We start from the raw sequence: 139,562 nt of genomic DNA, 5'->3' as shown, positions 1-139,562 counted from the left end.
AGACCCGGCGGTGTCACGCTGCCTCCACCCTGCAACGGCATCGGCGTCCCACCGCGTTTCAGCTTCCAGTTTCTGGCCTCTACTTGCCCTCCAGCCCCCCCCATTTTCAGCCTCCCACACCTTTTCAGCCTCCACCTCTTTTCAGGCTCCCACCCTTTCTTGGCCTCCACTGGGTTCCTGGCCCCTACACTCCGTCCAGCCTCCAACCCCTTTCCAGGCTCCCACACCTTTTCAGTCTCCACTTTTTTTTAGCATCTACCCCCCCTCCAGACTCCAACCCCTTTTAACCCTAAATTTTTGCCTGGTCTCTACCCCCTTTTCATTCTCCCACCCCTTTTAACCCTTACACATTTTTCCTGGTCTCTACCCCCTTTACAGCCTCCCACCCCTCTTCAGCCTCCACCTGTTTCCTAGTCTCTACCTCCCCTCCAACTTCCCACCCCTTTTCCACCTCCCACAACTATTCAGCCTCCACTTTTTTCCTGGCCTCTACCCCTCCGTCCAGCCTCCCACTCCTTTTCAGCCTCCCACCCCTTTTCAGCCTCCACTTTTTTCTGGCCTCTACCCCCCCTCCAGCCTCCCACTCCTTTTCAGCCTCCCACCCCTTTTCAGCCTCCACTTTTTTTTCTGGCCTCTACCCTACTCCAGCCTCCCACTCTTTTTCAGCCTCCCACCCCTTTTCAGCCTCCACTTTTTTCCTGGCCTCTACCCTACTCCAGCCTCCCACTCCTTTTCAGCCTCCCACCCCTTTTCAGCCTCCACTTTTTTTCTGGCCTCTACCCCCCCTCCAGCCTCCCACTCCTTTTCAGCCTCCCACCCCTTTTCAGCCTCCACTTTTTTTCTGGCCTCTACCCCCCTCCAGCCTCCCACTCCTTTTCAGCCTCCCACCCCTATTCAGCCTCCACTTTTTTCTGGCCTCTACCCCCCTCCAGCCTCCCACTCCTTTTCAGCCTCCCACCCCTTTTCAGCCTCCACTTTTTTTCTGGCCTCTACCCCTCTCCAGCCTCCCACTCCTTTTCAGCCTCCCACCCCTTTTCAGCCTCCACTTTTTTCCTGGCCTCTACCCTACTCCAGCCTCCCACTCCTTTTCAGCCTCCCACCCCTTTTCACCCCACATGTGTTTCCTGACATCTACCTCCCCTCCAGCCTCCCCCCCTTTCTCAGCCTCCACTTGTTTACTGGTCTCTACCCCCTCCAGCTTCCCACCCCTTTTCAGCCTCTGCACTGCTGGGGTTTCAGCCCCAAGCCCCACATTCAGGCTGACCTCTGGGTGATTCCCGCAGCCCTTCCCAAAGGGGGGGAGTTTCCCTTTAGGCTCCCCCCCAGGGTGGGGCCTGGCAGACAGAGCCATGGGGTAAAGGAGCCCCAGGGGTCTGCATTACGTACCCAGGGTCAGGTGTCCCAGCAGGGATCACAGCTGGGACCATTGCAGGAGGGGCGGTGTCTGTGTGTGAGGGGGGTGCCCTGTGCAGAGTTCCCTGCTGGGGAAGGACCTCCCACCTCCCTGGGGCTGGGCTCCGCTCAGCTCTGGCTTTGGTAAACCCGGGCTGTGCAGAGATTCAGTGTGGGGCTTCCTTGGCCTTATGTGTGTGGCTGGTTGACTCGGTTGTCTCCCGTCCCTTCTCTGGGAGACTGCACGTCACCGTTTCCCCCACCCATTGCTGGTCGTGCGGTGTCGTTGTTGGGGTCAGTGATGTCGATTATGTAGAACCTGACTTGTTTGTACCCCCAGCGCTCACCCGTGCGCTGACCCTTTTGCATCCAATACAGCCTGGCTATTGGTCCTTCTTGATGCTGCCCGTGTCCTTTATGCTCGGCCTGATGGCTGGCGAAACAGCGGGGTGCGAGGGGGGGATGGACGGGATGGGACACAACTTCCCCCCCTGCACACACTCGTGCCCGGGGGATGCACACGCGTGTGTGAAGGTTGTGGTGCTACGCGGGGGAGTGGGGGGAAACACCCCCCCCCCTCCCCTGCGGGGAAGCCCCCGGAACCCCCCGCCGCTCGCTCCCGTCCCCGCTGCGCGGCCGCGGAGCTGCGCGCTCCGGCGGCGCCGCCAGGGGGAAGCAGCGCGGCGGGGATGGCTCACGCTGCCCGCAGCAGGCAGGGCACCGCATCCCTGCCCGCCCCGGGGGGGGGACACACTCCGCGGGTGTCAGCGAGCGGCTGGCGACAGCCGCTGTCACAGAGAGCGCGTCCGCACCCAGGTGATCCCCACACGCCCCCTGAGCTGGGGCAGGCAGCGACCCGCAGGGCCCAGAAGTGGCAACTGGGGCGGGCGAGTGTGGCCAGAAAGGTGAGCGAAGGGAAGTTTTGGGGAGCAAGGGCTGTCTTTGTGCTCTGAAAGGCAGCTGGTCAGCCGCTGTGGCCGGTGACTGCCGGGACGCGGCCAGGGGAGGATGCGCGGGTCACGTCAGGTGGTGACATCTTCTCTCCTTCCTCATCAGCCCCTCAGGACCTGTCGCTGCTAACGAGGGCTTTCCACCTGGAACCTCTGATGGAAATCAAAGGGAAATGAGCAGCCACCAGCGGCTGAGGTACCACCCTCCCTCCTATGTCCAGGCGTTGACCTGCCGTGGCCGCGGAGAGTCCCTCGCTCCAGGGTTCCTCCGCTCCGGCGGGATGAGCCCCCCGGGGTGGGAGATGTGGGTCTGCCGGGCTGCTTTGGGGCTGGGTGCCGAATCCGATACGCATGCAGGGCCTCCCCCTCTCCCACCCCCGCCGTCTTCAAAGCCGGCGACCTGGCAGTGGTTCTGAAACCCGGGGCAGAGCCTCCATGCCACGGCTTGGCATGCAGCTCAAAGGCTCAATTAGCAACATCTGCTTTTGTGGGCTGTAAAAACCCTCTCGCTGCTCCCCTCCCTCGCTCCGAGCGCTCGCAGCTGGGAGCAGCATGGGGCCGCAGCCAGCCTGGGCCAGGGGAGCTCTGCCGGGCAGCCACAGAGGTTTGTCCCTGGCTGGGCAGCCGTGCCATGCCGTGTCACGCCGTGTCACCTCTGTCACCGCTCTCCTGACCCCTCGGATCCAGGGTCTGATTGCAGCTGGGGGTGGGGGAGCGGGCTGGGGGGAAAAATAGGGTGACAGAGTGTGAAGCAGAGACCTGGTAAGTGGAGGAAACCTGGCGAAGCGTGTGTGAATCCCGCTTTCTTCTAGGAGATGGTAAAGAAACGTGAGGGGAGGAATGAAAAAGGCCCGGGGTGGAGGCTGCAGGGAGGGCAGAGGGTGCTGCATCCCGCCCCAGTCCCCTCAGAAGTGGGGCTCCCTGGCCTGTACTGGGGCGCAGGGTGGTAGGACCCGGGGTGGGATGAACACAAATTGGGGGTTGCGGGGAGAGGACCCCTACTCTGAGGGCAGTGAGCTCTGTGCTGCCTGTCCATCCCCACTCCTCCCTCCGGGAGGTGCCAGGCTGGGCAGAGAGAACCATCCTGTGCAGGCGGCAGAGCTGGGTCCCAGCGGCTCCAGGGTGCTGGGCCGAAACGCTGCCAGCAAAGCCGTGGGGCGGGCGGGGGGGAGGTGCTAGGGAGGGTCAGGTGGGCCTTTCTCCTGCAAGAATCAGACAGAAACCAAAATTCAATCCTCCCTCATCAATAACGCAAGGAGAGATGGAGGGAACGGGGCAGGTAACAGGGAGCTCAGCCATTCCCTCTGCTCCAGCCTGGTGCAGCACTGCTGTGGCATGACACGAGTGCGTGAGGCATCGGGCAGGTGGTGAATGCCCTTCACCACAGGCCCTTGTTAAGGGGCCACCATTACAGCCTCCCTTCTGGGAGCACTGGTGGAGTCCCGTTGCCACCAAAATGGGATAAAGGAACTTATCACCAGTGTGATGTAGATAAGCAGACGCTGCTTTATGAACGGCCGGGTGTGCAGGGCAGTCGTCTCACCAACAGCGCCCCCCTCACTGGGGTAGCATGCTGATTATATTGAGTACAGTCATACATATTAACCAAGATCTCATGCATAAACATCGTAATTCCCATAACTCATCTTCTTATTCCCACCTCTTCCAGGTCATGCGCACTTGAGTCCTGAAATGAGTCGGGGGGCTGCTTTTGTGACCACCACGGCCTACTGACCTAAAAGAAAGACTCTCCAATGCCCTTGACCCAAGAATTTTGGCTCACATTGCCATTTTTAACATGCTTCGAGGCCCTTTCACAATGGAACTTTAAGAACACCTGGTCTACAGGGCAATAAATTGTCCTGACCAAAGAGTCTAACGGCGGTACTTCGTCAAGAGTTTTATTCTTTGTATAGAAATCCGGTTAATGATTATCACTAGTCTACGTGGCCTTATCCTGGGACTTTCAAAAGGACTTTGTAGCAGCGTGATTGGTTGTATAGTTAGACTAAATGGTTCCTTATTTAAATTGAAATAAAAAATCGTTAAAATTAGCTCAAATTAATAACAAATCAATAACACTGTGGGTTCTCTCGCGATCGAGAGAGCAGCTGTGACCTGCACCCAGCAGCTCCCCTCTATCGCCGGGAGGGGCAGGATGCGAATGTGGCCGTTCCCAGTTTCCTCCCGTGGAGACGGGGCTGTGCCCAGAGGTGATGTGGTGGCACCAGCTGTGGGACCTGATGAGAAAACCAGCCGGTGTCCCGGAGGCGAGCTGAGAGCCCCCGCCACCACCCATTGTTTGGGAGCTGAAGCAATAGGAGCCTTTGCCCAAGGAGCCGGGAGCCTGGCAGGTCTGGCCAGCAACCCGGCGATGTGGTCTGAAGGCTTTCCCAGGGGGGCCGTAGAGAAGCAGGGCTGGACGCTGTTGACATCATCCCGGGTATGTCTCGAAACGCGGCCAAGCGGCGCCGCGCGAGGGCCACCGAGGTCGGGAGGGCACGGAGCCAGCCCGGGGGGTTGAGGATTTGTGAATGAGAGCAGTACGGGCAGCGGGGGTGAAGCAGTGGGGATCCGCCCCCCAGAGAGGGGGGTCCATGAGCCCTCTCCCTGCAGGCAGCTGTCCCCGCACAGCCCGGCACCAGGCGAGAGCACGTGGGTCCTGTGGGCAACGTCAGGCCGGGGACTACTGAGGTCTGAGACCAGAGTGGGAAACCCTGGGCACCAAGGCACGGCTCGTGCGCCTTCCCCAGTGTCGTTGCCAGAAGGTCCACGACATACATCTAATTCTTCCCCACCTTCTGGCTGTTATTTCTCTGACTGCACTTGATTTATTTTCTGCCAGAGCAAGGGCTGCCGCGGCTGGGGAGCTCTCGGGGCCTCTCTCTGTATGAAGCAACCTCAGCAGCAAAGCATCCCACGCCGGGGACATCGCTTCGGAGACTCCCCGAAGCCCTGGCAGAGCCCGCCTGAGCCATGGGGTCACTCCTGTCCCTGGCCGGGGTCTGGTGGGCAGCAGGGCTGCCTTGGTCCGTCGCTGCACTGCAAACCAGCCGTGGGATGGAGAGGCAAGACTCGCTCCGGCTCGGCGCGTGGACCCCGCTCCCACCACACACCCCTCTGTGCCCAGCCAGCAGCTGGGAAGGGCCATGCCAGACTGGGTGCAGGGAAACCTTTGCTTTCTGTGATTAAACTCAGATGGAGATGAGACAGAGCCAGGCTGGCTGCTCCGGAGCCTGAGCCTCCAAGAGAAAAGTGTAGCCTCGTGTGCCCCAGCTCCTGCAAGAGCCTGCGTTTGGTGCAGCCCCAGAGGAGAGCCCAGAGTTGGGAGGTCACTGCCAGCCCCCACCCGCAGCCAGAGGGATCACAGCGGCTTGACCCAGGAGCAGTGCCGGCCACTCTCAACCCCGTGTGTCCTGTGGCCAAGCCTTCAAACCACAGGGGTCTGCTCTCCACCCTACCAGGGCTCAGTGTAAGGTTTCAGCTCACTCGGGATTGTGTTCACATCCATACAGAATCCCAGAACCATCCGGGTTGGAAAAGCCCCTGCAGCTCCTCCAGCCCAACCATGACCCTCCCCCTGACCGTTCCCAACTCCCCCAGATCCCTCAGCGCTGGCTCAGCCCGACTCTTCAACCCCCCCAGGGATCCCGGGGACTCCCCCCTGCCCTGGGCAGCCCATTCCAACGCCCAACAGCCCCTTCTGCACAGAAATCCTTCCTCAGAGCCAGCCTGACCCTGCCCTGGGCAGCTTGAGGCCATTCCCTCGGGGCCTGGCGCTGGGGCCTTGGCTCCAGAGACTCATCCCCCCTCTCTGCCCCCTCCTGGCAGGGAGTTGCAGAGGGCCAGGAGGTCTCCCCTCAGCCTCCTCTGCTCCAGACTGAACCCCCCCAGTTCCCCCAGCCGCTCCCCAGCAGACCTGTGCTCCAGACCCTGCCCCAGCTCCGTTGCCCTTCTCTGGCCACGCTCGAGTCATTCAATGGCCTTTTTGGGGTTCAAAACTGATCCCAGGAATCGAGGGGCGGCTTCACCAGTGCCGAGCCCAGGGCTCAGATCCCTTCCCTGTCCCTGCTGGCCACGCTACTGCTGATTCTCTCCTCCCAGCCGGGCTGCAGGCACGCTGGAGGGGCAGGGACGGACGGGGTGGAAGAGCCGGAGGGAAGCTGCCCCCTGAGCTCTGCCCGGTGCTCTGGGAGCTGCAGGTGTCTGTGCCACGGCTCGGAGGAGCTCAGTCTCCACCCCGGGTTGCACTTTTCCTTATATCACTTTCAGTGATGTTCAACATTTGTTCGTTCCGGCTGTAAAACCTCTCCTGGCTCTACCCCAGATATTTTCTCACCTCAGTGCCTCAGCCAGCGCAGAGATAACTGTTGGAGTGAGTGCTGCTCAGACACGTTGGTGATTAAGGCGCGCTTTGCTGCGGGCGTGCAGGAGGGGTGGGAGTTCAGCCCCTGAGATGCTTTTGCTGATGTGGAGAGAGGTCGGTGGCCCCCGCCCTGTGGTGCAGGGCCCTGTGTGAGGAGGAGGAGGGGGGGGAGCTTTAAACAGGAACCAGGGGCACAAATGATAGCCGTAGCAAAGCAAAATCTTGATCTGCTGGCTTGGGCCTGGGCATTTGGGGTCTGGAGCGCAGCGGGCGGGGGGATTTCCATGTGTTGGGCTCGTGTTAGAGCAGAGCTGAGCTGACAGCCTTCCCGGGCGTGCACAAACCCCGTGAGCTCCCCCTCCCCGGGCTCGCTCTCCTCTCCTTTCAAACAGGAGAAAGTGTAAAGCCTCCAGTGACTTTCCCCGTGCCTGCGGGGTCCCACCCGGGTCAGCCCGAAGCAGCCCAGCCAGCCAGCCCCAGCACCTCTGCCGCCGCAGGGCTGTCGGCAGCGCCGAGCGGCGTGGAGCTGGTTCAGTTTATGACAGAGCCTGATGAAAACCCCAGAAATAGGAACACTTGAACCAGTTCCCACAGCCAGGTTAGTGCCCGAGGGTGAGGATGGCTTTGTGTATGGAGAAGGAGCCTCGGAGCCTGCTGCTCTGCTTACAGCACAACCTCACGGCGCAGGGCTCTGCTTATTTTTCCCTCCCAGTGAGGTAATAGTCTCCTAACCAGCCCAAAGCCCCTAGCAGGGTGCCAGCGGGGTTCGGGACATGGAGAAGTGATGTTCCCTGGAAGGCGGCTTCTGCTTCGCCTCGGTGCCCGGTCTGAAATCTCTCCCGGTGACCCAGAAATGAAGTTTGGGGGCTCTTACCGGGGCTTAGGACAAGCAAGGAGCGAGTGCCCCGGGGCCACCCAACACCCGGAGAACACTGAGGGCACCGTGTCCCCAGCTGCTGGCAGAGCCCCCCCACACCCCCCAGCTCTGTGCAGGGGTTTCACCGGCTGGGCCCCAAGCGGGGCTACCCCAGCACCTTCCCCTTGGCACCCTCCGTGGGATGGGGCTGGGACGAGCCCCCACAAACCATGAGAGCACACACAGTGCCCCAGGGTGCTCCCTGGGGGGTGTGGGGGCACAGGGGTGGGGCTGGGGGTGGCCCCCGCCTGTCACATCCTGCTCAGGCAAGCGAGACCAGTGACTTAGATTCATAAATCCCCAACGGAGTGGACAGCGGTGAGCCAAGCCCCAAAGTCCACGCACAAGACTTTTTTTTTTTAGTTGAGAACAGTCAGTGCGAGGTGAACAGTTGGGCTGGATGATCTTCAAGGTCTTTTCCAACTGAGATGATTCCAGGATAAATTTGCCACAAATATACTAATTGGATGGACGATAATTGGCCAAGTGTAACGAGTTATGGCAAGCGATGCAGTATGTCTTGTGTTACTTAATGACGGTGAAGGAGAAGGGGGAAGAGGAAAGAAGAGGGAGTAGAGAAATGGAGATGTAGAGGAACAGAGAAGTAGAGAAATAAATAAATGGAGAGTAGAGAAATAGGGAAATAAATAGAGAAACAGAGGAAAAGAGAAGTGGAGAAATATAGAAGTAGAGAAAGAGAAATGGAAGAAATAGAGAAACAGAGAAACAGAGGGAAAGAGAAATGGAGAAATAGAGAATTAGAGAAATAGAGAAGTGGAGAAATAGAGAAGTGGAGAAACAGAGATCACCGGTCTGGGTCCCTGCCTTGGTCCCCTCCGAGTTCGTCAGGGACGTATCCATCTTCTTTTTTTCTTTCTCTGTTTCACTCCTCGCCCCCCCTCAATCCCAAGACGTTTTCCGCGGGTCTGTCCCCTAGGCCGACCCGTGCACCCCAGGGCCGGGGAGGGGCACGGCGCTTCCCGGGGTGACGGAATTAGCACGGTCTCACCAGTCTGTACTGGTGCAGGGGGTGTCAGCTTTGAGCCCGTCTCACGGGTGGGGCAGCGAAGGCCCTTCACGGGACAGCGGGGCCTGGACCTTCGCACCGTGCCCCAGAGCTGAGCCATCCTGCCTCCGCAGGGCCCCCCCAGCACTGTCCCGGCAGCTCTGTCCCCTCCAAACCCCCCAGCATCACCCCGTGACGACCATTTTATTCCTTGCGAGACCCTCCTTGGCTTGGGGGGGGGCTCCCCTCACCCCTCCTCTCCCCCTCAGGCCGTTGGTTTTCCCGCAGGCCCGTTTCTCCCAGGCGCTGTTTTGGGGGAGTCACAAGTCGCTTCTCATACACACACTCCCTCCCCCTGGGGGGTACCCGCAGGCCCCCCCCAACCCTATGGTGGTGCCCACAGCCCCCCCATCCCCCGAGGGTGTCCTGCTCCCCCCCCACCACACAGAAGCACCCATACTCCACACTCTTTATCCCCGGGGGGGTACCCACAGCCCCCCAATCGCACACGGGGGTACCCGTAGCCCCCCACCCCCCCCTTCCCGGGGGGTATCCACACCCCTTCCCCCACGCAGGAGCACCCACACCCCTCATCCCTCATCCCCTAGGGGTACACGCAGCCCCCCCCCAATCCTCCGCGAGGGCACCCGCTCCCTCCCTCCCACAGGGGTACCGCGGCCCCCCCATCCCCGGGGGTACCGGTATCCCCCATCCCCCATCCCCGGGGGGGTACCGGTATCCCCCATCCCCCATCCCGGGGGTACCGGTATCCCCCATCCCCTATCACCGGGGGGGTACCGGTATCCCCCATCCCCTATCCCCGGGGGTACCGGTATCCCCCATCCCCCATCCCCGGGGGGGTACCGGTATCCCCCATCCCCCATCCCGGGGGTACCGGTATCCCCCATCCCCTATCACCGGGGGGGTACCGGTATCCCCCATCCCCTATCCCCGGGGGTACCGGTATCCTCCATCCCCTATCCCCGGGGGTACCGGTATCCCCCATCCCCCATCCCGGGGGTACCGGTATCCCCCATCCCCTATCCCCGGGGGTACCGGTATCCCCCATCCCCCATCCCGGGGGTACCGGTATCCCCCATCCCCTATCCCCGGGGGTACCGGTATCCCCCATCCCCCATCCCCGGGGGGGTACCGGTATCCCCCATCCCCCATCCCGGGGGTACCGGTATCCCCCATCCCCTATCCCCGGGGGTACCGGTATCCCCCATCCCCCATCCCGGGGGTACCGGTGCCCCCCGCCCGCGGCCCCGGGGGGAGCAGCGCGGCGCGGCCGGTGCCGGTAGCGGCGGGGGGGCGGCGGGGGGGCGGAGCTGTCCTTCAGCACCACGGCACCTGCCGCCGCCGGTGCCGGTGAACGGCGGCGGGGGGGAGCGGGGGGGAGCGGGGGGGGGTCGCGCAGGCGCAGGGCGCGGCGGCTCCTCAAGGTGTTGGCGGCGCGGCCGAAGATGGCGACAGACTGAGGGCAATGGGGCCCGGCGGCGGCGGGGCCGGCGAGCTGGGGCGAGCGGCGGGGAGGCGGGAGAGGCGTTAAGGGAGGGAGAAACCGGGGTGGGGGGGGGTGGGGGGGGGCCGGGCTATGCCCCCGGGGGGCGGGCGGTGCGGCGGGGCCGGGGCGGGGAGCGGCGGCGGGGCCGAGGCGCGGCCGGAGGCCTGTAGGCGGGGGCGCGGGCATGGCGGCGGCGGCGGCGGCGGCGGCGGCGGCGGAGGAGGCGGCGGCGGCGGCGGCGGCAGCGGCGGCGGCGTTGAGGGGAGGCGGTTGCAGGTGACAGCGGCGGCAGCGCGGCGCGTCCCGCCGCCGCCGCCGCCGGCCCCCCCCCGTCCCCGCGTCCCCGCAGCATGATCCGCGGCGCCTGGATGTACCCCCGGGGGGGAGCCGCCGGCGGGGCCGTGTGCTGCGCGCCGCGCCGCAGCGACAAACCGGTCGCCGACCCCGAGCGGGCGCAGAAATGGCGGCTGTCGCTGGCCTCCCTCCTCTTCTTCACCGTCCTCCTCTCCGACCATCTGTGGCTCTGCGCCGGGGCCAAGCTGCGGGCGCGGGAGCGGAGCGGAGCCGGCAGGGCGCGGAGCCGCGGGCCGCGGGCCTTGCTGGCGGCCGAACCGGCGGGCGGGAGCTGCGAGGCCTTGCTCGGGAACCTCAGCCGGGCCCCCGCCGCGCCCCCCGGCCCCTGCCCCGCCGCCCGCGGGGACCTGGACTCGGCCTGCGCCCGGCTACACGCCCTGCAGCGGCCCCTCCGCTCGCCCCCCAACGCCGCCGCCGCCGTCGCTGCCCCTTTCTTGGCCTCTCCCTCCTCCAAAAGGACCTTCCTGCAGGCTTACTTTAGAAACTTCAACCTCTCTTTTTGTGATACCTACACGATCTGGGACCTGCTGCGGGAGATGGCCGGCCCGGACGGTCTGGACTGCAGCCTGGACAACCTGATGGTGGATTTGGTGGTGGCGGCGGCCGGCGCGCTGGGCGGGGAGGCCTGTAGCAGCTGCGTCCAGGCGTACCAGCGGCTGGACCAACACGCTCAGGAAAAATACGAGGAGTTCGACCTCTTGCTGGAGAAGTACTTGCAATCGGAAGATTACTCGGTCAGATCCTGCCTGACAGACTGCAAGGTAGGAGGGGGCTGCTCGGGGGGTTTCCCCCCTCACACATACGCAGGCCCAGACGCGGGGGTCCCGGCTGAAGGAGGGTGTTGCGGCCCTCCTGCCTGCAAGCCGGGGGCCACCCTCTGCCCCCCGAGCCCCAGCCTGTGGGACACGTCCAGAGCCCTCAGGGCGCAGCCGGGACGGGGCGGTGGGAGCGAGAAGTGGGGAGAAGCGAAGCTCGGCCTGGGCGCGCCTGCGCTCACACGTCCCCTCGCAGCCGTGCCCCGCTGCCAAAGCGGCCCCTGCGCCCGCAGGCCGAGCTGGGGAGGGTGTGGGAGCCCCTCACTGCGGCCTCCGGGCGGCTGCTGCGGCTGCAGAGGGGTGCTGCGCGCGGCTGGGGCTCTGCCCGGCCGTCCCTCGGCTGAGGTGCGTCGGCAAGCGGTGACCTGAGATGAACCGTGGTGCCGCAGCCCCTTCCCCGCACGCAGCAGCAGTTTTCCAGCCCTTCCATTCCTTCTCCCCAGGGGATGTGCCTCCCCCTCGGCATCCCCCGCAGTGTCCCTAACCATCCCCAGCGCCGGGGCACGGTCCCTGTTCTGAAAGCAAATGGGTCGCCTCAGCATGGTGCTTTTCTCCTCTCCAGAGTGAGAGCCGCGGTTGCATCCTGGTCCGGAACCCCCAGCACGGTTCTGCTGGGCACTCCGAGCCCTCACCTGCACCCGCTCCCTCCGGGAAGCGTCGTGGTCTTGATAATTAAACCTGCTTTTCCTTTCTCGGAGCCGTGTCTCGGGGGAGAGGTGGTGGGGTGTGTTACAGCATCGTCCCCAGAGGGACGGTGGCAGAGCAGCCCCCAGTGACAGGACAGGGCTCGGCCACTGCTCTTCTGGGAGAGTTTTGAGGGACCCTTGGAGCTGCAGCGGGGGCACGGGGGGGCTGTCGGCACGGTGCTCGTCCCCCGGGGAGCGGCACCCGGGCGCAGCGTTGGGGACACCGAGGTTCTGTCTTTCATCAAGGGCACAACGGTGAGATCCCGGCCGCCGCTCTCGTGCCCTCGTGTTGAGGAGCTGGTTTTGGAAAGGCGCTAGTGCTGGCGTTCTGGGCCGGTGCCAGGCCAGGTAATTACAATCTGCTTGCCCAAATTCCCCCTGCGGTTTCCAAGGGATGTAGTATTCGGCCTGCACCCAGGGATTTGGTCCTGCTGCTCCGCTTCTGTGGGGGATGGAGGGATCCGGCACTGCGCTGCTCCCGCTCCCCAGGGCCCAGCAGGACTGGGGTCTTGCCGTGCCGTCTCCTGCAGCGTGCACGGACACCCTCGCCTCAGGCTTAGCGTCCAGCCCTGCTGAATCTGGCTCGCTTGTATAGAAACCTGGAGTGAAACGCCAAGAAAGATTAAAAAATAGTCATTACCTTTGCGTCTCGGGCAAGGAGATGTTCCCATGGACTGTGAAGCATCTAGAGGCAGAGCCACGCTTAGATGAGTCTTCTTAAGTGTTCCGGGTCTTAGGATCCTTGAGGAGAAAGGAGGAAGCGAGCTTAGAAGGTGCAGGGCTGAAGGTAGCGGTGGTGAGGCGTGTCCCTCCCCACCTGCCCCGTCTCGCGCCGATGGTCGCGTCCTCGGGGCACCGGCTTTGTGGTCTCACGGGTGGCATTTGGGAAGCAACAGGAGGGTGCGAGTGGCAGGGGCCCACCTGGACGCGCTCACCCGGGCCACCCGCCAGCACGTTTCCAGCGTGGGTGCCTGAGTCTGCGCTCGCTGGCCCTCACCCTCACAGCTCTGGCTCGTTTTGAAAATCAAGCCGCTTATTTAAGGTGTTTCAGTGCGTTTTGAGGGGCTTTACTTTAGGCTTTCACAGCTGCCGTGCCCTCGCGGTGGCTGTCCGCCATCTGCGAAATGAGGCGAACGTCAAACTCCGCTGGCGCTGTGGTGACAAGTGAGTTTTGGCCTGATTTTGAGTCCCCTGGACTTCAGCAGGGGCTGCGGTTACTTGTTGCCTTGGAAAAATCTGGCTGGCGGGATTTTTAAAGCAGTCTGAATTTGTAATTCGTATCCAGATGCTGAATAATACCCGCTTGTCAGCGACAGCAGCGAGCTACCGCTCGATGGTTGGAACTAGATGATCTTTAAGGTCCCTTCCAGCCCAAACCATTCTGTGAGAGCAAATGACAGCAAAATAGAAGAGGAGTGGAGGAAAATATAATAGCTCAGCCAGCGGGAGAGGCTCCTGCAAAAGCCTTGTAGCAGGACTCTCTGGCTGCGGAGAGCCCTGTAGCTGGGTAAGCAGGATTTAAATAATATTTCTGGGTGAGTATGTGGGGCAGGGGGGCAGTGCTCACTGTGGGAGGTTAGTGCTGGGGGTTAGCGCTGCCTCCTGTTTGCCTCCTTCCTGTTCCATAATAGCTGCTGGAAAACAAGGCGGGGAAACAAAGCGGCTCCAGCTCACCTGCGCGCAGGCTCCCTCCGCAGAGCCACGCATCCCCCCGTAATTCCGTCCCCGAGGAGCAGTGCGGCTCAATAAAGAGCACACACGCAGCTCTTCGGCAGCCGAATCGCCCCCGTGATTTTGGCGTTTTGTTGCGTCTGCTTTAAAACAACAGCTTCACGGGAGCAGCCGGTTCCTTCTTAGGGCAGCAGGTTTGACCCTGTGTTAAAAACTTGGCTGAGCAGGTTGGTTTGAGGAGACGCACGTCGTTGCCTGTTAATAAATCAGCCCGAGGGCTGCCCCCGGTTTCGGGGCGCTGCGGTCGGCGGGGGGGAGTGAGCAGCATCCCCAGTATCCAAACCCCAGATCTGTCTGTGCCCAGAGCTTGGGGAGCACCCAGGGAAAGCTGGAAACCTCCCCGGGAGCTGCGGGAGATAGAAATACTATGAAATGGTGGGGTCTCGTGTAATTCAGCTGCTTAGATTACTCACTGCTGTAATACTCTCCTAGGCCTTTTTATTTTCTGCTCAGAAATAATTCCCGGGCAGATCCCACTTTCTGCATACGTTGTTGTTGTTCCCGTGCAGCACCATCGGCTTCCAAATCACACTCTGAAAATGTTTCACTTATTACTCCTACAACTAACACCAAAAATCCCTATGGCTGAGAGACAGTGAAACGTGAAAATATGTTCCTCGGGTTTATTGTTTGTTTGTGCTTTCCCTCTGCTGGGGTTTGGGGGAGGCTGGTGCTCGCAGCACCTCGCGGGAAGGGTCCCGGCACTGTGTGAGCAGGGGAGGGGGAGGACAAAGCGGGTCCACAAGATCCATCTGTCTCCTGAAGTGCGGTGGAGAAGACCTGAGTGGCAGCTGCTGAGGCCATGGTGCTAGTTAGTTGCGATGTGCATAGAAGAGATGGGAAATACTTGGGTTTTTCTGCCTGTAAGAGGGAAAATTCATTAAATGAGTTGGGAGCAGCTGCCTGCCACCTCGCTCTCCCCTCTTGCTGCGCGATTTGTACCCGATGTCTCTGCAGGACACGGTGAACTTCGTGTTGTGATGACGCGTTGGTCGCATCCTCTCAAAGGGCTCCGGGAGGTCACGGCCAGAGGACATGGGGGTTGCTGCTGGCCGTCCCTCGTGTCCCTCCCCGCACCACGCCAGCCGCCAGCTTTGCGGGACTCAGCGCAGGAAGAAGTCCCCGTCCCTCCAAAGTGACGCCCTGCAGGGTGCTTGTGGCTGGTTTGTGCCTTTTTTTCCGGCTTTCTGAACGGGCAAAAAAGCAGCGTGGCTCCAGCTCAGCCACCGCCAGCGCAGAGGTCTGCTTCTCTAAAGGCAGAGCCCTGCCTGCTGCCTCCCCCACCAACAGCTGCTACGGAGAGCTCTCCAAAAAGTGCACGCTCCCGCCAGTCCTAGGGCAAATCAAGATCTATGGGACAAAGCCTGTTGAATTAAGGACTCATTAGGTTGCAGGAAACAAAGCTGTGGCGAGAGAAGGACTGACAGCCAGGAGCTGCAGGGCTGGGGCTGGGAACAGAGTGCTGGTGGGAAGGCGAGGCTGGACAGGACCTGTAGCATCTCAAATTCTATTAGATTACCAGGGTTTCTCTGTACGCCTGTCGAATCCTGCCATGGCCCTGGCTGGGTGTGTTCCTGCGCCTCTGGTTTCCCCGTTACCCAGCAGAGAGCCCGTCTGGGGGAGTCTGGCAGGGCAGGATTTCACTCCCGAGGCTTTTCGCGAGGTTTCCCCGCTGCGGGTGCGCGGGCGATGCGGTGAGAGACGGGGGCCGGTCCCCGCTGTCAGGTGCTGCAGAATCGTGGCTGGCGCAGCCCATGCGAGCAGCAGGGGAGCAAATCTGCGGTGCCTGGGTTCAACACCCTCCGAGGTCCTGTTTTCTTGCTCTTGTTTAGCCAGAAATAGCTTCAGCATCTCAGCTCAACGTCCCTCCCTGTCGAGCATCCTCTGGAAAAAACAACCCTGCCAGGGCTGGGAGCTTTGGGAGGCCACGTCCTGGGGGCATCCTGGTGCCTCTTTCGGGAACCAAAGCAGCGTTTTACCTTCACAAAAGCAGCTCGAGTTGAGTTTGGCTGGGCTGGGCTTATCCAAAGTGCTGCTCAACCTGGCATGCTCTTGCCCTGAGCCTGGAGGGCTCCTTGCACGGAGACCCACGCGCAGAGAGGAGGTTCCTTGAGACCAGCAGCAAAAGCCGTTTCACTGAAATCTTGGGCTTTTTTGTTGTTTTTTTTTTAACAAAAGAATGTGGGGTTACGTTAATATTGTGGCTTTCAGAGAATCTATTGACTCCAAAGCTGCACCCAGGGCCTGGTCCCCGCTTGCTGCGTTAAGGGGCTCATGGGTGCTGCACTGGGCAGCCCTGGTGTCTGCACCTGAAGCTTTTTCCTCGGGAACAAGCCTGGCCGGTGAGGTGGAGCTTTACTGGCATTTCATGAGGTGCAAAAAAGTTGCAGAGTGAATTCCAGAGTAATTCCAGCGGATCAGTGCGTCGCTTGGCAGCGTTAGCAGGACCACATGCACGAGCTTAGCCAAGCACGCAGCTCCGTGTTGCACACCAATTCCGTGTAAGCAAAGGTAATTTTTTGCAGCCCCTCACAAAGATGCGATTAAATTGGATAAAGAATTTAAACGCAAGGAATGTGGGGGTTGAGGCGTGCAGTTGTGGCGGCCTCAAGCCCCTGGCACAGCCCGTTTGCCTGCGCCTCATGTTGGGTGCTGCTGTGAGAGCAGAGATCAAAGATGGGGAAAACAGAACCAAAAACGGGCTGATGAAAGGAGTTTGTGCTGTTAAAAAAAACCCAAAAAAAAAGCATCAAGGTGTCAGAAACGCGTGGGAGCGCTGCGAGCCCGGAGGGAAGGGGGATGCTGAGCAGGTGCTTGGACAGTCCTGAGCTTTGTTTGGGGTCGAGACATCTCGAGGTGCCGGGGCGTGGGTTGCTGTGGGGTGAAGCAGCTGTGGGGTGCTGCCCCCCCCAGTGTTATATGGGGTTTTGGGGGGTGGTATGAACAGAGGGGGGTTGTTTTACCACGGGCTGCAGCGGTGTTTGGCTGCCTGCTTTGGGCTGGCTGGCCGGCTGTTAGTCCTTGCCTGTTAACATCTGTCGGTGGTGCTTAAGGGGGAAAAAAAAAAAATAAAAGAGAGGTTTATAAAGGCAGCGAGTCTCCGCGCAGCAACAGGCAGGTCGGCAAATGGTGCAGGGGAAAGCGCGAGGGAGGGTGAGAGATCTGTCTCCATCAAACTGTCACCGAGTAGCTACAAGTGACGCAGGCGCCAGCGCCAGTTCCTGCGCCCGTGTGCTCCCGGCTGCGCCCGCTGCCGCCGGCTGCCCGCCAGCCCGCGTTTGGCCCGGGGAGCGGGATGCGCGCGGGGCTTCGCCGCCGGGTGGGACGAGCTCCTCGGAGCAGCGAGCCGGGCTCCGGCGGCAGAGGAATCCTTCAGCATGGCGATGGCTCTGGGGAAAGCGTCGGGTGGCGGGTGAGCTCCGCAGCGGCGGCGGCAGAAGGTGTGACCTGGGGAAATGACACACGCGCAGCCCCCTCCTCGTTCCCTTTTTTTGCTGGACACATCCCGTGGTCACACGCTGCCTAAGGTGGCTCAGATCAGGGACAGGCTTACGATGCTGCTTTTCATACCAGCCATACGCTCTGTCCCCACGGACAAAGGGACCTGCCGGTGTCACCTGGGGGAGAGGAGGCCGCACTTCCCCCCAGCTGAGCACCGAGAGCTGGACGAGGATGCACACAGTGTCTGCTTGAACACAGGACATGCAGGACCTGCTCAGGCAAAGGCTTTCACGAGGTCCCTGTCCGGGGACAGGATTTTTTTGTACTGGGAAAGGAGCATTTTGTGTGCGGCGGGTGTCGTGCACAGCCTGGCCTCTCCAAGCCGCGGCAGGGACCAGGAGACAGCGGGTCTCCTCGAAACACCCCCACGGCCTGACCCCACACTGCCCCACAGGGTTTTTCCTCTGCTGCCCGGCTCCGGGCTGGGAGGCAGCAGGCGGGCAGGCGGCGGAGGCAGGAGCACAGGCTCTACCTGCCTGCCAGGGGCTATTCCCGCTGTCACCGGGATGCCATTAGGATGCGGCTCATGCCTGGCTCCTCGCAGAGGAAGCTCAGCTCCGCTGTCATTTGAAGGGCAATGACTCAGGGACAGCAAATCTGTGAATGAGACACGGAGGCCGCTTGGGCGAGAAGTAGCCATCTGTCCACGCTGCCTGCGGCCCCAGCTCCCGTGGGCAGAGTGGGCAGCTGCCTGCCCTGGGGAGCTCCACTGTTTCGGCCTCGGCTTTTGCTCTCAGCTTCTCTCCCAGCCTCGTTCCTGGGGTGTCGGAGCACTGGGTGCGCGCGCAGCCAGCGTGAGCTCCCCCAAACTCCGCTGGTGTGGCCCTTGTGTTAAAAAAGGCCACGTGAAACGGCATCACTTGGCAAGTTCTGGGCTCTCCAGAGCCCTGCCTGCGTGCGCGTCCTCCCGGTGCTCCTGGTCCTGGCTGGAGGAGGAGGAAACGCTGCCTGCCCTGCTCATCATTCCCTCGGGAGTAAAAGAGACACGTGTTTGGCATCTCGGCTGACATCTTATCTCTGCACAGCGGCTTCTGCAGCGCTTCTGGCGGATGGAGCCTGCGAGGGGAGCTCGAGGGGGGGCATGGGGGCTCTCCTGGCCAGGGCTGTGCATTTCCCCAGGACGAGGAGCCTGGTGCATCGGTCCCCAGCGCTCTCCACTGCAGGTTGTTGCGGAGGGAGAGGAGACGAGCAGAGATTTTCTCGGGATTTTCTGAGCAGACACAGTTTGGGAAGGGTGTGGGGGGCTGGCCAGCGTGGAGGGAGCAAGAGCTGCAGGTTTGTGTTTAATGTCGTGAGAGTGCAAAGTTCAGCGCCCTCCAGACAGGGCTCTCTCCCTGACCTGCTCCTGTTCTTGTGCCATCTTCCCTGGAGCTGGATGGTGGGGAGTAGGAGTAACCAAGAAGAAGGCTGTAGAAGGAGGCAAGTCCTCATGCTTGAGGATACAAAGTGACTACCGCCAGCCTGAGGTTAGGTGGGAGCTCTGCTCTGGATGGTTTATTCCTCATAACAGGGTCTCCAGCATCATCCCCAAAGCCCTTGGTTCTGGTGGCTGCTGGGGAGGGGTGGGGGCAGATCCCAGGGAAATCTCCTCATCCCACCCCAGACCCCTCCAGGAGAGCCTCCTCCACCTGCTTTCCCTAGAATTCCCATTCCAGCCCAGGGAAGCATCTCCAAGCTATGGTCTTCCCATGAGATGCTTCAGCTTCCAAGAAATGGCTTTTTCAAAAAAAGGGTAAAAAAAACCCAAAAAAACCCCAGAAAAACAACCTTTAACCAGAACATTCCTGGGCAGCCACGTTACCCCCCTCACCGGTCCGGCAGCTTGCCCGCTGCACAGACCTGCCTCTGCAATCCGGGGCAGAAGGTGCTCGTGGATGTGGGGAGAAATCCTCCCCCCCAGCCACCTCCTCCTCCTCCCCTGCGTGTCCGGGCTCCTTGAGCCCTGGCTGGGCAGGAGGGGCAGGCAGGCAGCCCTGGCTGAGCCCGTGGCGAGCAGGGGCGGGTGTTGGCGATGATTATTTCAGAAGCAGCAGCTGCTCTCACCCTGCCACGGGTGGGCTGGTGCTAAGGGCTCTGCAGCCCCCAGCGCGGGGAGAGGGGCTGTTTGGGTGTGCTGGTGCAGTTTGCGGAGCTCTCCGAGGGTATGTTTGAGATCCCCGCGCTCCCCACTCCCACCTCCATCTCTAAGGTCTCCGAGGTGTCCAGGCACCCCAATTGCTCGGCCTCAGGCTGCTGGGCAGGAGCAGGCACGGGTGGGAGAGGTGTTGCTGGGGCGGAGGAGCTCTGCGTGTTTCGCTGGCTGCCTCGTGTTGTCGGCGGGGAGGGTTTTTGCTCCTGGATGGGCTCTCCAGATCCTTATTTGATCCCTGGGGTTCTTCAGGGCACGGCTGCTAGCAGAAACGCCATCTGTAGAAATGCTGTTTGTCTCTGGCAATATTTTGTAACCTGTCCAGGGCATCCATCATCCCCCCACAGCCCGGCCCTGCTTCCCGCGGGACTGGCGAGGATTGGGAATCTCTGTATCTGGGGAGCACATCTTCCTGCCTGTGCAGGGGTGCTCATGCAGGCAGGACATGTGCAATGCCAAAGTCCTGTTGATTTTTGCTGCCTGCTGCTTAGTTTCTAGGGGAATTCACGGTGTGTGGTTTGGCTCTGCCTACCCCTAAGTTATTTGGCTCACTGCAACGGCCCCGCGAGGCCATTTCTCTTCCCTGCCCCGTGCCCACAAAGCCAACCTGCCCGCCGTCAGAGCTGGGAGACTTGGAGCGTCAGGCTCGTGGGAAATAAACCCGAGGAGGTGCTTGCAAAAACCGAGGTGTTTGGCTCAGCGCTGCTTATGAACTTTGCCCGGTGTTGCCCCCGTTAGCTCTGCGACGTGGCTGGCGAAGCAGTGTGCTGCGCACGTGTGCGAGAGCAGCGGTTTATTTGCCTCCTTGTGTTGCTGTTCCATCGTCGTTCATTGCTCTCCTGTTACAGTGAGATTGTGGGGGATCTGCAGGACAGAGGGCTGGCTTGGAGCACGGTCCTGGGGCAGAGATTTGCCCAGGGCACGGGGCAGCTCTCCGGACACTTTTTGCTCATGGAAACGCAGGGGAAGCAATTCCGCTCCGCAGAGGATAATTAACTTCACACCGTGCTCGGGAAGTTTGAGTCTCTGTGTGTTAGTGTTACCAAAGGTGCCGACCCCTTCGCTCGGCCCCTTGTCTTGCAGCACCCTGCCTACAACCTCCTGCCTTCCCTCCCGCACCCGTTCGCTCAGGGCGTGCCAGGGTGCCAGGCTCTGGGTGCTGGCTCTTTTCAAGGGTCTGACAGGCAGCAGCGGCCAGGGGGAGCCCCCGGGGCTTGCCCATATTTTGGCTCCTGGCCTGGGAGGGGAAGGTAGCCCATGGGTAGGGCTGGCCCAAGGGAATGGAGCAGACACGCAGCTGCCTTCGTGCTTTACAGAGAGGAGAGGGGAGCCCCAGCCTGGCCTGGGCTCGCTGGAGGGGAGAGCAGCAGGGATGGGGCTTCCCTGAGGAGCGTGTCCGTTGAGGCTCGCTTGCCTGCAGAGGAGTGATGCCAGCCGGGAGCAGCTGCCTGCTGCTCACCAGAGCTATCCTGGGTTTTTCCCCACCGCCCCAGGTGTGTTAAGGCCCCAGCTGGAAGAAAGCGGGAGATTTCTGCAAGTGGTGTTCAGCTGGGGATAAAAAAAGAGGCTCCAGCAATCAGATCTGACACAAGCCATGTCCAGTCCTTTTGTCTCCATCAGTAGAAGCTGCCAGGAGTGGTGATAAGCATCTAGGAAATCATATTTCGGTGCTTCTGCCTTTAGTTTAAGGGACCTCTGCACACAAGTTAAGTGTAAGAGGCCCTTGCAGCACCCAGCACTGGTGCCAGGGGCTGTGCCCCCCTCATTTGACCCCAAAAGGTGCCTGGGGCTGCCGAAGCGGGACGCTCCCATCTCCCTGCTGTTTGCTGCATGGGGGAGCTGGGACTTCGCTCCCCCCTTTCCATGAGGTGCCCCGAGTACAGTCGGGGGGTTGCCAGAGACCCTGAGCCACGTCGTGTTCCTGTTGGGATGAAACGGGACCTCGCGGGACGCTCTGCATCCTTCCAGCACTTCAGGGAGAACAAGAGGCTCCCAGCAGCGTGCAGGATCGGGCCCTTGCACGTGCACGGGGTGTGAGAGACACCCCCGTGTAGCCCAGGCTGGGCCGGGCACTCGCACCCCCCTGACAACGATGCTCCAGCCTCGCCGCTTCCTCGGGAGGTAAATGCACCCGACCCGCCAGAGAAACTTCTTCCTCGCCCCCATCAGCTGGTGGGTAATTTATGGCTCGTGGCACTGAAGTGTCTAGCCTTTATTTTTTTATATCCTATCTAATGTAACAGGATGTTCTCATTATCTGTATAAATGTTTAATCTGCTTTTGAATCCTGCTAAGCTCCTGGCTGCAGCAGTATCTAATGGGAGTGAATTCCTCAAGCGACGCTAATAGATCGCAGGGACCTGACTTTCCCTCTGTCCCAACTTGATTGTGTTCATCTTCAGCTTCATAACGCTCTTTAATTACTTTTTAACTAACCTGGCTGATAGACTAGGCTGCTAACTAACCCACTGGTTACCTGCAGCCTCACCGGGGGGACTACCACCCTCCAGCCTTCCCCAGCGCTCTGAAACCCCCAGGAATTATTTTCAGGATGCTGGTTAATGGTCTTCTGGATTCCCTCTCCCTGCGGCTCGGCTCTCAGGATGGGATGCTTCCCCCAGCCTGTCCACGTTGTCTCTATTTTACTTTTTTTTGTCGCTGAGCCATGGTTCAGTTAGAGCTGCTTAAAAGAAGTGCCGTGCTGGAGCTAAATGCTGCTCTCCCAGCCTCTGCTTGGCTTTTCCTTCCCTTCTGCTGCTCTTCTTTCTGCTTTCATCACCTCTTGGCGTTCGTTCTCTCTTTGGCCCGCTCTGCCAGGCAGGCCCATGGCTGGGGGGGCTGCTGAGGAGCTGTTACTGGGTTACCCCTGCAGCCAGCATCTGCGTCACTGGAGCTGCTCAAGCCTCCCGTGGCCTCAGGCTGGCTGCTCGGGGGACATTTCATTTCTCACTGTTGTCTTGTAACCCTTATGACAGAGTGTAGGTGGGTAAGTGGAGTCACTCAGCCTTTGTTACTGGGTTATTTAGGGGTTTTGTTGCTGCCTTGGCCCCCTCCTCGAGTGTATCCCACCCTCCCGAGCCTGCTCTGCTGGGGGCTGGCACAGGAATTCTCCCCACGCTGACAGGGCTCTGCCTCGTCTGCTTCCCGCCGGCTTTCCCCCAAAAACGTGTTGTGTCAGGAGCTTTGCTGGAGGCCGAAGGCTTAGCCCTCGGCACGGGGTGCCGAGCTCCTGGGCCCAGGTGTGCAAGGTGAGCTGGATGCTGGAGCCCTGGGGGGGCTCCGGGGACCTGCCAAGATGCGTCCCGGGGTGTTTTGGGGAGGGAGCACTGGGACAGCCCCGGCGAGCGATGGCTGGGTGACCGAGCTGTCCCCTCTCCCTGCTCTGCTGCGGCCGGTCTGGTTTGGTGTGTCTGGGCCGGGCCGTGCCCGTCTGCTTTGGCGTTCCCCACCCCTCGGCTGAGGCCGCGGTGCCTGTGCTGGTGTCCGGAGCCCTCGCGAGCTGGCAGGGTCGGGGCTCCGGGGAGGGGGAGCATGGCCAGGCCTCCCCCTCAGCCCCTTCCCCCTCGGGCCCTGGCCACGCGGCGTACAGGGGCGATGGAGAAGGACGAAGCCCTCCAGATGCCGAGGAGGAGCCGCTCGCTCCTTGGCCACCGGCGGTTTGTCCCAGCTCTCCCGGTGTCTGTCCCCTTCCCACGCATACCTTCACGCTCCCGTCCTGACCTCGCCTTCCCGGCGAGCTGGGCTTCTCCTCTCTAAACCCCAGCCAAAACCCTTCTTGAAAGGAGAGCATAAAGCAGCAGTCTGGATTTACTGTTGCCCCTCTCGCTCAGCGTGGGAGTGCCGGTCCTTTCTGCCTTGACTGTGCTCTCGGGCTTGTGTGCATCAGACATTTCTCAGGACAGAGACATTCTGCTGCTGGTGTTGTGCAGCCTGTAGCACAATGGGGCCCAGTCCTTCCTTCCAAGGCGCTTCCAGAAGGAGCAGGCTCCATGTGCATTTTGTTTGGATTCAATACATTTGTTTTACAGCAGCGCCTGCAGGCAGCCCACCAAGATTGGGGCCACATTGTACTAGACACTGTCCAAGCGCGGGTAGTCACTGCCAGAAGAAATCACAGGGCAAATAGAGGGGACAGACCCGGGGTGCGGGTTTGGAGGGGAGGGGGGCACTGAACATGGCACTGACCTCACGTAGGCTGGAGCGAGAGCTGGGGTCTGGGGGCAGCAGCAAGCAGAACGCTTCCGCCCCATCATCATCCTCCCTTGGAGGAAGGACGCCTCTGTCCCAAGGTGGAGTTGGATAATTAAACAAAAATATTGTTTTATGGGAATCGTGTTTTCCAGCAGTGATACAGTATTGAAAACCTACTGCAGCGGGCTGGGGGCCGCAGGGCTGGGTGCTGCTGGCGGGCAGCTGGGCCACGTCCAGGTCTCGCTGGCCACGGGGCCACCATGGCGAAGCTGCGCTGGCCACGGTGGGGGCTGCGGTGAGGGTCGGGGCTGCAGGCAGCGCTGGGCAGGGCGCGGGCAGCCGGAGGGCGCAGGGGAATGGCAGGACCTGCCACATGCAGGCACGCAGGTACCGGCTGTGGGAAGCGAGGGGGGTTGGCAGCAGGCACTGTCTCGCCGTCCGTCCAGCTGTGACGTTAATTAGTGTAATTATTTTTTGTCTTGCTTGCGGGGCGATAGATGCAGCCGCACGGCCGCGCCAGGATGTCTCCGAAGCCCAGTCCCGGTGGCCGTCACCGCTGTTCCCGGGGTCCCTTCCCGTGTGGGTACCAGCCACAATTTACGGGCTGTTCCTTCTGGGTTTGCTCCAAGGCCAGGGTTACATCTGCTGGGACGAGACCAGGCTTTTCCCTGGCCTCTGCCCACGGTTTCAAGGAGCAGATTAGCCAAGAAATGAGCCTGGCAATGGGGTGCCCATGGCCCGGCACACCGGCGGGTGCTGAAGGGGGTTGCAGGGGCAGGTTGAGGTGCTTGTTCCCCCGGGCTCTGCACCGGGTGTCCCCGGGGTGCGGGGAGGGCTACGCGATACCGTGGTGGGATTGTTACCTGGGTGTATCGGGCGCGCGGAGGTCATGCTTTTGTCTATTTTCTCTTGGTTTTGAAAGACGAGCGCTTAGGGAGTTGTGCGTGGCTCAGGCTTGTTTTGTGTACCTTGGCAGGGGGGTTGTTTTGGGGGTCTTCTTTTTTCTGTTATAAAAGAAGGGGTGTTCAGATCATCTCTTTAACCCAAGAACCAGGAATCAAAACTAAAGTGCTAAAAGCTACGAGCTGCTTCCTGAAGTCACTAAGGTGCTGTGAACAGGTAGCTCTGACTTCTGCTCCTTCTGGGTCATTTGGGAGTGACTTCACCAGTGAGGCCAGGGGAGGTGGGTGGGAAGCTGTTCCTGGGGAGCAGAGGGTGTTCCCCTGCCCAGGGCCCGGCACAGCCCCCCCCCCCCGCACCCATTCTGCTCCAGTCACAGTGCTGGGGTGACGACCGGGGTGCAAAGTGGCGTCACGCACGGCATGGCTGGGGGAAAATTAATGGGAAAACAAACCCCAGCGAGGGGTGGGCCGCGGGGGAGCTGAGATCCCACACGGGCAGGGGCTTTCCAGTGGTGTTGGAGGGGCTGAAGAGTCGGGCTGAGCCAGCGCTGAGGGATCTGGGGGAGTTGGGAACGGTCAGGGGGAGGGTCATGGTCGGGCTGGAGGAGCTGCAGGGGCTTTTCCAACCCGGATGGTTCTGGGATTCTGTGAACTCTGGCAAGCGGCTGGGGTTCACACCGGTGCTGTTCCTGGCACCCCCCGTGTGGCCAGCCCCGTTCCCACCGTCCCTGTCCCACGCCGTTCCCGCTGCTGGCAACCTCTGTGACGGTGCCCGGAGCCGCAGACGCTGACTCCCCTCCGTGCCCTCCGGTGTCAGGGTACAATGGGCAGCAGCGCCCCGGCCCTCGCCTCCCCCGGTTGTGAAACGGAGGATCCGCGGCTCCAGCGCTGTCATCGCCAGGCATAAGTCAACTTTATATTTAAAAAAAAAAAAAAAAAGTAGAAACAATTAAGAGAAATAATCGCACCCAGTTGTTGGGTTTTGGGGTTGAGTTGGCTCCCCCCCCCCCCCAAGCAGAGCATGTAAACGTGGCAAGGCGGGGATAACGCAGCTCCAGAACTATCGAAGAAGTTACCAAAAATCCAGCTGTTACAGATATGATGTTAGAACAGCCTATAGCAAGGCTAATTTAAAGAAAAAAGAAGCTGTTTAAAAAGCTTGACATTGTTAATGTCAGAATTGCAGGCGGCAGTAATTGAATACAATGGTAATTGGCCATTGCAGCTTGTGTTTGTGACTCCTGGCCGGCCATGGACGTTAGCATTCCCTTAATCCTCTGCTATCCAAGGGGGCTCTTCTCCCCCCCCGCGGCGTGTCCTGCTTCCCGCGCTGCATCCTGATGTGCCAGAGCTTGGAGAGGTGCCCGAGCGGCTCATTAGCAGTACTCATTTCCCTGTGTCCAAGATTAATGAGGCGCAGCCACTCCAGATGCTCATCTTGGGGCCGTGATGGAAATGTGAGTCCCAGGAACCGCTGCGGGAGGGGAGGGAGCAGCTCTTGTCCCTGGAGGGGGGTCTGGGAGGGGTTTCTCCTCTCACCTGGAAGCTGGTGGCCGGGCACACGCCGTGTCCCAACACAACGCAGGTGACCGGGGCGGTTTTGGGAGGAGGATTTTGGGGCCGGTTCCTTGGTGCTGAGGGGGGGCTGTTCTGAGGGAGCGGTGAGCTCGGTGGGTGCTCGTGTGTCGCCCCAGCCCCACACAGCTGCTCGTGGCCTCAGCAGCAGCAAAAAGGAGGAGGAGGAGAGTCGTGACGGCAGAGCCCAGCAGCTTCCAGCGCGAACCCCCAGCCGCCGGCCCGAGCACCCTCCTGGGTCTCCTTCCAGAGCTGACCCCAGCGCTTCCTCAGATTAGTCAGCAGAGCCCGATATTATGGCAATTAAATACAGCCCCGGGCAGCTTTGCCAAGCTATAAACTCGCACTGGGTTTCTCAAAGCATCCAATTTGCCTGCAGCCGGTGGAACGGCCGATTGCTGCCGGCCAGCAGCTCCGCTCTCCGGGGGCAGTCGGGTGGGTGAGCTCCCCAGCTCGCTCAGGCGTGAGCTCAGCAGAGGGCAAGCACCAAATCTTCGCTTTTCTGTGCAGAATGAGGTTATTTTGTAGGGGAAGGCTTCCCGCTTCCCTCTCTGCCCCCGTTATCCTCCTCCCTCTCCAGTCTACAAATCCCTGTTCCAGACAAGCGGGTGCTGGGCGCAGGGGAAACATAATGGGATAACAACGGCTCGTTGTGTTAATTACAGCTGGTCCCAGTGGCATCCAGACTATCCCAAGCACTGCATCCTCCGCAAAGGTGTTACATCCCAGGGTGCTGCGCCGTCCCTGCCCCTTGGTCCTCCCAAAATTTAGCTGGGGTGGTTCGACAGGCACTGCCCGTGTTTACAAAATACTGTCAGCAACTGGATTGGCATTGGAATGGCAAAATTATTTTTTAAAAACGAGTGTGTTACTTTGTGCAGAAATACTATGAACGCAGTAGGACTCTGGAAAAGCTGTTTGTTGGGGGATGTTGTCCTGGTACGGACAGCAGGCAGTGGGAGAAGCGCAGGCAGCGAGGAACTCCCTTTGACACAGAAGTGCCTGCGAAAGGGCCGTCCCTTTCAGATATCGGTGGGAGTGTGAGCAGACAGGTAGCTTAATCAGATAGCCTTTGGAAATCCGGTTAATTTCATTTATTTTGAATATCTTTTATGAGGGGGTATCTCGGTACACCTGCAAAATTCAGATGCAGATAGATGGCCTGGCCTCCTCCGCACATATAAATTGGGTGTTTGAAGTTGGCCCCTTTCCTAGGCAGCAAAACTTGTGCTTTCTCAGAGTCATCTAGCCAGTCCTCTGAGCTAAAAATGCAGGAAGAGGGCACCAAAATAGAGCTTTTTGGAGTTCAGGTCACTTATATTTACTTGGCCTGGAGATCAGCCAAAAGCAAAAACAGAATGGAAGAAACGCTGATTGCAACAAAACTCTCTTCCTGAAGAAAGCATAAAGGGCAGGGATGGAAAACAGCGAGCTTTCCCCGTTGATTTCAGCAGAGAATAAATTTCTTCCTGTCCTAAATTCTCACACATCCCTTGTGACGGCAGGAGAAAGCAGGTTGCGTGGGGTAAGCTCGGAGATCTCGAAAGCTGTTGAAAAACCAAAGTCGTGAGGCTGCTGCTTGAGCATCCCGGGGAGTTTGGTCCTTGCCTGATCCCCGCAGATGCACAGCGGGAGGATGCTGGTGTCTCCCAGAGATCTGCCCCGCATCTCCGCCAGATCCGGGTCTTTGCTGTCTTTATTTTTGAGCAGACACAGGCAGTTTCCATCACGCAGGGACGCCGTGGACCTGCAGGCGAGGGCCAGTTGGTCCCGGGACAACCGCACGGCTTTGCTCTGGGCAGGTGCATGGTGCATGCCCTGGAAGGGGCAGGGAAAAGGGAAAACGCCCGGGAAATCCTGGCGCCTGGTCGCGGTTTCTGGGTGAGAGCCCCTCCTCTGCTGAGGTATCACCAGCTCTTCGTGGCGTTTCACTCGGTATTTTCATTAAATCCACATGAATGTTGTTGTCTGAGACCCCCAACCCTCCACCACACTTCCCTGATAGGAATTAACAGAAGCATTTTAGGGGCAAAACGCGCAGGTCGGTGCAGAGCCTGCGTGTGCAGGCTGCGTTTCCGCGGGAGAGCGGGATGAGCCCCCGCTCCTTCCTCCCAAGCTCTCAGGATTCTCCTGGGTTTCTTCAGCCCGGAGTCAGGGCTGGGCTGGGGCAGGTGACAGCCCCCGTCCCCAGGCAGGGGACCTGGCGTAGCATCCCCCCCTCCCTCCCCATGTGTCCCTGGGCAGGAGCTGTGAATGCAACGGGGGGTCTGGGAGCAGCGCGGGGGAGAGTCGGAGATGATTGAAGGGCTGGGAGGGAGACTTGGAGGAAATGTGAGAGAGTAAATCAGTCGAGCTTGCCTAAGTTATGACTAAATGGGGAGCATGATACATCTGCAAATATTAGAAATGTGTAAACAGAGAGGAGAGAGAGGGATGGTTTATGGAATGATTGAAGGGAATGAACTTTTGGATGGAAAAATGTAGGTCAAGTATGAAGGAAAACTTGTAGGCAGTGAGATAAGTGCTTTCAGCGGTAAAACAACCTCCTCGGGAAAGGCGGGGAAGCCCCATTGGTGGAGTTGTCTAACGCGCAGCCCAGATGGGGGCCTGGAAAACGGGCTGAGCCGGGGGATGTGTCCCGTGGGCGCTGGCAGACGGGGCCGGGCAGGCGGCGCTGGGCTTCGGGCAGGTCCCCGGGGGCTGCAGGGTGGGGGCACGGGCGACCTTGTCCCTTACATGGCTTGTGGTGGCCCCTGGACCAGCGCACGGTCTCTTTTGTCGTCCCATCTTCAGCCTCAGCAGGGACCCGCCCCGGGCAGCGCCTTGGCTGCCGATCCCGTTGCAGATTTGTTCCTTTTCCCGTTCGTGGCTCATTTAAATTGGCAGGCTGTTTGTGGTGTCGTTAATGCATCCAGTTTTTAATCCTGAAAACTTTATGAGTTTGGGGAGAATTCATCCCACCCAACTTCAGGCATTTATAATCCCGGCAGCCAGTCGACGCCGGCTGTCAGAAATCCTCCACGGGCAGCAGGGAAGGAGCAGCACCTCCAGCCCCCTCGCTGCTGGGTGCTCAGGGTACTCGCTGCTTCGGAGGGTTGCGTTGTTCTCAGGGTGCCTGTGAAGGCAGCCCAAATAACTAACAATTAAAATAATAATCCATTTTTAGAATACTGAAATTGAGGAAGTTTACACAGCGCTGAGAGGGATCTGGGGGAGTTGGGAAGGGTCAGGGTGAGGTTCATGGTTGGACTGGAGGAGCTTCAAGGGCTTTCCCAACCCAGATGATTCTGGGATTCTGTGAAGTTCGCTCCGCCCCAAATGCCTTAAATCTCCAATAGACCTAAAAACTCTTTGGAAAACATGTTTTACGCAATTTCCATGGGAGTGATTGCTGGGGGCAGGTCTGCCCACTGCCTGCTGGGATGTAATGGGATGCCCGTGCTCTCTTAATGGGGAGAAGGGGGAGGCATCGCCTTCAGCTGGGCAGCCTGGAGCCCTGCCTGCGGGGAGCCCCTGCCTGCAGGGTGGCTGCCTGCTCTCCTGGGGCTGCAGGACTTGGTTGCCATCTTCAGAAGGTCCCTCCCAGAGGCATCCCACCTTTCAGGCTCTCGTGTCGGGTGTCTTGGCAGCTCTTTGAGGCAGGGACCTCTCTGGTTTGCTCCAGATGACCTGTGTGTCTGGAGTCGTGTGTAAATGACGGCGGCATGTCGAGGCAGGGACTCACCGCGTCCCCGGGCTGCAGTAAGGATGCGTCTGTCGGTGGGTGGTTTGAAGGCCATTTTGTACCTTCGGGTTCTCCGTCCTATCTAGAAGGTGCCGGTGTCCACGGTCCCGTGGGGAGCACAGAGAGCTGCTGCTTTCCTGCAGGAGGAAAGCTCATCGTGTCTGCGCCACACCGCCGAGGGGTCCTTCTGTGTCCTCCTCGCTGTCCCACCGCCCTCCTGCTCCCGACACTGTCCCCGAGGCTGGTGGGGAGGACACCAGGCTGTGGCATCTCCGGAGTGGGGACTGTGCTCACCCTGCCTGCCTCCCTTCCTCCTCCTCCTCGGCCCACGGGGAGTCGGCGTGGGCAGACGCAGACCCAGACCTCAGAGCTCTCCTTCCCGGTTGCGTCCTCGCAGCCTGATTGCGGAGTCAGTCCCTTCTCTGGAGCCGTTCCACGTTGTCTAAGTAATTAAGATCCAATGGGTCAGGGAGAAAAAGCAGGACCGCAGCTGAATTTCCCACATCTCAGCTGAAAGCCCTGACCACAGGGCTATTGACTGCTCTGAAAGGCTTGCTCCATAGATTGTGTCCTGGTCCTGATTAAACTTTTTGTGATGAAAGTTTCACCAAAACTAACATACTTCCATGAAAATTCTGGTTTTCATGATTTGGCATTTTCCAGGGGAAAAAAAACAAAACAAAAACTAAAACAACGTGCCAAGAATTTCCCAACCAGCTTTAATCCTGAGACACTACCATGGGCCAAACAAACGATGATAAGGATCTATGGAAACATGGGGAAACAAAGAAGTGATGTTTTTAAAGCCTCCAGAAAATAAAAATGCAGCTGGAAGGAGGAGCACGGGGTTTTCTCCAAGCACGCCGAGGAGGGAAATTCATTCCCTTTGAATCACGGGGAGTCCTTTCTAGTTGATTTCAAAGGAAGTTGGCTGTGGTCGTTAACATGACCTTAACTAGTGCCTAGATATATTCACAGATGAGCTGGAAGCTGCTCTTCCCAGCAGTGTCACGGGTTGCTCGCAGCCTGCGGAAGGGCTGCTTGCCGTGAGAAATGAGAGATCGCCCTCCTTTTTACAGCGAGTGAAGACAAAAATTTCCCCCCATGCCTGAAGCTTGAGAGATAAGGGGGGATGTGGGAGATACGGTCTTAACCAAAGCCATCTGGGCTGTGCCCGGGCAGCTGCGATGGGCACGAAGGCACAGGGGGGTGGAGGAAGAGCTGGGTTTGGCTGAGGAAGGTCATCTCGCTCGGCTGCAGAGCAAAGCCACGTTCCCTCCCCGGCTTGTGGGTGGCCGTGGACACGAGGGAGGGGGACAGGGGACTGGCCAGGCTGGAGAGAAAGGTGCTGTGGCCCAGCCTTGCACCCGCAGGTGAACCCCCAGGTTGCTTTTGCTTCTGGAAATGTCGCCGAGTGCTCTTTGGTACAGCCCAGTGTCAGAATAGGTCTGTAAAACAAACGTGTTCCCCCAAGGTCTGCCCGTTTGAGCCGAAAAAAACGGCACAGTGAAAAGTGCCACATTTCTGTGAATCTCCCCCAGAAGCACGTCGATGGGTGGGGAAGGTGAGGAAGGTGTTATTTGGTGGCAGAGAAGGATGAGCCTGAGGCTGCCACGTCCTGGCGGCGCCCACATGCTTCTGGTCACCAACTCTTCTGGCAAGCAGAGAACTTTGGAAATTCCAATAAAAATCAGCCCACGGTCTCTTTTGCTGTGCTGTGTTCAGAGTCAGCAGGGACCAAAATGCTTTAGAGGAGGCATAAAGCCCTACCCCACCCCGGGAGAGCGGCGGCGTGGCTTGGGGAGGAGGAGGAGGATGCTCTGGGACTGGGGATAAGCGGCTCTTGAATTTCTGAGGTGATGGGCCGAGCCCTCGAACCGCCGGTCTTGGCAGAGCCACCGTGTTTGTCTGTACGGGACGTTACTCCCTGCGGTTAATTCTCTTTATTTTTGTGGTGGATTTAGTTTGTGAGGTGAGTTCCACGCTCCCGACGCCTTCAGCTGTTTATTTGAACCAGTCGGTGAGTTCGGTGAGCGAGCCTGGTGGTTGCTGACCTGAGCTGAGAGTTCTCCCTCCCCTTTTTACCCCACGTTTCTGCTGTGCTTCGGCTACCCCGGTGTTTGGGGAGGTGACGCGTCCCTCTCGGTGGCTTCCCTTAGGCTGTCTACAAGGCCTGGCTGTGCTCCGAGTATTTCAACGTGACCCAACAACAGTGCCGACACCGGATCCCATGCAAGCAATACTGCCTGGAGGTGCAGACCAGGTGCCCGTTTGTGTTACCGGACAATGACGAGCTGATCTATGGAGGTTTGCCTGGCTTCATCTGTACGGGTAAGGAGGTCCGGGGAGTGGGGTCGGGCTCCTGCAAGCCCCGGGGGGGGATGGAGGGCCGGGGCAGGGGTGGGTGCTGATGAGCCCCGTCGCACTCGGCGAGCCCACGCCCCCGATTTGGGAGGGTTTTTCGGGGAGGAGGTTTTTTGCGGCGTGGAAACGCGGGGAGTGCTGCTGGAACGCAGCCTCATCTCCGGGGGTGAGGGGTAAGTGGCTAGCGGGAGCGGGAAATGAAAGCCCCTGACTGAAAGCTGAAGCACAAAAAGGGCTGAAGGTGGCTGGATAAAGCAGGGCCCGGGCGTCCTGATTAAAGCAGCGTTTGGGGCGTCCTGAGCGTGCCCCAGGGCTGCAGACTCTGCTTGCAAGTCTCTGCGGGCTCGCAGCCCTGTCAAGGGCCAGTGCCGGGGGGTCTCTGGGTGCCCCGTTTCTCGGGTCCTGCCCATCACGTGGCGCAGGCACCGGGGGCCGGCTTCCTCCAAGTCTCCCGCTTACCTCCCCTCCTCTTCCTCCGCTTCCTTCCCGCAGGGCTGCTGGAGAACCAGCTGCCCGACGAGGAGGCCAAGTGCTGCGAGGTGCAATGGGACTCCTGCGACCACCCCCCGGACAGCAACGACAACACATCCCCCAAATCCACAGCGTCAGAGTCGCTCCATTTCCACCGCCACGACCCCCACCTCCATCACCAGCGGCAGAACCACTACCACCTCTACCACCACCACCACCACCACCACCAGTACCACCAGTACCACCAGCCCCGCTCCCCATCCTTGCTGCCGGTCTCCGCGGGGTCTCGCCTCGGCGGCAGCACCAGGATCAGACTCTGCGTGCTGGTCCTGATGCTTCTCCACACCATGGTGTCCTTCTCCAGCGTGCACAGCGGCGGCGGTGGCGGCGGGGCGGCCAGCGGAGGGCTCAGTCTGGAGGCCCTGCCCGCCTTGGAGGAGAGTGTGGCGCGGGACGAGTGACGCGGAGGGGAAAGCCGACCTCCGAGAAGAACGCCAGATCTTTTTTCCACTAAGGGGGGCACATGCTATTCCTCCAATGGGAGGCACGGGATTGGGGGTGACGTGCACCGCACACACACCCCCGCACATCCCCCCAAGAGCCGCTCGCCGCGGGGCATCCCCGTGATGAAGAGTCTCTCTAACGCGCACAGGGCTGCGGCACTCGGCTTTGAGAAGGGTTCGGTCAGTAGCAGCCGGGCAGCGCCGCGTGCCCGGCCTCGCCGAGGTGCCGGCGCAGGAAGGTACGGCACGGGGACGGGGTGGGGAGTGGAGGGGAGGGGGTCCCTTCGGAAAGAGGTGTCCCCGTGGGACCGCCACGCATCTCCCGGACGCCTCGGGGTTTGACAGTCAGCCCGGCCCCCGTTCCTTTTCCTCCTCGGTCTGTACGTCCCGCAGGGGCAGGCGGGCAGAGAGGCAGCACCTCTTGGCACGGCCTTGCCCCCTCCTCCAGCTTCTGTCCTGGGGGAAAATCCCACCAACTCAAGGCAGACCCGTCCTCGTGGGGGTAGCATCCTCGGCGTGGCTTTCCCCTTGCTGACGGGCTGTGGGGGACAGGAGCGGGACGCTGTCCTGCTACACTGTGGTACTACTCGGGGTTTGTCTCCTTACGTCCCCAACCCGCTCCTCCAGCTTTGCCTCTCCAGCTCCTCTGCGCGAGGCGGTGGAGAGGGAAGACGGAGGCGTGGAGCAGGAGACAACATCCCCAGCGTTCCCGCTCTGCCAAGTGTCCTGATGATTTGGTTTAATTAACCTTTTTATTTGGGGCCTTCTTTCCTGCCGGGAGCGGCTGGTTTCCAAGAGGAGTTGGGGAGGTGCAGCTCCAGCAGGGCGCAGGCTGAGCGAGGGAGCGGGACGGCGCATGGTGACAGCTGGACGCAGGGCGTTGGGAGGCGTCCGTCCTTCCACGCTTCCCAGCTACAAATCATCGGCTGGGTGGCAGAAGGACTGGCCAAAAGGGCTGGAGAAATCTGCCTTGTAGGGAGAGTCTCCCACACAAAGAAGAGGCGCTAATAAAGCCCAGCTGGGGAAGAGAGTTTTTTGTGAACACTTTCCATCCACGCATGCCCCCCAGATCAGAAAATTTCTCAGAGCCCAGCTGGGACAGCTGGACTCGGCCGGGCAAGGTGCTGGCTGGTGCAGCCTCATTTGGCTCACTTGGTTGTTTGTTGTTTTTTTTTAAACCTGAGCTCAGCGTATCCAAGGATTCAGCCCCAAACAGACACCAGGTCCCGCTTCCCCAGAAAACTCCCCAGGAGGTGCGTGGGGGACGGCGCTGCGCCGCAGGGCCAGGCACCGGAGGCGAGAAAGTTCATTCTGGGTGTGGGCGAGGGGACGGAGGAGGGTGCGTTTTAGCACAAGTCAGGTGCAGAATGTCCTGGTGGCCACACGGCCGTGAAGCTGCTCATTGCCCGCAGGGGACATGTGATGGGCTCTCTGGTCGGTGGCAGAGCCCAGGGTGGGAGGCGGGGATGGAGCAGGAGGAACGTCCTGCTGCATCTCAGACCCATCCCAGATCCCCGTGAGGGCCCGAGAAGTCACAGAGTTGAGGACTGTAACGAGTTTTGTGGTTTCCAGTTGGTTGAGGCGAAGCAAAACCGAGCAGAGCCCCATGAGCAAAGCTACTTCCTACCCGGCTGGAAGAAGGAAGTACCGGGTATCTCGTGGGAAGGACAGGTTTCCTGACGTTTCCAGCCCATTTCCAGACCAAAGAGGCTCTGAGAAGCAGCTGAATGTTTGACTTCTGCTTTGACTTGAATCTCAGAGCTTTGGGGTGATGTTTACACATTATCAGTTGCCTGTAACCAAAGTCCCGCAGATACAGAGCCTGTGAACCTGCTGTCCCTTGGTTATCGGGCTAGGAGAGGCGATGTTCATGGAGGGTGCAGAGTGTTTCCTGAGCAGATTTCCTTGCTGTTGCTACCCAGAAGATGTAGGACAATTCTCATTTGACCTATTCCTCACACCATCCGTATCTTTTCAATCTAGTTTACACCAGTCTGAGAACTTGGATGTGCAACAGTTCAGCAAATAGGGATCTGGCTTCTCTGTGAGCAACGAGTTGGGGAGCTGCTGGGCAACGAGTTGGGGAGCTGCTCTGATGACTGGCAAAAGCGTAGAGCCAGGCCGAGGGAGGGAGCGCCATCCTGGGCCTGCCTCGAGACAGCCGGATCCAGCTCGCTCTTAAGGAAATTAGATTTTTCATGTACTGCCAAGAGTTAAGCTAATTCCAGGCGCCTCTCTCCGAGATAGGCTGCATCCAATCTTTGAACGACTCATCTAGAGAGAGAAGAATAGTCCAGTGTGGTGCGTCAGCCAGCGGCCCTGAGTCACCGGCCCTCCTCATTGTCTGCTGGTGTGACACTGAGCAGCGCCCGAGCCTGCGGTGGGACGGGCTCGCTCTTCCGCAGGCGAATCCTGGGCAGAGACCCTTCCCGAGGGCTGTGGGCCCTCCTGCTCCGCCGCCGAGCCGAGCCACAGCCCGGCACGTCTGTGTCGGCTCAGGCGGGCTCTGGTGGCAGCGAGCACGGAGGTTTTGGGATGGGCGATTTCTACGGAGCTGCGGGAGCAAGGTCAAATAGCCCCAAGTTATCGTCAGGGACTAGGGGAGGCTGGTGGGGCTTTGCTGGGATGACCTGTGACAAATGGCTTCACCTTCCACGGCTTCATGTCGGGAGGCGGGGAGCCGGCGCCGCGTCCCGGTGGATCCCAAAGCTGAGCCGTTTCGGAAACGGGGTCTCGAGCGCGGTTACAGAGGGGAGGTGGTTGCGAGCACCGGGGAGCGAGGAGGCGTCACAGGGCTGTCGTGCCGTAGCCAGAGGAGATCCTCACGTTTTCCAGGCCGTCCCTTCCCAGGAGGCGTTCACAGGAGGGCAGGAGGCGGGCGGGCCGCGGGCAGGGGGAGCGCGCGGAGTGCGGAGCCAGCGCGGGGCTGGGATTTTACCTAGTGTGACTGGAAGGAAAGTGCTGAGTCTTCACAGACCAAGGCTTTTGGAAGGAGTTCTTTTATTTAGCGAGTCTGGGCTGCTGTCAATAAGTTCTGTGGTTTTAGGGCACCATATGCTGTATTCAACACTTTGCCAATCTCGTTAAATGAATCCAGACTAGGCTGTTCACAGAACAGGACGGAGCAGCTGGAAGCGGTGGATGTCGCAGTCCATCATTATAAGGCCGTCGGATAAAAATCTTCTCTTTGGTCTGACATTACAACCTTAATAATCCTCCATCCATATTAGCTTTCTCTTTGCTATAAAAGAGAAAAGCCCAGAAAGGAGACGTTAACATTGTCTCAGTTAATACCACTGACATTAGTTTTATTAAAACATGGAGGGAACATGGCTGGGAGAAGGAGAGAAAGGGTTTCTTTGCCCCGTGCATGCAGGTACACCCCAGCCCACACCAGGAGCCCTTTGCGCTCCCGCAGCCACCTGGGACCTTAAAAAACACCTTGAAAAAACAGGAATTTATCCTGCGGGGAATTTAAACCCAAGGGGCTTTCTCCTTTTTGGTCCAATGATTTGATTTCTTCTCCCCAAAGAAAGTGCCACGCATGGGGATTAATATGTAAAACTCAACTTTTTTTTTTTTTTTTTTCAGTGGGTAAACCTCTCTCTGCTCGGGGAGAGGTGCCCTTTGGTGATTCCTCCTTGGCCAGAGGCTTCCTCAGCCCCATGGCGCTGGGGGAGCCGAGGGGTGATGCTGCTCCGCGGGGTCCGGGTGTGGGCAGGGGAGCGGGCAGAGCAGGCAGGGCTGCTGGAGGAAAGGTAGCGGGGTCCTGCCCGGCTGGAGCGTTAGTCTTGGGTTTTGCACTTTAATGTTACTGCCAGTTGTACAAATTAATTAAAAATAACTGAAGAAAAATCCCAAAGAAAGGCCCTGATTCCTCTGGTGAAGATTAATCATTAGTTGAGCCTTTTTCTTATGAAAATACAGATCCATGGTAGCCCCAGGCAAAAGATTCCCAGGGAGAGCCCTCACCATTCGTGCTCTGAGTTAGGGAAATCGCTTTGAAAGCATCTGACAACTAAAGCAGAACATGTTGAGTAACTTGGCAACACTCAGAAAACATCTTGAAATGGTTTTTGTTCAACACATTTTGCTTTGCTTCAATAGGAGATGTCAGGGCAGTTCATTCACTGCCACTCAGGACTGCAGGCAACGCTGGGAGACGGTTCCTCTGCCCACGTTTAAAAAAAGAAAAAAGAAAATCCCCGATATGCGCTGCTCCTGGGGCAGGATCCTCCTTGGCGATGCGATGGAGGTTCCCCTCGCCGCGCTCCGCGGGGCCCTCCTGGAGGGCGAGGTCTCCCCGCGCCGCGCTGGCAGGGGAGGTGGGTGATTTACGGAGCTGCCGGTGGGACGGGGGGGGTCCCCCCCGACCCCGCCCTGCCTTGTGCTGAGCCTTGAGATTGAAGGCTCTGCCCTCAAAAAGTCATGCAGCAGCTTGTGATAAATTATAATATGATACCTCGCTACCACCCCGGAAAGAAATGCCTATAGAAACGGGTAGAGACAAACATACTCGGATTCTGTGAAAATCCCTGTTAAAATCTGCACGATGTGCCAGACAGTTTTGTTTATGGACTTTTTGAGCTGCCCTGTGGGTATAAATCTCTCTGAAAGGATCCGTCAGAGGTTAGGAAGGGCAGTGTCTAATGTTGAGGCAGGATGTTACTAACCAGCCACTTCAGGCCATGCAACAGTCGCTCCTTGGGCACCCCAGCGAGCGACCGAGCTCCCCCCATTCCAGAACCCCGTGATCACCCCTTCTCCCCCAGAAGGAGCCTCTTTAGAGCTCCTGGGGTGAGGGGGCTGCCCAGGTCCAAGCATCATTTAGTTTTATTTCAAGAGTGACGGTTTTCAGCAGCTCTTTTTGGGTGGTTTTGGTCCATACAGCTCTTGGGGTGACTGCTTCCAGTCCTCGCTGCAGGGAGGGGAATGGGGAAGCCAAACCCGCTCTGCTCGTCCTCTGAGTGCCAGGAGTCAGCCCCCAAGTCTGGAAAATCCCAGCAGTTTCCATCATTCCCACAGCCCCGTCTCGAACGAATGATGCCAGCACCAACCATCCTCCCCCCGGCTGAGCAGAGACGAGCATCCTCCCCAAAAATAGGGCTCCCAAAAATGGGCTTCGCTCCACCACCCTCGGGCTGGTCCTTGGAGGAAAGGGCAGGAGGGGGGGGTCCCACACGTGGCTGTGCAGGACCTGCAGCTGCTCCCCACACCCTGCCCCAGCTGTGGGCAGGGGGGATGTTGGTCCCGCCGGGGTGTCGGGGAAGGAGGGTTTTACCCCCACAGCCCAGACCCTGCGAGGGAGGTCAGCGGCGGCGGCTGCTGCGGGGCGGTTTCCAAAGGGACCTTCAGTTCTGCCCCTTCTGGGACAAAGGGAGCAAAGGAAATGCTGCGGCCATACTCAAAGGATAAATGATTTGCCAATAAGGACCATAAAAAAAAAAATTAAAATAACTCCTTTTAAAAGTTGCTGGGATTTTCTCAAAAGCTCGCAGCCCCTGCTCGCAGGACTGGGTGTTCGTGGGCAGGAGATGAGTTACAGCCACCGTCGTTCCTCCAGCTGCCTTTCCTAGGCTGCCTATCTAGTACTTTTGTTCGAAACAAGGTCAGAAGCGGTTTTCAGTCTCGTTAGCATTTTATGATGATCCTTTTTCAGCCCAGAAAGTCGACAGCTTCGTTTGTTGTAAACTGAAACTCAAAAAAAAAAAAAAAAAAAATTAGGTTTGGCTTATGAAATTTGGGTTTGGTTTTACCATTTTTAAACGTATTTGGGAACTGTGCGTGCTTGAGTTGCAAAACAAAAAGACATTTCAAGCCAGACAGTTATTTTATTTTGAAACTTGTCAAAACAAGCCATATTGATAATTATGACCAATTTTTTTTCAAATTGAGAAATGTATCAAGAACAGCCCTTTCCCACAAAACCTTTCATTTTCAAAAAATAAAATGCAAAAAAAAAAATCAATCACACTTTTTCTGCTCGCACAGTTGGAACTGGTGGCAGCGGATCCGGAGAGAATAGCAATTTGTAAGGAATTCCAACCAGCTCTACTTAAAATAGCATCCAGCCAGTTTCTTGGGGGCAGCAGGCTGAGCGGCTCCATGGCGAAAGCGAACTGGAGAGTTGCCCCTCGTACCGGGAGGGTTCCAGTCTGGAATAACGCACCTTGGGGAGCGCACGGGCACGTTCGCCCCCCTGGGAATTTGCTGCTGAGGTGCTGCTGCCCGGGAGGAAGAGTCCCTCCTCTCGGAGCTCGGCCGGCGGTGGATGCCCCCAGCCATCCCTCTAACCAAGCTCTGTTTTCTTTTCCAAACCAAACCCGAGTCCAGCTTTTAAGCCTCCGATCCTTTCAGACGTCACGGTTACGGGATGCCTTCAGAAGCAGAGATGCTCCCGTAGGATCGGGGGAGTTTAAATCGGGAAGGAACTCGATGCGCTGCTCCGGCCGGGATTGCCACAAAGCGAGAAAAGCAAACGCCGCGGTTCAACCGGAGCCGGTTTACGGGAGAGACTTGAGAGAGAGCCTCAGAGAAAGCGTCCTTGCCCTCTTGCCCTTCTCCAGCTCCGAGCGCAGGAGGTGCCCGTCCCGGCAGCCCAGCCAGGCCTCAGCCCCTCGGCTGCCAGCGAGGGCCGGCTTGGGGGGTCTAGGGGGGGCCTGGGGGGGACCTCGGCAGGGCCCGGGATGGCTTTGCCTGTGTGTGTGCGACCGGGCTGCTTGTGACCGAACCCTTCTCAAGTGCTTGTGAAACGTCGGTGGTTACAGAGCTCAGACCTACAATAAAAGGTCCTTTTACAGTACGTGGTGGCGAGGTGAAAAAAAAAAAACCAACAACAAAACAAACCATACTGCTGAAGTCAAAATATTCTTTCTAATCCCCCTGCCCGGTTTCTCTTTCTTTCCAGCTTTCGTCCTCTGCCTCCCGGACCCTCCCTCTCTGTTCCCACCCCCCTTCTGTTTCTCTTTCTCCCCTCTGTCATAAGAAAGTGACTGTGTCCTCGAGGGGACAGTTTTCTTATGCCATTTTATACACTGTGCTTCATGTTTAGAACTTTTTTGCACTAGTTCCTATTACATTTATTTTCCAAAATGGTTTGACAGAAAACAAAGAAAAAAAAACAACAAAAACACAAACCCATGCTATAATTCAGTTGTATTAAAAATATTATCCTACTACTCTCTGTGTTCAATAGTCTCTGTACCTGTAATGCTTTCAGTTCTGTTGTATTTTGGGGCAGAGGTTTTCTCCGCTCCTTGTTTAACCCAGTAAAGAAATAAAATGTTAAGAATTGATGATAACTTCCTCCTCCCTTTCTCTGCGGTTTAATTTGGGCCGTGTAGGTCCCGGCGTGCTGCTCGCTGTCCGGGGAGACGTGGGGGGACAGGCTGCCAGCCCCTGCTCCCCACCAGATCCTGCCCTGCAAACTCGCTCTGTCTGTCCTACGGGTGTTTTTTTCCTGCAAAATCCAATCTCAGATGGAGGACAGAAGAGGCAGAATGGAGGGACAATAACCCTGCCTTACTGAATTTGATTTCGTAACCTTTCTTTATATTCTTTTGTTTCTTGCCTTCACATTTCTTGCCATGGGGCTCACCTCAGAACAATAGGGGCAAAGACTGTCACCAAGAGATTCATCAGAGAATAATGACTCAACCAGGGTATCCAAATTTTGCCCAGCTGAAGTCCACACCCACATATAATCTGGAATTAATTCATCTGGACAACAGATCTCGGCATGCAACAGAGCTAGGACACTCCGCTCCAAATTGAATGCTGCATGCTAGGCTGCAAAAGGCCATGTCGTAAAACTCTGAAGTTACACTTTGGCCATTCCTCCCCCGAGCTGAAAAATCTCCCTTTGGAAAGAAGATGAGGAAGAAAAAAAAAGAAGAGAGCATAAAGAATTAAATTGGTCGGAGATAGAAATAATTTTTTTTTAAAAAAAGTGGATGGGTGCAGAAGGCGAATACAAGGGGGAGGGCGCTGGGAGGAGGCAGCTCCCGGAGATCGAGAGGAAGGAGCGGGGGGTGCAGGAGGGGAGACACGGGGAGCACGGCCAGGAGTGGGGTTTCTGGTGTGTAACCAACCGCATGAGGGGCTGGTGGGGGTAAATCGTGAGTTTGGATATATCATGGCTAGAACTGAAGAAGCATTTCCTGGCCTCTCACAAGGTTCTTGTTCCCTTCTGCCTAAATCAAATCATCCCTACAAGAGACAGGTTTCCTTTGTGGCTCAGAGGGGGGGAAATAAATTATATATATATATATTCAGCGGAGTTCCTCAAACAGGGGAGGTGGCCCAGGAGGCTGTGCTGGAGGTGTGGAGCCGGGGCTGCTGGCGCCTGGCTGGGCTGAGCGCCGGGGTCCTGCTGCTGCACCGTCCCCTTCCCTCTCTCTTCGCCTCCGAGAATGCCTGCGGCTCTTCTCTTCGCCCCCCGTGGGGCCAGTATCATAAATCACAGAATCACTCAGGTTGGAAAAAACACTTGGGATCATCGAGTCCAACCATCAGCCCGACTTTCCACAGTTCTCCCCATTCAGCCCTTCAGCTGCGAAACCCAAAGTGTTCCAGGGCTGCCTGTCCCCGCCGGCACCTTTTTACACACGGGCACAGGCACACGCACACGCCTCTTCCCCAGCCACCAACGTGGCAGATAGATTTTCATCTCCACGATGCTTGCCTCGGGTAGAAGATGGCATCACACCTCCTTTCAGAGGGAGCCGTTGCGTTGCTGCCTGATTGTCTTTTTGCCCACAGAACCCCGAGGCTGGAGGTTCAGGATATGGGGACAGACGGTCGGGGGGGTCACGGTGCGACTCCCACTTTGGGCAACTAGACCTCAGCATCCTCCCAGCCCATTTTTATCAGAAACGATGCTGCTCACTTGTTTCTTCAGTCACATTAAGTCATCTACAACCTCTCACAAGGTCTCCAGCAGCAGTAATTGTGTGAATTCCTACCAAATTTCTCAGGTGACCTTCACGGTGGTAGGGAAGTGAGGGGAGAGTGTAGGTGCTGTACAGGAGCACTGTCGATGTAAATCAGGGACAGTGGGGTCCTTTGTTCTAAAATACATCTGTATTGGTTTGTTCCAGCCTATAGTTTTGATTTTCAGCCAGTTCTGGCACCACCGAAGTGTAAAAATCAGGCAAAGAGAAGATGGTTTCCAGGACAAAGCATGAACGTGAACTTCTGATGTAGAAGCATGATGGCCAGCTAACAGAAACGGGCCGGGGGGTGTCTTTAATATTTGTGTAGTGGGGATAATGCTCAGCCCCCCAGACAAACAGAAAAGCACACGCCAGAAGCCCTCTCCAGAGCAGCGCTCAGGTGTCTCAGGTTAGCATAAACCCTGCTGAAGGCACTTAAACCCCACCCAGCCGTTTCCTAATGCCTGCAGCCCCCGCCCCACTTGCTTTGAAGGGACTTTCAGTCGTGGTTCCTCAGGGGTGTGTCCTGAACTGCCCCAAACTGAGCAGCTCTGAGCCTCAGCTGGGTTCTAGAAACTACATATAAGAGTCCTGTAAAGGGTTGTTAAATAGTCTCAGGAGTCAGGAAGCACCAGATTTTTTTAGAAGGTGGGTTTGGGAGTGGATTTTGTTCCAGGAGCGCTGCTGGCAGGGTGGGTCCCAGCAAGCCACGTCCCTTCCCACCAGCCTCCTGCTGCAGCACCAAGGAAGCACCGGCTGGCATCTCTGCTACGTGTGGGGTAGGTGGTAGCTGGTTGCTACAAAGCCTTTCAAAAAGGACCTGCTGCTGGAGATCTGGAGGTTGAGGCCCTGGCCTGGGAGGGAGAGCCAGCTGGAGGAGCGGAGGTGTAGCTTGAGCCTGTAGCGTGGCTGGGCTGGGCTCAGGGCGTTTAGAGAAGCCCTACAAGAGCAGGGCAAGCAAACTGCTCTTGAAGCAGCCCTACGTCAGCACGCAGTTAATGGGATTTCTGAGCCAAGTGAAGGGATTTCCTCGTATCTCTTTGTATAACGGCTCTGGGTTGATGTTGAACTGCTGAATTTGTGGAGCTGCATCCTTGGACCCAGCTGCTCCCCTGGTATCCCCCCTCCCATGGCACTGATGCCGCAGTGCCAGATTGCGTGCTTGAGAAACTCTTTGTTCTTGGCAGCTCCTTTTGACATCCCTGTGCCTTGTCACCTGGGACACCCCATCCCTCACACGTGCTCTCCAGGCCTCTTGTGGCTTAACAGACCCCGAGCATCTCTCCCCTCACTCACTGCCTTCCCAGGAGGAGACCGTGAGCGAGCCCCGTCTCCCTGCCTCCAGGATGCCCTGGAAGATGCAGCCGTTGGGCTTGGCCACTTTATAAAAGAACACAAATTTTATGGGGCTGGAGAAGGGGGCAAGAAGGCTTGGGACTGCCCGGTATGGGGAGTAGCAATGCTGTTCCTGAGCTTGCAATGAGCGTTGAGCAAAGAGCAGGGAAAGGTTTTGGTGGTCACATGGTGCCTGAACTGATGCAGCGGCTGAAAATCTGCCCAGGAACACGCCAGTTCCCAGGGATTCTGTTAGCAGGGATTTGAAGTTGATGAGACTTGAGTGAATATAAATTTTCATGCCTATAGGCCTGTGGACATCAAAGGTGGAAGACGGCTGGAAGTGAGAGAGAAATTTCTGAGCTGTAAATTTGACTCCATAGAATCTGAAATGGGCAGCGTAAAAAAAATACTTGTGCGGGAAAGAGCAAGGAAAATGCTGCACCCCTGAGAAAACAACACAAAGTGCTGCAGACCCAAACCAAACTCCAGGCTTGGAAACGCTCTGATGTGCCAGGTGGGACTCCCCAGACACTGAAATCATGGGTGAGGGCCAGATTTCTAACACCACCTCTTCTGGATGTGAACTAGGAGTTCCCTTTGTTTCTGTATTTATTTATATATTTAATAGATGATGCATGAGGTTCTGCATTCTGGTTTATCAAAAAAGGATCATTTCCAAGCATGCGCACCTAGGAAATGTGCTAACCGTGCCATTATATTTCAGAGCCTCTGAATCTTCTCCATCTCCCCTGGGCACAGGAGTACTCGGGACTCACGAAAATCAGGCTACTTGTTACCTTGGATCTAAAAATGTGCTTGAGGGCCTCGCTTTTTCACACCAGCGTTGGAAGGTGGGAGACTGAGAACCCTGAGGAGAGAGCCTGTGTTTTATTGTCCCTCCCACTCTTCACTGTAAGGGTTCAGGTTGTGTTTTCCACCTACCAGGAAGCTCAAGGACTTTTCTAGGCCTCTCAAAGTCTGTGTGTTCTGGATACATTCAAATTGGGGCGCTCTGATGTTGGTGAGGAGTTCTTCACTTATTTTTATGGGGTCAGACAGGTTTGGGGTTGGGTTGTTGTTTTTTTTTTTTTTTGGTGGGTTTATGGATTTCTGTGACTGGAAAGTTAGCGTAAAGCCACCTCAGAAAACTGATGAAAATCTTGCAGTTAAGAGTTGAAGAAATTATTAATGATTGTAATTTTCCACATTTTTTTGCCTAGAGGACTCCTTTGTTCTCTTCTTTTTGTCTAAAATTTGTGTTAAGTAAGAGCTTACAATTTAATTTTCATTAGCAACCCCTTTGCTGTTGCAGAGCGGGGTTTGGCTGGACGGGCTGTGGAAGGTGGGTTTATGTGGTTTTATGTGTTAGATGCTATGAGCCAGGTGGGTTCTACTGTGCAGCCTCTTCCTCTCTTGCTCTGTTTTTCCCGGTGCCACTTTGGATCAGGGCCTTGACACTGCACAATGGTCTGTGTCATCCTGCTAGATCTGTCTGGTCGCTGGAGAAGATCAAGGACACTCTGAGGTGTTTCCTCCACTGAAAACATCACCATCTTTATTAATTCAGCTTTAATTGTATTGAAGTGAAGGCCCTTAGTCAGAAAAGGCTGGGAAGGGTTTTTTTCTGCCTTCATGTGAAAGCAGTGGAAGTTGCTTTCCTTGATTTCATCAATATTCAGAGATGCGTATTTCAAGGAAAGAGTCAGGCACAGTGGACTGGGACTTGGATGATTGTCCTCTCTTGTGAGCTTGCCCTGCACCAGGAGTTTACCCCAAAAAATGTTAATTAAACCACAACATGTGAACCTGTAGGTCCTGGTATTTGGAAAAAAAAAAAAAAAAAAATAAATTCCAAGGCCTGCAAGGGAAGCCCTGGAGGTGGGATGGCCTCGGTCCTGTGTTCCCCTTCTACAGAAGGGCAGATCCCCGGCGGTGGAGGAAACCTGGTGGTGGTCAGCGGAAATGTGCTGGTCCCATCCTGGGGACTTCTCTTTAAATAGCCACAGAGGAGACTTGGTGAGGTTAGGCTGGATGTTGTAGGCTGAGTTTGGGAAGGCCTGGACATGCTGCTCCTCCTATTGCCCTCATGAGCAAATAGATCTGGAAGGAGGGTTGTGCTTAGTTATGAGTTTTTTCCAGTCCCACTGTATTATCCAAAAAGTCCACTGTTGTTTTTTTTTTTTTATTCCCTGTCAAACTTCTACTCTTCTTGGGCCCTGAGGAGTGTTTCCTCCTGCAGCCCTGTTCCAGCCGTGACCCCTCAGATCATTGTCCTGTTTCTCTCCTCCTTCACCACCGTCTCATCCCTGTGATGAAATCACATTAAGAAAACTCAGTGCTGGTGAGAGCGAGCGAGAGCCTTCAGCTGGTGAAGGGGAGGGCTCCCGGGAGGAGGTCCTGGAGGTGAATCTGGCGTTGTGTTAGGGGAGCACCATGGGCATGGCAGGTCCGGGACGCCACGGGTATTCATCTGGAGCTCCCCAACGCCGATCCACCCCTTGCGCTGCCCTTTGGGCCACTTTCTGTAAGGAAAAACGTGCCGGATCTGGTTTTCCTTTGTGGAGGGAAGTGTTAAGTGCAAGCAAAGGTCGCAGACCTGATAAATTCAAGGGATGTCAAATTGCATCAAACTTCCTCATCTTGACATGGAAACATCAAGTGACCTGAACCAAGTAACAGAAATTGTTCTCGGAGAGCAATTCTTTGTATTGTCCGTAGCACATCGTTCATTTACACCCTTTCCTTTTCCCTCCTGGTGCCCTTCATGTTTTTAGCACAAAATTAGTCCCATGTATGTGATAATTAGGATTATAGCCTCTGCCTTGCTCTCAGACTTCCCAGCTACCCTTTGCATTTGATCTGCCACCTCTTCCAAGGTTTGCTCTAGCAAGTTCTCACCCTCTTCTTCCTCCAGCCTTTCTCAGCTCCTTCCCACCACCCTCTTCTCTACCAGTCAGCCTTCTTGCCTGTGACTTGATCCTTGCTCCAAAACTAATCGGGGTTGCCCCACACCCCCTCTGCACCGGGACCATTCGGTCATCCCTACCCCAGCATTTGTTCCTTGCAAAATCAGCCAGTACTCTGCCTTCCCCAGAGCCGTTTCTCCCATCACTGGGTGCTAACCTGGGCTGACAGTAAAACCCCAGGTAAGCCTGCGACCAGCTCACAGGGAAGTCTTGCTGCCAGGGGATCCCCTGGCATGTTTGTATTCACAAGCTTATTAACATTTGGCTTTTTTTTTTTCCTCTTGGGGAAAGTTGCTACTGTTTCTAACACCATTTCAGATCCTCGGAGCCTAGTTGTGAACAAGTCTAGCATCAGTGCTAAAATGCCAGATGCCGTGGAGACCCGTTCCGGGTAACTCTACGCTAGAAACTGTCACTATGTTGGCATTAGGGATGGTGGAGTTAGGAAGCCAAAGAGAGAACCTCTTTTATATAAACTGTAAGTTTTTCATAAAAGCCTTTCTAATTTGTACCAAAGAGACTCTAGCACACCCTTGGGACTGGTAAAAATAATAATAGCTTAAGTGGTAGAAGACTGTGAATTTGAAACAGAAGGTTATGAGATGTAGAAGTATTACAAAAAGTCAACGTTGTATATCAATCAATGTAATTTAGATATACAAAGGAGATAGCAAAGACCTGTCAAGTCTTACCTCTTCGGATCTCTTTGAAATAAAGCAGATGTCTTCATCCAATTGATCCAGATTGGAGAAACTGGCCTTTGCATCCAAAAGTATGTTATTTCAAATCACGGATGAATTACTCCTTTCAAAAATTACATGGTTTGCTATTTTTCAATCTTTTTTTTTTTTTTTTTCCAAATTCTGAGATGAAACACACATGTTTCTATTGGCGGGTTTAGCCTAGAAATGCGGCGTTCCCCAAAGCTAGAGATCCAGAGCTCATGGAGCCGGGGCTGCTGGACCTGTAATGAGAGTTGAAGGCAAATGGCACTCGTTAGAGCTCTGTTTGCAGCTTGATATGCGCCTCTCTAATAAGCAATTTAATTTTTACAATTCCATACCATAACAACCAGCTACTGCCCCTCTCCACATCCCCTAATCAATGCTCAAAGGACGTGCTTTAGCAAGCCTTGACCTGACGTGGTCTGTGCAGAGGAAACTGCTGGTTTAAGGCTGCGTTACTCTGGGATATTATGTCTGAGCCTTGTCATCTTTCTCCTTGCTTAAATCTGTAACTGCTGGGATGCCTCTAAGAACAAACACTCGGGTTTTCCTTCCCCTGGTTATTGCTGTCATGTAATATTAACAGTCTCGAGGTTACAAACTGCTGAAATCCTGGGTCAGCTGGAAACTGAGCCCCTTATGTTGGAGGTCCTGGAGCTGGATCAGGGCCTTGGGTGTGCAGTTTCCAATAATTTAAGTGAGCAGACAAAGCCGGTTCCATGTGTCCTCCTTATGACTGTTCCTCCTTTGATAGAAATTACTTGGATTTTAAGCCTTCAGTGCTTTACCCTGGACTCGCTCTACCTTACCTGAGACACTTAAAAATTCACGTTTCGTCCAAAACTATGTGGGAAGACCCTGGTCCCTGGCTCCCAACAGCTACTGGCCTCTCCTCCCCACTGGCACCTTTGTAGGTGCAGCTCTGCGGGGAAACTCTTGACCTTCAGGAGGCTAGGCACGAGGGGGGCTTCCCTCCACGTCTCCCACCCTGCAGCAGCTTTTTTTTGGGCAGACTGGGGCTGCAGGATAGATGAGCTGGGACCCTCCACATCTGGCCCTGGCCACCGAGGAAAACTCTGCTGGGAGGCAACGTATTTGCGTGGACACCCCTGTGCATCGGGCACAAGGACACGCTGGTCACCGCGCTACCAAACCCCACTGCGACCTGGCTAATTTGTCATTCTTTTCTTCAATAATGTTACTTTTTTTTTTTTCTCAGCCCAGAAGAGGGGCCTGAATCATCCGTGCAGCTGTGACCAGAGAGATGTGGTGTGTTACTGCACCAGAACCAAAGTGCTGAGGCCTCCCCCAGACCCTGTGTTTTGTAACGCTAATAATGAAGTACCCGGCTCGAGGAGGGGTTCTGGAGGGCAAATGGGCCCAGGTGACAAAGGAGAGACGCTGCAGCCCACAACACCTCCCTTGTAAGGTGTGATAAGCCCACGGTGTTAGTCCTGCGAGTCCCTCTTCTATGAGATGGGACCAGTGAGGGGGAGATGGGCCACTGGTCAGTGCCACGGGGCTCCCTAGAGCCTCCGCCCGCCCCGAGCACTGCTCGCTGTGCTGATGGACCCTGAGGACTTCAGTAGCACGAGACAAGTCTGTGGCTTTCCTTCGAGGTGCAGACCAAACGTAGGTTTAGCCGGTGAGTACAAAACGTTCAGGTGTGTTGAGCTGTAGGACAGGGCTGTGGGGTCAGGATAACGCCGTGCAGCCGGGCTGGGAAGAGCCTTGCACAGACTGGGGTGGATCAGCAGGGAGAGATGTGAGCACAGGGTAGTCCTTGAGCTCACAGAAATCGAGCTTATATAATTTAGAATTAACTCTGCTGACACACTAGTGCATTTTGTGCACAGGCTTATCCCTGCAGAGCAGGTTGTAACCCCTTTTCATGACCGCAATGTCTCCTCCAGCCGGAGGGCAATCTGACAGAAGATGTCCTGGGAACTCCCTGCCCGAAGTTTGTGGCGTGTGTGAGTATTTCAGCCTCTTTGGCTTCTGCTTCTCTTGCTTCAGAACTTTAAATTCTGTGGGTAATAATTTAATCAGGTTTGCTTCTCCAAAGAGGTAATGTGTGCCGTGTGTTAACAGAGACAAATATAAAGTGACCGAAATCATTTGCAGATGGAGCAGGGCCACAGCTTGAGCCCCGGGATGGGCAAAGTGTGCTGCAAGAGCCCTCCGCTTCTGCTCTGAGAGCGCTCGCTGGGTCTGGCTTAGGTGGGGAAGGTCTCCACCCCTGCACAGAGGGAGCGTGGTGCTGCGGGATGGCTTCTTCCCCTTCCCTGAGAAGCACCAAATCCAGAGCTGTGCTCCCCAGCAGCCAGGTCAGGCAGATGCTGGAGCCTGGGGAGAGCCCTGCCATCCTCTGGCACCCTCCCCTCGTCAGGCGAAGCGTGAGCTGAATGGTGCAGCTCCCTTCTCCTCCTCCCTGTTGTCACACGGGCTGTCGGTCGAGCGAGTGTTACTGATACGAGGGGCAAAGCAGGCTCTGGGCTTTCTGGAAGGGTGTCTTTCATATATCACGTATATTCCTTGAGGCAAAGATCATATCCTCTTTCACTGGCAACAGCAAATCCTGAAACCAGCACTCCAGGACAATAACTTGGAAGGCTCCTCCGCTGCCCGCTCGCCCGAGCGACCTGGGCCGTGGGGAGCCGAAGGGTCGGGGGCGCTGAGGCAGCGAGTACCGGGGAGGTTGTATAACATGGTGTGGAATATCATTGTTCCAGCCAGGATGAGTAAGAGCACAGCTGACGCTGGTCACCGACTGCACTTCCATGTGTCTGAGGGAGGGGGAGGCTGAGAGACGGTTGCACAGTTGAAAATAAAGACAATAAGTCTATAAAAGTTTAAGAACTGAATAGATTCCTGACATTTGCTTTTCATTATCACCAAATAACATATAAATAAACATACAACAGAACCAAGAGCAACATCCTAGTTACCCTCTCTAGAAGAAGCTGTGTTTAGACTCAACTTGAGCCTTCTTTGCCCAAACCTCCTCCTAGTGTACTCTCGTCATGAAATGAAACAGCAAAGCTGGCTAAGCAATTAGGCCTCCATCTTTGTTTAAAACAGAAAGCAAAGCAAAGGCTTGTCTATACAGGAAAGCTAGATGTCAACGTGCTGCTAATTCATAGAAGTCAGTAGTATGGGGGGAAGAACATGTGAAAATAAGCACAGTAAGAATCAATAGACCCTTTTTTCCCCTCTCTCTCCCTGTAAAAAGGACACGAGCATGCGTAACTTTTTGTTAATATTATCGCTTGCTGCTAATTATTAGTGCATCTCAAAGACAAAATGTCTGTCAACACGTGGCGGTAGGTGTTGCTTTTCCTTTTCTCGTGTTTAATGATGTAAAATGGCCCCTCGAGCGGTGCTGTGCGCACGGCGCTCTGTAAACACTGCCTAGTGCTTGTGAGAGAGAAAAAAAAAATAAAAATCCAGGCTTAAAATGAAGTGGCTGCCTAGACACAGGGATATTGAGTGGTTTCTAATCATCCTTCATCTTGCACGTCTTGGAGAAGCCTGTTACGGTGACTGCCGGTCCAGGGGGACACTGGGATGAGCCTGGGGTGGGAGAGTTTGAGGAGAGGGGTGAGAAGCTTGGTAGGTGTCAATGTTAAATGACAGTTGTAGGAATCATGGTGTGATGGGAGGGACTGAGGAATGATCAGAGAGAGAGAGTGATGGCCTGAGAGAGGGGAAAATCTCAGGGGAGTTGTAGAGAGAGCCAGGGAAGAGGCATCCCATGAACGCAATTGCCTGGTACATGTTGCTCTTGTCATGTGAACGTCTTGTTCAATCCGTGCCCCTGCAGAAGCAGCCGGACACAAATAACCACACTCAGTGCAGGCAGAGCTCGCAGTGATGGGAAAGACAAGCTTAAGTAAACCAGATTGTGTGAAACATCTCGGCCCTCGCTGAGGAAAAATAACTGTAATTGCAGTGATGCATGGAGGCTTTATAAAAACCAGGATCTTTTGTCCTAAGGGCTTATAAACATACCTGAGGACACGCTGTCAGTGTTAATGACTGCGGGCGACTTTGTTGTGCTGATGTCGCTGCTAACATCACCGAGAGAGTGGAAGAGATGGTTTTCCTGCAATTTAGCGGCGCTTTCCTCAAAGGAAAGTCGTGAATTCCAAAGCTTTTAGGTCACGCATGTTAAAAATCTACCCTCTTGCTGCTGCAAATATTACAGCTGTTGCCAAAATGTAAATGGGGAATGGGCTAAAATCTTCTTTCCAACATCCTCCTAAGAGATCCCCCCAGCTGTTGAATATGCATAGCAACCGCTGCTTGGACCTGCCATAAAGCGCCCTGTGTTATGCTGAGAGAGTTTTACTGACACCAAAAGAAAGGGGGATCTTCCAAACTGACCAGGCCGCTGTTGCAGGTCCTCCTCCCACCTTCGGTTAAATCCTGCTGGGATGGAAAGGCTCCGCTGCGCTGTGATGCTGGAAAAAACCAGCAAGTTTAGGAGTCTAGAGGAAAAGTCCCCTGGCGTTAGAAATGCTGTCTCTGTGCTTTCTTCTCTTCAGCCTCTGCCCACCCTCCAGAGGACTCTGTCGCACTACATGGGCTGGAGGGAACAATGCCTTTATTTTTGGAATGTTTCCTTTTTTCCTAGATTTCTCTCCATTGTTCAGAGAAAAAGAAAAAAAAAAAAAAGCAGGGGCAGCTGGACCCAATAAAGTCTAGCAGATATAAAGAGGCAAAATTTGGGTGGGGGGACCTCTTCCTTGTGAAAGAAGTAATGTTTGCTGATTAAAAAGAACTGTTCTTTATTTTCCTATTGTGGACCCTGCCTTTGATCAGCCCATCCGAAGCATTACGAATCGGTGTCATTTCGGCAGCCGTTAGGAGTGGGAGGTTTTTCTGTCCGCTGGCTCCTGCCTCGCCTGGACCGGGACTCCACGGAGCGATGAGGCTGGGCTACAGAACACAACTGAAACCTTTGAGCTGCTTCATCCATAAAACAAAGTTTCTCAGGGGTGGCGTAGCATAAGGGGATGCGGCACCGGTTGCGTTCAGCAGCGCAAGAGGACCCATGGCTCAGAGAGGAAACTTCTGTGGCGGGGGAGGGCCCCCCCACCACGCGCTCTCACCAAAGCCTGAAGCTGGCAACAACACTTAGAACAAGAGAAATTAAGATAAAATCCTGGAGAAATTAAGGTAAAATCCTGGAGAAAGAGTGCGACACCTCTGTTTGTGGGGCTTGACCAGCGCCTCAACGCGTGAGGATCTCTCTCAGGTCTGGGAGGACACATATTAATTAGATATGAATTATATCATCAGATGGGATTTCTTTTTAACTAGTGGGACGTTGCACGATGACCTGCACGAGGAGGCAAAAGAACCTCAACCGGAGGATTTGGCAAACATCCCTAATGAAATCTGAGCAGAAATGGTGAACTCACTTCTTATGAACAGTTAATATTGATAACCAACCGACCCAGCTACGTAGCTCGGACTTAGGACATTTGCAATACTGACCCTGTGGACATACGTGCTACAAAGTACTTTGGGGACTTCTGGGCTTGCTTGACCTCTAAAATTAATCTTGAAAGAAACACAAATTACTCTTGAAAATGGAACTAGGCTATTCCGAGTCTCAGTAGGTCAGTGTATGACTGTTTTTAAATAATTTGGCTCTTGCTCTTGAAAAACAGCAACAACCTTAAGTGTTCAAATAATTATAAATTGTCCTAAAATGATTAAGGGAATTTTGTACAGAGGGTTCATTTGCTTTTATTTGCTTTTTGCTCTTGAGATGTTAGGGTTGGCACTAGTTAATGCTTCCAGTTTTTTCTTTACAAATATTAGGGAAACCTTTCTTAAATGAAAACAGAGACTCGTATAATTTCACGACTGTTACGCAGGACTTAAAGAAAAAAAACTCTACTGCAGAAAAATAGGAAGGACTACAAGAGGTCATCTAGTTCATCCTCCTTCCCAAAGGCAGGATAAACAGCAACTATAATATTCTTTATAGCTGTAATCTATGAACTACCGAGTGATGAAGACCCCACAAATTCCCAGGCAATCTGTTGCAGAGCTTGGAAGGCTTTTCTCCTGGAAAGGACAGCCCGGTGTAAGACTCGCCCTACCCAGGGGATGACGGAGCAGGGGAACAGCCCTGCAAGGGCCCACCCAGCTCCCCAAGTGGAGCCCCCGCAGCCGGGCATCGTCACCCAGAAGCCCTGAGCCTCGGGGATTTGTCAGGTGACAGTCCCTGGTGCAGCCACCTTTGCCGTAGGTCTGTGAGAATGACATGTCCTCTCAGCGCTCCCTTCCCCAGCACTGCTGATCTGCTCTGCATCCTCTGAGCCTCCAAAACCAGCTGGACCTCAGCAGTGCCACCTAGCCACTCCTGCCTCTCCCTCCGCAGCCTCAGCTGCTCCTTCTTCCTTCCATTAAGACCTTTACACTCTTTTTTTTTTTGTCCCCTTTTTATTCTTTTCATCTTTCAAATGGTATCCTCTTTTCTTCAGGCCACCTCTCCAGTTTGTTCAGATAATTTCTAACGCTCTATTTGAACTTCCTTGCAGCCTGTGGCATGCAGGCATCATACCGAATCTTATTAATCACAGAATCATCTAGCTTGGAAAACACCTTGAAGATCATCTAGTCCAACCATTAACCTTTTAATCTCACTGTTAACCGTTAATCTCGCTCTCTATTCCATTATCAAGTAAAAACCCCGATTGGTAATAGACCCGAGGGGTTCCTGCCTTCCTCCTGCATCTGGTGGGCCTCACAGTGACCCAGACGAGGGAGCCAGTCAGCAGCAGGAACGTCAAAGCATCATGGAAATCAAGATAAAGCAGTCGCCGGTTTTGCTGTACCTGCTCCGGGTCAGATTGGCCTGACAGGGTCACCCTCACCAAATCCCCGTTAGCTGTCCCGTCCATCTCACCGTCCGGGTGTAACAGACACCTGGAGTGCGTGCAGTGGTTTGGGGATATTTAGCCAAGCTGTGTGGCCTCTATAACAACAGTTTATTCATCCTCACCCCGTCTTTTAAGCTCTCCCTGACCCCACGAGTTCCCAATGATAACCCCTAATGATTTGACTAAAAAGAACCATCTTCATTAGGCCCAGCTATTTGCAAAAATCCTAATGTTTCTGTCTCTACTCCACTTTGCTTTGCCTAGTACCTGTTGCTGGCGTTAGCAGTTGCCGGACTGAAACTTGGATGTGTGGGGTTTTTTTTAAATATAATTTCTCAGTGAAATGATCCCAACCCTCCTCTTCGCTTCCGTTCCAGCTGTCCGTGTTCCTCTCCTCTGAGGAGAACCACCTGGTTTTTCTCTCCTTGTTTACTGACATATTTGTTGATGTTTCCTTATCTCCCACGCCACTTGCTGTGTGTCCTCGCACTCCCCCGTGGCCGGAGCCTTGCTCCTTCCAGCTCTGTCCTCACAGGCTCATGCTCATTCTTTCACACTCAGTCTTAGGGACTGGTCTGATTTATACTTTCTGTGCGTGTTCGTTATTGTGTTGGAGATGACCAAGCTGATCTCATGCTATTCTTTCTATCTCGCTTCTGCATTGGGATGGTCTGCAGATGTGCCATTATTCTAATAAGGCACCAGCAACTCCCTGGATGTCTTCCCCCACCCCTTATTTTCTGAGGGATATATACCCAAAATCGCAGTTTTTTCAAGCCTGTTTTCTTGAAGATTCCACACTTCTTCCTGGTTAACTTCTGCCCATGATGTTTTCCACCTTTGATTTTTTTTCTAGCAGTCAGAATCAACCTTTAAAAAGCTGGAGAAGGTGTTGACAGTTGCCCCAAAACATCCAAAAACCTGCTGGGCACCCAGCGCTCCGCTGCGTTCACCTTCCAAGCGGTGCTGACGAAATTAAAGTCGGCCTGCTGAGCTTAGCTGCTCTCAGAAATCCTCCTCTGCCGTCTCACCGCAGAGAATCCTCCACACATGCAGCCGCCGGGCAACGAAACCCATTTTGAGAGACAATTTGCCTAACGCAACCACACTCTCAGGTGCTCACAGTCCCACGGGGGGGCTGCAGCAAACCGCCCTTCCTACGAGACGAGCTCTGGGTTTCCACCCTCGTCTAGCTCGCGCCCAGCGCTAGCGATGTAGAACCCGGGGCCCCAGCAGCCGCCCAGCCCCTTATTTGCAGCTTCGGTTTGTAACTCTTCTGTTGTATTTGCTTAAAGGAAGGGTTGGAAGCCCCAGGTGTGCTGGGGCAGAGAGGGGGTATGGCCACTGAGGAGGCCCGCGGGTGGGAGACAAGGCCTGTAGGTGGGAGACGAGGCCCGCAGGTGTGGAGCCCCGGCCTGTGGTGCGGGCACTGCCCGAGGTGCTTCACATCCCCCGGTGGGCTCGGCCCTGCCCTCACCCCGGGCCCTGCCCTCACCCCGGGCCCTGCCCTCACCCCGGGCCCTGCCCTCACCCCGGGCCCTGCCCTCACCCCGGGCCCTGCCCTCACCCCGGGCCCTGCCCTCACCCCGGGCCCTGCCCTCACTGGGGCGGAGCTCCGGCGCGCCTTGGCCCCGCCCCCCTGCGCGGAGCCCCGCCCCCTGGCGGGGCGCTGGGGCGGCCCCGGCCGCGCAGCCCCGCGGCGGCTCGGCGCGCCCCGGCCGAGCATGGAGCAGTAGCGGCGCGGCGGCTCCTCGCTCCGGTCCCGCCGGCCATGGGTGCGGAGCGCAGGGGGGAGGCGGCGGCGGCGCCCCGCGGTGGCTGCGCCTGCGGCGGCGGCGGGAGCTGGCGGCTCTTCCTCGGTTTCTTCGCGCTGTCGCTGGCGCTGCACGTCCTGACGCTGGGCTGTTACCTGGAGCTGCGCTCCGAGCTCCGCCGAGGCCCGCAGCCCGTCGCCCCGCCGCGGCGGGACGGGACGGCGGCAGCGCCGGGGTCTCCCACCGCCGGGCGGCCGCAGCGGCCCGCCGAGGGCGCGGACCGGCGACAGCAGGTGGGTGCCCGCCGGGGGATGGGATGGGACCGGGGGGGGGGACCCGGGCGGGACCGCACTTGTCGCGGAGCCCCGCGCACCCCAACGCCCCTCCGCGCACCTCAAACCTCCCCCTGCGCACCCCCAAACCTCCCCCTGCGCACCCCCAAACCTCCCCCCCGCACCCCCGTACCGGGGGATCCCGGCGGTGGTGGCTCCATCCTTCCGCCCGCGGATGCGGTTTGGGGCCGTCCCCCTCCCGTCGGCGCTTTTAAAAAAGAAACCAAACTGCAAACCCTTGTGTTTATTTAGAAAAATGGGGGGGGGAAGCCCCACACTCGCGCTGGCGGGAGTTAAATGTGGAGAGAACTCGGCTGCCGCTGCCCTGGCCGGGAGCGCGGAGGGGCGCCGGGGGTCTCGGCGGGGCTGCCCGGGGCCGCCCGCGCTCCACCTGCCGCTTCCCTGTCGTGACAGTCCCGCGGTGTCGGCTCCGCGCCCGACAGCCGGGGCCTGTCGTGGGGCTGCTGCCGGCGGGGGGAGGCGGCTCGGCCCGGGGAGGAGGTGGGGAGGGGGGTCGGGGTCTCCTCCCCGGGGCGGTGAGGAGGAGGAGGAGGCCGGGCCGGCGGCTCCCCCGCGGCCATCCTGGCGCTCAGAGCTTTAACTCCGCTCCTCCTGCCCTCCTCGGTTTACCATGAAAATCCTCTTCCCTGCACACCCCGCGCTTGCCTCTCCCCTCCTGGGGTGGTTTTGATTATTTTAAACTTTTTTATTCGCCGCCCCCCACCCCCCCCCTTTTTTTTTTTTGCCCCACAACCAAGATGCATCAGCCTTTTTGGTGGTGGCTGGACATCCCCCCGCCCTTACCCCAGCAGCTTAAATCTTCGTAAATCCGAATTGTGCAGGACAGGTTGGCTTCTGCCGCCGGTTTTCCTCGCTGGAGCGTCGAGCCCCTGGGAGCGACGGTGCCCGGAGGGGCTCATCTGTCCCGAGAGCCTCCGGGAAAGCAGGAGCGGAGCCGGGGCCTCCGCTCGCAAACTTAGCTCATTTTTTCCAGGCACGAAACTCCACTGCAAGCAGGAGAAGTTGGAGGGAAGGAGTTTCCTCCCCTTCGAGCCTCGCGAGCGGATGGCCCGTTCCCCAAAGCGTGCCGGGTGGCTTTGCCAGGGGGTCCCGGGGGGAGTGGGGACCCCCAGCCCTGCCCCGGCACCCCGGCAGCCCTCGCCGTGTTGGTTATCAATGCGCAGAGCGGGGGAAGAGGGACAAAAATAGCTTTGATAAAGCTGCGAGTTTGGAAACTCTTCCTCCTACTTGGCAGCGGGCAGCCTGTTGCGCTGCGCCGGCCTCGGCTGCTCCCGAGAAAGCCGGGCTCGTGCCTTCCACTGGGTCTTTGGATTCTGCAGCTTCCAGTCGTAAAATGGAAGTAAATGTTGAGCCGGAGAGAACCTGTGCTATCTGCGCGTCGCTTTTTTTTTTTTTTTTTCCCCCCCCTCTTCAGTACTTAAGCGGTGTCAACATAAAGCGGGTCAGAGCGGCTCGATGTAGTTGAATTCTTAGGTTGTCTTGTAATAGCATGCGGCTGAAGTTGCTTTCGTGTTATCGTGCTGGATCTGTTTAGTCTTTAGAGCTCTTCTTTCCAGCGAATGTATAATGAAATACCAGGGTAAATAGTTGAGGCATTCATAAATTACAGCGTTAGATAATTTGTCTCTGGATGTGAACGAAGATCCAAGCGTCGCTCGCTACAGCTGACGTACTCCAGATAAGGTAACGCTAATTATTTATTTCTTATTTTACGTCTGGCCTGTCAGGCATAAGACAAAAAATGCTTTTGGACATACTGAAGCAGTTGGTCGTGAGAGAAAGTTTCCTCGTTAGTAAGGGCAGGCGAAACACTGAGCTTAATGGGCAGTGTACAGCTTGCAGCCCAACTGCTGGCACCGAAAACGCTCTGTTTGGAAACTAGTGCTGTGACGACGTGTAATTAATGTTATTTGTAGTAGTGCTGCTCTCCTGTTCCTCACTCACTTTTCTGCCTTACTGTTCGCTTGAGTATGTGCACCTAAAAAACACCTTCTGTGGCTTACGGTGCTGTGAATATATCCCTTCTGGGATTAAAGGGATGAAATGAGGTATTTGCAAACAGCTGTATTTAAAATGTTATCAGCAGTGATGTTGAAATCCTCGGGGTACGTGCAGGGTTCTTAGCTGCTTCCCAACCTGTCGCAGCCAACCTGCGCTGCTGGTAAACCCGAAGTGCAGTCCCGGGCGTGTGTATCGGGAGACAGATGCTTGCATAAATCAAGCAGAAATTACTGAATAATGACTTCAAGAGATCTGATCCGTGATGTTTCCCTCCCAGGGACCTGGGATGGGGCGATCAGAGTCGGGGTGCGTTGGGGGGATCCAGCATCCCGATACACGTGGTGCTCTGAGTCCCTGTGCGAAGTGTTTTCAGTCAGGAGGCCGAGTAATTACTACAGATATTGCGATGGTACGCGCTGATTTAAAACCAAAAAGTATTCCCCTCCCTGACCTTGGGTTTTTTGTTTGTGTGTTGTTTTTTTTTTCCTTATTTTCCCTTCCTGACCTGAGGCAGGAGGGAGAGGAACGGGGGGAAGGATGGGGAGCGATGGTCAGCACCGAGCTTTTGGCAGAAATCTCACCTGGCCTCCTGCCAGAAATGACCTCATGACAGGAGTGAGATCTGGCAGCTCGATAACGGCCCGCTTCCCTATCTTACAGGGTATTCAAATATGTAACTCATTTAAGATACAAGGGCAATTTTTCATGGCAGAGGTTGAGGCATTGTAGTTCACATCTTTGTCCCAGAAGCTGCAGGGTGTTGCATCACCGGTTTGGCTTCGAGATGAAAAGTTGGTTGATGCTGCTTTAATTCATCAATTGCTGGTCCCTCAGAGAGGCGATAGCGGATTTGGGGATTGGTGGTACATTCAGCCTTGCCTGATGTTCTGAAAATCTCAATAATCCCTTCAGATGGATGTGCTGTGGAATACAAAAGTGATTCTGTCAGCGTGTTCGTTAGCGTTTGGCAGGCGCTTCGCTAATGGCTCCACTGGCGGAGAACAGGCAGCAGGGTACGACGTACCGCTCATTAAAATATTTTATGCCTTAACTAGGTTGCGTTTTGCTGTCAAAAAAAATCATCCCGGTAATATTTGAGCCTCGCGGAGCGTCCTTTCTATGCTTTTTCTCCAAGCAAGCCTGTGTTGTGCCATGTTTCTGCAAAAACTTTTTTCACAGGTGCCAAAAAGTAGCAGTCGGGGTCCTCCCGTTCCAGCAGTCGTTAGGTGGTACATGGCCACGTTCATTTATATCTGACTTCTAAAAGCCTGCTTGCTGATTTGATGAGGAAATTGTAGGAATGAAGCTTCAGAGGTGAATTTTGTTTGTAGTCATGGATAAAGAAATACAGCGAGAGCGTGCAACCTAGTCTGTGCGCGCTGTTTTTTGTTATATTTAGTGAAAATGAGCAACTGGCTTTACTTGAGAGGGAGGCAGAAAAAGATTTGGGGAGCAATATATAGATTTTTCTCTGTTACTGGTCAGGGTGCTGTGGCAGAGTAATTCTTGGAGAATTATTTGCGCTGTTTCACCTGGAGGAGGGTTGTGGCATGTTGGCCCCTGTAACTGGCGGTGGGAAGGGGCTGTTGTTGGAGAGGACAGACGGACATCGTGTTGTCTTTTACGCTTCGCCTGTTGCCTGCCCTCTGCCACCGAAAGGTCGTAACCAGGAATAGGGAATTGTGGCCAGGTACTTGCTGCTGTTTGTCCTCAAAATAATTGTGTGGTGTTTCTCAAAATAATGTTGTGGGTCTAGTGGGAGTAGCTCTATGTGGAAACGCAGCTTTGGAGTTTGGTCAGAACATCTAGGCAAGGCTTATCTGGTGTAAAAGCAGAAGGGTGTTAGTGCTCAGCTGTGAGGGCACTTGGGCGTCTCACGAATGTGAAACTGCAGTTATTTTGCCCTTCCTTCTCAATTCCAGCTCCAGAGTATAAGATGGCATTCGGGCGCGATTTGCACAATGTTTACATGAGTCTAAAAGGCCCTGAAGCTGGTCTGGAGGCTTCTCCCTCCCCGAGCATGCCTCGAGCTCATCCAGGCGCACTCATCCCCGTGTCTGCTTCCCGCACCCCGAGCCAGGAGGCTGCACCGGGCGCGCGTGATGGATCAGGGACGAGCTGAAACCCGACAACGTGCTTAAAGTGTTGAGCAGGGCGTCCTGTTGGAAACGCTGCTCCACCGTGAGCTGCCTCCCTGCGGGACACAAACCTTTAAATACCTGCTCGGGGCTCGTGCTTTGGGGTTTCATGGCTGCTGATCTTGGGTTATGAAAACCCCGGGCCCGTGCAGGCAGGCTGTGGAGCAGGAGGAAGATGGTGTTTAGGGATGTGCTTCGTGGTGGGTTTTCCCTTGAATTACGCTCGGCGATCTTGGTTGTAGCTGGAGGAAGCTCTTTGGGGGCAATAAAGGGCGACTGCAGTGCGTTGTCTGGCTAATAGCACGTCAGCGCTCTGGTAACCTTCACTCCCATTTTAATGGTGCCCATCCCTCGACAGAGGATAACATTCCTGAGGCTGCGTGAGGTTCGGGGTCTGTGCCGGGGAGAGGGGGCTGCAGCAGGGTTGCTTGAAATCAAATAGAAAACATATTTCTGCTACCATGCCTATGAATATTCTGTGCAAAATCTGGCATGAATCCATCAAACTCCTCCTTTTAAAAAGAAAATGGTACAGAGCATTAGGAGAATGGCAGTGGCTGCCGGGTGTGCTGCAGTAATTGGTAAATTAAGCGTGTCATGCACTTTGCCCGGAGGGTTCGAGGTGCATCCGAGTGCTGTGGGTTTAACCGCCGGCATGCAGAGGAACCGTGTCCTTCGGCTGCGTGGGGGCTGCCCGGCTGGGGCACTGCCCTGGCGCCTTCCCAGCGAGCTCATTTACAGAGATGTACGCCGCTGCTCGGGTGTGTTTTGTTCTGCCTCCTTGCACCGAGCAGGTGAGGCGGCCGCCGTGTCGGATGCGGTGGGACGTTGTCGCTCCCGAGCGGTTCAGCTGCGAGGGCTGGAGCTCAGGAATTCCCATTTGGAAAGGGGGAAACAATCGGTGAGAAAATAAATAACGGGGGCTGTGGGGTCTCCAAGTGCCTGGGCACATCTCGCCGGGGACACCCTCAAAGTGCTGGGGTTGGTGGTGAGAATAGTGAAGCAGTAAAAAAAGAAAAATCTCACATCAGGAGAGAGGAAGCGGTTGGAAAACATGAAATATGTTTTGCAACTGCTGTCTCGAAGCTTGCGGGCACGTCAGGTGGGTTATCCACCCCGGCAGCCTCGCTCCGTGGCCAGTGAGGGACAAGTGTGACGTTAATTCAGAGATGCACAGGGAGGACGGGCTTCAGCTCACCTGGGAACATGGGGATGCTGGTATCCTGCTGGAAACAGAAAAACACGAATAACGGAGGAATAAGGCACCAGGACGGGGCGGCCCGGCCTCCTGCCCGCGCCAGGAGGAGCGGGTGCTGAGGGAAGCGTGCAGCAGAGCTCTAGAAATAATGTAAGCGAGCAAGAGCGGAGGCGAGGAGAGCCGGCGTGGGTTAGCCGCTGTCCCGGGGAGGCTGGGCGCTGGGACAGTGTGGGGCTCGGTGCTTCCTCCCTTCCCAGGTTTTTGCGAGCTCTACCCCGTCTTCCCCTTCCAGAGCTGAGTTTGATGGTGTATTGTCTTTATTTTTTTTATTTTCTGCTCGTTCCGTGAAGGATAAATATTGCAACTTGGTGTGAGGACCCAGGACTTTTTATCAGCGTTTAGTAAATTCCTTGATGGAGAATGTAGTTGTTGTTGCCAAAGTTTGACCGACACGTGACCAGAGTTGCAGAGTTTTTCTGCAATTGTGAGATGAGTTAACTGGCAAACACTCAAACCTGTGTTTTAAAGAACACTCAGTGGCATTCCGAAGTTATCTTTCCCTTAACCTCAGAGTACATAGTGCTTTATCAAACTGATATTATTCTAACCTTTTAACATTTTTTTTTTTTTACCACATAATACTATAAATCTTCTCTGCTCTTCCATACACATGTAGTATCTTGTAATGCTAATTAAACTGCACATTATCCTAATTTTGCTCTCATACTAATCCAATATATTTTTCTTGACTGGAAGCCAAACCCTGAGAGCTTCAGAGCATGTGAAGCTCTCATTCCAGTCTTATTATATGTTAATGACTTTATATTTTAATATCTTTCAACACTTTAAGAGGATGTTATTTTTAGAGGTGTCTGGCTGCGAAAGGTAACCTGTATGTGAGAGGCCAAGGGGATTTTGTGAGTATAAAGCACTAAGTAAACTCTGCGCAGTGAGTGTGTCTCTGAAGATGTGTAATCTGTCAGGAGTCATTGTGCACGGGTACAAAATTACAGGGATATTTGGATGCAATTTTAAAATAGTTAACAGCCTTTATAGGAGAGAAAAATAAAACTCTTGCCTGGGCTTTTACATGTTGCAGTTGTAAGTGCTCTCTTGTTAAACTCTTGGGGAAACGCACTGTTTTTGTATGCTAATGGTGCTGATGCCAGTTGGGCCTGAATGCTACTATAACAGAAATAATTACTCACAGATGGGTGGATATTAAAATGAGCTCTTTCTATAAGCCCGAATAAAATTCTGTTGTAAGTGCAAAGTACTAAATATGCAAGATTGTATTGATGAAATGCCAGGGCTGTAATGTATTCCAAGCGGCGAGTGCCAGCATCCTCCTGCTGAAGCTGCACCTCGGCTGCAGCTTGTCGCTCTCCAGTCTCTCTGCGCTTCCTCAGAAATGGCTCTCGCAGCGGGAGGAGCGGAGCAGCGACTTGAAATGAGATGTAAATCTGCAAGCCATTTCGCTCTGCCTCCTGTCTGTGCGTGGAAAGGAGGAATCCGGCGCGAGGCTTGAGCGCCTGCCGCCAGCGCCTTCCTCTTGGTCGGAGTGGCTCAGGAGACCTGAACGCCTGGGATGCCAGCGGGGGGAACCGCGTGGCGTGGCTCCGCAGCCGTGGGCATTGCGTGGCGTGGTTCTGTGATGGGTGTTGCGTTGCGTGGCGTTGCGGCTGTGGGCGTTGCGTGGCGTGATGCTGTGGTGGATGTGACGTGGCGTTGTGTTGCATTACGTGGCTTCACAGCCGTGGGCATTGCGTGGCGTGATTCTGTGGTGGATGTGGCGTGGCGTTGCGTGTCATGGGGTTGCATTACATGGTTTTGCAGCCCTGGGCATTGCGTGGCGTGATGCTGTGGTGGATGTTGTGTGTGTGGTGTGGCGTGGCATTGAAGGAGCTGGGAGTGTTCAGTGTGAGGAGGAGGAGGCTGAGGGGAGCCCTCATCCCTCTCTGCAGCTCCTGACAGGACATTGCAGAGAGGCTGGGGCTGGGCTCTGCTCCCAGGGGATCAGGGACAGGACAAGAGGGAACGGCTGGAAACTGCCCCAGGGGAGGGTCAGGCTGGGCAGGAGGAGAAAATGTTTCCCAGCAAGAGTGGTCCGAGAGTGGAACAGGCTGCCCAGGGAGGGGGGAGTCCCCATCCCTGGGGGGGTTTCAGGGCCGTTGGGATGAGCTGTGGGGGATGTGGGGTAGGGGAGAACTTTGTAGAGTCGGGCTGAGGGTTGGACTCGCTGATCCCGAGGGGCTTTTCCAACCTGAGTGATTCTGGGATTGCGTGGCTGTGTGGCGTGGCAGCTGTGGGCAGTGCCGTGCGTTGTGTGGCTTTGCCATGGCGTTGCCGCGGCCTCGCCTGGCGTGACGAGGCATTGTGGCACTCGGGGCCGCGCTGGCTGCACCTCACGGTGTGGCGGGGCTCTGCGGCACCGGGGCTGGCGCCGCCATCGCAGCAGGACTTCGCTGCCTGGTTCCAGCGGCCGGGGGGGTGGAGGAGAGCCTGGGGCAGGCGCCCGGCCCGCTCTCCCCTCCTGCCCTGGCACAGCCGCCCCGGTTCGGCCCAGCCGTGGGCTGTGCGTGGGCCAGCGCAGAGCTGCCAGCCAGCCACAGCAGTGATGGCAAACGTGGCTTTGCAAGAGCAAGGCCCTCTCATTTCTGCTGGCTTTGCCTCCTTGCCCACAGACACAGGCCCCGGCGGCAGCCGGGAGGGACAGAGCCCCCATCCCCTGCGGCCATGCGGTGCTGGCCCCCTCCCTGCCCCTCTGTCCTTCCTGGGCCGCCTTTGTCCGGCCGCCCTTAATCCCGCTTTGCAATGCGTTTCACCTCTGTGTCTTAAATCTCTCTTGAGGCGCATAACAAGGTGGAGGGGGAAGATGGTGAAGAAGTTTAAGCCAGCACTTAAGTAAAATCCACCTCAGAGCATGCAACAGCTCTGTAATTGTAAATTATATACCAGCGGAAGGAGACGTTGGGTTGGGGTTGTGGCCTGCGCCGTGCTCGAGGCTGAGCTCGGCCCAGCACTGATGCTCCTGGCCCTGCTCTGGGCTGTCTCGTGGCTTTGCTGCTGCTCCCTGGATGAACCTCATCACGCTTCTTAAATCAGCTTTTCTGGTGTCTTGTCCCTTCTCCAGTCTCTGTTTTGTTGTTTGAGAGGCAGGGGGTGGCGCGTGCTGGCTTACCAAGAGACCCTCTGTCCCCCAGAATAAGGCTCGTGCCGTCTCAGAGAGGTGTTGTCCCTTGGCTTTTGTTTTTTTCAGTTGTTTTATTCAAGGTTTTCCATCTCTGTTACAGTCAGCATTTCTCTGTAGGTCTGCGCTTGTGGGGTTGTAAAAAAAAAATATATATATATATATATATACTGAGCACTTCCAACAGGCGAAAAGATAAATAAAATACTGAGCTCTTGCAACAGGCGAAAAGATGAAATAAATAAAATACTGAGCTCTTGAAACAGGCAAAAAAGATAAATAAATAAATAAAAATCCTGAGCACTTGCAATAGACGAAAAGATAAATAAATAAATGAAAATCCTGAGCACTTGCAACAGGTGAAAAGATAAATAAATAAAAATCCTGAGCACTTGCAACAGGCGAAAAGATGAGACCATCGCTCTTGATGGCAGATCCTGCGCTGAACACGATAACGGACGTTTAGGCTGTGTTGGCTGCAGGTGCTCATCTGCCCCCACTCCTGCTCCCTCCAGGAGCAGCCTCGGTGAGGAAGGGGCTGCTTGGGGAAGATAAAATAATATCCTGCATCCAGATACGCACCAAATCCCTGGTTAGGTGTAGTGCCGAGAAAGCATAAATGCAGCAAGTGTTGTCCAGCAGAAAAAAAAAAAAAAAAATCTTTGAATTCTTCTTTTATTTTCTCATTGGTGAAGCGTGGGGCTGTGGGCACCGCGTGGGGCAGGCACTGATGGCCTAAACAGACTTCACGTGATCCTCCCACTCTTCCCCGTGTGCTGGGCTGGGTGAAATTAATCCAGGAAATCATTTTGGAGCAATTGTTTCCTTCGACCTTGCAAATAAATTCCTGAGCTACCGCAAACCTTAACCAGCGCTTTTTAAAAATTTTCCCCATGGGATAGAAAAATAGGATAAATCATTTAAAGCTGATAGCTGGAACTTGTTGTTGACCTGCTGTGACACTGAGAGGACTAAACAGTTCAGAATCAAAAATTAGATTTTTTGTTTGTTCTTCCTCTCTTTTTTTCCCCTGCAGTTGCAGGGTGCTGCCTTAATGCCTGTCAGTGTGTTTCACCCAGGGTCTCATCAGGCGTGGAGAAACCTGGGACTGCTGGAGTTAGGAGGAGTGGTGTTTTGGCTTGGGAAGCTTTCATTCTCATGCTTTCCCATAAAACATACCCTGTGGCGGAAAAATTAGATCAAAATAGAAATTGCTGGACGTGCAGCTGATGGGGTGTATCTAGAGAGCAGGATGAAGACGTGTAAAGAAAATAGTTGTTTTTTAACTGCAGCTGTTACTATCTTTTTAGTGATAATGAACTAAACGAGTAGGTTGGCTGCCTTTGAGCTACGGATGGGCTTGTCGGTGCTTGCTGGGTTTGTGGTGTTCTCTTGGCGGGGAGGGGGGGATCCTGTCCGAGGGGCCCACTGGGCCGGGGCGGGGGGAAGCCCTGCTCCATGGACCTCAATCACCTCTTTGTGCCCTTGCGAGTCAATTGTGGGAGACTTTCGCTTGTAAAGATCGGGAGGAGACCTTTTCTGTGTGCTGGGAGGTGTAACGTTTAAGGATGTTAATTGTCATTTTTAAAGGATTATTGATCTTCTTTTTAGCAACATCTTTATTGCTGACTTGGAGTTTTCCGCTGCTGTTGAAAGGGGTTGTTTTGACTCGAATATGGCTCGTGCGCAGAGTCCCAGACTGCTCAGAACTTGGTGGTATTCAGCAGAATAAGCAGCTGTTTTACTGGCGTTGCTGTGCTTTAATTCCAGCTCCTCTGCCTGCACAGAGGGATTGTCACACTGCCGGTCCTCTTTGGTGGCTTCTGGCCCATCCTCATCCCTTCCCAAAGCCCCTTTTATTTTGCAGGTGGTGGAACTTAATTTTGAAAGCCCCGACGTACAAGTAAACTGTATGTGCAGGATTTGAGCTCAGATCTAGGAATCGGTGATTTTTGCAGCATCGGTGATGTTTTCTGGGCTCTGGTGGTAGCAAAGAGCAGGTAAACGGGGGGGAAAAAGAGGTTTCCCACACCAGGGCTCACGTGGCAGAGCTTCCCGAGGCGCTTCTTCAGGGAAATGTGGCAGCGATGGGCTTTCAGGCGCAGGGTGCTGCTGCCCTGGAATGGGCTGGATGTGCAGAATCAGCCCAGTGAGGTTCAATCCTGCTGCTGTGATAACTGCTGGACAGAAATCGCGATACCCAGATTTTATTTTTTTTTTTATAACGAGGAACGGGTGTTCCCGGGGCTTTCCTGGGCAGGAGCTGTGGGTGAACCACCTGCGTGAGAAGGTCATCCCCGGGGCTCGTGGTCCTGGGGCTCGCTGCGGAGCAGCCCTTGGCCCAGGCACGGGGGAAGGTGGCCTCTGTGCTTTTCCAGACGTGGTTAGAAGCATGTTTGGAGACTTCAGTTAACTCTTTGTGATCTCTTGGTTGCTTGGGAGTCATCTGCTGGCAGCTGGGTGCTGCTTTTGGGTTTGGTTTCCCCCCCCCCCCTTTTTTTTTTTTTTAAACCCAGTCAGCTGTTGTGTGAGACCAATTAACCCTAAATCACTTCATTCTGGTGCTGCTTCTGTTGGTGTTGAAGTATTCTTCTGAGGAAAGCTTGTATCACCTGAGCACTGTCCTGGGGTTGCTTGGGCTTTTGGAGGGTTTGATGGGTTATTTGGTTTTGGTTTTGCATATCGCTGCTTTATTGTAAGTGTGGGAAATCCCAGGAATGCTGGTAGTGAACAGGGTGTTCGGGTAGCAAAGCTCACAGGAGGCTGGAGACCTTCCCTTGTTGAAAGAGAACACACAAACCTCTTTCCTTCTGCATGTTTCTCTTCTAGGCTACGTATGTTTTCATGAATGAATTTTTGCTTATTTTCCTTAAGCAAAAGGTTCAGCCGCAGCTGGACTTCGCAGCAGATACTTGTTTTTAGTGGTGAGCAATGGGATTGAAGCTCATTTTTCAATAGGAGTGGTGTTGGGGTCTCGTTCGATGTAGAAGAAGGGAATGTGTGCAGGAAAAGCCTGACTAAAGCCTTCAGCTGAGCCTGGGGAGGCTCAGCACTAATCTTGCTCAGCTGCACTTGGCCTCTGCATCTGGCAAGACACCAGGTCGATGAGAAATACCAAACCTTCTGCTCGTAGGGTGGATTTTCCTTAGGAGTTGGAGAGAGCCTCTACGCTCAGTACTCATGTGGACGGTGACATTTTTAATCCGGAGAGACCCCGTATCGAGTCGAGCCCTGCAAAGCCCCACGCTCTGTCCCACGTGTCGCTGCTGCGGGCCAGCACGGTGCGTGGGGGCTGATTCTCATTTCATGCTTGGCACTGGCAGCAGGGGGGGAGCGGGGAGCCCTGTATCCCCGTGCCAGGAGCCAGGCTGGGCTCCGTGGCTGCACCCCGCTACTTTGGCATCACCCCTCGCTGCAAATATCCCAGCCGGCGGCGAAGTCACGTAGCGGGGAGCGGCAGCCGGTGCAGCTCTCTGAAGAGGAAAGCAGCACACCCCTAATAAAAGCAGGATCTGACTTCAAACAAATGTGTACCGCACAGTTGTTGTTAGCACTCTGATGTGCGGCTGCAAGGCTTGGACAATTTATAGGCGCTGCATCAAGCGCCTTAGTCGGTTCCATATGTGCTGTCTTCGTGCGCTGGCTGGTATGAAGTGGTAGGATGAGCTCTCGGAAGTTGAGGTCTTCAAGTGTTAAATACAAAGCGTTGCTCCTGCAGGCTCAGCTCTGCCGATCCAGGCGTCTGGCGCACATTTCTAGCAACAGGCTGGATTTGCCAAAGAAAATTACGCTAGATACAGCAAATAGCTGTCAACTCTTTCCTCCCTAGCCTGCCAGTCTGCTTTTCTCTTGCTTTTCAGAATAACCGGGCTGTTTGGAAGTGATTTGGAAGTCAGGGCTTCTCAGTGCCTTAGTGATGCTTCCACTCGCTCCGCAAGGCCCCGTGCAGCCCCCTCCAGCCCGCAGCACCCTGTGCAAGGGCCGTGGGGTCCCTCTGCAAACCCATGTGGGAGGTGAGGGTTGAGGGTCACATCAGGCTGAGAATAACTTCAGTTCATCTCATCTGGTACCTAAATATTGTACCGAAGTATTCAAGGGGGGAACGTTTGGCTGGAATATTAACTATTTCCATTTTAAATATCAACTGTTCCTCTTGAATGAAGACTTTGAGGTTTCTGAGCCCAGTTGCCTGCAGGTGGCTGCGGTTGAGCTCAGAAGAAAAGCAGAGACCCCTGGGCTGGTGACCCGGACCATGAGCTGCTCTGCTGTTGGTTCCTTGTGACTCAAAATCATTTCTTCTTCCCATGTCTGAAGATGCTGGAAAACCAATTTTATAAATTATAATTCTGATAACAATAGTCTGTGGGGGCAGTTGGGGCAGTTAAACTTTCCGCCAGGTCCCAGTGAAGGTTCCTGTGTGGCTTCAAGCTGCTTGTCTGATCAGGTACTCAAGCAGTTAAATATTCCTACTGCTGGTGTACAAAAGCCACGCCAGGTATCTTCCAGGGGATCCAAGTTTGCTATCTGAAATCTGGCAAATAGCAAAAATTTTTGTCGTGAACAGAAATCACACCCCAAGGCTACGGCTGACAGGGAAGGTCTCACTGACATATTTACCTAGCAATTTTGTTACCGTGCAGTACGCTTTCTCAAAAAAAAAGCCCCAACCTTGAGAACAATAGCAACAAAAAACCCGCTGCAGGTTTTGTGAGCAGATGCAGCTTTGAGATAAATGATTTTTGCTCTTTGTTTGACTACTTGGCGCTTAGTGGTTAATTAGAGTGAGGCCAAGTATAGTTAGATAGTTCATAAAGTTTTTTTTAAAAAAAAAAAAGCTGGAATTGAAAGCGTTTGCATGACGTTTTTAACTTCAGTCCATGAGGCTGATAGAAGCAGGCAAAGCAGCGGTTTAGAAACAACTAAAAGTAAACATTTGTTTTGGACAGTGAAAGATTGAGTTTGGAAAGGGCAGGAGGGCGGAGGGGAATAGCTTGTGCAGCCCTTCCTGCAGGGATTTGTGCTGAGGGTGCTGTGGGAATGGCACCAAAAAGGCAGCTTTCCCCCCTGCCCTGCCTGCACTTCACCTTCGCCTTGTGCTGGGACTGGAGTTGGTCTTAAAAATGTTACTGGGAGGAGGTGGGCTGCCATGCCACCCCATCTGTCCTGGGGCTTTGGGAGAATGAAGCAAAATTTGTAAGAAATAAGGGCACCCTGCTGTGAAAAATCATTAATAGTTCAGGTTATTACTTCTGATTCAGCTGTCCCCCTTTCTTTTAAGATTAATTTGCGTGATACGGAAAGGCACTGGCATTGAAGTTGGTCCAGACGACATCTAGGATGCTCTGTTAACATTGGCATTTATAATACCGAGTAATAAAACATTGTCTGGACTTAGAGGGTTATTGTACAAAGAAGGGCATAAGAAACATGACACTCAAATTGTGATTCCTGGCAGAAATGCTTTGCAATGGGGAAATTTCAGTTTAGTTAGGGTTGCTTACATGCCTTTCTTCTAGCTGAAGGGCAAATGACACTGTTAGCATTAAATGTTAGTAAATGACATCTTAACATGAAATATGCCTTACGTCTCCAAATCTGAGTTGAAGTTGTTGCTGTTCCAGAAATTCTTCTTCCCTGGTCTTTATTTTCAGTCTTGCCCCAAAATGGACCCAAATTAAATGTTCATGCAACTAAAGAGCTTGGTTGTGAAGGAAAAACACAGATTAATTGTGCTTCGGGGAAAGGTCTGACAAAGAGCAAGAGAATAGACGGGGGAGCTGGACAGCCCCGTGGTTCGTTTTGTCGCTTCGCCTGTGGGCTCTCGTGTCGGTATGTGTCAGGCTGATGGGTGCCTGCGATGTAACAGCAGTAACAAAACCCAGGGCGATTTCTTGTTGGTTTTAGTTTGGGGTTTTTTGTTTTTTGTTTTTTTTTTTTCCTGGATTTTAGGGTGGTTTTTTTTAAGGCCAAGTACTCTGGGTTTGAATATCTTGAACTTTTGTAGGGAAATTTTATGGTGGTTACCAGTGGTTTAGAGATTGAAGAGATTGTCCATGTTGTAAGCGATGCCCTGTGTCCCAGGCAGCTGCTGTTGTGGTGGCTCTTGGGTTGGTTGGCATAGCTGGGCTTGGTGTCCTAACAGCTTTCACACCTTAAGAGGAGTGATTTAGGAAGAGCTGCGTTGATGTAGGTTGACCGAAAGCTAGTGAAGATGCGTTTGACAGCTTGAGCTGCAGGAAGGATGGACGGTCTTGCACAGCGCTCAATTTTAGCTTTGGGTGCAGTGAATTGTGCCGCTTGTTTCAGAGATAATGAATTGGTGGTTGGTTTGGGCTCTTCATCTGCAGAAGGTTTTTTTCCAATGCAATCCGCCTGGATGGTTGTCCATGGGGAAAAGAGAGGTGTCGATCTGTTTAGGAAGTGCCGAATGCCACATCTGCAGAAGATCAGCAGAGTTGGGCTTTGCTGGTAAAGAAGCTTCAGTGACACGTTGGACTTAATCCATTGCTGCTTGACTTTCTTCAAGAAGATGCTGGAAGGTGTAGTTGAGTATTGGGTGGGGATGGTGGCTGCGTTGCAGGTTGGGCTCTCAGCTCCACCTCGGAGACCGGAGAGAGGTCCAGCCGTGTCACTGAGGCGAGGAGGTTCACCCTCTGTGGTGGCCTGAGGGCTAGTTCTGAGGGGGCCTGTGGTAGCCCATGCTGGGCCTTGATGCAAACGATGGTTTTGGGACCCCAAGGCTGGTAGCTCTTATCTCTGAGTGAGCCTCTGAGCAAAATAAGCACTTAGAAAAGGAAAGGAGGACAAGCTGGCTTCTTGGTGGAGCTGTTAAATCTTTTGGACGTTGCCCCCTTTTTCAAGCCTTGCCTGTTTTTGTGGGGACACTTCTCTTTTATCACCAGTATGGTCCTACCTGTTGCCCTTCTGGCCAGCCTGGGGCTGTTTTGCGGCAAGTAACTAGTGTTTTGAAAGTTCTTGAACTTTGCAGGCTTCCAAACTATTTTTGTTCAGTCGGAGGCAGCGGAGCATGTAATCTGGCGGGGTGGATATTTTTTCCAGGCAGCTCTATACGTTTTCAGTTTATTATATCAGTGGAGTATGTTGACAGCTCTGTGTACCATTCGGTGTTCGGGGCTCGTGTCTGGACTGTGCGGGCTGTGTCGTGCTGTTGATTCCCTACACAAAATAGCTTTCAGGCCTGTAAAGCTGTCACTCAATCGGTAATGGCTACGCCGAGCGGCGGCTGGGGAGAAACGTCTCCTGCTTTAAGTGTTGGATAAAAGCAAGTGAGTGCATGTGCGAATGGTATGTCTGTGGCAGGATTTCCCTTTTGCTCTTCTTCTGTTGCCTGCTTTCTCCGAGACCCCGATGAAATGACTTTCGACGGGGTCGGTATTTACCACAGTCAGCTTTCGGTTTGCTCTCAGGCTACATCCACCCCTCAGGAAAAAAAAAAAATCAGACTTTTTCATTAGTGCAGCAGGGCTTTGTAGAAATGTTTTTCTTTTTTTTCTTGGCCAAAAATCCAAAGTGATTTTGGTGAGGACCAAAAGACCTGAAATGAGGCGCAGCCTCGGGCGATGCCACGCTGGGACTGAGCATGTCCCGGTGGTGCCAAAGGAGACCAGGCAGCCGAGGTCTGCAGGGCCCTCGCTTTGCCTCTTGGAGCACTTGTCTGTCTTTATAAATATCTGCAAGGGGAATGAAACTTTTTCTTTGCAAATTTATTTAGGGTGAGGTGGGTCATGGGTCTTTGAGGAGCACAGAGACAAGCTTTGGTTTGATCTCACGCCTCTCAAGTATTACTTTGATAATACCAAGCCTCGGATATTCTTTAAAAAATTGCTTTAGGTTAAAATCGGATTAAGTTTTAAATTTTCAAGCTACCCAGTTGGAAACACGTCATTATGTATATTTTTCCACTTTGAGGATCCCTTTGGTGAATAAAAATATTTTGCTTTTTCCCAGTCTCATGCTAAGAATGAAGAAGATTATTCTCAGGTTTCTGCTGTCACTGCACAATGCTGACATTTTCAGATTGCAAAGACTTGGGTTATTTCTTACAGGATTCTAGTTCCCCCTCCCTCCGCCCTGATATCTCCATATCATAACTGTTTGCACATAAATTAAACAGAATTCTTTGCTGACTCTTGTGCACACCTGTGCGCTCACATGTTCTGCCAATAAATGTTGCTACTAAAACACTTGCTGAGGAATGATTTTGGAAATCTAAAAATTATTCTTCGAAGACTTGGGCTTCTTACATCATCATTTGTGAATTAAGGCTACATGAAAGTAGGTTATTGTTGAAGCAAATGAACTGTTCTTGAAAGTAGTCCGTTGGGTCTTCTGGAGCCGCAGCCAAGTCCCGTTTCCTCAATTCGAGGGTAAATTTGTCGGTGCCCCGGTGTCCTCGGCACACCATCTCCCTCCTGCTGCTGCCAGAGCGGGCTCCCTCCCTGGAGCTTCAGCTGTCAGGGGGGACTCTTTGCTCACTGACAGTGGTTAAAATCCCCTGATGTTGGGGAGCATCTTCTCTTGAAGACTTCCCCAAAGACGCTTCCCACCGGCGCCGCTGTAAGGCATCGTGACCCCGGCCAGGCGGTGGGTGCTCGGTGCGGGTGTCACCCTGGGTGTTCGCTTTCAGGTGACCTGTTCCCCTACAGCCCATCGCTGCTGGTGTCCTTACCTGCCTGAAGACACCCCAGCAGACCTGCAGGCAAGGTGTTACCCAACAGGCCTGGAGGTAAAATGATAATAAGGCAAACGGGAAGAACCGCAGCCAAGTTTGGAGCGTTCGGTGAAGACACCTGAGGCTTGGGCTGGTGTTGGGGTGATGGGCTGGAGATGTGGGGCTGCTGTGATGGAGCTGGGACCAGCAAGTCTGGGGAACTGAAAATAGACTTGGCCAGCTGTGAAATAATTTGGCTTTTGGGAAACGTGCTTCTTCCCTCACAACTAGGATGTCTCTTGGATGTTGAATAATGAGCGTTTCTATCTCTCTCTAATTTTGTGCTATCTTTTGTTATTTTGTGTGATCTTGTTGTCCATATGGGTGAGTATTGCCTGTAATTATTTGAGGCTCTTGACTGTGGTGATACCTGACAGCAAAGAATTCCCTAGGTGCAACTTTTAATGATTATCAGGATGAGGTTTTGGGTTTACATGAAAGGCTGAATGCATCGAATTTTCCTGTCATTCCCTTCTTTTTATTTCAAGCTATTTCAGAACTGGCAATTATCAGGACTGGCTGTAGAGTGCTAATTATCATCCTGGTTATGAGGAGTTACCATAAGGGTAATTTCTTGCTGGTAAGGTGATGGTCCATCTGCTGTTATTCCATAAAGTTCCTCAGTGAGCGGAGCACGCAAGAAAGCTGCTCATCATTTCATTAATGAAATATCACAGCACCAAGCTTTTAAGTTTCAGGGTCACAGCCCTGCACCTTGGAATAAAAAGGGGGCGTTTATGGCTCCGTATCAATCACCTTCAGACCAAGAGGTGTCCTGTGAGCTGTTGCCCTTCCCAGGGCTCCCCGTCCCGGTGTCTGACCCACGCTGGTGTGATAAAGTGATGAAAAACACTGGGATCTGATGAATATGTATAGGGTTATTTCATTTTTTATTTTTTTTTTTAAACTAGCTCTCCATTTGTAATCGGTGGCTAAGGATAGCCGAGATGAGAGGAGGAAGATGCTGAGGATAATGCAGCGAGCCCCTGTGCGCTGCAGAGGTAGGATTTACAGTAGGAGAATGCCCTCCGAAGAGCGTGTGTTTGTGCCCACAGCCATTAAGCTTAATAATCTTGCTGTCTGTATCGACTTACAAATGAAAGCTTGCAGTAATTTGGAGCAGCATTTGAATTGTGAGTGGTAGTGATGATGCTGAGCTTGTCTTTTAATGCTGAGTTTAGAGTCTTTGAGGTTTGGATTAAAAAAAACTTCAATGAAACCACAAAAAAGACATTGGAAGCATAACTGAACAGGTGGAACAAATTTGTTAAATCTGTTATTGGGAAAACAGCAACTTGCTTTTAAGAAATAAATCAATCTGCAGCTCAGTGTTTCATAATGAGGAGTGGGATAGGAAAATCTAAAAATATCTACAAATGAGAGCTAATGCTCTGAAGGAACAGATCCAAACTAGAATATAATATTGCCCATTGTGGTGACAATAAGTATTTTAAAGTTCATTGAGATCCTTGCTGTGATGCAGATGGGACTTTAAGAGCCAGCATATTTCACTTGGCTGAGTCCAGTTTTTATTTGCATAATAACTTATTATATGTATTGCCAGTAGCTCGCAGAGCCCCTGGTCAGGATTGGGAAACCACGATGAGTTCATACTCCTCTGCCTGGTGAGACAATATATTCAGCGAAGAATTGGGAGGGAGGCGTCTCTAGCAACTAATGCAAGTGATTATGTGCTTGAAATGGCAGGAAAAAATACAGCTTTAACCCCTGCTTTGGGATGGGGGTGACCTTTGTGTATCTCGGCTCTTCTCTCCAAGTGCCGTTTCAAGGGTCTTTGTCCTTCAGCCGCGTTTGTCCCCGGTCCCTCCGCCTGTGGCCTGAGCCCTAGCAGCTTATGTTAATAAAGTAGAGGAGTTTATCCAGGTGGAAAACGTGTCCATCGGCACCTGGGTTGTCAGGAGACGGGTGTCACCGCTGTGCTCTGCGTTCTGCTTCTTTTCTTAATTTCTCCTTTGCCATTTGGGAAGCAGAGCCGACTCCGCTTCCATTTTTCTTGGAAAGCTTATTCCATAGCCTCATCCCTCTCAGCAGGGTCTTCCTAGCGTTATTCCAGAGTTTTCCTTGCTCAGCTGAGCCCGGGAGCTCTGTCACACCCGGCCAGGCAAGCCTTGGCCATCGCCATCGGCTTTCGTGATCTGTCCTATCTGTCTTCGCTCTTTGATATTTGCCGAGGGCTTCTCTGCGCAGGGGGTTTCTCGCGAGCGCCGTTTCGGAGTAGCTGCTCCGAAATAACTGAATCCACATGGACAGCTGTTGCTCAGAGGGGAGTAGGTAAGTGCATCCATAAAGCTTCGGGTTTTCTGCCGCAGGGAGCATGGCGCGGCCGGTGCAGCTGGTGCACGGAGATCGCCCGTCTGAGAAGCCCTGTGCACTGGGGGCTCTTCTTATAGCGCTTAAAATGAGGGAGGAAAAAAAAAAAACAAACGCTCCATCTTTCAAATTTTGTTTGGTGGGGAGGGTCGGGGTGTTCAGGAGTTGTAAATGAGCCAGGCCGTTTTTCACAGCCAGATCGTTTAGGCTGGCTCTGAGGAAGGATTTCTGTGCAGAAGGGGCTGTTGGGCGTTGGAATGGGCTGCCCAGGGCAGGGGGGAGTCCCCGGGATCCCTGGGGGGGTTGAAGAGTCGGGCTGAGCCAGCGCTGAGGGATCTGGGGGAGTTGGGAACGGTCAGGGGGAGGGTCATGGTTGGGCTGGAGGAGCTGCAAGGGCTTTTCCAACCCAGATGGTTCTGGGATTCTCTGTTGCTATGTGCTGGGATGGTGATGGTTGCTCATGCTTGGCTGTTCCAGACCGGCTCCTTGGCTTTGGGGCCACAGAAGGTTTAGCTGAAACCAGTTTTGGCACAACCAGGACAGGCAACAGTGGAGTATCTGGGTGGCAGATGCTGCCATCATCTTCTGCAGCAGGACGAGATGCCCTCAGGGTGCTGGAGCACGGGGCCGCGGCTGCCTGCGCACTTGTTGCTCAGACACTGGACCAGGTTGCCCAGAGAGGTGATAGATGGCCCCATCCATGGAAACATTCAAGACCAGGTTGGTACGGGGCTTGGAGCAACCTGATCTAGTTGAGTAGGTCCCCGTTCATCGCAGAGGCGTTGGACTAGATGAGCTTTACAGGTCCCTTCCAGCCCAAACTATTCTGTGAATCTGTGAAACCAGCCAGGGCTGCCATTTTGCTTTGCCAGAGGTGCCGAGGGCTGTCGCGGGGTCCGGGAGTGCAGGGGATGCTTTTGCATGGCTGGGATTCCCTGAACGTATTGCAACACGGCTTCTTGCCCCAAACCTCATCACAAACTTAAAGGACTTTTTTTTCACACACACAATCACACACCCTCAACTCGCTGGGCTTTGGAAAGCCAACTCATAACCGTCATCAACCTGATTATTAATGTGCTGGGCTCTGGAAGGATCCGTGGTTTTTAGAAACTCCGCCTGTTGCTTTAATGAAGAGTGGGGCTCTGCTTTCGGGGCTCGTGTGGCAATTGTGCTGACTCCTCCTGATGCTGCTGGAAGCCCTGCTCGCCTTCTGTTTCCGTGGTTTGCGAGCACTTTTATGTGATGCTCGGGCCATGAGAGAGCATCTCTGCTCCAGCCATGAGGAGCCGCACAATGGCGATGGGCTGCGCCCGGCAGCCCGGGGCAGGGGTGGAGGGGAACCAGGACGGGGAGGGGAGGGGGGGGACCCACTGGCCAGGAGCCACCGTGGGTTTAGAGCCACCGGGAGTGGCCGAGAGGCAGGGAGCTGGCACCCATGGGTGCTGACGGAGGTGCAGAGGCTTTCAGGAGGTACACCGGCCGCGCTGCGGGCGATTTTTCAAGGCCAAGGGGTTCATGGAGGCTTTGTGTTCCCACTTTGAAGCTCGGGTCTGAAAGTGTTGTAATGAGATTTTATTATGTATTCTGGCAAGGTCTTGTTATTTTGTGTGTGGATTTATTGTATAATGAATTGAGTGATTTTGAAATGTTTTGTGCAACAATTTTTTGGAAAGGACATTGTATTTTGTTTATGGGATGTGTGAGTTTTTATGAAACTTTATTTAGCTTTTAGCAAGAATAATCTTTATTCAACAAATAGTGCAAATAAATCTTTAATTGAACAAATATGTGCCAACTTTCAAACACAGTAACAAACAATGACATGAAACAAGGAAACTTTGGAACAATATACAACTTTAAACATAGTATTAAAAAAAAAAACAACCTACCATCAACCCCCAAACCCTAACAGAGCAGAATTTGGACCATATAGCAGGGGAGCAGCTACGTGCACGTATATGTGGGACCTGCCAAGCCGGAGGGAGCGGAGGAGGGAGCTTGGTGCCCGTCGGCTTTCCGGGGGTGCGTGGTGGGTCGGGGGGCAGCGGGTGCCCCCCCAGGCCGGGGTTCGGAGGGAGCTGCCAGCTCGCGCCGGGCTGCCAGACGTGACTGGGCTGCGCGAGCGCTCGTAGCTGTGGGGCGATGTGGAAACATGGTCTCCAGCAAAGCCGCCTGTCTCCGCGGCCGCTCCAGGAAACGTTTCATATATGTCCCTGTCCTTTCTCAGCTGCCGTCCCGGGGCGGCCGATGCTCCCCTCGTTGCGGGGGCATCTCCAGGCCCCCTCCCGGCCTCTCTGAGGAGGGGTGGTAGGGGTGCAACACAGGGTCGAGGCTTTGCATCTTCCAGCCCGGCGTTATTTTCGGGCTCTTTGCAGGCAGCCCAGTGCCTTCAGCCTCTCGATGTTTCTGCATCTCACGTTCACGAGTCTTGTAGTAGCTGCAGACTTGTGCGGGCCGTTGCTCAACCAGGGAAATGACGTTGGCATCCCCTTACTCCTCTCTGTTTCATCTTTTGCCGCCTGTGCTGCCATTAAGGTTCATCTTTCGCTCCCGTCTGGGCTCGCTGCTGGGAGCACAGCTCCGGGAAGGGCCGAGGCAGCGGCATGGGGAGGGCAGGCAGCACGTCCCCATGCCCAGGCTTGGCTGCTGCAGCCCGGCTTGAAAATGGAGCTTCCCATCACCGTGCGAAGACGGCGAGAGGCAGCAAGAGCCTTTCCCGGGACAGCCGATGCCGTTGCTGAGATAGTTGTGTAGTGGGAGGTGGTAAAACGGACCACATCAGGTACATCGTGCTGTTCTCAACCCCCGGGTGCTGGGACGGCACGGCGGTGCTGCCGGATCGGGGATTGCACAGCAGCTGCGTGAGTTTGTACCAATTTGGCTGGAAATTACTGCAAAACTCTCCTATCTACTGTGAAAGGGATTTAAATGAGCGTAGGGAGCCAAAGGGCAGTAGTTTGTGATACCTAGGAACAGGCAGGCTCGTAGTATTTTGTGTGCAGTTTTCTTAGAGCTTTATTAAGCCACATCCTCCATCTCTGCTGATTTTTACTCCTCTGTGAAATCTCCTTTTACTTGTTAAAGTATCTTTATCAGGAGTAAATATTTGCAGTTGATCTGGGATTTCCCAGAGTTTTGCATCAGCTCTGTACGAAGAGATTGCGGTATTACATTTCTCATCTGTAAAACATACGCTAGGTTTCAAAAAAAACTCCTTTTGCAACCTGATGAGTGACTTTTATTCCTCTTTTTACCTTCAGGGCTATCTCAGCACTTGTTTCACTTCACTTTTTTGAATGTTAGCCTTTAGGGAAGAAGGGCAGAGTCACCTTGTTGTTTATTTCTATATTAATCTGATCCTACTGGATTTCCTTCCTTGTTCCAACACCTCTAGCTGGATTATGCTTTTCTCTTTACATGCCAATAATTATCCTGATGTATGGAAGGAGTTTATTAATGAAGGTGCTCATATCCCCATATGGCTGCTGCTTTCCCTGGGGTTTGTGGGATTCCGATATTGAAGAGAAAATAACTTGGCCATTAAAGGCAGGAGGAGACCAAACTCTGCTTCTAAGTGGCTTCCCTACTTTCAAACCTCAGAAATATCAGGAATATGAAGCCTGATATTACTTATTTCTGTGGGCAGTCTCGTGTAGCGAATCCATTGTTATGGGGAGGAGCATTTTCAGCCCTTCATTGGCCTTTTCAGCCCCTACAAATTTTAACAAAAGAGCTTTTCTTCTAATAGTGAGCAATGGAATTGGGTGTTAATGAAAACAAATTAATTCTGAATGGAAAATTCCTTCTTGTCTGTGTTGTGCCATTCTCTTTTTATAGCACAAACCTACCAGATCTCTCTTCAGTTGCCCATACTTTTCCAGGAAGAATAAATGAGGCTTATGTTTCCAGAACTGTGAGCTAGGGGCATCTCGCCTTTCCACGCACCCTTGGGTTGAACCAGCCAACCTTCTTCAGACCTTTTGTATGACCCCAAAAGGGCACAGCGCTGCCCTTTGCTGTTCCCCTCGCTTTTAAGCATTGCTTTTTCTTTGGTTTTTGGCCTCATTTTCTTTGTCTCTTCAAGCCTCAGCTCCTTCGTCTTTCTTGTACGTTTCAGTTATTTTATATACCTAGAGAATCTGGTCAAGGCTATTCCTTTTTAGCCACAAATACAGGCTTTGCTTTTGGTTTCCAGTCATGTTTGCAACGCGGGTGGACTTTGTCCTTGCAGGAGCTCTGCAGAGCAGGAGGAGGCCAGTTGGGTTGGGGACAGTGTCACCCCGGTTCATAAATGGAGGATGTCGGTGCAGAGCAGCCTCGTTGGCCAAAGGTTGTGCCAGAGGCTTGTGGCTGAACCAGCATTTTTGAATCCAGATCTCCTGAAACGCAGCCCGGCATGCTGGGACACCGTGCCACCCCCTCCAGCCAGACTCGTGCCACTTCCCTAAAGTTCTCGTTAGCTGTTCTTGCATATAAAACAGAGACAAAAGACCAACTACAGAGAAGAACACCTGCCTGCATGTTTTATTTTGAAGCCCATATTAACTTCTGAGATCAGTGAGCTGATGTGGCTTGCACCACGCAGGAGGAATCAAGGAAAGCCATTGATGTGCCAGATGTGGGGTTGTAAGATCTGCCGCCTTCAGAGCAGTTGGTGGTGGTTTTGCCCAGGATTTCTCATCTTTGGTCAGGAAAGTAGGTAGGGAGGTGGTGACTGAAAAGTCTGCGAGCGGTGGTCTCCTTTCTGTGATAAATCCTCCTTTCAGCCAGCACTTGAGCCACAGCAGGCAGGAAAACTGATCAGGCAGGAATGTTTGCTCGTGAAACACTGGCGTTTTCGGCAGAAGGTGCTTATTTAATATTGATTATAGGATTGTTCTCATATCTTTTTCCTTAGGTAGGACATGGCCTGAATCCATGGAATGGGTAGTGACGGTGTTATGGGTAGACTTTCTTGATTCATGGTTTGTTTGTTTGGTTGGTTTTTTTTAACTACTTAATTTCCCACTTAGTGAGGAGGGTATGATTCCCCTCAGGGCCAAACTATAAGCGTCAAAGCTCTCACTCCGTGCTGAGCTGGTGCTCCAAGCACACAGCCTTGGTACCTCCCTCCAGCAGAAAGTGAGATAGATGGTGATCTTGGTGTCCAGCCTGTTGGGAGCCACCAGTAAGGAGAAGATCCACATCCTCCTCTTCTGGGTGAACCACCCCCAGCACTGTGCAGAGGAAAGGGACGTTCCTCGGGCTGAGCCTGCATCATCGCTGGACCCACAAGAGGTGCTGTGAGGACCACAGGGCTGATTGCATCTGGTGTTGGGGCTGGTGTCCTTCCGGAAGGCAGGAGAGGAGGAGCAGCAGCAGGATCTCAGTGCTGGTGCTTGGTCAGTTTGGAGTTGGGGGGAGGTCAAGGATGGCGAGGTGCAGAGAACGAGGCCAGTGTCCTGCTCACCAGCAAGGTGTATTCATATCACCATCTCATTTCTTACCTGTGAGAGGGATTTCCGTCTTGCTAATTGACTATATTTAAGTGCCTTTTCAGATTTCCTCACGTCTCGGCCCCGGTGTGTAGCTGCAGCCACTCCTCTGCAGGTTGAGGGCTCAGATCTGCCTCATGGGACGTGGTGGCCCGGGGTGGGGGGACATTCCTGCATCCCTGTGGGAGTGCAGGTGTCTGTGTCACAGCACAGGGCTGCCAAACGGTTTTCCCTCGGATAGACCAGGATCCCGTGCAAGCCCCAGCTGGCAGCAGCACTGCATTTCATATCAGCAAATCACCTGCTGCACGTTGGAAGTGGTGAGCCTTTTCTGGCTCCCTGTCAACAGTATATCAGGCATGTAAGCGTGTTGGCAGGCAACCTTCGTCTTTCTCAGGCTTTTGGATCACGAGGGGAGGATCAACCAGATGTCTTCAAAATCCTGCCTATCCTGTAGCCAGCCTGAAGTCCAACAAGGAGAACTACACTGCTTGGCTCCGTGTCTGGGTCTGCTGAATCTCTCCCAGGTCTTGTAACCTCCTCCGGGGAACGCGCCGTGCCCCAGCCTGGGCACCCTTGATGGCGTTTTGGCAAAGCCATCCCCTGCCGGCAGTCACTGGCCAGGAGCTGGAGTTCAGAGCCACCACGCACAGCCTGGCCCCTCACTCCATCCCTCCTGCCACTCCTCAGTCAGTGCTTCTGCCTTGGGCTGCAGGCTGAGAGCAGGTTAAGGTGAGATCTTATTCCACCCACGTGGAAGACCAGAAAGGCGCCGAGCTTGTCCTGCACGTACTGCAAGGAAGGAACATGTTTGACAGTGCAGCTGTTTTTCCCTGCAGACCAAAGAAAGGGGATCAGGGCCACGTGGCTTGGAGGATATCAGTTATTCAAATAACCAAATAATTTATTTACACCAAGCTTGGCATTTAAATGGTCACCGCTAAGAAGAAATAATGAGTAGCGCTTCATGGTACCTGTCTCAAATAGCTTAGTTGGAGTCCCGAGTCCAGACGTTGAGGTTTTTGGTTTCCATGTCTTTGGTTTCAGAGCGTCCGCTCGCTCCAGGATCTTCCTTTGGAAAGAATGCAACACTCTGCGTCAGTGCTTGCAGCTTGTAGTTGCCACAAAGATCCTCATCCTGGTTTTAGGATGGAGATTTTGATCTTAACCTGTGAGTCAAAGCACGCACTTCAACAGCATCTTAATGAGCTTATGGTTCCAAGCTATTTATTATCTGTTATAACAGGCCTTTTATTACACTGGAAGACTAATTTGCATTGCTTATTGTAATTAACACTGTAAAATGTTTAAACAAAAGTACAGATAGAAATTAAATTTACAGGCATTGAATTCAATAGCATTAAAATAAACCTTTGATTTGTTTTTCTCCTTTGGCAAGAAAGTGATTAGCTCAAATTAAATTTACGGAAAGCTCTCAACTTGGAACGAGTGATTTAATGAAAAAAAGGCATCCCAAACTGCCAGAGCAGCTTGAGGAAGAGCCGAGCTTTCACTTGCAGAAGGCTGTCGAAGTCAAACTTAACTGTTTCGGGTGGGAGAGGCGCATGCCCCGAAAACCTGCATCAGTCACTGCCGGCAGGACGCGTGGGGGCAGGACGGTGACTTGGCTTTTCCGAGCCGTCGGTTCCACCTTTCCGTGCTCTAGCAACTCTTTTGGAGGCACTGAGGGGTTTCTACGGAGTGGGACAGGGATATTCATTCCCTGTTAAGATCTGCGTGCGGTGGCGAGTGCCACGTCACGTTTTGGAGCAGGATCTTGCCCAGCGCGGCTGCGGGACACCGGCCCCGCGTCGTGCCTTTGCTCTGAGCCTCGGGGCATCGAGGTGGGCAGGTCTAACGGAGCTGGCACGGAGCACCCTGTGCTGTGGGGATGTTTTAGTGCCGCAGGTTAACCATCCTCTCAGGTTAAATGGAAAAGGATTGTGGGTTATTTTGGGGTGGTTTGGGGTTGTTCTTTTTTTCGCCTGCCACTTCTCCCTCCCCACCGCCTCCTGTCTCGTGGCGGGACGGTGGGCAGCTTCCTCTTGCCTAAGTGCCAGGAATGGGCAGGCTGTTCCGTGGAGACGTTGAAACGTTGGAAAATCAGCCTTCTCAGCTGCTACTGGTCCCTGAGCAGAGGGGATGGGAATCGCGCCGCGTCCCCTCTGCTCCCAGGGCGCTGGCGCAGGCACCCCTGTGAACCTGCCCTCAGTAAATCTGCTGCAGAGCACGTCAGGTGAATCTGGAAAAGTCTTACTTGTCTCTAGAAGAGGCTTCAACGCATTCATCCTCAAATGAAGTCATCAAACCCAGGCCATTTCTGCTCTGATTTATGGAGCAAGCTTTGACAAAAAATTACTTTGCGAGAAAATGGTCTCTTGGTAAGGTTTGGATTCTCTCCTGTTGTTTTGTATTTTTTTGTTTTATGGCTGTGATTTGCATACTTAGAACTAATTTGTAGCGTCTGGGACCAAGGCTCTGAGTTGTCCATGTGTTGGTATTGAGCTGCTGCAGAGATTAATGGGCAAGTACGTGTTCCCTGGCGTCGGGGCTGCCATGATTTATGGCTTCTAAACCTCTCGGGGACTGCTCCGGTCTGTCTGGCAGAAGGTTATGGTAGTCAAAAAAATTAAAAAAGGTAGGGTGTAGTGTGCCTCTGCGTCTCTTCGGGTCTTCTATGACGCTGCGTTGCCCAGGAAGGTTGGGGTTTGGAGGGTGATTTGCAGCCGCAGGGAAATGCTCTGCAAAGCTGAGGGTGTTTGCTCAAAGCCAGTTCAGTGGGGTATCGCCGTGGAGGGTGTTCAGCAACAGGCTTGGGTTTGTGGTAGTTAAAAATGTCTGTCCCGGAGGTTTGTGGGATGAAGATTCGGGTACTGATGAAGCGGATTGGAAGTTTGAGGTCTTTGCCTGCTGCTGGGTGGTTTGGTAGCCTTAAAATGGCATTTCCTCCTGAAATCCCTCCTGCGTCGGGGTGAAAACCACCAGCAAGGACCTGCCTGGATAGAGGACGTGAAAAACTGAGAGGAACTGAACTAAAAGCAACGACAATTAAAAGGAAGTTAAAAAAAATTTTTAAAAAAGCTAGCATGCACTGATGCCTTGGAGCAGCAATAGAAATTACATTTCTTGGGCAGATCATGCGCAAACTAGATTTTTTTAGAAAATTTTATTTAAAGGTTTCTGTCACCCTGCAGCAGGTAGTTTTCTGTGTTGGTTTGTTCTCTTTAAAAGCACTTTTATTTTTAGATCGAGCTCATATTGCTCCTCCATCCAGTGATTGCTTCTTACTATTTGCAAAATAAATCTTTAAACGTTCAAGTATCGGTGCATTATCTGTGTTAATCTGGAAAGATTGTCAGCTGATACGGAATCTCTTTCAAACCCTGCCAGAGTATTCAGTAACCTTTATTCTTTTTTTTTCTTTTTTTTTTTTTTTTTTTCCAGGCTCTTTGCTTATGTAGGCACTGTGTTTATGTGCTGTTCTTTCTCCAGATTATTTTGTAAAGTCTCTTAGGCAACATATGACTTCAAGCTGGTGAAATGCATTTCAAATCCATGTGCATATTTTCATTACAACTGTTTGAAACGATTCTTGAAATTGCATCGCTCCGCCGTCTCCGCTGAAAAACGAGCGATAAGCCTGTAAATCTGCTGATGGGTGGGTGTTGGTTAAAATTGTTTAAATGCAATACGGAATTCCTTCTCGCCCCAAAAATTGCTGTACTGGGTCCTGCAAACAGAGGCTTTAATAGCGAGGCGCTGCGGCTCCTAACCGATTCCTCGACAGAACTGGCCTGTGCTTGCATTTGCATGAGCTGCTTTTTTTCCTCCTAACACTTAATTTTTAAAATTTTTTTTTTTTATGTTCATTATAGTATCTCCTTGCCTCTCCGTTTCATCTGTGTGCCCCAGCCACCCAGTACATTTGAGAAGAGCATTGTCCCTTCTACCAGAAGAAAGACAAACATGACCTCAAGCTATATAAAAGCTCATGTTTTGTGTCTTGTTTAATTCCTTTTTTGCTGTTGCTGTTGTTGATTTGTGAAGAGAAAGCCAGCCCTTCAGACATTGAGTAATGGAGCTTCTGAGCATTTGCTCTACAGAAAATAAGAATTAATTTTGCACAAGTTGTTTGACCTAGGATAAACTGGAAAGAAGGAGCATCTTGCTAGCTGTGACAGTGTCTGCGAACAGAGCACTCTTCTGTTTTCAGAGGGATTTGTCATGCCCAAACTACTGATTGCAAAGCATGAATAAAGCTTTTTTTCCTCTCATTCTGCTTGGCTGTGCTTTTTGATGTAATGGGCCACCGAGGGGCCCTATTCTTGGGTTTGAAGTTTAAGTCTCTTAATCAGTTGTTAGGAAAAAAGAAGTTGCATAATTAGTGAAGATACAGGATTTAATGCCTAGAGTTTGATAATTGCATTTTGTTGGGTTTGTTGGGGTTTTTTTAAACGTAAAATTAGAGGTTTGGTAACGTGACAAGCTGGCAGTATGCACACCAAGAGGCAGAGGACTTTAATTTGAAATTTGTTTTTTCTAATAGGTTTTTTTTTTTTTTCATGAGCAGATCTCTCTGTATTTTCTGTCAGTTATTCTGGCTTTCTCCAGTGGCACAAGTAGAAATGATGAATTAGGACCGATGTTGTTGGCGCATTGAGGGGGGTTGGGGTGGGATTTTCTTGGCTCAGGCAATCGTGACTGAATTTTTGGCTGACGAGTCCTGGTTGGTCTTGCAGGTGATGTGGCCCGTGCCGAATGGGACCCAAGGTGTCTGTGGTGTCAGCTGAAGTCTGTGAGCACCTCGTGCGTGCCCGGGCAGGTGGCAGGAGTGAAATGGGGAGAGGAGCAGCTATTTCAGGGTATTATCCCAACCTTGTTCATAACCTGTGAATGACAGTCCTGCCCTAGGTGATGTGACCGTGGAGGCTTCTCCAAGCACTCCTGTGGGACATCAGTCTTGTGCTCTGGGCTCCTCGTGCTTGTGACCCAGGGTTTTGCGGGTACACTTCTGCTTTTCCCTAGGCCCGAGGTTTTCTGATCTGGTTACAGCAAGAGGCGTTGACTACCATGACCACATGGATGGAGAGACTCCCTCACCGCGTCGTGACACGTCTCAAAATCCGCTTGCCATTAAATAACTGCTCTTAAACGATATGGTCTGACACTGGTGTCAAGAAGGGGTGCTGGAACGTGGATGAACCTCTGGCTGCAGCACGACCTTCTCCTACAGCGGGTGGTTCTTCATTCTCCCAGTGAAGCCTTTGCCTTCTGTCTTGGGTGGTGTGGCTGAAGCACTTGTTGGTGAAGACTGAGGCAAAACACTCAGCCTTCTCCATATCCTGGGTCACCAGGTCTCCTGTTTCCTTCCGGAGAGGCCTCACATTTTCCCTAGTTCTCCTTTTATCACCGAGGTACCTATAGAAGCTTTTCTTGTCGCCCTTGTCGTCCCTGGCCAGATTTAATTCTGTCAGGGCTTTGGACTTCCTAACCCGATCCCTGGCTGCTTGGACAGTCTCTCTGTATCCTTCCCAGGCTCCCTGTCCTTGCTTCCACCCTCTGTAGGCTTCCGTTTTGGGTTTGAGCTTGTCCAGGAGCTCCTTGTTCATCCCTGCAGCCTCCTGCTGTTCTTACCTGACTTCCTCTTTGTCAGGACGCATCACCCCTGAGCTTGGGGGACGTGATCCCTGAATATTAACCAGCTTTTTTGGGCCCCTCTTCCCTCCAGGGCTTTATCCCATGCTACTCTGCCAAGCAGATCCCTGGAGAGGCCAGAGGCTGCTTGCTGTGCACCCTCCTCGCCACCCTGAGGACCTTGAACTCCACCATTTCATGGTCGCTGCAGCTGAGGCTGCCCTTGAGCTTCCACACTCCCCTCCAGCCCCTCCTGGTTGGTGAGAACGCGGTCCAGCACAGCAACAAGTTTGTTATGGTGCTTTAAAGTCTTGCTAACTTTTACTGGGTATTCTGCTTAATGCATGTGTAAGGGAATTATCTTGATAAATACACAGTACAAGTACTGCTCCTGGCTAGAAGGATGATAGCAGCTAATCCACAGAAACATGCGCAGCCCAACCTTTTGTTGCTTTCCATTTTGCATAATTCTGCAGAACAGGATATGTCAACACTCCGGTGTCTGACAAAGAGCCACTTAAGGGGTGTGGGTGAGATGATAAGGCAGCACCAAAGGGGTAGGTGTTGGGACATGCTGCTGGATATCGTGTCTGCACAGAAACAGCTGTTTTATAAATCCCTGCTGTCTTTTGCTAATGGAAGACTGACAGCATCCCAGAAGAAGGCAAATTCAGGAGGTGCAGAGTGGTTTGCACGTTCAGTTGAAGTATATAATTGGTTTCTTAGCAGAGTTAGCTGACTTTTGGGGGGATTTACCACTAGTGCTTCTAGGGTGCTGGGCATATTTCATCCCTTTCAGATACTCCTTTTCCTTTTTTTTTTTTTCTTCCACTCTAAAAGTTGAAAGAGGACTTGGGATTTCTTCTCCTTTTGAATGTTGACCTTGCTGCATAAAGTTGTCTGACTTTCTGCTATCCCTGCCGAGTGATATATGTGAGCATCTGGTACCGAGGCGGGGGCCGATCATCGTTTTTTCTGGATTTCTGTAACTAAGGTCACGCATGTACTTCAGGATCTCTTCCCAGCATTGCTGTACTGGGGCGGCATTCCCCCTTCGGACTCAGCCCTGCGTGCAGAGCCGCAGTGTGTAGGGCCGTAGGCAGAAACGTGCCCCTTTTGGGGGCCTAGAATATTCTGGTATTGCAAAGTGCGTCTGAATTAGTCCGATGTGTGTATCAGTTATTTGAGTTTACCTCTGACCCGAAGCAATATGGTCTCCTTCTGTCTTCCTGGGCATGTCGTGTTTTGGTAGGCTCTGTACGTCGTCAGTACTGGTCGTGACATTACCATTAACGTCAGGATGGTTTTAGCGTTCCCGTTGCGCTGAGCTCGGGGGGCTGCTCTGGGAAGGGAGGTGCTGGGTGAAGGCCTGAGCCCCCATCGTACCCATTTCGGATGTGTGTGGCAGCTCTGGCCTTACTGGGGGGCTGCACTGCAAACCCCCCCCCAAGCCACAGGGTCTGCCTTTGTTCGCATCTTAGAAACTTGGCCTCAGCTGCTCTCTGGCAGCAGTTAGTGCAGAAGGGAGCATTTTCTTCCCCCCTCCTCCTCCTCCGCGGCTGCTCCTCTGCTCTCCTGCCATCAGACCTTTGCTGACAAACCTGCCTGACGTCATGGATGTCACCCCGTGTCACCCATCGCACCCAGCGGCGATGAGCCCGGCCGCCCTTCCCGACACCTCAGGGCAGGGGCAGCTGCAGCTCTGGTGTTTCTCCTCTTGGCATTGCAGCATCTCTGTCTTCTCTCGAAGAGCCTCAGCTCCTCCACGGGAACCTGTGGAGCCTGGAGAGCAGAGAGAGGTGAGATCAGCCAGGGTTTGGCACAGCATGTAGGCGTGCCAGATTTTCATGCCCTGCCTTCTCCAAAGTTTTGGATTGCTCTGAGCATCAAGACATTTCCTCGCATGTTAAAGCCCCCATCTTAACTCCTCGGTGGGTTTGTCCTTCCGTAGGACGCTTGTAGGACACTCCTGAGAGATGGGATTCAAATCAAACGTGGGCTGAGCTGGGCAATCGGGTGTTGACCTACCGAGTGTCAACAGAGTGTAGTCTGAGTTCATGGGAAGGAGCAGGGCCACACTTTAAAAAGCTTAACCCCAGTCCAGCCAAATATTTACCTCGCCTGGTGCTGCTTCTGCATGTTTGGCAGATGGGTTTCATGGATACTGGGGACAAAGCTGAGGGTGAGGGACCAGACAGCACCCGGAGTCTCGTCAGTGATACAGCATTTTTAATTTTTTGTAAAATAAAAAATTCGGCCGCTGAGCTGTGAGTGAAGGTGTTGCCAGGGGAGCAGGAGCGACCCTCTGGAGGGACACGAATCCTGTGGACTGCTGCTGCCAAAATACCATCATCTCAGTGTTGGTGTAATGCCAAAATAATCCACTTTATAAGGCTGTTTTATTGGTAGTTTCTATTCTTTGCTACTTCCTGTTTATGGGGGTTTTATTTTTTTGAGTAAGGACGGTCAGGTCCAGCACAAGAGCCTGGTTCCTCACGCTGGCTGCGTTCACTCTGCTTCTCCAGTCTGCTAATAAAACCCCAAACTGTGCTTTCTGTGCATGAAAAGCTAAGGAAGGCCAGAACTAAATCTGAATATGATTCAGACCAAGCGTCTCCATCTCATTTTGGCTGCTGGGCATCAGATCTCTGTGGCAATAAAACCACCAAAAGCATTTCCCACCTTGGGGACCTTAAGACCATCGGCATTTCCAGCATCCTTCTCTCCGTGCGAGATCCTTTATCATTTGTTTTTTTCTCATCACGATATTACTGATTTCTACTGTCCTGGATTTTATTTGTGGGCTCTTTCAGGATAAGCAGGTAATGCTTATAAATTGAAATTTGACTGCGTAATGTGGTTTCTGGCTGCAGTTGAATTCATTCCCCGTGGGCGTGGGGACGTTTCCCATGTGTTGTTCTGCAGTGCAAATGATGAAAACATCCATCTGCTTTATCTGCTGTTGTGTTTGCAATTGCCCTTTGTAGTTCCTGGCAGCATCTTGTCCCCTCTGCTTTTTGTTGATTTAAGGTTATGGTAAAATATCCCTTTACTTTGGGGGTGCGTGGGAGCATTCCCCAGTTTGGCTGATCCCAGGGTCAGGGGAATAAAACATCAGGACACCAAAATCATCCCAGGAGCTCCGGTGTGACCCAGGCAGTGGCAGTTCCAGCCGGTCGCTGATGCTGTTGCTCCTCAGGAACAGGATTTTGGCCAGATCCTGCCCTTGACCTGTCTTGGGCTTTGCAGTCAGTGTGGCTGGCTGCATCGATGACCGGTTTTTAGCAGATTCAGTGTGTACTATGGGAAAAATAAAGGGTTTGGTGCACTTAATTTGTAGCAAAACCTGGCTGGTGGAATAATTTTTGTTTGGTTATTGAATCAGGGTGATGTCCCTATTTGTTTGTCTGTCTAGGATGATTTAGAAAGCTTTAGAAATAAAAAAATAGAACAAACAAACCCAAACCAAACTGTCTGAAAAAATCCAGTGAGGATATATTTGATACTTTTTCCTGGCAAAAGTTAAACAGTTTCCATCCTTCTTCAGTTTCAAGCCCTCAGCAGGTTTGTGGGTCCGTCCTTAACACGTGCCGGCGCTGGCGGCGCCGCGGGGCTGGCGGCTGCACGGTGCCTGCGGGGGGCTGCACAGGCCTTGGCCTCGGGTTTTCTGTCCCCATCGCAGGCAAAAATATGACCCAGGGTGACGTTTGGAGAAGTTGCAAAATTCTGTCTGTAGTCAGTATTTTTTTTTTTTTTTCTCTTATACCGAGCCCCAAGCTATGTAGCTGTTCGTCTCGCCCAGAAAAGCAAGAAAATGCTCCCTGGCTTGCAGGAGTGGGTTGTTTTCCTGATTTTCCTCTGCTGCAGCAGTGTTTCCCGTTAACGGTGAGCATGCGGAGTGCCTGGACAAGACCCCCCCCGGTCCGTGTGTCACGCCGAGCTGCGGGTTTGGAGATCTGTGAGATCCCTTTGCTCCCGGGCTGGTTGCCTGTTTCCCAGTGCCAAAAGTCAGGCAAAAATCTCCCAGCCAGCTCCGAGGAGTTCTTCTGGTCCATATGTGGTACCCAGCAGTTTTCTGGTGTAAAAGAAGAGTATAATGATAAAATGAATGATTATAAAAAAAAGAGAGAGTGGTAAAATCAGATTTTTCCTGGGTAAGATCGGTGGGGTCCACTTCGGAGGAGCAGCTCAGGAATATCCTCATGCGCCATGTGTACACTTAGAACTGAACGTCGAGCTTTAAAGGATTGGGAGTAAGCTGGGGGTAAGTGGTGTTTCAGAAAGACTTGAGAGCCCGCTTGCAAATCTTACAAGCCAGTTTAGTCCTCATTTTAGGAATTGAGCATGGACAGAACTATTTATGAAGTTGTTTTCCTGACTTCTTTCTTTAAACCTTGAGAAAGTCTTTCGGTGCCTTGGTCTACAGTGTCCATATGATGGAGAAAGCAGCTACTGCAGTGGCACAAGCAGTACCCACCGGCTTAAAATAATACTTAAAGGCTTTAAATTCATCTTGACAAACTGGTAGGACTATACAAAAGCATTTTGTTTCTGCGTCAGAAAGTAAGAACCTGTGAGCGAGCCACGAGCAAGCGCTTCCCCAGCGCCGCTTTCGCACCAGAGCTAACAAAGCCCGGCTTGAGGCAGCTGTGCAGCAGCTGGCCTGGCTCGCTGGATGGAAACATCTGGATGGTCTGACAACGTACGGACCCTCACGGCGTGAGACGCTGTGCTGACTGCTGCTGTGTGCAGCATCTTGCTGCCGCTGCTCTCGCCTGCTTGAAAGACACGCTCTCCAGTTCATCACATCAAAGTCTGAAGCAGAAGGGCTTGGCTTGCACAAAACTAACACCTCTCTTTTCTTGCCTGGTGCTGCTGCGTCTCTTGCCCGCAACCGGAGACCGAGTGGCGTAATTGAGGTTTGTTTGCTGAAAAGAAAATGCAATTCTTTTGCTCAGCTTCCAAATGCACTTGCTAGTGCTGTGCCAGCTGCGCCGCCTCCTCAATGGACGGCTGCTCAGAGGATGGGGTGGTTTAGTGCAGTTTTATTTCGATTGAAAGCAGTCTTCTGCTTCCATGTAGGGAGTAAACGGAGAGTGTTTTTCTGATTATGAACCCGTCTGGGCCTTACGGCAGCAAGTGGAGCTGGGTTGTTTGGCAGCCCGAAAGCTCAGCCTAGGACGTGGCTGGGGGTGTGCGCCTTGCTGGTGTTCGGGGCCCACTGTGTGAGATAGCGTGTTACGGAAGATTCACATGCCTGAATTCCTCCCAGCTCTTTTCACATAGTTTACGTTTCTACAGCCCATCCTGGGGTTTCTCGTTCAGATCAGCCAGGCACCATGAGCTCCTTCAAGGCTCAGTTTTCTGCTGTTCCACTGGGTGGTTTATGCAGTCCCTGGGTAGACCCGCGACACTCGTGGCGACCCGGCAAGCACAGCCTCTGCCTTGGCAGAGCCACCAGAGCCGCGGAAGGAATTTCTGGCAGAGAGTCGTTTATCCCTCCCCGTTATACTCTTGAATTTTCCTGGTGTTCCTACGTGCTACCTCTTCCACCCTCTGCCTAAATAACCGAGAGCCGGCTGGGAGGGGCGGTGACATGGCACAGCTGGCAGATGAGGTCAGGCTGCCGTAGGTTTGACTTCTTGAAGGAGCCACACGTGAAGTGCTGCGGGTGTTCTGTTGGGGTTTTTTTATCATGCTGATGGATTGGGCAGGGGCTGTGGCCGTGGGAGCGTGCTCTGGGTGTCTCTGCTTCCAGAGGAGACAACTACTGAGCTAATGCAGCTGGAGGAAGCAAAGCCAGGAGGGGACTAAACAGCAGCATAATTTCAATTTTTAGCAAGAAATAGATCTGAAGACAGATTGCTTCCCAGATACCATGTACTGGGTCTGGAGCACAGGCCTGCTGGGGAGCGGCTGGGGGAACTGGGGGGGTTCAGTCTGGAGAAGAGGAGGCTGAGGGGAGACCTCCTGGCCCTCTGCAGCTCCCTGCCAGGAGGGGGCAGAGAGGGGGGATGAGTCTCTGGAGCCAAGGCCCCAGCGCCAGGCCCCGAGGGAATGGCCTCAAGCTGCCCAGGGCAGGGTCAGGCTGGCTCTGAGGAAGGATTTCTGTGCAGAAGGGGCTGTTGGGCGTTGGAATGGGCTGCCCAGGGCAGGGGGGAGTCCCCGGGATCCCTGGAGGGGTTGAAGAGTCGGGCTGAGCCAGCGCTGAGGGATCTGGGGGAGTTGGGAAGGGTCAGGGGGAGGGTCATGGTGGGGTTGGAGGAGCTGCAAGGGCTTTTCCAACCCGGATGGTTCTGGGACTCTGTACTGAGCAGTGCCCTGGCACACCCTGTTTTCTGGAGCCGGAGCTCGAGGGGTCGTTCCCTCCTTCCCCCCTTCCCGTGCTGTGTCCCGTTCGCTCCCGACACGTCCCGCTTTGCCGACGTTCCTTGTGGGATGTGGTGTGTTGCAGTTCCCGCACAGAAGGAGCGTCGCTGGCACCCCGCGGCGCCGCACCCCGCCTCTGCCGTGCGGTGACTTGTTTGCATCGCCGTGCCCTGGAACAAAACGAGCACTTTCAGAGCTTTTAATCCTGTTTGTATGAGCTCATAGTCTCTTTTGACATTAATTGCAGTGGATCTGATTAATTAGGCAACAAAGCATAATTTATTTGAACAGATTAATTTCATAGAATTAAACTGGCAGCCGCCGTCTCCTACCACGATACCACGTGTTCCTGCAGGTACGGGAATCGGCGTTAAAACCTTCCCTGTCTAAGTAGATGTTTTTATAAAACAATTGAAGCCCAAGGTTGTGAACTGTCTGATGTGCCAGCCGGGGGCCGGCGCGGCAGGTCTGGGCACATCGCGGTGCCGCTGCCTAACCCCCGCGACGAGGGGTGCTCTGCTTGCAGGATGGGAATTGGCAACTGAAAAGTGAGCAATTAGGTTATTCTTGCTTTTCAGGCTTTTTTTTTCATTACAGGCTTGAGTATAAAAACTATTTTAAATACACGACTAATAACTTGATTGAGATTACTTCCCAGTTGCTGTAGTGGACTTTTCATCCTTATATCAGATGCGTTATTTCATGGATGTTACATTTTCAGTGGACTTGTTTTTCTTTTAACCATAATGCTATTTGATTTGGACTACTTGATTCCCTCCTCCTGTTTCCTTCCCTTCCGGTTTTTTCCTTCCAATAAAACGTCATAAAAATTAATCATAGCTGAAGGCCAGTTTTAACATCCAGATTTAGAAAACAGGATTTTTAAACCCTTGTGCTGAAAGGAAAAGTGCACTCTGAGAGGAAATCTTTGGGTTTTTATGGAACAAGGAAAAAGGTTTTTAAAACTTTTATCTGTCTAAACAGTCTATAGCAAAAAGCTTTCAAAATTATGAAGATTTTTAAAGATTTCCAAAGGGGGAAAAAAAAAAAAAAAAAAAAAGGGGTGGGAGTGGATGTCTGATAGCAAGGGCAGAATAAAGTTCATCACTTCCAGTGTCTGACAAATGTTCCCCTGTAGCTTTCTCCTGTAGGGGTTGTCTCAGGGAGTGAATCCAAACCCATTCTTTGCTGCAACTGCTCCTATCTCATACAATGGTTTTATGTAGAACTTTGAAAGACAGAAGGACGAATACCAGAGAACTGAATAAATGTAAATTCAGGTGCTGTGGCCATGTTCTCAATGGGAAGTTCCACAGCAGGATCTGGTTGCGTCTCTTCCGCTGGTTGGTCACCTCTTGCAAGGAGAGGTGGCTTTATGACCTTGAGTGTGTGGTTGCTTTGGAGATGGGGTTCAAAAAAGAGATGGCTGTTCATTCAAGAAGCTGTTCTTCTCAGCTCTCTCAGATGTTGGGACTTCAGTGCTCCTGTCTCATAAGAAACATCTGAAAGTGGCGCAAGTTGAAGGTGTTGGGTAGAAGAGAAGCACACTCAGTGGAGAGTGGCCCGGCGGCATCTTCTGGGAACAGTCTCTCCGTCTCATTATGGTTCACGTTATATTGGTTGTGGAAGCCAAATGAGGTCAGTGTTTCAGTCATGACTTACAGAACGTGCCAGGTAGTCTTAAAAATGTTTTCAAACACGGCAGAAGGAAAGTTCCTCCGAAGGAGGAGACCCAAGGGTGCTTGTAGGCAGGAGAGAGCTCAGTTCTTGATTTCACAGGGCAACAGGGGTGCTCCAAGTAGAGTAGCAGAGCCCTGAAGCTCTTTGCTGGAGCCACGCCTGATTTCGGGAGGGTTTTTTAAGAGGTATTATGGCTTTGAGGAGGATTGTGCTATTGACCTCAGGCTGTCCTGGATGTACTGGAGAAGATCCAGGTCATGGGAAAGCATGAATAAAAACACAGATGGAGAAACAGGCAAAAGGAGAAAATAGAGCTGATACTGAGTCACTTAAACTTACAGGGTTTCCCCCCGAAGCGAGCGCACGCAGTGCTTTTAAAAGTGCACAAATGCTTTGATAATCTAAATGCTAAAATAAGAAAAGAATTGCTGTTGGTATGCAGGAGAAGAAACTGTGACCTCCATATGGAGGGGGACGTAGCCCAGCTGGCTGAAAATGGGACTGAAAAAGACTATGAAGGCTAATTAAAATGTGAAAAACTGAGAATTCATACTAATAGACAGCAGATCTCTGTCTGGCACTGGTTCACAGCTAAATTTGATTTCCTTGGGAGACGAAAGGAACTGATTTAAGTTCCTTACCTTGCACTGACATTGATACTTTTCAGAACCAGTGTGTTCCCAGCGAAGCGCTCGGTTCCTGCAGGTCTGCTGTGCCCCGACAGGAAAGGCTGCAGCAGGAATCTTTTACTCCCGCTCCCATTAAAAAATTTACTACAGGTGTCTTCATATATGGTGTTAAACTTGGCTTTGACCTTGTTCTACCTCACATCTGGGTTGTGTTTTTAGTTTTCCCTTTCGGTGCCAACAGGTGTAATAAATCGGAAAGCTCAGGCCTCGGGCCGTGCCATACGTCGCGTGCGCGCCGCTGAGGTCACGTCTGCCGGCAGCGCCAGCGCCCTCGCGGGGGCACCGGCTCCTCCAGAGCGAGGCGGCTCCACCTAGGGTGCCTCGAGACAAGCGTTCGGGCAGACAACCTTGTAAAGCAAGTTGTGGTCCTCTAGGCTTGAGGTGACGCTGGTTTGATGTCGGTTTTGGCTGTTTAGGTGCTCCTGCAGAGTCAAAGCTGTACGTGTAACCCAGGGATTTGGACTGTACCTGGTTCCATTTTATGCTAGAAAAAAATGTTATGTGGAGTTTTATGACAGAAGCTGTGTTTCTCAGGGTTGTATGGGTTATTCTGCCTGTAAGGAAGGAATGCCAGAACCCTTCCTTCTCCAAGGTTACACTCTGCCCTTCTCCCATGAAGAGCAAATCCATCTGTCCGCTGCTTCTGCCATGTTCTTCCTTGTCAGGGTTTAAGTGCATTTCGCAGAATCCCAGAACCATTCAGGTTGGAAAAGCCCCTCGGGATCACCGAGTCCAGCCCTCAGCCCGACTCTACAAAGTTCTCCCCTACCCCACATCCCCCACAGCTCATCCCAACGGCCCTGAAACCCCCCCAGGGATGGGGACTCCCCCCTCCCTGGGCAGCCTGTTCCACTCTCGGACCACTCTTGCTGGGAAACATTTTCTCCTCCTGCCCAGCCTGACCCTCCCCTGGGGCAGTTTCCAGCCGTTCCCTCTTGTCCTGTCCCTGATCCCCTGGGAGCAGAGCCCAGCCCCAGCCTCTCTGCAATGTCCTGTCAGGAGCTGCAGAGAGGGATGAGGGCTCCCCTCAGCCTCCTCCTCCTCACACTGAACACTCCCAGCTCCTTCCCTGGCTCCTCACAGGATTGATTCTCCAGCCCTTCCCCAGCCTCGTTGCCCTCCTCCGCCCTCACTCCAGCCCCTCCAGATCTCTCTCATATTGAGGTCCCCAAACCTGGACACAATACTCAAGGTGTCATTTCCTTCAGGTTCCCTGAGCTGACAGAAAATGAAAAGCAAGTGGTAAGTTCAGTTGGATCAGTTTTTCCCCTTCACTTACACTTTTATATCCTGTTCTTTTTTTAAAAAAGTGCAGAAAGCACCGCTGTTTGTAGAGTTGTTCATTGAAGTCTGTTCTCCCAGGGTTGACTTCTGTTTAAGATGCACCAGGGTGAAATCCTTGCGTAGTCATCCATGTGGGAAGCGAAGACCTGCACCCGTGGTCACCACTCCTGCTTCCAGGTGGAACTAAGGGATGTTGCACGTGGGCGCTGGCACCTCTCATGCCCTTGGCCCACAGCCCAGATGTGGCTGCTAAGGGAAATCATGAAAATAATACCACGAGGAGTTATTCCCCAGTGCGGCTCGATATGTGTTGGCCCAGAACCGCTTTCGTCTTGCATTGCTCTGACTTGATCCTCAAATTTTGTCTCCTTGGCAGCATCTGTGGAGCTCGTGCTTTAATTACCGTGGCTCAGATTTTCGCGTGGGTGAAACTCTCCCTCTAGGCTAAAGTCACGTACCAGCAGCTGAAAATGTGGAAGAGCAGCTGTAGCCTGGTTAATAAAGGTTTGAGCCAAGTCAGAGTGGTCACCAAACAAGACTTGGACTCCCAAGTCAGTAGAAAGTCCCGTTGCCTGGTGGGGCCACCAAAACCAGGGGCTGGAAGAGCGTACCTTGTGCCTCGCTGCCCAGTGGGCTGCAACTGCTGGGCTTCAACCTGGAGAATTTAAACCGCATTGCTATTGAAAATTTCGTTTTGCGTGTGTGTGGGCTATGATTAACAGCAATATATGGAAGGAGTTGAGATGTTGCCGATTTGATCCTTCACAAACAACAGTGAACCGGTGGAAAAGTAGAAATGAGTCAGTGGTGGAAATAGAAATACTTGGTACGTTGCGTATTGAACTAAAGGCTAAATGTATGGAACGTGCAGAAGTTGGCTTGATCCGCTCTGCGGAGCCTCTGGGCTTGATGTAGTCAGAGAAACCACCATGAGACAGCATTGTAGTGTTGGAAATAACGTGGTGAGGCTCTTCGTATTGGGCAGTAATGTCTTTTGTCACGAGCTGAGCAGTTTCAGTAGCGGTTGGATCGGCGTGCAGCTTTAACTTGCCTTCCTGTCTGCGTTGCTGGAATTTGCTACCTGGAGCAGATGGCAAGAGAGTGGCCTGCTCCTGATTTTGAGGGCCTTTTGGTAGGGGAAGAAAATGCTTTTGTTTTAAAGATAGGCTTGTTTCTGGAAAATGGTGTGGCATTTGGTGGGTTAGTTTGATCTAGCCATTTTACTACTGAAGTTCAAATGAAATTTTGAAATAATCTGTGTTCTGGTTTACCTTGGTTGGGGCGGGTTATCCACTTTGACAGTAAAAGCTGTAACTGGGTGTTTGCAGCGTGTGAAAAGATGACTGCAGTCGTAGATCTAGGACTCATAAAATCTCTGTAACCCCAGGGAGGGAGGGAGGGAGAGGAAGGTTTCTGGGAGGAGTTCGGTTCCGAAGGGAAGCGTCCAAGCTGTGCTATACCCTCCAATGGCAATTAATTCACTGTGTTCCTCGCTTTGTAATGAGGCTTGAACTGATAACTGGCAATCAGATTTAATGTTCTGTGCTGAAAAATACAGTGGCTTTCCTGGGTAATGAAGTTAAAATACCAATAAAAACTTAGGAAAATATGCTCCCTCCTCTTTTATTGTTCTCTAATGATTCTCTGTTACCACAGTGCCTAGAAGACCCCGGAGTGTGACTCACTGGCCTTCTGAAAGCTGGGATTGCGCAGTCCTCTTTGGAAAGTCTTTTCAACCCAAGGACAGAAACGCTCAGTATATCGAAAGCATCTCAAATCCGCTTCTTCAAAGCAGCAGTGGCATGTTAAGGGCCGTAGATTTATCGAGACAGGTGTCCCTGCCCGCTGGCAGGAGCTGGTGCAGTGCCCTGGTCCATGGCGTTGCCTGGTCCACCTCCATCTATGAGACCAAGGTCGTTTCTGTTTTCTAACGGCCAAATATTTGCTTGGCTCCTTGGTCGTCACTTGTCGGGAAGCTCCTCATGAGTACTGGGATGGAGGGGGCTCTGCTGTTACAGCCCACACCCAGAGGCACACCTCAATCCCTCCTTCCACCCAAACTTCCCGCCTGGCTTTGGATAAGCTTCTCAGCATCGCTGGTGCTTTTAGTCTCTAGATTATCGAATTGCTTTGCCTCATCGCTTTGGGTGGAGAAGGCTTTGAAAGATCACCATTGGGTCTGAAAGCCCCAGCACGGATCCTTGCATGCAGATGAGAATGAGGGGGAGTTGTGGTGGGTTTCCTATCAACTTGGAGCTGATGGTTTGTGCCCCTGGGCCCTCAGGGTCCAGGGTGAAGAGCTGGCGAGAGCAGGGATGGTGAGGGGAGACCTCACAGCCCTCTACAGCTCCTGAAAGCAGAGAACTGGGCATGAGTCTCTTTAACCAAGTAGTAAGTGATAGGCCCCGAGGGAATGGCCTCAAGCTGCCCAGGGCAGGGTCAGGCTGGCTCTGAGGAAGGATTTCTGTGCAGAAGGGGCTGTTGGGCGTTGGAATGGGCTGCCCAGGGCAGGGGGGAGTCCCCGGGATCCCTGGAGGGGTTGAAGAGTCGGGCTGAGCCAGCGCTGAGGGATCTGGGGGAGTTGGGAAGGGTCAGGGGGAGGGTCCTGGTTGGGCTGGGGGAGCTGCAAGGGCTTTTCCAACCCGGATGGTTCTGGGACTCTGTGGGAGGGGAGGAGGGGTGACGAGGAGTGATGAGAGAGATGAAGCAGTAGGGATGAGAAGAGTTACGGGCAGTCTTGAAGGGAAGGACTATACTCGAGCTTTCAGGCAGAAAAAAAGCCAATGGAGAGATTTGCAGAAGACAGCGTGTAACCCGCTCCAGACCCCGGGAAAAGATGCACACAGCCAGGCTGGGCTGAAAACACCAGATTTGGGGGAGGAAGATGGGTTATGAGAATTCCAGTTTAGGGAAAGTCTAATCTCTACTCTCTCCATGGCTATCTCTGACCACCTTCTGGCTCCTGGTATACGTCACGTGACAAGAGTTCTGCGTTCGGGGCTGTGACTTGTCTTGCAGACAAGACATGGTGTATAAATTTTTGTCATGTTGAAATGGGAATTGTTTACTCTTTCGCTGCTTGCGTTTTTATGGGGAAAAAGTAATGATGACAAAAACAAGACTTAAAATATGTTGAATGGGGTTTTGGGTTTTTTCTTTCAATAAAGCAAAGCTACTCCCCAAGCTTCTTTCTAGTCTATTTGAAAATAAATAATCTACTTAATTTTTTTTTTTTTTTTTTTGCACCACGTGTTACCAGAGGCGAATTTCTCATGGAGGACAATGGAGTTGATATTCAAGTAGCTGCTACTCTGAACCGCAACCTCCGACGGCTGAACTTCAGAGCACCAGAAAAACAACAGTATTGCTTGCAAAGAATGCCTCTACAGAGTTTGGTCTTGTTATTAGTCTTCTCACGCTAATGATCTTCAAAATTGCAAATGATGAGGGAACTTGACTTTAACAATACCATTAACAATAATGCAAGGGGATGTTTTCATGCATTTTTGTTGGGTTGTTGGTTGGTTTTTTTTTTTCTCTGGTGCTTTAAGACATTGTGCTGTAGGACAGCGTGGGGTTTAGTGATTAGATCTAAAGCTGGCTGGTCTAGCTTTCTCATGATGGATTGGAAGCCAACTTTGTAATACAGCATGCGGAGAATTCTTTGAGGGCTTCAGTAGTGAGAAATATGCTCTAAAAGACTTTGCAGGAGTGCACTTTTCACTGAAAAGGGCTTGTGCACCTGAGCGCTTGCGTGCTTTTCCCAATCCTGCTGTTAATCAGGAGGAAGACACCAGTTCTTTCTACCAACTTGGCTTTGCATAAGGGAAAAAACATGCCTTTTGTGCCTAATTGCATAGGTTGGGTTCTGTTTTTCCACTTCTCTCATTTTCACGCTGTTTGACTGTTGGGGATACATTCCCTTGGTGTCCAGTGGATGTTCATTCCTGTGAAGCGTTTCTGAGGGCTGTGCGTTCTTTCAGGCATTTACAGGGGGCTGCAATCAGATCTGCAAACCTTAGCAGTCATTTCAGCATCCCAGCATTGTTTTCCTTACGGCGTGTGGTTTGTATATCCTGCCAGAGCTCTGTGGTACATTTGGGTCTCACTGCCTGAGACAGCTTCCTATCTAATGGTACCTTTGCAAAAAAAAAAAAAAAATAGAGATAGATATATCTATCCCTTTATTCTTACTTCTGTAGAGTGTGGGATGTCCATCCTTACAAACCAGACGAGTTTCTGAGTGACTGCAGGCTACATTGTGTTGGGGGTTCCCACTGTGCTCCCTTGACATCCCAGAGCTGCGTTGTTCCACGTTTCCAGAGCGGGTTCTGCATGTGGCTGCAGGGAAAGTCAGTGCTTTTGTATACATGCCTTTGTTTTTCTTTATTTTGCTGAGAGAAACTAAGGTAGAGCCGATTCATTCTGCTGAGGCATGCCTTTCCTATTGTTTCAGAGGATATTTTGAGGTATGGTTTCCCCTGGGATTTTTCCTCTTGACTTTCTGACCTTTTTTGCATCCTATAGTGATTTTCTTGATTAAAAATATGGAGTCGTAATGGGTTTACGTGGTGTTTCTAAAATTAAGGTAATATGAAGGCTTTAGGTTGGGGGAGGAGAGAAATGGTGATTGTTCCAGACTTTTCTGTCACTGTTCTGTAGCTATTCAGAGAAAATACGACTTTTTGGGGAGCAGGTATGTGCTTGCTGGGCTCCTCAAAAATACTCTCGCTCTATAAGTCCAAAGGCTGAGAGAATCAGTTCTCCACGACAGTGAGGGTGAGGAATTTCATTGAAGCGATGGACCAGGACAGTAATTTCTTTTAGACCTCCCAGAAGGGATGGGTGCTCCAGCACAGCCCTGCCCTGCCCTGGCTGCCTCGCTGGCGCGGGGGGCTCGGCCGGCGCAGATGTGTGTGCGCCGCACCCCACCTCCTCATCCCCCCGCCCTCAGCCAGGCCACCCACGCTCCTGGTCCTTCTCCATCAGCCCCAGCATCTCATCTCCCAGACCCGGTCTGGGTCTTGCACCTCCAAATCACCGGCCGCGATTGGGGGGGTGAGCGTGGGGTACCCGAGCAGGCGCCCCTTCGAACGCTGCAAGTGTGTTGGCTCCACTTTTTTCTAAAAGGATGAAACTGATGCTTGTGCAAAGTGTTTCTGGGTGGTTTGAAAAACTCTGGGAAGTGTTCAGCCGTGGGAATGGCCACGGTGGGTTGACCGAGATGCCCGCCCAGCCCACTGCTTTGCTCCCCACGCACCGAGGGAACCCGCAGAAGCCGTCCTTGCTCTTTGGTGTGTTTTTTCCGCCACGTGAAGCCTTGCTTTCAGCGACCTCCGTGTTGTAATGCTGTGCTAGTGTCCAGCCAGCAGCGGTTTCACCGAAGGTTATTTCTCCTTTTGCATCTGTCTGTGTGGCTGCATCATATTTTGCTAGATGGGTGGCAAACATCTGCTCATTCTGCTCCACAAATCCTCTCCCTTGTTGCGGCCACACCGAGTAACAGGGATTAGATGAGTTTAATTTAAGGCACAACAGCACGCACCCTTATGTCCAGACCAAAAGCTGTGGAGTCCAAGAGCTGTGAGCGAATATATTAATCATATCTCAGGGGGTGGTGAATGGAAAAAGCATCTCTTGCTCTTCCAGCCGGCGCAGCTGTGCCAGGCGCCGGGCCCCGGCCGGACAGCGCGGCCCTTCACGGGCTGACCCGGCGGCCGAGCATCCCCCGACCTCCCGCAGCTGCAGCCCTGGAACAACGAACCCCTTGAGTCATCGGGGAGAAACTTTTTGCCTTCCTCGGCGTGGGGAGCTGACAGCAGAGTGGGGTGTTTCTGGTGTAGCTGCACCCCAGCAAGCAGCTTGGCCGCTCTCTACCCTGCCCCTGCGCTCCGGAGCGTGATCCTGGGCAGCTCCCTCCACCCCCAGGGTGATGTCCCAGCAGTGTACTGGGACCTCTGGGAACCCCAGTACACTGCTCGCCAGAGGTTAAATGCCATTCCTTGCATAATTAGAAGTGCTGTGGAAGTTGTCCCTAGGACAAACTCCTCTCTTTCTCTTTTTGCTCGCACCAGTTGTGTCCAGCACCAGGCTAAGCCTGGAGGACTGTTGTGTTCCTTCTTCAGGAGAGTTTGGTTTCATGGGGGTTGGTGTCAAAGCAGCGTGTGCTGATAGCTGGTGTGATCACAACTGCTGTCACAAGGTTTTTTTTAATTGTTTTTTATCCCCTAAGAAAAAGCTATGTTTCAGTCATTTTTCCTCCGTGTCATTTCTCATTCTGACTTGGTCTTATAGCAAGACAAAGTTTAATGGGCAGATTACTTTCAGCCAATATTTAGAATTTTTCTGACTGATCAGTGATGAGTGTGCTACAAAAATAAAACTTCTATGAGAACAGAGTAACAGAGTTGGGGGGTTCAGCTGGAGAAGAGAAGGCTCCGGGGAGACCTTAGAGCGGCCCCCCAGGGCTGAAAGGGGCTGCGGGAAAGGGGGGGACAGGACTCTGGATCAAGGGGGTAGGGATAGGATGAGGGGTGATGGCTTTAAACTGACAGAGCGCAGATTTAGGTGAGATCTAAGGCAGAAATTCCTCCCTGTGAGGGGGGTGAGGCCCTGGCACAGGCTGCCCAGAGCAGCTGTGGCTGCCCCCTCCCTGGAAGGGTTCAAGGCCAGGTTGGACGGGGCTTTGGGCAACCTGGGCTAGTGGAAGGTGGCCCTGCCTGTGGCAGGGGGGTTGGAACTGGATGATCTTTAAAGTCCCTTCCAACCCAAACCGTTCTGTGATTCTATGAAGGTTTGAGCAGTTGTCTTTACAAAAAAAAAAAAAAAAAATCACAAAAATGCTCATCAGTGTTGAATGTTTGTTCTCCCAGCCAAAGCCAAATAGCTTTGTACATCACGTTCATGATCCGAAGAGCCTCTTCCAAGGACGAGAGGGGGTGCAGCAGGTGCTGCAGGTGACGTGGGTGTCACAAGCCGTGGGTGCCTGTGACGACCCCAGTGACAGCAGGCAGGGCCACGCCGCAGGACCTGCCCGGGGCAGGCAGCTTCTGGAAAGGTGCCCTGGCTCCAGAGGGACACGGCGCAGCTGGGGGGCTGCTGGGGGGACTCAGGAGGGGCCCAGGGACAAGGACGGGGCAGGGGATTGGTCCCAATTTCGATGCTTTCCAGCATTAGTTTTGTGGAAGTGGCAATGGAGGGCTGGGACCATGCTGGCGGCTCTCGCTGCATCCGTGGTGGGAGGAGGAGGAGGAGGAAGGTCCAGCTGGTTGCAGTGGCTGGGTGATGTGCTTTGGTAGCCATCGTTTGTGTTTTATTTGCTTTTTTAATTCTTAATCTGAGATTTCACATTACTATTAACTCTGACCAAAGCATGCTTAGAGCCCCATTACTCGAGTTTTGTGAAGAGAAGGGTTATTTTTATTAACTGGAAAATAAACATATTGTGTCAATCTCTTGTATTTCCCCTTCTGAGACTAAACTTTAATGGTTTTGTTCAGACCGTGAAAAGCTTTCAAGTCTCTTAAGAAATTTTGATTGTTTCACTGAAAATGACAAGACCCGTCACTCAAAATGAGAAATCAGGGTGTTTCATCTTTCTAAAGATGATTTTCCAGGTGAAAGTCTCCTCTGAGTTAGTCTAAGCCCACTGGTAGTTCTGTTTCTTTACATCGTGAGGGGAGTGTGGCATGCAAGGATCCAGCGTACACCCGTCAGGAAAAGAAATCGGTGTATTAATCAATAATCTTTGTGACAGTGCCCAGATGTGGAGAAGGAGCTGGCGTGGGCTGTATGTTATGCTGCAGCTTTTCAAAATTGTGGTTAATGTTGTGTTAAAATGGTATTTGTAATAGCAGGGAAAGGAAACCTGTTTAACACGATGAGGGTGGTGCCATTACAAAAATCTGGTGATGAAAATGTCATTTTTAGCCCTAGCGCTGGGTGCCACTGTGTCAAAGTCAGCGGGGTTATTCGGGGCGGGAAGCTGCACATCTTATCGGGCTGGTCCCCACCACTTCATTTTTAGTGCTATTATTTAGTTGCATTTTCCAAAGCTCAAATAAGACAGCCAAGTAATAACAGCATCCAAAAGCAACGCTGATGATTTCGTTGAATTTTTAACCTGAATTACAATGCAATCTGTTACTTCAATTAGTTCTGCAGTTTGAACCTGATTTAAAGATGTGGTTTGAAATCAAAACCTTCTGGTTTTGCTCATCCCTTGCCCTGCTGCGTTGTGTAGGGGCAGATACCGGCGGTGCCCGCAGGAGCATCGCGCTCCGTGTCGGGGTCAGCGTGGTGGGATGCGGGAGGTTGGGGAGGATGTTGTAAATGAGAGATTTCAGTTCTCCATCCAACCATCCCAGGGTCAGTAAGTGCCAGTTTTACCTGTCGTTGCTTAAGAGTGTAACTGTGCTCGCGAGGCTGCGGGGAGCTGGGCCCAGGCCATCCCGCAGCGTCTCGGGGTCCTTTCGGACACGACATCGTTGCAATGACAAAATATGAGGAATTCCAGTAAATTCAGACCAGCCTGCACACAGGCAGAAATAACCAGCAACAGCTGGGAATTTGGGAAACCCTTTGGGATTATTTTTTGCAGGGGAAAACCCTTTGGTTTCCCAAATTCCCTTTTATGCGGCTGCATTGGGGTTTATTGGAGTAAAGCAGATGTAAATGTAAAATCCAGCAGCTGCTCCTTAGGGAACAGGAACGGGGGGTTCTTGGGCTGGAGGAAGAGTGTGGCTGGGGGAGATAAGTTGGAAATGTGTGTTTGTGCCAGAGCCGGGGGGTGGGAGAGGGGAGGCGAGAGCCCTGGGGCACGTCAAAGGCAAAGAGACCTTGAATGATCATTACTTCTGATAGGGACTTTTATGGCCTGTAGCTTAACGAGCCACCCTTGTTAACTAGCAATTCACGGAAGAGATTTATCCTCTGCTATTTCAAAGATGCTTTTGATGCCACAGGTTTTGTTCTCAGAACAATCACGCACTTGATAACCTTTGGTGCTGCTTGTTTGAAGCCTCTTCGTTCTTGTCTTGGGCTGTATTTGGCTTGTGTGTTTATTTATGGCTTAAATAATTGTGATTGGGTTTCTTCAGCGTAAAGAAAACCCCGTCCCAGTCAGAGCAGCCCTGGTTGGAAGCGGGTGCGGTAACACACAGAACAAGATGTTTGGCTCCTAATTCATCTTTCATCAAATTCCTTGTTTTAGGAAGTGGAAATACCTGTGGGAAATGCTGCTGGCGATGAGCTGCCACACCCTGGGGTGACTGGGAGGACTGGTCAAGTTTCTAAACCAGAATTCCAGTTTCTGGGTAGGGATGTTGATTTAATAACTGTCAGAGAGTTTTTAATGTAGTAACTATTTTTTCATGAATAAGAGGTCGTTACATAAAATTTTTGCCCCTTGGCAAAAATCATGTTAGAAAGATGTGCTTGCTCTAGGTTTAAAGTGTTAATTTATGTGGTATACTGAATTGAATTTAAAGGTCCCTGAAGACCTTTGAATCTCAGCGGCTAATGAGCCTTGCAGAAGAGAGCTTGAGAGAGGAAAAACTTACTGGCAGTGAGTAATACTGGTGAAAGAGCTCTAGGATTGAGCAAGTTTTGCAGAGAATAATTAGAAATGATCGCACTGGCATTTGGGGTGTTTGATTATTTCCAGCTATAGATCTCCCCTGACGCTGCCCACGTCCCTGTCTCTGCAGCCCCCCGTGCCCCGGAGGGATGCTCCTCCCTGCCAAAACCCTTCAGGTTGAGTTTTCCCAAGACTTGGGCTGACCCAAGGGGACACAGCTCCTTGTGGTTTCCCTCGGGATGAGCTGAGCATCCGTGAGCAGCCATCTCACATCTCCTGTGGCTCTCCCCCTGGCTCCTGACGGAAAGGATTTGGTGTTCCGGCTCCGATCTCTCCGCTCGGCTAAGCCACGCTTGCCAAAGATGTTTAAACTTGTCCTTCTTCTTCCAGCTGGCCTTGCCAAACTTTTTTCATCCTGAAGAAAAGCTGCACGTTGGAGAAGAAGGTAGACGCGTCCGTCGAAATAAAAGGAGTAAAGGCAGCGAAGGGCCAGAGGGTGAGTCCCGCGGTGTTCCTCGCCGCTGCGCTTCTCGTCTTCACACAGACAAGCAGAAGGCTGACTTTTTTTTTTTATTATTCAGCTCATGGTTATGATCATGCTACAGTATGGGGAAAAACAAATTAGGATCTGTGGCTTTTAATAGTTTCTATCTGATTTTGATTGCCTTCCAGATGAGGAGTTCCAGTAGTTCTGGTTTCTGCAACTGTAAGTTGTGCAAATTAATGCTGCTTAGTAATTTCGTCCTTGACTCTTCTTCTTTAATAGTGAGGCTCTGTGCTCATTTAAGGCTATAAATTTGTACTTATATACCTGTATTTGTTGTTCTGTGCACCTGTCGTCTTAAAATCATCGAGTAGCTGTTCGCAGTCTGACAAACAGCTTGAACATCTGCATCAGGGTAACTGCTCTAAGGGGGTTTTGCACTGCCGTGGGTTCTCAGGTGGGTTCAAAGCCCGTGTGAAGGGAGGTCAGAGCCTGTATTAAGAGGGCACAGAGTTAGAAAAAAAAAAAAAAATCACAAATATGTATCTGTGATTTGATAAATATGAGTATGTGTGATAAAACCTCCAGGGGCATCAGGCTTCCTCGGTGGCGGGGACATCCCTCGTGTGATGATGCTGTCGCTTCCCTTTGCTGTCACCGTCGCTTGGCGAGAGCATTGTCCTCCTCGTGTCCTGCTCTGCTACGCTCAGATGCCAGAGCCCATCTCTTCTATCTGGTCTCTTTATTTTAGACCTTCTGGTTGGTTTTGGACTTGGCGTCTGACAACGCGCGTCCCCTGCGTGGACAGTCCCACCACCCTCTCCGTGATGGGATGGGCCATACCGTGGTCTTGCTACTGTCTGAGAGGGGTGTTTCTTAAAGCGTTTCAATCTTTAATCTGGGCAGTTCTGGAAGACAGAAGCCGTTCCTGATGGCTGTGAAGGTGCTGAGCTTTTCACATGGCAGGTGTCCTCTAAAGGCCCTGGACATCTGAAGGTGCTTTGAAATGGAGAAGGAACCCTGCCAAAGTTACATTTCATGCTTGAGGTCATGTCATGTCACCTTTTTTGTTCTTCTGAGGAGTGCCAAAATCCCTAAGTAGAGCATAACTTAGGGTAAGTCCTGTGACATCTTTATTGTGCCAGAAACACTCTCGGCACTTGTTGAGAACTTAAGCAATAAATACCAAAATAATTAAAATCTCCTTCACCTTCAGTCCTTTCCCCCAGCTGGAATCCTGCCTGATTTCAGTATGAGGAATTTTATTTCCAGTGCTGTCTCTTCATTTTGTCCGGCTACAGTGAGACATGGGGACTGCCTCCTGTGTTGAGCTGCTGGAAGAGCTCCAGCACTTCCCTGCTGCGGAAGAGCACGGGCCCATTTTTATACAGAGAGGAGAAGGGGACTGGGTGCCAGGGAAAGCAGGGAAAGAAATCATGGAGGAGTGGTCTGGGCATGGCTCGGTGCCTACAAAACCCAAGTCCTGACTGCGTTACAAACCTCTCAGCCATCGTTAGTTTTTCCCCTCCAGCTCCGTGAGTTTCCCATCTCCCCTGCAGCCCTCACAATTTCAGAGTGGAAAAGCGTTTCCCTGTGGCTCTGCTCCAAGAAAAAGCTTCGTGAAACTTGCCCGGATTTCTCCTCCCCGAAACGCTGACAAGTATGATGCATTTGGTACAGGCTCCCTGAGTGATTCCAGCGAAATGCGGTCCATCATCTTTCGAGCCGGTGTCGCTCTGATGCTCAGATGGCTCACGCAGGATCCAAGTCCTGTGCTCCGACTCCTTGAAATCTATTCCAGTGTCTTCACAAGTCGCTCGTGTAAGTAGCGAGTTTCCCCTGTACGCGAGCGGTGCAAGTGGAGCGCTGCAGGCAGATGTTCTGAGGAGTTAGCCTGGTCCTAAGTGCTGCCTTTCCAGCGCCAGATGCGCAGAGAATTAGAATTAGGTGAGAAATAGATGCTGCGGGTCGGTGGTCTTGACGAGGGCTCTTCTCACTGACCTTGTGCCCGGGTGAAAACATGTCGTACTTTTATAATTTGCACTCCTTGCCCAGATTTCCTTTACCTTCCCTGAATGCATCGGAGTTGAGTCACTCCAGAAACGTCGCACGCTCCCACAGATCATATATGTCATTTAGTAAATTGACTACCATAAAATGACCCCATAGTGTGATGGTGATGGGGAAAAATTGCCAGATTTCCCCAGTGGCGTTAGCCAGGGGGGTTGTGTTGGCAAGCAGTTACTTGGTGTTTGGCCATCTCAGTTTTATTAGGAAGAGCAGTATTTAACAAGTGTAAGCTGTCAGGGCAGGGACTGACCTTGTAACAACCATAAAATCAATAAACAAACAGAACAGCTTTCTTGTGTAACTTGTGCTGTTTGTTCTTGACCTACGTGAAGGAATCTTACTTTTTAGAGAAGGGCAATTGGAAAAAAAAAAAAAAAAAAAGTCATGTCACAGTACTGATAACACTGTTTTCTTCATGAGTTTTGCAAAGGGAAAGTTGATCAAATCTTTGATCTCCAAAGAGCCTCCAGAAGATAAAAGTGGATGAACTATAAATTCCCAGAAGGAAGGAGATGTGCTTTCCACTTGAGGCCTCACTAATATTTGTCTGGAATTAATTTTATGAACTTTCAAGTCCTTTCACACATGCAGTGAAAGACCAAAGTGATCCAAGTGTGGAAGCCGTGGTTGGAGGGAGGCTGCTCGGTCCCCTTCCACGGCTGTTGGAGTCCTGCTCATCTTGGTACCAACCACAGGATGGCTTTGATGATTTTTAAATGTCAAAGATAACGCGGTTCCTTTCCTAAAAGATTTTTTTTTATTTCTTTTAGGAAAATTTGCTTTCAAGTCTTTTGCTGTGAAAAAGGTGGTTTTGAGGCAGGTCAGAGCAGGTCCTGTGGGGCCAGGGGAGGGTGATGGCCGCGGCTGTGCCCAGAGCTACAGGGACAGGACACGGGAGGCCACGAGTAGCAAAGCTGCTTCCGTGCCTCCTTGTTCCTTGCTGAAAAACCCCAAGAAAAATAGTGTGCGATGGTACAAAGCTCTCGGTTGGATCCTGTCACTTCCAAACATGACTCCGGTATTTTGAGGACTCCAGCTTCACTCCTCCTACCCGCTCCTCATGTTTTGTGATCGTGTTTAATTAATTTTTGTTTGTGTCCCTCCACGCATAGTGCCCTGGCAGCGGGGAAGCCGAGGTCGTGTCCTGGGAGGAGGTGCCTGCCTGGCTGCCTTGCTCTGCCGTGGGTCACCCTGCCCCGGGCAGGGGGGATTGATGGGAGGCTGGTGCCTGGCCCAGTCCTGAGGAGCACAGATCGTCTTTCAAGTCAGCTTCCCGTCCATGCCCCCAAAACCAACATTTGCACAGCTTTAAAACTTGCTGCTATTTTTCTTCTACTTCTCAAGGACCGGGATTATCCCCTTTACAGCCGGGTTTTACGGTGTTCTGTCTAGTTTGTGTTACCGACTCCACCTGTCACTTTATTTGCTTTAGCTCACTAAAACTTGACCCTCTTCAATGTCTCTCTCTTAGTTTTCTTTTTCCCCTCCTTCCTGCTTTTTCTTGGTGTATTTATGCTGCTGTGGAACTGCTGCTGCTCCCAGATTAACAAATCATTCTGGAGCTGGTAATTAGCAACAGTTGTGCTAAAAGGAACCATCAAGAATGTTAAATTAGTCCACTTTTAAATAAACTGTGTATGAAATGTTAGATCTCTATTCCCAGAGCACCAGTAAAAATGCTGCTGGCTCTTTGCTAACAAAGCCAAAATATGGGAGTAGCATGGTTGTAACTACAGAGACAATTCCGTGCTCTTGAGGTTATAAATAATGACAGAGCATTTACAAAGCAGATGTCAATAGGACTCTTTAAAAAACATTGTTTTTAAAAAAAAATAGTTTCTTTTTCTCCTACTTTCATCTCTGTTCCCAGTTAGATCCCTGCCGTGCTGCTTTCCTGGTTTGTTTGGTTTTTGCTTTTTGGTTTGCGTTGTTTTTTGGTTTTTTTTTTGGGGGGGGGGGGGGGGTTTGTTGGTTTTTTTTCCTTCCTAGATTTTTTCATATTGAGCTTGGTGAGAAACATAAGTGATTGTTATCCATTCTTTGATTTGGAGCATGGCAGCTGGGAAGAGGCTGAGCAGATGGCTGTCCTTAAGCTGACAACAATTTGGTTCCTACTACTTTGGCAGTCCTCACTGCCGAGGAAAGTCCTTGATGAGAACTCACGGGTTTCAGTGCTGCGAATGGCTTTTGTGGAAATGAAAATTAAAATTCTGGGAGAGCAGAAGCTCATCTCCATCCCTGCTTCTACCTGGAGCTTCGGAAGGGATGCACCAGCTACGTGGGTCCAGCGTTTCACCCTGTTGTTAGTATTCTTTGGTGGGTTTAGGATGGGTTTGGGATGGTTTAACTCCCTCCATCCCCCCCGGCAGCCCCCGGTCCTGCAGGTGCTGTGTCTCAACCGTGTCCCCCCTTCTGACCTAGCAGCACTGATGATGCAATAGGGCTTTTTTTTTTTTTTTAATATCCAGATCACAATAGCAACTTTTCCTGCTGGCTTCCTCTCCTTTGGAAAGGGCAGGTTCGTCCCTCTGCCTCCAGAACAATCAGTGCCTTTGTGTCAGCCCCGTGCAATTCCCCAGAGCCCAGGCATTCCCAGAAACGCAGATGTATGAAGGGCGATAGAGCCTTATTGTGCTCCGAAACCATGGTGATGAGCACGCAGTAAATACAGAACATTTCCTGGATACTGGAGCGCAGGAGACAGTCCCAAAAGAAAGGCTCACCGCAAAGCGCTTGCACTGACTGATTTCCCCCAGAATTTCTCCGTGATTTCCGCCAGAATGGGAGAAGGGAGGAATTAAGATGTTTGAATCTTCGTGGACAGTCTCCATCCCTTTTGTGTGACGTGGCTGTCAGTACTGGTTATTACTATGGCAAAATTAAAACTACAGCTCATTCACAGATCCTTACTTGCACGTTAGACCTGTGCTTAGGTTAAGAAGACAGGTATCTGTATGAGGTCTTATTCCTCAGGCACTTTTCAGCCATGAAGATGCATAAATATATGGGTAACTTATTTCAGACCGTGGTCTTGTGTCTTTGCTCATTTCTAACCAACTGAGAAAGATCCAGAGAAGCTTAACAACTGGCTAAAACCCCAGAATGACATTTGAGTTCTGGTTTCAGCTCTGTTACAGCAGTGGTAGATTAATACCACGTCATTTCTGGAAACAAGTGAAAGCAGAGGTGAAGATGATATTAAAGAGGATCTTCTTGCATTAGGTAAAGCTTTTAAGAGAATATCTTCTTAGACAGCTGACACATTTTTAGCATATCCTTGGGTCAAAGTACTCTGAATCCGGTTTTTTTTACTACTGAAATTACTTTGAGCTCAAGTTTGCTGTAGTGTCCATTAACAACCTTTGCTGAAGCCTGTCTTGGGAAACCACAGGCAGTTGCTTGTCATCCAGCAGCATGATGTGGTAGACTCAAGCAAGACTTAATTTGAGGGAAGCTCAACGCAGCCTGGGCACCTTGAGAAAGCAGAGGAGTTAACATCTAGGCTCGAGCCAATATGCTGTTTCAGCTTAAAGATTTTGGAGTCACTTTCTGTACCTAGAAAGCGTGTGAGATGCTGGAAGCCCAAGTGGTGACGTTCGTTCCTGCAGTACGTGTTGAGGGTGATAGTTTCGTGAGGACGTGCTGCGTCAGCCAGCAAGAAGGAAACAGGGTTTGGGACCTGATGGAGTCCAGAGTTCTTCACTAAACTCAGGTATGCTGCTGTCCAAGCTGAGTCTTAAATATTAAAAGCAATTAACTTGCTGGGAGATGTACAAGCCTAATTGTGTGGCAGCCGTGACGAGGAATCATTCCAGGTCACAGGGTTCACAGTGTAATGATTAACCTCTCCTGATCCATACACAACCTCCGTTTGCCTCCCGTCTTCTTCACCAGCCCTTCCAGTTGTGATCTGGATTGTTCCAAAAGAAACCCTGCTTCATTACTCTTAATATTTATAAACCCGTGATGAAGTGCTGTTGATTTGTTCCATCCGTAGAGCTGCTTTGATGTGTGTTTGTCCTTCCCTGGTACCTCTCGTCTGGTTTGGATAAGGCGGTGGGATGACCACTGGAAGATTTTGAGATGCTGAGGATATTGAGGAGGCTTGAGAAGGAATTCTCTGGTCAGAATCTCACCTCGGTTGTGTTTTCGGGTACTTGCACTGATTCCACTGATGGGGTGGATTTCAGAGTTGTCCTGATGGATCCTCAGTGCGTAGCCTAGGGTGTGTGTTCCAGCAGGCTTTGCTGAAACTTGAACTAAACTTCGAAGCTTTTTTTACAGCTGCATGTTAAGCAGGGACCAACGTTATTAGAAGTGACTGGTGATGCCGTATGAATTCCACTTCTGAAAACCAGGGCTTTTCATAACGCCTCGGGTCAAATACTGAAGTTCAGGAATCTCAGATAGTTTCTTCTATTACAAAACACGGCCAGGACTAATGAGAGGGGAACAGATGTTCCAGCCGGGCAGGAATGCGATTGCATCTGAGCTATGTGTGCATCTGAACTATGGATGCCATGCACCAAGCGTTGTAAATGCTGAACTCAACTAGTAGCTGCTGATTTCTTTCCCACAGCATGAGAGGCTCTATTGTCTGTCTTACTGAAGTATTTGCAGCTGAGCTTTGATTTCTGTGAATAAACTGGCTCTCTGGCCACATCCACAGAGTATTTTGCAGGCAGATGCAAGTTTGCTTAGCACATGCTCCAAGCCCATCTGGTCACAGATCGGCTCTAGCACAAAAGTTGAGGAGCTGGTGCTGAGCTGGAGCACGTGCACCTTTGCGGAGGGCCAGGTATAGGAGTCCAGGCTCAGGGTCCTGCTGCAGCGACTGCGGGGTGTCTGCCTTCTGCAGATCTTGGGCTGAATAAGTGTGTTTTTCTGTCTGCGGGGGCCGGGGCGGGACTGAATAGCCGAACCCAGAGCAGCTGCGCGAGCGGTGGGAATTATGAAGTTGTCTTCAGTTGTGGCCTGTCTGGGCACTCATCAAAAATCCACTTGGTTATAGCAGACCAGATACATTAGCCATAAGAAAAGTGCTGTTGCATGAAGCTGAAGAACACCACCACTGGGAAACTCTTTGGGGAAAAAGTTGTGAATGAGGCACGGCAGTTGCATGTTTTCATTAGGGCTTTTGTGGGCTGTGATGTATAGCAACATTGTTGGATTCGTAACTGATCTCGTTAATACGAGCAGGATTTGGTGAAGTCCATTAATCTGTTTGAAATGCTGTGAACGGGTAAACTCAAGAGTTGGCTGAGCCGGGCAACACTTCACCGTGTCAGGACTGCTGCAGGGACTTGACTTTGGCTTCCCAGAGAGTGGAGGGCGCTCTCGTGGGCTTCCTCCAGACCCCCTTTTCAGATTCATACAAATATAAGCACATGTATGCGCACATGATCTATCCTTGGATGGAGATCCCATGCTATCCCCTGTAATTAAACCATCCTTTTACAGACAGCTGTTCAACACGAGAGAGACTTTTCAATCCAATTAGGCAGAATTACATAGGAGAGGAAGAAAACCATGTAGAGTTCTGCAGGGATGAGGTAGTCGAAGAGATTTCCTCCCACCTGCCCTCGATTCCTTATGGATAGCTGTGGTGGGGCAGAGTGCATTTAAAACATTCAGCAAACGATTTAAGAGAGCCTTTGGTTAAAACCTTGCTGCAGCACCACTTGGGAATCATTTCTACTGGAATTCATGACATATGTTAGTTGTTTATCTTAGTGGGATATGACTTAAAATGTCAGAGTGTTTTGTGTTAAGCAACAACCGAATAAAACAAACAAAATAAAAACACAGCTGTAATACTACGCTTTAAATTGTTGAATTCAAATATGTGGTATTGATAAAGTAAGCAATAGGGTGCAGTGGTGTATAGAAAATAAGCCTTGTGAGTCCGGCCAGCAAGCCAAAAAAAGCCTTGAGATACTTGAATTAGAAATAGTAATGTTGTTTGTCAGCTCTGCTGTAAAGATCCAGCATTTGGAATCCAACCTAAATGCCTGAAGGAAAACAAAAGGCACATCATATTCTTCTTCCATAGCCAGTGAGAGTGCGGAAAATGAAATATGATGGCCACAGGTTCTGGTGTGAACCCCAGGAACTTGGCTGGGACTGATTATGTGGGAGCGGAGTTAAGAAGGGTGGAGATTTATGTTTGATTGGTTTTTTGTGTTTTTGAGAAGGCAGTGCAAAATTATTTTGCCAGCAACAGTGGCTCTGTAGTTAATTGGGAGCAGGATTTTGTCTTTGTTCATGAACACATTTGCACTGTGGTGTGCTTGCACCTACTCAGTGGAGACTGGATATTTTTTTTAAAAGCTTTCATGGGATCGGTGGGCTGTCCTGGTACCTGGATACCGATCCCAGAGCGGATCTGGATGGGGCTGAGGAGACAAATCAACTTTCTTGTTCTTTATGTCATACAAAGCGATGGAAATTCCTGTTGCAGTAAGGATACCTCTGCCTTACTCAAGAAAGCAGTGAGTAGTGATTTTCAGCAGAGCTCTGGCAGTTGGAGAAGCAGAGCTGAGGTTGTGGAGTAATGCAGAGTGGAGGGGACCCCGGGAGGTGACGGGATCCAGCCCTCTCAAGACCCCAAAGAGGGACCAACACCATGACAGAGGTGACAACGGCAGAGGTGACAGACTTCTAAAGGACAGTTGCTGTTCCAGCCTGGTTCCTCTACAACCCTGCACCTTGTTGTTCCTCATGCCAAAAAGCCCTTAGGAGATACACAGGGCTGCTGGGTCTCTACATGCTCCAGCACGGGACCCTTCAAACAGCAGCTGATGTTCTGTGAGTCTCACCATCCTTTTTAAGGTGGAAAAAAACTGGCAAATGCATGAGAGCAATTACTTTCATCCTGCTCCTTCCTCCTCTCCAGCTAGGGCGGAGGGTGGTCACTCAACAAGGCGCCTTTACCTGGACCAGTGGTACGGGTCGTTGACTGATGGTCTCTTAGGTCTGTCTCTTTTGCTCTCACTTCATTTCTGATCACCTTCAACTGCAGTAACTGAAGATTTTTTTCCCTTTAGTGTGGTTAAAGATCGGTGTAAAGTACATCACAACCTACTGCCGCTGTTGATCAGTATCTCTGTATCTTTAACTGTCCTCCCACTCCTTATGAGCTTGACCAAGTTACTCCCTGTTGTGAAGAATCCTGGTTTATAATTGTCAAATCAGGCAAAAAATCTCTCTGAATACTGGCAGGAGAAAAAAAAAACAAACTTTGGCAACAACAACAACAGAAAAACCCCTGTTACATGATGAGATCTTACATGGTCTGAAGCTGTCTGAGGAAGAGAGATTGTGGCTCTCTGGAATCTAGTGTCACTCCAAGGACTCGAAAGATGGGGCGTGGATGAGCTGTGACTTCTCTCCGTTTGTTTTCAGACCAATAATCTTGAACTGGGGTCTGGTGTATGGGATCAGAGGAACAGAGAGGGAGCAGGCTACTGATCCATGGAGCTCCTGGAGCAGCATCGGATCATCTGGATGACACATGGATGTAGGCTTGTCCTTTGACGGAGTGCTCAGAAGAGAAGAGCAGTGAGGCAGCAGAAGGCCATCTCATACCTAACTCACCACAAGACAAATGATTCTCAGCCTTTGGTGTTGATGCACAGGCTCTTCTCAGACACTTGGCCAAGCAGCATAGTGTCCCAGAAGTGTTGGGGGGAGACCTCAGTGCAGGATATTTCCTCTGGAGACATGTGAAAAGTCTGTAATAGAGATGAGGAATAGCCTTAAAAAGTGGATGTACCCAAGGGAGTCCCTCAAAAGAGTTGCAGAGTGAGCTGCAAGCTCCTCTTGATCTCTCGGGCTGGAGGAGACCGGCTTTGAGCGTTAGGCAGTTTAATTCAGCACAGGGGTGGGGTATCAGGAGAAGCGTCAGCTATAAATTGGCTCCAAACCAGCCTTGGGGACTTAGCAGCCTATAACTCCAGAATACGACAGGGCTACCACCCAGTACAGACTCCTGAAATTTAGGGCTTGGTGTTTCTACTGTGCACAGAGTTGAAGTGCAGCAAAGGCAGAGCCGCAGGCCGGGGTGGCCTCCGGGCACGGCTCCAGATGACTGTTGGTCTTGCCGTGGAAGGAAGATGCCATTTGCTGAAGGACAAGGAGGGAACACTGCTTTATGGGCTGCTGTCGTGGAGCATCTCAATTTAAGATGTAACCAGAAAAAGGCAATTAAGGGTGACTGTGTTCGCACATGAATTTTAAAGGGTTTAAAACAAATGGAAACAAAAGCAGAGAGAGAAGCAACAATGGTGGTTGAAGAAAAACCGAATGGCCTCGGGCTCTGCCCTACGTACTAATATATCGAGCAGCACTGTTTCATCCTTCCCCCACTCTGTACAATGAGTCCTTCATTCTGCTATGTAATATATTCACCGTATTTTGATTTATTGAAATTAGTACTAGCCTTGTACCAAGGACATCACATCCCTAGCTTGGATTCAGCCATGCTGCCTGTAATTGCAGGCAGTGTCTTTCCTCCACACTTAGCAGAAGACCTCCCTTCCTCATCCTACCCCCCCAAAAAAACCCCACTTGGGCAATGCCAAACAGAACTTTTGAGTAGCACACGATCTGTTTTACTTCTGGGATAGTTTTTCCTAGATCTTTTTATCATATTTTCTAAATATTCTGGACTAATAATACCGGAGCTGCTCTTCAAGATCTGTTGCCTTTTTCTCTGCAATTGGTGAAGAAGCACTTTATTTTTCAGGGAAGGGGAAAAAAAAAAAAAATCATCTTGTTTCAGTATTTGTATCACTGACTGGTGTTTCAGTAGGGTCCAAGAAGCTTTCATCTGGATAGACCAAATTTCCTGAAAACGTTGAAAACATATTGGTTCCAAACCTCCCCCCAAACCACATGTTCTAGATTAAGCATGTGTTTGGGAGCTAACATCCCTCTTTCCCCAACTCCGCCATAGTCTGGCATTAATAACACAACACTTAAGAATATTTGAAAGGCCTTACATATCTCATACCTATGTCAATGAAGTAAATATCATTACACCAGTTCTGGAAATGAAACAACTGAGTTTTGGTGGTTTGACTAAAGTGGAGGGTTTTGATCTTGTTCATTGGGACAACTTACATCAAAAAAAAAGGCAGTAGATTCTTCATTGCTTGAAATCTTGAGTAAGACTTAAGCTTTTCTTTCCACCCCCCTCCACCTTTAGTATCGATCAAATAGAGATGGAGGGGTTGATGGGAGGCTTAATGCGTAGAACTTCTTTAATATTTGCTCATCATAAAGGTTCCTTCTGCTCTTGACGCCTGTGAAAGTTGACAGAACTGGTTAATTCCCAGGCACGGGTCAGGAACGGTAACATTCTCATAGCTGCTTTGCCCTACTTTAGGAAGCCCCAAGTGGCAGAGAACTTCCTTCCTGGAGAGGTGGAAACTCTCACAGCTGGAGGGCACTTGGTGGTCAGAGCTTTCTGTGAGAGATGGCAACACCCTGCATTGTTGGGTTGAACAGTTGGCAGCACTTGAGTCCAGGGACACTCATCCTCTCTACTACAGAGCCTGGTTGTCGTGCTCGGCTTCTGTTTCTTCTCCATTAGTAATGGTATCCCAACTAATCTCCAGAAACTCATTTCAAATTCTGTAAGCCATCAATTCTCCAGAAGTTACTGGTGGATTTGGGCAGTATTCAGAGCTTTGTCTGAGATTTAGCAAGTGGTCTCTTTGTTGAACCAGATGGTTAGCAGGGTTTGGAAAAATACTTTACACAAATTTCCATAGCTGTTGAGAACAGTGATCATTAAACCTAATATTCTTCTTCCAACTACAGCCAGAAGCTCATACTTCAAAGAAAAAGCTGCTTGTTTTGGTTTTTTTTAGTGCGCAAAGACAATATTGTTTTGAAAATGTCCATGTTAGGTAAGTCACATAGAGCTCCCCCGCTTCTGTGTTCATTTTCAGAATTAGACGTTCATCTTGAAAGTTAGTTATGGACTTAACGACTGCAGGTCACCTTATGCTTATTAGTTATGGACTTGACTGCAGGTCACCTTATGCTTATTAGTTATGGACTTAACGACTGCAGGTCACCTTACGCTTATTTTACGAATGAGTGAGAAGTGACGTGGTGTTTGTGGAAAAGAATCACTGAAATTTTGTCTGTGACTCTGTTGGTAACCTGGGATGAGGTTAACTTCTCAGTACCTCCATCTTCTCATCTCCTGGAGGCAGAGCAGTGATGGGAATATGGAGATGGCTCGGGTGCATTAATCTGGTTTTCCATATTCCCCAAACTAGAGTCGTGCTTAGGTACAAAGATTGATGATACACCACAGTAACTCAGGAAAGTAGAGGAGGGATGCCTTGGTCATCCTAGGGGCGATCAGGGAATGCTGAAAACGGGTTGGCACAGCCCGTAGAGGACACGGTGGCTGCTGCAGCCGAAACTGGTTGAACACCTTGAAAACATCAGTAGGTGTCTTTGTTCTGAATTGAATGTGGATGCTGCTAGAAGATGGTAGTGGCACTCGCTGACTTTGCTCTGCTCTTGGCAGCTGAGAGTTTGAGGAAGTTCAGCAGCCTTCCTAGGTACTCGCCCTTTGTTTGACTGATTTCTATAATGGTCAACCTTTTATAGGCTTTATATAAAATAAGCGTAATTACAAAGATCTGTTCCCATCAATAAAAGCAGTTTGAACTGTTTTGCAGGAATTTAAACTATTTCTTGTTAATCCACACACACAACTAATAAGTGAATGCAGGGGTTTTTTAATATACTATTTATATCAGCATATGTCCTAAAGAAGTTTTTGATATTTTTGTATTTATAGTAAATCATAGCAGTGTGTAGCGTGCAGAAAGAAAAATAAGGGGGGGGGGGGGGGGGGAGTAAACTCTATTAATCTTTATAAGAGAAAACATGTCATATGTAATATCCTCGAGTTGCATCACCATCTGGGTTGGGTTTTTTTTTGAGGCCCTTGGAAACGATCCAGCAGATGCTAGGGCTGCAGGAGCTGGGGGCTGGAACCTGCTCCCTGAAGCACGGTTAGATGTCTTCTGCTGCTTGCTGGGCCACAGCTGCGGTTTTACACAACAAAAACTCATCTACTGCAAGTATTTTCTTCAGCTGAAGTGAGAAGCTTGCATCTGAACCGCCTCATTGCTGAAACTCGTGGCCGAAGTGCTTCTGCTAGAAGAAGTGACTTGGCATGGCTCGGAGCCTTCCCCTCGCAGATGCCCAGCTCTGCGGGAGGGCTTCTGAGGGGGCTCCTTTGTTGGGGTTGGGGTATTTTCTTATCATATAGAGCTGTCTTTTCCTGCTTGTGCCTTTCCCTCAAAGTTTACCACTCTTTCTGGTTTTCTATTCCCTCCTTTTCTGTTATTGTTCCCTTTTATTTTCCCGACAGATGTGGAAAATAAGCTTTTGGAGAAGTCTAGGTCTCAAGTGCTGTTCAAAGCCAGGGTCTTCAAAAGCCCAGCGTGCAGCGTGGCTGCTCTAAGACCTTTGCTGGGGAAATCCCGGCCTGTGATGAAGAACTCAGCTGGCAGATGATAGAGCTGGCCTGAGTTATTACAGCAGGAGTCAGTGGGCTTTTCCTACAGGAAATCCAATGAAAGAGATTATAAATTTTAGAAGTAGATCAGGTAGCTAGCTTAAATGTTTCAAGTCGGGCTAGCAGCTCGCTTCATAGCTTAGTAGCTGTGTCTTTAGCAGTTAGACAAAAAATAACCTCACCACTTTCCAAAGGGACAGATGAACTTTGGAGATCTTTAAGCCATGACCTGTGACACCCGAGGGCTTGCTCTGAGCCAGACACCCCCTCCAAACCTGCGCTCCTCCTCCTGGAGGTTAGAAAAAGCCTCCTCATTCCCAGCTTTTAACGGTCTTGGGGATCAATTCGCACACGTGAGGACGTGCCAGTGCTGTTCTTTAAGCCCTGACAGGTCTTATCCCTCCATACCTACCACCATAGCCTTTCCCAGTGGGGCTCTCAGCCCTTTCCCAGTGTTGACGGCCAACCAGGTGAGCTCCGCTCGACTACTTCTTGACCTTCCCAGGAGCCCTTCTGTGAAATGATTCTCGTTTAAATTCATCTTTCTTTATGTAGATGATCAGGGTTAACTGCATTACTCCCAGGATTTTCACCCCCACCTACTGAGCAGCATCAGTATTGCCCCACGTCTGCCAGATGTATTTCCACAGATCCGTTTTAGGATTGTATTTCTGCCTTTCCTGGCTATGCGACAGCAACTCAGCGCGTGCAGACGTTGGCCTCCGCAGCTCCATTTGAGGAGCTCCACCAATCCAGCAGAAAAGTTAATTATTCCCCATGTATATATAATTTATAGGGCTATGCATTTTGTATGACTGAATCTCATTCCATGCCTATTATCCTTCAAAGCCATCCAGCCTGTCCTCTCTGATATCCCAGTCCTCTTCTGTATTAGCAGTTCTTGTCAACTTCCCTTCCTCTGCAGAGCGAAGCTAAAATGAGGGGTGGAATAGAGCTGACAGCTCTTTCAAGGACGGATTAGAGCATAAGCATAAATTTAATTTCAGATGAAAGACAGGAAATGTCGAATGGGATGGACTTCCCTAGGTCTGGGGTCTGGTTTGACCTCAAACACGAGCAGACAGCATGCAGAAAGGAGGTGGGAGATAGATGGGATTAGTAGGAAGAAGCACAAAAGCTGAGCACAAGCACATGTGGAGAATAGCCGTGCTTGGGTGGCTGTCGTGTTTAATACCAGCAGCCCAGACCACGAGCTTGATCTCTGGGTCGTTCAAAACAGATACTTAAAGGAATTAATGAGGAATGGAGGTGATGCCAGAAAAGTGCAGAAAAGCAAACTAGAGGTTATTTTTATAAAAAAGGGAAAACAGGTGCTGGGGAACAGCTGACCCTGGTCGGGACGCTCTCGGATCCCACCAGGAGTTCAATAAATCCTCAAATGTGCTGCTGGGAAACCCCGGAAAGCAGAGACGAGAGTGGTAGCAGACAATATTGATCAGTGGAAAATTGAGTCAAACGAATTTTTATCTACGAGAAGCTGGCAGGTCCTCGTGGATTCCGGAGCAGCAGTAGGGATCCTGTGACGTGGGTTTTTATAAGGCTTTTGATACTGTAGAGGAACGTAGCGCATACGCCTGTAGTCTGGAGTGGAAAAAAGTGTCTTCTCCTGGACCTTCCTTGGAATTAAGTCATCTCATGGTCTCCATGAAACGACACTAAATAAACGTGGGTAGTGTGAAGGGCTCTGAGACCAGGAGCCTCTCCCCGGGAGGAGCGGGATGGCGAGGTGGGATTAACGGCGTAGGAGAAAACCCTAGGAAAGACTTACCCTTGCCTAACTTGTAGGTATTCTATTTAACCCGCTCCATCAATTAACAGGTAACTAGTGGGTCACGTGCGTTCAACCACTGCAGCCTTTAACCAGCTTTATTATTTAAATATCGGGGGGTGGCCTCAGAAAAGCATGGCAGAAAGGATCTTTTTTTTTTTTTTTCCTCGCCTGCACATTGGGACAACATATAGCAAGTAAAGTTTTCAAGCCTTGTGCCTCAGCACCTTTCGTCCTGAGGGGAATATAGATGTGATATTCCAGTGGCACTCTGCTTCTCAAACTCAGTAAGAGGCTTTGTTACCAATTTAGACTAAATTGGGAAAGAGACGATGAGTTTACCATTTTGAGCAAAAACGAGGAAAATTCTGTCTTCTGGTGTATCGGATGAACCTTATGGCTCCCTGCTACAATTAAATTATCCACCCCCTCCTATTGGGAGATGAACAGATGCAAACCCCAGAGACCCAGAAGCTCCCAGGGCTAATAATGCTGTGTTTTTTTCATGTCAGAAGTATTTTTGTGTTTGTCGAAAGATTCACTTGCACAGCCGTAACATCTCTCTCTGCCGTGCCTGGAACAGATGCGTGTGTTGTAATATAGACTGTGAACATTGACATCGCATGTGGTTCTCATTCCTCCCATTCATCTTTGAAGCTAATTGGTTCCATCCATTTCAAATGTGTTTGGCTCGCCGCAGCTATTTGTACTTTCACTCTGGTTATAGCGCTAATGGTGTGATATATATAACATGAAATAAACTCTCGTGACTCCGAGGTCTGAAGAGACACATACGTAGCACTTGCATTTTGCTTGCTGTGTTAGGTTTTGGTTGTGGTGTTTTTTTGTTTGGTTTTTTTTTTTGTTCAATTATGTCCCCCAGACAATTTTTTTCCTCTTCACTGGAAATGTTACGAACTAGCTGGTGCTTAAGATGAGGGCCGGTGTGATCGCGGCTCATTCTGCCTCATGGGAGCTCAGAAAATGCAAAAAGAGGAGCCTGTTGGTGTTTGCCAAACGTAAAAGGTTTTGCAGTTCATCTGCTGGTGGTGGACCTGCTGGTTGGCTTTGGTGCTGCTCCCTGGTGAGATACCGGGACTGACATTGTTAGAAACCCATGTGTTGGCCTATCCACGTGGTTTAATACTGTGCATATAGGGATTAGTAAAAAACCCAGTAAATTAGTAGAATTTATAAATCAGATAATACCATCATTTTCCTGTGACTCAACAGCATAATGTAGGCAAAATAAGATTCCTGTTGAAAAGGCATCAGTAAGGCTATAGGGTATTTCTCTGGTCCTTCTCCCATCTCTCCTCTAACTAGCCCTGGGAATATGGCACTTTGGGACTAATTGGTAATTTGTCTTTCTCTACCAACGCCGACCCTAAGCAACCTCGTTACCTTCCGTCCATTATACACATATCCCAGTTAAAAGTCATTTCAGTTTTTGACGTGTGCTTAGACCCTCAATTTTAGAGGGATTTCACTGATGAACAGCGAGGGAATATTTGGGGATTTTTGCAGTTCTTTCCCATCCATGACTAATTTTTGAGGAAGCAATGGAACATGTTTCACACTTCAGCTTTTGCTCAAAAAGTCATGTAGTTCCTCAGCTTCACTATAAATATTTTCACTTCAGGCTCGGGAGGCTTGTATTCCCATTGTTTAAGTAAGCTGTTCATACTAATTCTTTGCTTTTGTTTTTTTTTTTTTTTTAGTATTTTATTTTTTTTTAAAACAACTTGACTGGCAAGTATTTGGGTTACTGTTGTCAGCTGAGAGCGAAGTCATGCGAACTTCCTTCTACCCTGTCCTCATTGGGAAGTGTGACGGCTTTAAGTGTTAATCTTGGTGTTTTCAGGCTAACAGAGAGAATTCATGTATGGCTGCACAGACCACGAATGCATCCGTTGTCCACTTGAAAAATAATCTGCTGTGTAGGGACCATATTTTTAAATGGTTTCTATTGAGTCTCAGGATTTTTGCTGTCTGAAGGTTCGACGTGCTGTACTTCTGTCAGCGACTGTGGTGGATACGGATGGCAAAACTCTGAGTAGTGTTGAGCAGAGCTGGGACTAAGCTGGTACCTGAGAGTAAAGCTCTGGCTCAAGGTTGAAGAGCACCTGTCACCTGAGCTTTGCCACTGGCCACAAGCAGGTGGTTTAACACATCTTTGCAGGAAGGGGAAGAGGTGCCCACCAAAACTCACACACTCGTGTTATACCAGCCATGGGTTGCTAGTTTGGGAGAGGGTAAATCAGGTCTGGGTCTGGTAACATCGTTATGCCTTCTCAGCAGTTGTTTGTAGAAAACAGAAGGGTACATCTTTGGTTTACCAGTTTCATTGCCAGTTTTGTTCCAGCTCTGGAGAGACACCCTCTGGGTTGGTGGGTGTTGATAGAAAAGGGGATTTTCTAAGTCGAGATGATCGCTGAATTTCATTTGTTTTCTTCTTTTCCTTTGTAGGTCCAAGTTCAGTCAAAAACAAGAAAAAGGGTAAGCTTGAGTTTTAATTTCATTTTCCTTTCTGTGCCTGCGGTACCCAGCTATGAATTTTCTTTAGCCAACATGAAGGAGAAAGCAAGGAGAGGTTCCCTCTCCGGGAAGGGCAGGGATGAGCGTGGTGCATGGGCCCACAACACGGACCACGAGCTGCTCTCACACCTTTGCCACGGCAGGACCGTGTGACCCAGCGGCAGTGGGGAGCACCGGCGCTCGTTAAAGCCTGCCTGAAAAGCTAAAGGAAGTTAATTACATTGTGTAGAAGTCGTTCTGAAGATGACAGAATTAAATAGTTGAGTGAAGCTGAGTCACGTACCAGCTATCGGGAGCCGCTTGCTCTTTGCCAGGCTGACGCAGTTTTCGCTTTCATCCCTGTCCTGCCATGGGTCTACTGCAGGTTGGGGTCTCCTTCAGACCCACCAAGGTCAACGCTGATACACTCTGCATCTCATATGTGGTTGTGTATTAACTGCAGAAGTACTGTTTTATGGGTCCGTTCTGAGTGTGGGTCAGCCCCCAGGTATTTTGTCTGGCTTGTTTATGTTCCACGAGCTGTTTGAAATGGATAATTGGGTATTTTTTCAATTGCATATCGCTGAGTTGTGGTGACTTGGGTTAGTCAGGAGGCCGCCCTGTGTTTCCATGGGGTGCCTGATGCCGTCCCTGTTTTTTGTAGGACTCTCGAGTGCTGCTCATGGTCATGCACTTACTTGCTCCCAGGAACTTGAGCGAGGCCAAGAACCTGAGGTGCTTCATGCTGCAGTCTTGAATTCAGGCCAACGCAGTCAGATGACTCGTTTTTCCTCCTTGTAACCATCAGAATACTTCCGTGCACGATTTAAAAACTGCGGTGCACGCTGGCAACGGGTTGTGGGTTGTGAGAAGTGCAGGAACTGCGAGCAGCTCGAGGTCGTGCTGCTTCTGAAGCCCAGGGAGCTCCATCGATCGAGGGGCTCGTGCCGACGTCGATGTGCAGCACGTGCTCGTGGCCAGGCCCGTGCAGCAAAGCACTGACACGTGCAACGGCAGCTCTCTGCTTACTACCTCTTGCACTTAACGTGTATTGAATTAACAGGGAAGTTACCTGTTTGACACTTTGCTGTGTCCCCTCAGAGACCTCCCGGTGCGTGCGGGTCCGTGGCTTGGGCTCCAGCCCACCGTGGCAACCTGCATCAGGAAGAGCAGCTGAGCTTTGTGTGTCTTTGCTACTTTAACAGCACAGCAAATCGCTTTTAATCCTCGGATACAAACTCAACAGTTACGGCTCAGAGGTTGAGACAGGCCACAGTTAGAAACTTAGTTTATATTTACCCTCAAAAGCAGCATAAAATTTTATGTTTGAGAAGCTTGTCCTAACAAAACTCTGAAACCCTAAACCCGTGTTAAATCAGCTGAACTAATAACAAATGATGACTGTGGTATTCGTAGCAATTCTGGAGTAGCTGGGGAATCTCATAGGGCTATATTATATACAGCTGTAACGCTGTATAAAATAGTTTAATTTTATGGTATTGTCACATTTAATTTTTTTTTAGAATTAGAGCTTATTGTTTGGCAAACAGTGATTAAGGAAAACTTAGTGTTCTGCCTGCTTTGAGTTTCGGAGCCTGCCTAGTGCATGTGGGTAAAGACGGAGCCTTGGCACTCTGGGACTTGGGTGCTGGAGAGCTGCTCATGGCGGGGCTGGGCTCCCCTCGGTTAGAAGATGAATCGAGAGCTTTAGACTTAACGAATGCCTATTTTTTGCCTCATGACTTTAGTAAGCAAGGTGCCATTAATGCAGAAAAGTAGTTGAAATTACTTGAATGAGTGCACAGAAAATGTGTCCCTGTGCGGCATCAGAATTATGTGCAGTTGTTTTACTGCTATAAACTAGCAGCTCATCTAGTAGCAGACCAGATTTCTGAGACAGATTAGTTAAACCAGCTGTAATGTGCATCCCTCTTGGGAAGGAAAGCAAGGAGTGACAGCAGCAGGATTCCTGACTTACTGCATGTGATCCTTCGTTCAGGTGGCCTCGATCGGAGGGGATGTGAAGGAAATGAATGTAGTAGGTGTGCTTTAGGGGAAACAGGTAAGGGGTTTGATTCAAGGTGATAATTTCCCAGTCGTGTCGTTATCCCGAGGAGGAGGAGGATTGCTGGGTTGGAGGAAGGCTGGCTCGTTGCTAGCTCAGATTTGACCACACAGCTGCTAATCTGGGCAGAAATGCTGCGGGTGGTTTGTCCCCCTAAGCCTTTGCCCCCGTTTTTGTAGGACACCGGTGTTATTTAATCACCCGTGTTTACTTGAACTTAATTTTCTGCACGTTGAAGTTAAACCGCACATTTGTCCTGCGCTGATTTCCATGTTTGTGTCTAGTGGCCATCTAGAGATTTCTGCTTCTGTGCTAACTAAAATAGATGGGTTTTTCCTTATAGTTTTGTTCCCTGACAAAGACAGATGAATATTTAATGGAGAAACAAGTACATAAATGTCCTCAGAAACCATTCCCCATAACCATTATTTCATATCCTAACTGCTGCTGTCATCTAAAGAAACGTTTAATTCTGTCCTACAGCAGAGTTTGTTTCGGCAATTGAAGCAATTTTGCTAAGTTAATAAAGCTCCTTGGCATAAAAGCTGTTGTAAAGTTTCATTTTAAAAGCTATCTCGGAAAAACATGAATTGTATCAGGGATCTGGGGAATCGGGAGAGCACAGATCAGGCTTTCCCTGGAGACCTTCTTTCGAGTCCACTGTGTTTATGCCTGATAAGGGTCTTTACTTGCATGGTTGCGCTGTTTCTCTTCCTGGGACCGTTTGTTGGGGTGTGTTTGAGGATTGTGGCAATTCCTCAGTGCTTTCATCCTCCGGAGTGGGTTAGTGCCTGCCTTACCCCTCCATCCAGAGCCCGAAATGCACACGTAATTCTTTGGGGGCATTATAGCATCTAAGTCTTTGGTGGATGTTAAGTGCATCCTCGTCGTGTGGTAGAAAGGTGCGAAGCAGCGGGGATGTGGGGCTGTATGTGGGGATGCAGGGCTGTGGGGATGCCTCCTGCATGGCCCTGGGCGCTCAGCAGCTGCCGGAGAGGAGCTGAAGCTCAGCTCTGAACTGCCCTCTGGAGGCACCTCACTCCCTCAGACGGGAGATCAAGCCACGGGGATTATCTGCTAATGCATGCGTACGCAGCAGGTAGAAAAGATTGCAGCTGTTTTCCATCAAAAAAATGGAAAAATTGAAAAACTGCAGAGCAGTTCACCTCTGCTTTTAATACTCCAGCTTTCGCCATGTTGCAGTGCAGCTGGTCAAAGGGAGGATCCCACCCTGCTGTCGGGGTACGACCCGCTGCCTTTGGGGGCTGCGGGACCCCCCAGCTCCGGGCCCAGAGCAGCGTGGCCAGGCCAGGGCTGCGGCCAGAGCTCTGGGGCAGAGACCATCTGAGCCTCCATCTCTTGGGAGACCTCAAAGAGTCCATGTGCCTCATTTAAATGTAATAACATATGCTGGGAGGAGTCTGCAAGGCAACGACCTGCCCCTACCATGCCGGTAGCATTGTCCTCATGGTGCCGTGGGACCCCCACCCCGACCGGCTGGGTGCTCCTCCTTGTCCCAGCCCTCCAGCCAGCAATGAGCCACCCCCAACCTTCTGCTTCCCTTGTTCCCAGGGCTTCCCCGTAGGTAAAAGACCACCCCATGCTCCATGTGTGGAGAAGCTAACGTTTGACCTTCTGTTTTTCAGGTAAGAAGGCTGGTCCTCCAGGACCCAACGGTCCCCAAGGGCCACCAGGTCCTCCTGGGCCCCAGGGTCCGCCCGGCATTCCCGGCATCCCGGGGATTCCCGGCACAACCGTCATGGGACCGCCTGGGCCCCCCGGCCCGCCGGGCCCTCAGGGACCACCTGGACTGCAGGGCCCCTCAGGTAACGGGGTTTGTCCCCTTCTCTGCTCAGGGCCTTTCCGAGGGGACGCAGGAGGTGCCACACGGCACCGCCGCACTACAGAGAAATGAATAAGCGCCAGGTTTCCACCTGAGGCCAGCGTAGGGCCCAACTACCGATGGCGCAGCACCTCTGTGTGGGGCTCGGGCGTTCCTGGGCTCGGCCTTGCACCCGCAGTGGGACGAGAGGAGCAGCCAAGACCCGCAGAGCCTCAGTTGCTTCGGGGCGTCTCACCGGGGTCTGCCGGTGACCGATGGCCGAGTGCGCAAACCGGCTGCGGGGCAGCTCTTCCCGCCCTGTTTGTGCTAATTCCCCTTAAGCTGAGGCAAGGCCTAGCTTAGCATCGGGGCCGGGGAAGGCTGACACTGAGCGCGGCCGCTGAGCCAGCCCAGGAACTGCATGAGCCGCCGCAGCTTGCCCTCCCAGATGAAAATAGGGTTTTTCTCCTGCAGTTCTTGGTTTCGTTTTCCTTTGTTTCTTTGTATCCGCACTATATTGTTTCTCCACGGAGTCCTGTGCCAGTTATTTTGTTAAAATCCCGGCTTTTAATAACTCTTTAAAATGCGGATTAATGGAAGTCACATAAGTGTTGTTTGGTTTACATATATACAGTCTAGTATTAAAAAAAATACTTCTTCAGAGAAATCAGGGCTATTACCCCACAGCTCGCATGGCTCTCAAAGGAAAACTTGGTTGTCTTCTCAGTTTATATCTCAGAAACTGCCAAAGCAGAGGCCAGGAGCAGCATGAGGTCCTTAGCACTCCAGAGTGCTGCCCACAAGCATCTCCTCTTTAATAGAGATTTGGCTCTCGGAGAAAAGAGATTTCAGCATGTAGCTTGAATGCAGTGAATGACCTGAGTTACTGCAGAGTGAAACTTGTAATCTTTGCAGCCAAGAGGCTTTATTGCCGCTACCGGTCAGGAAAGGGGTTGTGCAATTTGTCCTTCTAGTGGAAACTGGTTGAATAACGTTGGGGGAGTTTTGATGTTAGACAGAAACCTAGGAATAAAGTAGGGAAAAGTAGGAGGAATCTTTTTCTTGTTTATGTACTTTTTAACATTAAGCTGCACCCCATACCACTGATACTGTCCTCCTTCTGGTAAAAATGGGGTTTTTTATGGTTATTACGGGGTAAGAGAAGTTTTCTTTATAGGAGTGTTTCCTGCAGCTCTTTCACGCTTCCTCTTCAATGATGTGAAATTACATTTTGCAGGTGCCACAGACAAGGCCGGCTCCAGAGATATCCAGGTTGGTTGATCTTCTTTGAAGGGAAAAAACAGCTTCGGCTGGATTTTTGTAAACGTTACCAGCTATATTTGCTAATGCTGTGTTTGATGTGTCTGAAAAAAACAGCCCCCCTTCCTGCGTGTGCTGAATCACAGCCACACAGAGTGACTGCCTGAGCTCACCCTTTTTATTGTTCAAAAAAAAAAAAAAAAGCCACATTAATCCGGCTTAGGCTTCTCACCCCTTCTCCAGTACCTAAACACGTTGTTGTCGGCTGCTCTGATCTTTTTTCATTGATGAACAGCATCAATGATTTCAGGGCACCGCCGTGCCTCTGTACTGGTCAGCAGTGCTGCGGAGGTGTGTCGAGTGGCTGGGAAACGACGCAGTGTTCCCCATTGACTTTAAATCCCTCTGATCTCGTTTGCAGCCAGCTGTGGTCCACCTTCAAGGCCAAGGCTCCGCAATCCAAGTGAAGAATGGTAAGGATCTCACGATATTGACAGTTGTTGAAAAGAGCCCATCCTGCACCCGTAGCCCCATATCTGGGTTGGAGTCCCTCCTGTAACACGGGGCCCTGGTTATCCCTGCTGTTGGCCTCCCCCCTGAGATAGACTCATTCCCCTCCTTAGGGGGGTCTTCTGCTGAGTCCCCATTTCTCCTGTTTCTCTCCCAGGTTATCTCTATCCTGTGCCTCCCAGTAATTCTGTCCCGCTGAATCTCCCTTCTCCTTGACCTCCAGATCCGTGTTGTGCCTCCTCCAACCTGCTGTCGTATCACCCGTTTTCCTCAGCTCCTCAATGGCCAAACCTTCTTTCCCACTCTATTCTATTTTACACCCTCGGGGTCTCCTTTTCCTGTCTCAGCCCCGTGGTTTTTCTCCAGTAATTTATGACAGGGGAAGGCAGGGCTGTAGTGTGAGGACACCAAGGTGCACAGCCCCTGGCTCCTCCTGTCTCACGCTGCGAGCGTGCCCCCACGCAGCCTCCCTGGTCCCTCATGCCTCTCTACCCTCACCAACAGCCTTCAGGCCTTTAACCTCCGAGTCCTCCCAAGCCATTTCACGTCCGCAGGCAGCTTCCTCGCTCTCCTCCTTCCTCCCCGGATCCTTATCCAATTTCTGCTCGAGTTCCTGCTCTTCTTGCCAACAGCTGGGTCTCATTCATTAGCTGCTGCCTCCCTGCTCGCAATGTCTGGCTGTGCTGCAGAGGAGCTGGCTGATTGTCCCCTGCCTAAATCACCACGAGCAGGTCCCCGGGGAGGGTGGGGGGCAGCCCCGGAGCACCTACCCCCATCCCAGACCTGGGGGGCTGCAGCTCCCAAGGGTTGGTGCTGCAGGAACCCGTGGCCACCAACTCCTGCCCCGTCCATGGGATGATGAGGCTGGCCACTGCTTCTGTTGAAAGGCAATTTCTCTCTTCATTGGGAGCTGAAGTTTCTCCTGGTTAGGGAAGCTGGCTTGCAGCGGGGTGGGGGGAAGCTCCCCAAAACAAAAAAGGAAACCGGCCATTCCTTAGAACAATACGAGGGGAAAGATGCTGGTTTGCTTACGTTCAGAAAGTAATTATCCCTTTATTAATGGGAAGCCTGTATGTTTACAGAGCGTACACTACTCTCTAAGAGTGGGAATTGCCCTGTGAGTGTCCTTCCCTGCTGCTCGGGAACAATCTGACGCTGCGAGCCATTAATGCTGTCCAGCTGCCAGCCAGCACAAAACAGCCTGGCTGGTTTGCGACGGGGGGGCAGGGAGCTGAAAAGCAGATGAAAACCAGGAGGAGAAGAGTTGTATTTGATAAAACAAGGCACCTCCGGAGAGCAGCTCTGTTCTGGGCTCACAGCGGAGCGTGTCCTCCGGACCTGCTTGTTGGCCCGGCCGGGGGACAGGGGCTGTCTCATGTTGTCAGTCCTTCCACTGGCTCCAATGCCGGGGGGCTGGGTGGTGGATCTATAAATCCCTGACCACATTGAGGACCCCGGTTAGGGATTAATGTGGTGTGACGTGATGCAATTTCGTACTTTGTTGTTATTTTGGCTTTATAAAAACCTAGGAAATGTGATGATGAAGCATTTGTTAAAATAACGCTAGTTACAAAGTCAAGAATGTTGAAGTAAAGGAATACCAGAATTAAAATCGGTTGTGTAACCCTCAGCTGGCCTCCGTGCACAGACATGTCCTGAGAGACGGTGTAGTCCTGCAGTTGCACGTGGTTTTTTTCCATAATAATGTTGTCCCTTTTGCTGCAAGGACTAGTTTTCTCCTAAGGATGATCCCAAGTCTTAAAGTGAGGGTGAAGGCCCTATCATGACACATCTGCTGAGGACATCCACCAGCCCAGCAGCACTCAGAGGGGGGCAGACAGATTGGCCACGTGTAGCCCCACTCCTGTGAGGACAGGGATCACCGTTGTCATCCTCGCCTTGCGGTGGTCCTCCAGGACGTGCCTGGTGATACCTTCAGCACACCGTCTGCTGAAGGTCCCCTGCCTTCAGTGTGGACACCGGATAGAGGGGTATAGGAAGGGGAATAAATGACATGGGAAGTAGAAGTTTAGTGGTCTCGAGGCTGGGTGATGTCAGCTGAGGATCTTTCTTGGAGAGGTGGATCCTGGTCCTGCCTGTGCTGTGGAGCTTCTTCCATGACACCAGGGAAGTGACCAGTAACCAAGTTTTTAGAAGGGCCATGAACAGGTGCTCTTCAGGAGGCACCTGAAGAAGTGCTGTTATAATTGCAGCTGCAATAAGTCATTTGGGATCTGTGGCTGAACGTAAAAAAAAAAAAAAAAAAAGAGTGAAAAATCAGCCCCTGGCCTCTCAGGTGAATTAAGAAAACTTAGCAAATACCTCGCAGTGATCTGCATGTGCTGGAGTGTCTTTGCTCTGGAGTGGGGATGACACTGGGAACATGTTTTCAGGTCTGTAAAATGCTCAGGTATGATAATAAGCTCAACTTAGTGCCAGGAGGAGGCAAGTTAGTCTGTACCCAGCACCGGGGATGAACGCAGTGGAGTACAGAAGGCCGTACACTGCTGTTCAAGGGTGAGGGGAGCTCCTCTTGACGAGGACAAGCAGAGACGTGAATCAGTTGTGCTGTGCACTGAACGACACGGGTGTCCACAGCAAGTGATGGAGTAATTAGAGCTGTAGAGAGGCGCCCAAACTTAACGCCCCATAGTCTTTAATTCTGGGAATTTCTTACCGAGTAACTTGACTTTTCAACTGGAGTCTGTGCCAGCCGTTGTGTATGAAACCTTGCAATGTCACTGTATTTCTGTGCTCCTGCGCTTTTCATTCTGACGGGTACTGAGTGACTGCCGTTTTCTCATACTGAGATCTTTCAGGTGGAGTCCTCAATGACTGGTCTCGCATCACTATGAACCCCAAGGTGTTTAAGCTGCATGCCCGCAGTGGGGAGCTGGAGGTACTGGTGGACGGCACATACTTCATCTATAGTCAGGTAGAAGTGAGTACGGTCCTAGGCCTAACTCCTATTCTTGTGTTCCAATGGAAGCCTTGCATGAACCACGAGAGGGCTCCAGACAACTAGCAAATGCCAAGAACTTGTATGTACTTTTAACCGCTTCGTGCTCTAGGAGATGTGTGTCGGAGGAAGACGTTAGCCTTTCGAAGTGCGAGGTCACACGTTTCGCCGTGACACCAGCTGCCAGAGATTAGTTACCGAAACACGTGCGCAGGAGCCCAGCCCGATCCCACATGCCACCGAGGCCTCTTTTTAATCCTTCATCTTGTCTGTGCAGTCAATCACCAGCCCATCTAAACCTCCTTGCAGAACAAGGGGTCCCAGCAGGATGCTAGGCTCTCTCTCTCTGCTTTAAGATGTAAAACCAAACCGTTCCAAAGCTGCCTCACTCTTTGTAAGTGTAGGCCTGCCCAAACTCCAGCCCAGGTAACTCCCTTTTGCCTCCACATTCTTCGTGTAGCTCCAGACCGACACGATGCGCCAGCAGCCGCGTTGTGCAGCGAGATGGCTCAGCTGCTGCGTTAGTTGGTACCGATGGCCGACATACGGACCTGCTTCTGTAAAAAGGGCTAAACAAAGGCATAAATTACTGCGTTACGCTTTAGTAGACAGCTAATTAAGGCATCATTTCCTCAGACGGACTGTCACTTAACGCACTGCTCCAAGGGTCTTGCAAATCTCTGACCAGAGTTGCTGAAGCTCTCCCCCTCCAGAGCAGGGTGTCCACCCACCTGCGGGCTGAAAAACTGCCCAGGTTTTGGAACAGATTTTAGCAAGATGAGGGTTTCTGTGTGACAACCACAATTAAGCAACTTCCACCTCACTCCAGGCTTCTAATATTACCTCCCAGTCATGATTTGCCTCTGTTCAGTTGCAGCCCCACTGGGACTGTACCGAGTCGGATAAAGTCGGCTGTGGGTGTCAGGTTAGGTGCTCCTCCGTGGAACTGGTTACGTGTCTGGTCTGGATGGAGACAGGAAAAGTAAATCCACGTGAGCCAAAGTATAATTGTTTCCCAAGTGCCTAATGCTAATCGCTGGCCACAGGGTCGTGCCTCTGGAACCTTTGTCATTTGTAGCCCATCAAGGGAAAAAAAAGGGACTTGGTCTTGTGTGGCTTCTGCGGTCGCAGGGTGTAGACTAAGAAGAATTAGCAGATGCACCCAGATTGGCTGGTTTTCGTCTATCAGGAAGAAGCAGCTCCCTGGGACTGACTTCTCTTTGGACAGGCCTTTCTCCTGCATCTCGTGGTTCTTCAGAATCAGTGTGTGGGAGATGGTTAAGCAACGAGAAGTGGAGTCACGGGGACTTAGGTGCTAGAACCAAGAGTTCAGTGGGTACAAACACAATAAGGTCATTCGCTTCCGAGCGGTGGAGGTTGGGAGAGTGTCTTCCCTGTAATAGCTGATGCCTTTGAAAGCAGCTCAAGTCCAATTACAAAGAAGGCAGCTCCCAGTACATCTTAGGGCATTTTTGATGTCAGCACTAAAGGAGGCTCATGGGACCCAGAAAGCAGGACTGGCCAGGTAAGTGAAAGAGGACTTCAGTTAAAATATTTGTTTGTCTGTTGGATAAAAAGCTGTTGTAGCGGATAGGGCTGTCTACACATTTTTGTAAGTCGGCCTGTGCAGGTTTGTAACTTTTTTCCTGTAATAAGCAGGGTCTAAAGTGAGGATTTGTAGCTCAGCCGTAGGTACGTGGATTCACAGATGCTTGCATGCCTGTGTTAGTATGAAGTGGAATACAGAGTTTCCTCGTGTTTGGTTGGCTTGGGGTTCCTTCTGCCTCGAAGAAGTCAACCTCCCATGAGTACAGGTGTCCCGGGGCCAAGGAAGGGATCGTTAGAGCAGGGAGCGTGTACGTACACACTGCAAGGAATGCGGACTTGTTCCAGTCGCACAAATACACCCCCTAACACCTTTCTTCTTCCTGCTTCACATCAGGTATACTACATAAACTTCACAGATTTTGCCAGCTATGAGGTGGTGGTGGATGAAAAGCCCTTTCTGCAATGCACTCGGAGTATTGAGACCGGCAAGACCAACTTCAATACCTGCTACACAGCTGGGGTCTGCCTCCTCAAAGCCAGGCAGAAGATTGCTGTGAAAATGGTCCATGCTGACATCTCCATCAACATGAGCAAGCACACAACTTTCTTTGGGGCCATACGCCTAGGAGATGCACCAGCATCCTAGATGAACTTGGCGTGTCCAAGGAGACTCACAGAACTGCACAGTGCTGCTGTTCATAAGCGTATCAGTATTTCAGGGGGTTCTGTAATCCGGCCATAAAGAAAACTGATCCAGAGCTATTTATTCCTATATGTGAATGCAGGAAGCACAATTGTCTTCTGTGACTTGTGTGGAGACTTGGATCAAAAAAGCTAGTTGAAAAAGCGTTGTGAGGAAGAAAGGCTGTTGTGTCTGCCTTGTCTCAGTATTTCAAGTATTACTGCACTGATATTCTGCTCTGTGATCTTCACACGAGGCTTGTTGAGAGTGGTGTGGGTCTCTGCTTTTATGTTGCACTAGCAAGAGCATCCCAGGTGGTAGCGGGAGGAGACAGACTAATGTCCAAATCGTCCTATCCAGGCACTCCTGCTTCTGCACGCTAACAAAAGCAAGAAAAAAGGGGGTTTCTGGTTTTCAGCCTTCCCAGTTCGACCTGGGAACGGCCACGGGGCGCGGAGGGAGGTGAATAAGACGAGGTCGGTGGTGTTTACATTCATCCTCAGGAGTGCGAGCAAAGAAGGCGAAGCGCCTCTGCCTGGAGCTTGGAAGCAGGCTGCAAAAGCAGTAAGTGCGAGAGGAAGATGAATACTTCGTTAGAGCAGGCTTAGCGGATAGGAAACTGCCTCCCCATTCCAGAAGAAACACAAAGTCCCAAAGAAAAGGCCGATTACCGGTTCCAGCGCCTCTGCTACTTTCAGCTCCTGCCATTACCCCAGAGGTATACCTTGCCCTAACAGGGGCTGCCTTAAAGTACTGCTGCTGTTACAGCAATTTGTGTTTTGTTGGGGTTTTTTGTTGGGTTTTGGGGTTTGGGTTTTTTTTGGTTGGGGGTTTGGGGTTGGTTTTTTTTTTGGTCTTTTTAATTAATATTTTGCAAACCAGAACACACATTTCTACAGGCTTCACTGAGCCGCGTAGAGCAGACACAACTACTTGTGAAAACACTCTGAAGAAGATTGTCATGTTTAAGAATAAAATTATTCAAACAGGAATTTTTTTTTTTTTTTTTCTGTTTTAATAGCAACTGCCCTGCTTTTAGATGTGGTTTTCATCCTTCCTCCCCCCACCCCTTTCCTTTTGGCACCCTTCTACCTAAAATGCTCTAATAAGTGGTGATGGAGTCTCTAGCAAAAAAAAATTTGTATTTAAAAAGTCTGGTCCAGCATGAAGTCACCACTTTTTCTTTTCTCTGAGCCCTGCTGAGTCTAGTCATAACTCGATTTCTGGTGACTAATAGAAGAGCTGGGACACTATTGTTTCTTTTGGCTTCTTGAGCAACTCTCTCCCGTTACCTCCCCTCAACTGGGGAGACCTAAAGCTATAAGATGTGCTCGAGCTGAGGAAGAGGCTGAAGCGCTAATTGCTCTTTTGTGTCATGCCTTGGCTTGTGCTTGGTTGTGTTGGTTTGTTGGTTTCGGGTTTTTTTTTTTTAACCGGATTTCTTTTCAGCGCGTGTTTTTTCTTTAAAAAAGAGGGGAGTGAGGTTTCAGCCCATGTAGCGAATGGGACAAGTCCCGAACCGCCGTCTTGGTGATGCCCTCCATGTCCAGGCAGAGATGGCTCAGCCGTGGTCACCTGCAGGGCCGTGGGAGCAGATGTGGCTCAGCACCGTGCTGTAGCGACTGATCTGACCGCAGGAGGGTCCGCCCTGGCCGAAGCATTCTTGGCTCCGTCGCTTTTCCCCATCCATAGCCAGTGATCTCACTTGCCAAGTATTGCAGTTATTGGGAGATAAATATTTCTTGGGGGCACCCAGCTTTGGCTACGGCCTCGCTATTCACAGGAGGCGTGCAGTTTGTAAAACAACTGCATGAAAAATTGCCTGCTATTTCTTTTTCAATATGCTTTCCTCCTTTCTAGCCTTAACATGTTGGAGTAGCAAGAGCCTTAGGGACACTTAACTCGTCTTTGTGGTTTATTTCCTTTAGAATGGATTAAGAAGGACATGTTCTTCTGACAAGAATGAATCAGGACAACTGTGTACAGTGAGAACATTAAGCAAATCATTAACAGAATTGCTTTAGGATACAGCCTGAACAGCAAGACTTAGGGGCAAGCGTAAATAACGCAGTGACTTGGGAAAGCGCAGTGGATGGACTTTGCATTCCTTGTCCCCCACTGGCAGGTTCTGTGATCTGCTCCTGACTCCGGCAGCGGGCAGGAGGAGGCAGAGGGGTAATCCCTCCTCTCTGTAAGAGCCCCCCACATCGCTGTCACCCTCCCTCGCTGGCATGTGCCTGGGGTGCGGAAAGAGAGCAGGAGGGGGCCGTTCCTGCCCCCTCATCATGAGCCATGGAAGGTGTTAACGGGCTCTTTCTGATGCTCAAGTTACACCAAAGCGTGACCTGGGTGTAGCCGTGTTGGAGACGTAGTTGGAGTTGGACACGGAGTTGGAGAGCAGAGAACACCTGACTGCAGGTGGCCTTGGTGCTGGGAGACGGGTTCATCCCTGGGATGAGCGGGATCACCGGTCCCGTAGCAGCCGTGGGGAGTTTTTATATATTTGAAACCCTTTGGCCTCTCTAGTAACAAGTTCTCACTGGTGAAGTAGTCCAGTGCAGGTTACCTAGGCTGCAGTATAGCAGCTTCTGTGCTGCCTCTCTCGATAGTGTCCTACCGACTTCAGTGCTTCTTTCCCTTAACTGGAGACGAAAGGGCCTGGAAGCAGCTGAGAGGAGCACGAGGAGGATGCGTATGGGAGGTCTGAACAAACTCCAGCAGGAACAGGGCCTTGCTCCAGTCTTTCCCTCTGATGTCTTTGAATTTTGATGCGTCTCGGTTCCTAGTCTCGTGGAGAAGTGCTTCGCTTATAGGCAAAGGTCTGTGTATCCACACAGTGGACACAAAACCAGTCACCACTGGCTCCCCGTGTGCCAGCCTTCCTCCCCGGCGGTGCGGGCTGCCTCCTCTTACCGACGTGCCTTGGCTCGGCTGCCCGACTGTCGGCTGAACTCCAGCTGCAGAAGGGTCGCGAGCAGCTGCTCGGTGTATAACGCATCGTCTGAAACCCTTCTCCCTCCCAGGCTCCTCTCCACAGAGACAGTTCCTAGGGAGGCCAGCTCAGCTGTTGTGTTCAGGGCCCCCTTTGAAGGAAGGATTCCCTTCGGTAAAGGCTTTAGGTCGTGGCTCCCTACCCAAAACTCCCTGCTCTTGCTTCCCTCCAGTGCCTTTCTCACCCAGGTAAGCGGTTGTGGTCTCCGTGCCACCCACTGTCCCCGTCTGGGGCTTGGCATCATCCTTCTGCTGAACGGGCGACGTTGGGTGCTTAGAAAAAGGCACCCGGGCTGCGCTGGGGGGAGATGAGCGAAGTGCACGAGCTCATTTTAGTTCATGTTTCTTCCCCTCTCCCCAGTAAGAGGTGGAGCGCGGGGAATCCTTCCCTCCTGTTCCCATCCTGGCCCCGGGCTGTCGGGGCGCAAGTTTTGGGGGGAAGGGACAACTGCAGCTACCCGCTTACAAGCCTGACCCCCCCACACCCCGTGTTCTTCCCCCCCAGGCTGGGAGGAAGCCTCTGAGACTCCCCAGCAAAAGCGTAATGGGAGAAGAGCTGTGGGAAGAGAGACGGGACTCCTCCCGTTACCTGTTAGAGCTGCACAGTGATGTACTGATGCTGTTTTGTGCTTCAACATCTTTATTCAAGACACTATCTGTATATAAAATATACATAATGTATATAAATTAGGATGTAAGTTTATGTAAATTGTCAATATTTTCTTTGCAAATAAAGCTTTTTCCTGATCTTGGTGTTCTCAGTGGGACGTCCTTCCCCAGCCAAAGCAGGAGTTGCTGTGGGAAGTCTGAACAGCTACAGCAAAGGGTTTCGACTGTGCTCGTGCGGTGGGAGGCGAAGTTCCTCCGTCCTTGGGGAGTATTTGGCTGTGGCTGCCGATGCCAGAGGCACCGGTCCCCTCGTCGGGCTTGGAGCTGCTCAGCATTTGCCTTCAAACTCTGCAGCC

General features: G+C 52.0%; 2 protein-coding genes across 6 annotated transcripts; both read left to right on the top strand.

Annotated features, from left to right (window-relative positions):
• The first annotated feature begins 10,352 nt into the window (after positions 1-10,352).
• Positions 10,353-40,372, top strand: NALF2 (NALCN channel auxiliary factor 2). Of its 2 annotated transcripts, none has more exons than XM_074915009.1 (4): positions 10,353-11,252; positions 31,904-32,075; positions 32,601-33,321; positions 39,416-40,372. In XM_074915009.1, exons 1-3 carry the CDS (start codon positions 10,488-10,490, stop codon positions 33,038-33,040), a joined length of 1,377 nt encoding a protein of 458 aa, XP_074771110.1. In that variant the 5' UTR covers positions 10,353-10,487; the 3' UTR covers positions 33,041-33,321; positions 39,416-40,372. The 2 variants fall into 2 exon arrangements, with proteins under 2 accessions (XP_074771110.1, XP_074771109.1); XM_074915008.1 differs by having other exon boundaries at positions 39,074-40,372.
• Positions 40,373-55,650: 15,278 nt separating this feature from the next.
• EDA (ectodysplasin A) lies at positions 55,651-139,337 on the top strand. Of its 4 annotated transcripts, none has more exons than XM_074915210.1 (8): positions 55,651-55,990; positions 106,740-106,845; positions 124,713-124,742; positions 128,472-128,651; positions 129,885-129,919; positions 130,329-130,380; positions 133,237-133,352; positions 135,319-139,337. In XM_074915210.1, exons 1-8 carry the CDS (start codon positions 55,715-55,717, stop codon positions 135,568-135,570), a joined length of 1,047 nt encoding a protein of 348 aa, XP_074771311.1. In that variant the 5' UTR covers positions 55,651-55,714; the 3' UTR covers positions 135,571-139,337. The 4 variants fall into 4 exon arrangements, with proteins under 4 accessions (XP_074771311.1, XP_074771310.1, XP_074771309.1 ...); XM_074915209.1 differs by having other exon boundaries at positions 133,237-133,358; XM_074915208.1 differs by having other exon boundaries at positions 133,228-133,352.
• Positions 139,338-139,562: the final 225 nt, after the last annotated feature.

The sequence above is a fragment of the Athene noctua genome, chromosome 11 (genome assembly GCF_965140245.1).
Source record: "Athene noctua chromosome 11, bAthNoc1.hap1.1, whole genome shotgun sequence".
NCBI lineage: Eukaryota > Metazoa > Chordata > Aves > Strigiformes > Strigidae > Athene > Athene noctua.
Note: the sequence above shows the minus strand (reverse complement) of the source record. Positions and strands in the feature narration are given on the sequence as shown.

Bases quoted from the DNA above. Each gene is read 5' to 3' on its own strand.
- NALF2 (XM_074915009.1), top strand. From the start codon at position 10,488: ATGATCCGCGGCGCCTGGATGTACCCCCGGGGGGGAGCCGCCGGCGGG. The intron at 11,253-31,903 runs GTAGGAGGGGGC...GGCTTCCCTTAG, and splicing joins CCTGCCTGACAGACTGCAAG to GCTGTCTACAAGGCCTGGCT. The intron at 32,076-32,600 runs GTAAGGAGGTCC...TCCTTCCCGCAG, and splicing joins GCCTGGCTTCATCTGTACGG to GGCTGCTGGAGAACCAGCTG.
- EDA (XM_074915207.1), top strand. From the start codon at position 55,715: ATGGGTGCGGAGCGCAGGGGGGAGGCGGCGGCGGCGCCCCGCGGTGGC. The intron at 124,743-128,471 runs GTAAGCTTGAGT...TCTGTTTTTCAG, and splicing joins AGTCAAAAACAAGAAAAAGG to GTAAGAAGGCTGGTCCTCCA. The intron at 130,381-133,227 runs GTAAGGATCTCA...TCTCATACTGAG, and splicing joins CGCAATCCAAGTGAAGAATG to ATCTTTCAGGTGGAGTCCTC.